The sequence below is a fragment of the Furipterus horrens genome, unplaced genomic scaffold (assembly GCF_987537825.1).
Source record: "Furipterus horrens unplaced genomic scaffold, mFurHor1.1.pri manual_scaffold_2, whole genome shotgun sequence".
Taxonomy (NCBI): Eukaryota; Metazoa; Chordata; class Mammalia; order Chiroptera; family Furipteridae; genus Furipterus; species Furipterus horrens.
The window spans coordinates 167455793-167599971 of record NW_028327172.1 but is presented as its reverse complement, the minus strand read 5'-3'; the positions used below and the strand labels follow the sequence as shown (position 1 = coordinate 167599971).

The 144179-nt window shown below is 36.1% G+C and overlaps 1 protein-coding gene and 1 long non-coding RNA gene across 3 annotated transcripts; one reads left to right on the top strand and one right to left on the bottom strand.

Moving 5' to 3' along the window:
- Positions 1-38820: 38820 nt before the first annotated feature.
- CNOT6L (CCR4-NOT transcription complex subunit 6 like) lies at positions 38821-130850 on the bottom strand. Of its 2 annotated transcripts, none has more exons than XM_090266726.1 (12): positions 130676-130850; positions 98111-98232; positions 94716-94902; positions 93261-93346; positions 69438-69527; positions 65616-65684; positions 62017-62174; positions 59618-59772; positions 46531-46682; positions 43830-44057; positions 40704-40906; positions 38821-39594 (listed from the first exon to the last, which is right to left on the bottom strand). In XM_090266726.1, exons 2-12 carry the CDS (start codon positions 98220-98222, stop codon positions 39382-39384), a joined length of 1653 nt encoding a protein of 550 aa, XP_090122852.1. In that variant the 5' UTR covers positions 98223-98232; positions 130676-130850; the 3' UTR covers positions 38821-39381. The 2 variants fall into 2 exon arrangements, with proteins under 2 accessions (XP_090122852.1, XP_090122851.1); XM_090266725.1 differs by lacking the exon at positions 130676-130850 and adding an exon at positions 130334-130643.
- Positions 130851-131466: 616 nt separating this feature from the next.
- On the top strand, positions 131467-140730 carry LOC150019894 (uncharacterized). Its single transcript, XR_016509092.1, has 3 exons — positions 131467-131726; positions 136139-136262; positions 140670-140730. It is a non-coding gene; the product is annotated as an uncharacterized LOC150019894 (long non-coding RNA).
- Positions 140731-144179: the final 3449 nt, after the last annotated feature.

The following is a 144179-nucleotide window of genomic DNA, read 5'->3' as shown; positions in this document are numbered from 1 at the left end:
TATTTAAGAAAAAGAAGATAAAAACTATGAACATTAAAATGACAACAAACTCACGACTATCAACAACTGAATCTAAAAATAGAAACAAAAACCAACTAAGAAAACCAGAATAGAAACAGAATCATAGGTATGGGGATCATTTGGAGGATTATCAGCTGGGAGGGGAAAGGGAGGTAAATGGGGAAATGGTGCAGGGGACTAAGAAGCATAATTGGTTGGTACAAAATAGAGAGGGGGAAGTTAAGAATAATATAGGAAAGAGTGAAGCCAAAGAACTTATATGCATGACCCGTGGACTGAACTAATGGGGGTGGGATTGCTGGAGGGAAGGAGGGTACTGAGAAGACAGGAGCAAAGGGAAAAGAAATTGGGACAGCTGTAAAAACACAATCGATAAAATATACTTAAAATTTTTTTTATGTATTTATTTTTAGAGAGAGGGGGAGAGAGGGAGATAAACATCAATGTGTGGGTGCCTCTCACATGCCCCCAACTGGGTACCTGGCCCACAACCCAGGCATGTGCCTTGACTCGGAGTCTAGATGGTGACCTTTTGGTTCACAGGCTGGAGCTCAGTCCACTGAGTCACACCGGCCAGGGCTCCTCTTGCATTTATTATAAGCACTAAGAAAATGCTAGGCAGCACTCTTCTTGGAAATCTCCTTAGCTAGATTACCAAGTTATTTTGGCAATTTTTCTGCTTTCCACATAAGTGAACATGACAGTATTGTTATGATTTTTGCCAATAAATAACAAGGATTTCCTTTCCTCCAGTTTCCAATAAAATGTTTCTCACTTCTCTTTGAGCCCATACAGGCTACATCCTCAAGGTCCTAATTTCTATTGCCAGTTTGCTCAAGGCAAATTCGGGCTTCCTTTATCATGCTCCTCAACCTCTTCCCAGCCTTCTCCCATTGCCTGGTTCCAAAGCCCCTCTGAAATTTTTAAGTATTTGTTACGATGGCATTACACATCTAGTATCAAAATGTTATGAGTTATGTATTACTGCATAACAAATGATCCAGAACTTAGTGGAGTAAATTAGTACACATTGTGTCACAATTTCTATGGATCAGGAATTCAGATGCAACTTCTAGGTCAGTCCTTGGCTCAGTGTCTCCCACAAGGTTCCAGTAAAGGTGTCAGAGGGGTTCAACTGTCTCAAGACTTGAATAGAAAAGAGTTCTCTTCCCAGCTTTTACTTACATGGTTGTTGGCAAGATTCAGTTCCTGACAGGCCCTTGGACTTCCAGTTCCTCACTAACTGTCAAACAGAGGACATCTAGTTTCTCACAACAGGGACCTTTCCATAGGACAGCTCACAATAAGGCACTTTGGTTTATCAAAATGAGCAAGTGAAAAGAAAAAGTGGGAGAGAGTCCATGCCAGACAAAAGTCAGCATCTTCTATGACCTGCTTTTGGAAGAGACATCCCATCACTTTTTCCACATTACATTAAAAATTATAAGCAGGCCCACACTCCTGGGAAGGGTATTTATTACACATGGGCACAAATAAAAAGAAACAGGGCTCATTGGGACCCATTTTAGAAGCTGCTGAACTAGAACTTCATAAAGTTGCATACCTGGGCACTATTATTTTACAAGTTGATATTTATTCAAAGCTTATCATGTGCCACTCATGATAAGTGTATTTTGCATACACTTACCCTATGAAGAAAATGTTGTTATCACCCCTATTTTACATATGAATAATCTCAGAATTTAAGCTTAAGTAATTTAAATTTAAGAGTTTAAATAATTTGCCAAGGATTTCCAGCAAGTAAACAGTTAAGTCAGTATTTAAACCCAGGGCGGTATGACTCTAGAGCCTCTTCAGTGCCACAATCTACACCTGCTTCCAAAAAAAAAAAAAGCCTAAGTGCCCATCTGTAGATGAGTGGATTACAAAACAGTGGTACATTTACACAATGGAATGATATGCAGCAGAAAGAAAGAAGGAACTCCTACCATTTGCGACAACATGGATGGAACTAGAGAGAATTATGCTTAGTGAAATAAGCCAGGCAACAAAAGAAAAATACCATGTGATATCACCTAATACAGGAGGTTAATGAACAGCACAAACAAATAAGCAAAATTGAACCAGAGGCATGTAAACAAGGAACAGAATAACAGTTAACAGGGGGGATGGGGGAAGGGAGAGAAGGTGGGTAAGTAGGGGAAGGGTTTAGTAAAGGAACTAGTATAAATAACCCTTGGACGTGGACAATGGGGTGGGGATTGACTGTGGGAGAAGGGGTGGGCTGGATGGGGGGGAGAAATGGGGGAAAAAGTGGGACGACTGTAATAGAAAAACAATATAAGTAAATAAATAAGTAAATAAATAAATAAACAAAAACAAAAACAATGATAACAAAAATCCAGAGGCCTTTTTTAGAAGTTGGCAAAAAAAACCCAGCATTTTAAAATAAAATTAAAAAACATAGTTTATCTCAATTGATTAAAATTAATGTGAAGTTACTTTTTTTTGACACTTACCCTATCACAGCAACATATTATTTAGCACAAACAACTTTCTTTTTCGGATTTAGAAATAGTGCTTACACGGAACTGCTAAAGAAAAAAAAAGTAGGACACCAGTGAGGAATAGATTTGTAGCTAGATCTAGATATTGTACAGTGCCGATTAAGTAAAAAAAATTAGAGCAATTTTCTTTTTTCTGAACTTTTAGTGGTTGTGTTGTAAAAGAATAATAAATATTTCTATATTAACTTCATATTTTCATAAACTTTCTTTTCATGGGAAAATTATGACTGGATAAATTTGAGTGACTTGTCCTAAGACACTAAACTGTATGTTGCTCTTTTTTTCATATTATATAATAAATATTTTCCCATATCATTAATCATTTTAAAAAATATGACAATGTCTGAACTTCTTGAGCTTTAATTCAATATTTATAACATACTGCTTTATTGAGTATTGTACTTTAAAATCTATTTTTTATTTTGAGATCAGAAGGCCACAGAACCATTCCGAGAGTGCTTGAAACATCTGAATTAAAACCTTTAAAGTTACAGTGAGTTGCTATGTGGATTAGGAATTCTGGGGAAAAACAATGTTTAAAGCACAACAGAGAGTCAGGAAAGATGTAAGCTAAACCCTTCTGTCCCACACCCTTTGAACTTCGCATTGAAATGGAGGACCTATTATAAAATTAGGGGAACACAACAACAACTCTGGAACCACTGTCCACAAATAGGATTCTCTGGAGGAATTTCTGCTGGAAACAATAGGATAAAAATGGATTTTATAGCACTGATTTTCTTTTTAACTTATTATACAATACCATTAAAGTGTTAGGAAAAAAACATGTATGCAAAATTTAACATTACTAGTATTTCCAAGATTCATCCATGTTTTGGCACTAACTTGCTACATGATCCTAGTCAGGAAATCTTGAGGACTTCTAGAAGATGTTGCAAAACTTAACAGCTCTATAGTTTTCTATATTTATTAAAAAATTATAATTTCAAATGACAACAAACTCACAACTATCAACAACTGAATCTAAAAAATAGAAACAAAAACAAGCTAAGCAAACAAGAATAGGAACAGAATCATAGGTATGGGGATCATTTGGAGGGTTATCAGCTGGGATGGGGGAGGGGGAGAAATGGGGATATGGTGCAGAGATTAAGAAGCATAATCGGTTGGTACAAAATAGACAGGGGGGAGTTAAGAATAATATAGGAAAGAGTGAAGCCAAAGAAGTTATATGCATGACCCATTGACTTTAACTAAGGAGGGTGGGATTGCTGGAGGAAAGTGGGGTACTGGGCAGAGGGGAGCAAAGGGAAAAGAAGTTGGGACAACATAATCAATAACTTATACTTAAAATATTATAATTTGAAAATAATACATGATTTTTTATCATAACCTATTTTTTGTCTTTTCTGTGGCTCACATTTTCCTGTTTATTTTTCATGCATATTTATATTTATTACATGCTGAATGCAATGGAATACTACTTAGCAATAAAAACTATTAGTAACTATAAAATTCAGAAAAAAAACAAAAAATAAAAGCAAGATGTAGACATAAATAAAACTAAATCAATAATTATGTTAAATTTAGATGATGTCAGCATTCCAAGTAAAAGGCAGAGACTGACAGATTAGATTTAAAAATAAGACCAAACTGTATGTCATCTTACAGTTTTTTGTCATGGCTGTGGTGGCGCAAGAAAACGCCACAGATTGGGTGGCTTAAACAACAAAAATTTATTTCCCCATATTTCTGGAGGCTGGATGTTCAAGAGGAAGGTGTTGGCAGATTGGTTTCTCCCGAGGCCCCTCTCCTTGGCTTACAGAAGTGTTTATATCTTTTTACGCTCATACCAAAAATGTGCAAGAGTTCTGGTTGCTTCACATCCTTCCCTAATCTTGGTGTTGTCAGTGTTGTTCATTTTAGCCATTCTAGTGTTTGGGTAGCAGTATCATATTGTAGTTTTTGTTTTCACTTCTGTGATGACTAATAATATTGAACAATTTTTATGTGCTTCATGCCTATTTATTATTTTTCTTTATGCAGTATCAGCTCAAGTCTCTTGCTCATGTTCTTAATTTTTTAATTATAAAATTGTGAGAGTTTTTAAAATATATTCTAAATATAAGTCCTTTGTCAGATACATATTTTGCAAATACTTTTTAAATTCTGTGACTCGTTTTCATTTTATAATGACTATTGATGAGCCTGTTTTAAATTTTGATGATATATAATTTATATCAATTTTTCTTTTTATAGTTATTATTTTCTTTGTTCTACCTAAGAAGTCTTTATCTACTCTCAAGTCCTAAAACTTGATAGCTTTTATGTGTAGCCCTTTGATTCATCTCAAGTTGAATTCAGTTTCTTTTTAGAAACTGAAAATATCTTTCTGCCGTGCACTCTTTTATTTATACAATTCTCTTTTTGTGTGTTAAATATAGAAAATAATTGTATCGGTTATTCTGTATATTTTACCAATATTTGTATCAGTTTAAGTTTGCCTGTGTGTGTCAGAGATCAGAAAAACTGACTCAAGAGAGCTAGACATTTCTCTTTCACATAAAAGAAGTCCAGAAGTCAATAGCCCCAAGCATATAGAGCACCAGAGACTCAGGCTCCTTCTAACTTCTCACTTGCCATCCCTAAGCTGTTGCCCTCATTTTCTAATCCAGTGTGGGGATGGATATCTAGCCATTATGTCCATGTTCCTAGCAATAGGATGGAGGAAGGAAAAATTGCATTTGAGCACCTTCCAGGTGACTTACCAGAAATCCCACTTGCATATGATGGGACAGATTTTAGTCATCTCATTGCACCTAGCTACAAATGAGTATTTTAGCTAAGTGGCTAAGAGATCAACTAAAAGTTGGACTTCTATTGAGAAAAAGGGGATAATGAATGTAAGAAATACTTAGTACTCTCCTCAATGGTATATAGTACTGTGATAATTTAGAAAAAAAATCTAACTATTCAAGTTTAAACAACAGCAAGAACAACAACACACAGCCCATAAGATTTTTTTTTGGAAAAAAAAATTACATTTGTTTTCCCTTAATTTTCAATTAATCTTTTCCATCATGTAATACCAAACATAACCAAATGTTGTTTTCCTTGCTTTGGTATCACTTCTATCCTTCCTTGGCCTCTTAAAAGGAACTTTAGAAAAAATGCAACAACTAAACACCATTATGTGGAAAGAGGCTGTTTATTTCATACATACAAGGAAATAAAGACCCCAATTAGAATTGAATCTAAGGAAATAAGGCATTTGTGATCATTCCTAACCTCAATTTCCCATAAATAGGGTTTCATAAAATCATAGAGAAATTAATACCCTAGAATTAAGTACTCTATAGAATTCACTACACATATATACTCCACATTCCAACTTGCTTTCTTATCTTGTTTTTTCTTTTCTCCTTGGACCCTAAAAAGCTATTTAAAAATATCAACTGCTGTTTAAAATTGTAAAAAATGGTGACATACACCAAAAGCAACAAAAGCAAAAATAAACCAGTGGAACTACATTAAACTAAAAAGCTTCAGCACACCAAAAGAAACAAACAAAAAAATGAAAAGGCAGCCTACAGAGTGGAAGAAAATTTTTGCAAATCATAAGTCTGATATCCAAAGCATATAAAGAACTAATAAAATAGAAAAAAAAAAAAAGAGAAAGAAATCCAATTTAAAAATGGGCAGAAGAATTAAATAAATATTTTTTCCAAAGGATACATACAAGTGGTCAACAGGTATATGAAAAGATGCTCAACGCCATTGATCTCATTAATCATCAGGGAAATGTAAATCAAAACCATGATGAGATACTGCCTTACACTTGTTAGAATGGCTATTATCAAAAAAGACAAAAGATTACCAGTGTTGGCGAGGGTGAGGAGAAAAGGGACCCCTTGTGCACTGCTGGTGGGAATGTAAATTGGTTCTGCCATTATGCAAAACACTATGGAGGGTTTCTCAAAAAAGTAAAATAAATAGAATTACCATATTATTCAGCAATCTCACTTCTGGATATATATCTGAAGGAAATGAAAAACAAAATCTTGAAGAGATATCTATATCCTCAGGTTCATTATAGCATTATTCACAATAGCCAAGATATGAAAGTTGGAAAAATAAGTGCAAATATGAAAGTTGGAAAAGGGCCAGGCATTCTTATATATAAACAGTCTGTGGCAAAGACAGTAATACTTACCAAATAGTCCATAACACCCCACCCCACCCCACCCCCATGGTCAGCCTCCTAGTCCATTGGTTCATTCCATGCTTGGTCCCTTTATCTATTGGCTCCCTGTGTGCTCTGTCCCCTCATAGTCAGAGAGGGCCCAGTGACTAGTTCTGACTGATGGACTGTGAAGGGAGTGAATGTGTGGTACTCCTCGGGTATGGCAGTGAAAGCCCACGTGAACTCTCCAGCCCACTTCTTCTACCTCTGTGATTATAGTGGGAGCTTTTTATTCAGAGAGGAAAACCACAGCATCAAACCAAGCCTCTGCATGGAGAACAGATGCCCCGAAGAGCTATCTAGATCTACAGATGACTATGTTAGCAAGAAATAAACCTTTTTCTGTTAGACAATTTATATTTTGCGGTCATTTCCTGAAATAATGTAACCTAGCCTATCCTGACTAGCACACAACCAACAGAGCAATACAAAAGGTCCATAAAAAGAGAATAATAGGTTTGGTATGCTACAGTTATTTGATGAAATATTATGTAGCTATTGGAAATAATTGTTATAAAAACTATGTAACTACATAAGAATTACTATGATGTAATATTACTTTAAAAAACAGAAAACAAAAATATGATTAGAAAGGTACATGGGAATAAAACACAGGGCTTTTCCAGTAAAACTGACAGAATGAACAAAATTGTGATTCAGAAGTCTCCTTAAAATGTTTTCCAGAAAATTATCAACTTGCCAGAATCTGTGTGTTTATTGGTGGGGTGGAGATAGAGAATGGGGAGGTCCCAGCTGAGCCTAAACCAGTATTCAGGCTTGTTCAGACAGAACTTTTAGAAAAAAAACAACAAAAACAAAAACCCATCCTAAGAAAAAAGAGAATAAAGACAAATTTGCTCAGTAACAATGTATCAGTCTTTGGCATGAAGGGGAACTCATATCTGAGCTCTTGAATTTGTTCCCTGCCCCAGACCCCTGGGACTCATGTCAAACACTTGAGAGCTGTTTGGCACATAAGTAAGTCTCTGTGTGCAATGGTAGAAGCATAAGGCCATGCTACTTTGGAAAGAGGGTAGGAGTGTGACACAGATGTACAAGTCAGTGTGTGACCTGGATTCAGTGAAGAGCAGCAGGGACCCAGCACAACATAGAACCAGGATGTAATAAAAGATGGCCAATATCAAAGTAACAGTGGTGACAGCAGTAAGTCAACTTTTACGGAAGAGGTCAAGCAGCAGGGTTTTATAAGATGAGCTCAGCATGATCCTAAGTGGACCTGTGGCTTAGAGGTGCCAGTGGGTGGCAGGCAGCTTTTGAGCAAGGGGCAGCACTCTCAGTGCATTAGTTTTGGGGCAGTAGTGACCTCAGAGGTCAGTGGAAGTTGTGAGAATTTATGCGTGAGCATACATATAAGTGGTCCTAGAAGTTTCAGAAGAGAAGGCGGGAGATTTTCAATAAGTCAGAGAGCCTGCAGAAGATGATAGGAGATCCTAGAATAAGTGGGAAGAACGAAGCCAAGGACACATTGTTTATTACTGTGGACACCCCTATTTCTGTCCAGACTGCACAGCTTAGAACATGTGTGCTTCCAAAATGATGGAGGGTTTAACAGAAGAAAAGGGATCACTTGGAACCAGACAAATGAGAGCCAGGAAGGCAGCATTTCCTAGAGTTTATCCCTCCAGTACTATCAAGAGAAGAGAAACTCTGAGTCTGGGGGAGAAAAGGTTTTAGATGGACAGAAAAGGGTTTATCAGGCCTACAGGAAACCTCCCTCTACAAATACCAATTTTGATATCCTAGGTGGCCTCACCCTTGAAAGATGCTGTTCTGGAGAGTAAACATAGACATTTTAATTACTGTAAACTAATCCACTGCTACGGGGAGTGAGTGACTAATGATAATGCAGAACACATGGTCCCCTTCATAATCATCAAAAAATAAGGAGGCATCCTGGTTATTAGGTCAGTCTCTTATTTAGAAAGAACCTGTTCTCAAGAGCACTGAATGCTCTTGGTTTACACTGATGATATAATTATTGAATCTACACAGCTAAGGTTTGTGACTCCAAAGTAATGGAGCTGAGATCTGATCTCAGCTGCTGACTAAACTGCTCATATCATTGGCATACTCTCCAGCTGCAACACAAATTGTTGAAAAATAAGCAGAATTGTCAAAATATCAGCCAGATATTAAAATTTCCATAATAACAACATTAAATTGACACATACATATATGAGAACAAAGGAAAATGAGGAAAAGAAGTATACTGAATATTTTTTGTTCCTCCAGAGAATATCTGTCTCCCCCTTTCCCCACCCTGGTGGATGACTTCCACTCTCTCTATAAGCCCACTTCTTGTCTATGAACTTTGTAATGTCCATCACAGAAGAGCTCATACGGTCAATTCCATTAACATTTTACCCAGCAGTTTGTGCTTTTAGGCTCTTATTTTAAAATATCTTTTTTTAATTCCAAAAAATGACAGAAATATTCTCCTACACTCTCAACTATTATCTCTATGGTTTTATTTCATATTATGTCATTAATCCATCTGGGATTCACCTTTTTATGTTGTGAGGCAGGTATCCAATATTTTCTTGGGATAGTGAGCTACTTTCCCAAAATTCATTTGGAAGCATTCTATATTTTCCCCCGTTGATTGTGAAGTTACCTTTATTTTAAAAGAAATACTCATATATAACATTTATCGACTTTATTCTTTCTATTAAACATAGTTTTCTATATTTTGGTCCATTGCACTCTTTGTTTCTCAATATTTTCAGGAACATAGCTTTTAAATATTCCTATTATATGCCATATTTTCCAGTGTCAGCTTAGCAACTTTTGTAGATCTTTATTTTTCCAAATTTCAGGATACATTTGTTAAATTTCTCAAAAAAAAAAAAAAAAAAACTTGATAGAATTGCACTGGATGTATTAATTACCTAAGAGACAATTAAGATCTTTATAATAATACTTTGTTCTATCCAGGAATACAGGCTACCTTTCCATTTATATTGCCAGTATTCTGGTTTGTTACCTACCATGATTTTAAATTATCTTAAAAGGTCTTATGTATTTTTGTCCAGTTAATTCCTTAATACTTTATGTTTTTCTTGCTACAGGTAATAGTAAAAAGAGGAGGGGTAGAGAAGGGAGCAGAGAGAGTTGAGCAGCAGGATGGTCGAAGAAACATGTTTGTGGGTAGAGCAGGACTGATATTTGAACGGCTGGGTAAGTGTAGACACTTAGGGGATGGAAAGAATATTTAGAGAAAATCATTGGGAAGACGTCTATGTGGTGTATTGTATAAATTCCCCACATTAAAGGTCTAAATTATTTCTCAAAGCACCTGGAGTTGTATTTGTGTTTTCATTTCCTATGACTCTGTGCTGAGGCTCAGCCATGGGGACTTGGCTTTTATTTAGAATATTGGTAAATAAACCCCTTGTCCAGGTGCAAATTAGTTTTACTTTGTTTGTTTTTCCAATTCACCAAATTCTGAGTATCTCGTGTGTGTCCTTTAACACAGCATTTGCCAAAGTGGGTTCAGAGATTATAAGTAAAGACACTTTGATAGTCAAAAAAAAGTTTGGATTTGTAGGACTGTACAGTTTTAACATGAGTTCTTTGCTGCAGGTTTTCTCAGAGCCTTTAATCTACAAATGTTACTACAATTCCCCAAGAAGGAGACACAGTATGCTATATTTTTTAAGTTTAACCACACTAATTCTTTTTCTCAAGGCATCTCAGGATAATACTGTTCCATGGAACAAACTCTAGGAACTATTCTGATGAATTGCCTACCTGTGTTTGAGTTAGAATGTGAACTTAGCAGATATGGTCAAGAGCAAATTTTTTGCAGTTGTTATGAAATAGCATTTTGCAAGATGCATTCTTCATTAGATTACTTACTCTAATAAGTTCTTTAACTGTGAGACTCTTATCTTTCATGTCTGTCAGTATGCATAATCATATTTAATTAATTTAATTAAAAACATATTGTATTCTCTCTTTGATACATCTCATGTGGTTAGTCTTGTTTTCCTAACAATGTAAGTTCCATCTAAGTAAGAATCATGCCCATACCTTTACTAAATCATGCACAGCACTTGGTACATTGCTAGATGCAATACCAAGATTCAATAAGTGCACCTTGATTGGAAAAAATAAAACTTAAAAATACAGCAGAAGCAAATTTTTATAAACTTCCTATGTATTTGATAACATGTTATCTAAGTATTTTTCTGCTTTAATGATCACTCCTCACTCCTTTTTCTTTTTTTCTCTCTCTGTCCCTTTTCAGCATTAAATACATCCTGGAGGGAAAATGGGGACAATAAATCTAAGTAAAGCAGCCCTGAAAAATATTTTTCTACTTGTTCCAATATTAAGGGTAAATTTTTGGCTAACAACTTAAAACTATTTCAATTAGTCTTTTGCTTGATTCCCACCTAGTTTATTCCTTAATTGGCTGACTCGTTCATTGTTCCTACTTTTTCATTCCTTAAACATAATACAGTATCTTTTAGAATATTTTCTTTGCTCTGCAAGTCAGGAAAAATTTCCCTATCATTTCATTCTGAAAATACTTGGCAGGTAAACTTCTGTAATCATATCCTTGTGTATCAAGGTTCTTAGCTTAGTCTAATGGTGTTTTGCCAAGTAAACAATTTACAGTCTATTATTTCCACTGGAAATTCCCTTTTTCAAATTGAAGAATTTCACAATAAAAAAAGGCACTGGTCAGAGAAACCCCAACTTCTTCTTAGCATTGGCATTTGGGTTTTTCAACTTGATGGGGTCATTATTCATATGACAAGTTAGGTGGCACCAATGCATCAGATATAGAATAAAAAATATAGCACCAAGTAGCTCTGTCAATAGTTTCATTGTTCCCACTTCCCTTTGCTGCCTGCTTCTTCCCCAATTTCCTTTGTCCATAAAATCATTGGCACCTCTGCAGGGACCTCTCCAGATCTTGCCCTTGTTATCCCCTCAGTCTTATCTCCACCCTTGAACTTGTCCCTTATCCTTGCTTCCCATTACCAACACTTGTTGGCTTCTTTCATCATTTCTTTCCAAACTCGTTAACTGTCCACATACTTCCTCTTTCTTCTCAAGTCTCTCAACCCAACTCAAAACCAAGACAAGAGACACAGTTGGCATACTCCTCCTGAAGCTTCCAGCATTTAATCAATAAACCCACTTATTTTGCTTTTACAGGCTTCTCCCAACATCCCTCTGGCTGTCATCTGTCAGCCTCCAGGGATCACTCAGCTTCCTTGATGTTAAGCTCACTGTTTTCATTCCTACCACAATCCTTACCATCTTGCAGATGGAGTACAACTCAAAGTTGATGGTCCAGTCAACATCCTGACCTCCTGGCTTCTCAGACCCTTCCTCTTCTCTGATTTTCTAATTCTGTCCCACCACACACACACAGTCATGCCTCAGAGGTTTATACTGGGTGCTGATCTTGTAAATGACCTATCAAACAAGTTGGACCCAGTAGGGGTACATTATAACAAACAATATTTATTTTCACACAGTTGCCTTTGATTCCATTTAGTTCAGTCAGTCCCATCTTTAAATAAAATTTTAGTCACATCCTCCCTCCCTTTTTTTGGTTACTCTCAAGTGTAAAAAATAGCTTCATCTTTGATTTAATAAAACTGTTTAATTAGATCTAAATCAAAATTTCACTCTCTCAGGCCATTCAAATATTTCCTCTTCCTTACACTTCGAGCTACTTCCCTCTATTTTCTCCCCCTGTTATTGGTTAATTACCTATTCATTCTGGCCCCTAGAGAAGTGGAGGGAGGGTGGAAGGAAATGTTTAGGGAACAGGAGAGAAATCTCCTGATATTGATACCACTGAAATATCTGGTTGTAAGCCCATATTCTGGCTCTTTTTCTCTTTAGTGTTTTTATTAGTTTTTAAGAGACTCATCAACAGTCCTTTAATAGGGTGCTATCTCCCACTGATAACCACACATGACATAGCTCTCAGTCCCTGTATTCTGGATGTCTCTGGTGGTTTGATCTTCTCACTTTTTCCAGAAGGCCTGTATGGTAAGGACCCTTTAAGACAACTCAAAATCAGCTATGCATAGCTCAATAATAAAAAGACATATGAAATATAGACAAAAGGATTTGAGTAAATTTCTTCAAAGAAAATATATAAATGACCAATAAACACATGAAAAAGTTCTCAATATTGATATAATTCGTGTAATAAAAATCAAAACCACAATCACATATCACTTTATATCCACTAGCATGGCAATAATAAAAAAGATGGACAATAGTAAGTGTAGAAGACAATGTGGAGCGATTGGAACTCTCATATACTGCATTCCCATTGTAGAAAGTCTGGCAGTTCCTTAAAAGAATTAACATAGAGTTACGTGAGACTCAGCAATTTCACACCCCAGTATTTACCCGAGAAGTTGAAAGTAAACATTCAAACAAAAGTTTGTAACACTAATGTTCAAACCAGCATTATTTATAATATTAAACAAGTAGAAACAACCCAAATCTCTCTCAGCTGATGACCAAATAAACAAAATATAGTATACCCATATAATGGAATGTTATTCAGCCATAAAAAAGGAATGAAACACTACTTTATGCTATAACATGGATGAACCTTGAAAATATTATGCCAAGGGAAATAAGCTAGACCAAAAAAAAAAAAAAAGAGAGAGAGAGAGAAAGAGAGAGTCAATACATATTATAATTCCAGTTATATAAGATGCCTCTAACAGGCAAATCTATAGCGACAAAAGGTAGACTTGTGATTGATTAGGGCTGGGGGTGGGAGGAATGAGGCATGACTGTTAGTGGGTACAGGGTCTCTTTGAGGGGAGATGAAATATTCTACAATTAGATAATGGTGAAGGTTGCGCAATCCTGTGAATATAGTAATACATGAAGTTACACACTTTAAAAGGGTGAATTCTATGGTAAAATAAAGCTATGAAGAAGAAGGATGGGGAGAGGAAGAGAAGATGAGGGAGACCAGCCACTGTATCAGGTTCATTTCATTGCCACTGGGGTCCTTTCTCATTACTTTAATAATTCACCCTCTAACAAGGCATTTTCTTTTAGATGTTATTTCAGAAACAACTCAGTCCCTGTGTCATCCAAATTTCAGGAAGTATGTTAATCTCTCAAAGTGATTGATTTGAGGTCTTCCTCTGTTGACTTCAGTCTGGGGCTGGGGACAGGGAAAGCATCTCCTTACTCTCCATCATGAAGAGGTTAGCACACTGACTCCAAAGAAATCCATATGGTGTCTGAGGAATCATGAATTCTTAGCCTCTTCTTAAAAAGCTAGTAATGGGTTAGTGGTGTGAGAGTTAGTGGACTGAGAAGTTTGCAAGAGGAAATTTGCACAAATATTTAGAACATTCACCCTAGACATCCCTAATATCATCTCAGTCTTATTCCATAATTTTCTGTCTCTTTCAGTTATTAAAACAGCATGTTTTTGCCTAAGACTCAATTCTGTTTATTTTATTTTTATTATGGTATAACTAACATTGAACACTATATTAGTTTCAGGTGTACGAATTAACGATTTGATATTTGTATATACTACAATTTGATCACCACAGTAAGTCTAGTTATATTGGTCACCATACAAAGCTACAAAGTTTTTCTTTTGATGAGAACTTCTAAGATTTATTCTCTCAGCAATTTTCAAATATGCAATGCAATATTATTGACTATAGTTACCATGCTGTGCATTAACTCCCCATATTTTATAACTGAAATTTCCATCTCTTGATCCTCTTCACCCATTTTGCCTACCCTAACTGCCCCTCCCACCCCTCTGACAATCACCAATCTGTTCTCTGTATCAATGAATTGTGTTTTGTTTGTTCATTTCTTTTGTTTCTTAGATTTCATATATCAGTGAAATCACACAGCATTTGTTTCTCTGATTTATTTTGCTTAGCATAATACCCTCGAGGTCCATTCATGTTGTCAAATGGCAAGATTTCCTTCTTTTTATGGCTGAGTTGTATTTCATTGTAGATGTATATGTGCATATATATATATTTATTAATCATTGTATTATTTGTCTTGTTATTATTCATATCCCTGCTTATAGTTTATTTTTCAGGAACTAATGGCTGCTAATTTAATCAACAACCAACGAAAGTGGATATTTAAACCTACTTCTTTCCACCCTTGTATGTGTGTGTGTGTGTATATATATATATATATATATATATATATATATATATATATATATAAAAGGTCTGTATAGAAGTTATCCAGTCCATATATATCTTTCCAGAGAAAGTCCAACCATTGTTAATATAACGAGAACAGTTTGCACAGCATTGATGTAACCTGGCAGCCAAGGAGAGTGGACTGGAATGTGCATGTGTGAACAATGATGACTTCACTGTACTAGTCAGTGGGGGCAGTAGATGCTGTTGAGTGAGCATGTGTATGTACTGTGTGGCCACCACATTCAAAATGACTGAGTAAGTAGAGCAATAAATATGCATCAAATTTTGCATTAAAGTTGAACATTCCTCCACGGAAACTATTTGGATGATTCAGAAGGCCACAGCTATGGACAACTGGTGATCGGCAGCTTCATCACGACAACACGCCCGCACATGCATCATGTCTCCTGCAGAGTTTTTTAGCAAAACATCAAATCACCCAAGTGATTCAGCCCCTTACAGCCCAAATTTGGTGTCTTGTAACTTCTAGCTTTTCCCAAAACTAAAATCACCTTTGAAAGGGAAGAGATTTCAGAACATCAATGAGATTCAGAAAAATATGATAGGGCAGCTGATGACGATTGGGAGAACTGTGTAAGGTCCCAAGGTGCCTACTTTTAAGAGTACTGAGGTGTCATTGTCCTATGTACAACATTTCTTGTATCTTGTATTTTCTTCAATAAATGTCTCTATTTTTTATATTATATTGCTGAATACTTTCTGAATAGACCACACATGCACACACACACACACACACACACACACACACGCTCTACCCATTTATCCATCGATGGATGCTTAGGTTGTTTCCATATGTTGGCTATAGTAAGTAATGCTACTATGAAGAAAGGGGTGCATTTTTCTTTTTGAATTAGTGTTTTTGTTTTCTTTAAATAAGTACCCAGAACTGGAATTGCTGTATAATATGATGTTTCTATTTTTAATTTTTTGTGGAATCTCCGTATTATTTTCCATAATTGTTGTAACTGTTTACATTCCCCCCAAAAGTGCATGAGGGTTCCCTTTTCCCCATGTCCTCACCAACACTCGTTATTTATTTCTTTTTGGTAATAGGCATTCTGACAGGTATGATGTGATATCTCTTAGCAGTTTCGATTTGCATTTTTCTGATGATTACTGATAATGAGAATCTTTCCATGTGCCTACTGACCATCTGTATATCTTCTCTGGAAACATGTCTGTTTAGATACTGTGCCCATTTTTAATCAGATTGGGTTGTTTGTTTCTTTTTGGAGGGGCTGGCTGTTGAGTTGTCTTAGTTCTCATATATTTTGAATATTAGCCCCTTATCTTACATGTAAGTTGCAAATATTTTCTCCCATTCTGTAAGTTGCCTTTCATGTTGTTGGCTAGTCTCCTCTACTGTGTAGAAGCTTTTTATTTTGATGCAGTCCTACTTGTTTATTTTTGCTTTTGTTGCCTTCACTTTTGGTGTCATTCAAAAAAACCATCACCAAACTGATGTAAAGGAAATTACCACCTATATTTTCTTCTAGAATTTTTATGATTTTAGGACTTATGTCAAATCGCAAGTCCAGTTTGAATTAATTTTTGTGTTAGGTAGGGATTTATTTTCCTTCTTGTACATGTGGCTGTACTGCTTTCCCAAACCATTTTCAAAGAGGCTGTCTTTTCCCATTGTATATTGTTGGCTCCTTTGTCATGAATAATTTGGTCTTATATGTGAGGGTTTATTTCAGGGCTCTCTGTTCTGTTCCATTGATCTAAGTGTGTTTTTATGCAATAACCATACAATTTTGATTATGATAGCTTTGTGCTATAGTTTGTAATCATGGAGCATTATCCTCCAGCTTTGTTCTTCTTTTTCAAAATTGTTTTGGCTGTTCTGGGTCTTTTGTGATTCCATACAAATTTTGATATTGTTTGTTCTATTTCTGTGAAAAATGCCATTGGAATTTTGATAGGAATTACATTGAATCTGTAGATTGCTTTGGGTAGTATGGACATTTTAACATTGTAATTCTTCCAACCAGTGAACACAGAAATATCTTTATATTTATTTCTGTCTTCTTCAGATTCTTTCTTCAATGTCTTATGATTTTAAGTGTACAGCTCTTTCACCTTTTGGAATTTATTCCTAGGTAATTTCTCATTTTTGATGCAGTTGTAAATGATGTTATTTTCTTGATGGTTTCTGAGAGTTCATTGTTAGTGTGTGGAAATGTAACCAACTTCTGCATATTGATTTTGTATCCTGAAACTTCACTAAATTCATTTATTAGTTCTAATGTGTGTGTGTGTAGTCCTTAGGGTATTCTATATATGAAACCATGTCATCAGCAAATAGTGACAATTTTATTTATTCCTTTCCAACTTGAATGCCTTTTACTTCTTTCTCTTGCCTAATTGTTCTAGCTAGGACTTTCAATACTTTGTTGAATAAAAGTGGCAAGAGTAGGCATCTTTGTTTTGTTTCTGAACTTATAGGAAAAGCTTTTAGTTTTTTTATCATTGAGTATGTTAGCTGTGGGTTTGTCACGTATAGTTTTTATTATCTTGAGGTATGTACCAACTTTACTGAAAATTTTAAAAAATTATAAATGGATATTAAATTTTTGTCAAATGCCTTTCTAAATCTATTGAGATGATTATAATATTATCTTTTATTTTGTTAATATGGTATATCAAATTGATTGATTTACAAATGTTGGACCATCCTTGCATCCCTGCGTAAATCCCAATTGATCACCGCATATGATCCTTTTACTGCATTGTTGAAATTGGTTTGCTAATATTTAGTTAAGGACTTTCGCTCTCTATCTGGGATATTAACCTCTTGTTGTTGGTTTTTTTTTTTTTTCTTGTGGTGTCATTGTCTGGATTTGGTATCAGGGTAATGCTGGCTTCATAAAATCAATTTGGAAGTATTTATTCCTCTTCAATTTTTGGAAGAGTTTGAGAAAAATAGGTATTAAATCTTCTTTGTTTGGTAAAATTCACCTGTGAAACCGTCTGATCCTGGACTTTTGTTTCCTGGGAGATTTTTTATTATTGATTCAATTTCGTTACTAGTAATTGGTCTGGTCAGATTTTAAATTTCCTTCTGATTGAGTTTTGGAAGATTGTATGTTTCTTAGAACTTACCCATTTATTCTAGATTGTCCAATTTGTTGTTGGATAAGTGTGTATAGTAGGCTCTATGATCTTTTTTATCTGTGTGATATGAGTTGTCACTTCTCTTCTTTCACTTCTGATTTGATTTATTTGAGCCCTCCCTCTGTTTTTCAGTATCTATCATAACCGAACATACGCATACCCTATGACACAGCAATTATACTTTTAGATATATATGCAACAAAATAAGTATATATGCACCCAGAAAGGTACAATAGAGTTTATAACAACATTTTCATAATAGTTAAAAATGAAAAGAAATGGCACAAAGTTAGTAGAATTGGTAAATAAATTGTGGCATTTACAAAAAGGAATACTTTGCAACAAGCAAAAGAGACAGACTCCTGCTATATGTAACATGGATGAATTTCACAAATATGATATTGGGGAAAAGTAATCAGAAGCAAAAGATTATCTAATGTATAATTCCATTTATATGAAGTTCAAATGTAGGGAACATTAAATGATGGTGCTAGGTATCAGGATAATGATAACTCTTGGGGAGTAAGAGTGTTTAATGGTGGGAGAAGGGGGTGTAGCTAGTGTTCTACTTGTTGATCCAAATGTGTAAATTAAACTCTGTTTTTATAATCTATGCAGTTTTCTGTGAAGTACAAGAACTACACTTCAACAAAATAATTGCTTTTTTAAAAAGACAATGCAATTCTTTCTATAAAAAAAAAGAGTATTTGTTACATAAAAATTATCTCTAAAGAAGCTGATTTAACATGTGTGCCTCAGAATTGAGACATATCCCCAGAAGAAGCATGACTTTTCATTTGGAGCAAAATTATGAATTATTTTGCTCATTTTAAATTTTAAGTGTTCTCTGCACGTACAAAAATAAAGTGAGAACTGCCAATGTGTTGGTTCATAGGGCAGAAAAAGAACTCCTCAAAGTGTTTCCCTATGTCAGTTTTACATCGAAGTCTTCAGATGCTTCAGAGGACAAGTCAGTTAGGTTAAGATCAATAATAGCTCAGTGTTTTCTTCCATTGTGGGGAATCAGGGTTAGAAGTTCATTATGATAAAAATAAAACAGCTCTCATTATTGTGAATGCTATTGTAAATTTAGTTTAAATTTCAACATTGAAGAAAAATTTACCTGCTTTTTGTGTTACAATATTTTAGCTTACTGTACATAAGCATAGAGTATTTTTTAATAGAACTGTTTTATAGGTATATCAATATAACAAGATACCTATTATCCTCTAAGCTCTAGAATAATGTTGTGTCAAGATTTGCTAAAGCCTTTAAGGACAGAAACGGGTTCACATCTTTAACTTTGAGTGATATCCACAGAAACAGCAACCACCTTGGTGCACCAGACAGGGTGTTCTGAGAAATCGGCGCTCCTTTTGGCTCTAATATCAAGCAACTTGACAACAGTCTTATAACCTTGAGCAATTCATTTTACTTTGGTCCTCAATTTCTTCACCTCTTCTTCAACCAATACAGCTAAGGGGACAGTGTGAATCTTACAGTAAATTTAAAAAATAAAAACAAGGATAGTTACTATCATATATATTGCGATGTGCCAGAGATTCTGATAATCCCTTTATTAGGAGGATTAACTATACAACACATTATTCATGTCCTGTTATTATTTCTAATCTATACCCTGGCTGGTTTGGCTCAGTGGATTGAGCGTTGGCCTGCGAGCTAAGTGTCGCTGGTTCGATCTTCCAGTCAGGGCACATCAGAGAAGGAAAACTCTGACTCCAAAAAACCTCCGCTGCCTTGCGGCATACCTCTTCAGGGGAAAGGCTAAGGGAGTAAACCCCGACAGAAAATTCGGAGCCGGAGTCCCTAAGGCGGTTTGACGTTGTAGTCAACACTGGCAACTCCTGCGGCGCACCTGAAGCCAAGCTGTATTGACTCCGTCTTTCCCTTGGGCCCTTCAGCTGCGAAGAGAGGGGGGGTCTGCTGCATGGGCAACAGCAGACCCTCCATATCACCCTGCCCAGGCTCTGTAGCTTCAGCTTCACTGGAGAGGACACTCCAGCGTCATCACAAGATGTCGATTCAACATGGGAGGAGACAGATACCATGTCACTCCCGAGTCAGACTGCACAACCATTCTTGGCGGTGCAGATAGACTCTTAAGAAGCTACACCATCGTCTCTCGAGACGGACGGCTGCCGACGACGATACATCAGGAAAATACGGCTTAAGAAGGTTAAATATTTTGTCAATGACACACAGAAAAAGCAGGGATTTTAACCCAAGTATATCTGTCACTTTCTCGCTCCAAAGCCAGACGCAAGGACTCTTGCTAGGTCAGATCCATTCTATTAGTGAGTAGCCCTCCTAATGTTCTGAATAGGGTGGCCATGTCACCCTCCATACCTGGACACTTTGAGAGTAAAAGGGGCACTATAATAATCATACCAGGCATAAGCCCAGTCTGTCCCAAGCTAACTGGAACACATGGTCACCATAGTTCTTACTCTCTAACAAACAAATTCCAGCAGCCTTTTCAGAGATATCATATAAACACAGTGGCTTTCTAGTATTAATCAAGCAGGTTATTTAGATGCCCAACATAAGGTTTTGTTGCTATATTAGTACCAGAAATCCTCCCAACCCAATTGGCAAAAATAGATGGCTGGAATGGTGCCTTCCAATGGCATCTTTATGCACAGCTGTTGTCCATAGAGGGACATAGCAGCTGCTCCCAAGCCTCTCCATGGTACATCTCCTACTGCCCTTTTCATGTTCTGGAACACAGAGCTTCTGCTTCCTCCACTACTAAGGCATTTAGAAAACTTCTGTCTGCTAAGAAGGCTCTGGTTCCTGGAAGCCTTTGATATACGAGTGGGGTGATGTCGCCCTCTGGTGTTACCAAGGAGCAGCAAGTGGCTACAGACAGTCAGGATGAGGTACCTTACAGAGGTGAAGGCAAGCAGAGCACTAGCCCTCACTGAGCAAGTGTATTAACACATTTTCCTACTGAATTCTTACAACAACTTTGTGAAGCCCATTCTTATATTCTCCATTTTTATAGATAAGAAAGTCATCAGAGAGACTGAGTAATTTATTCAAGGTCACACAGCTAGGAAATGGATTGAAATTTGAACTCCAAAACATGGTCTTTTCTTTTATCACTCTGTAGGCTGTATAAAAACTGAGTCCTCAAAGAGTCAAACTATATTTATGGAACAGTATTTTATGCCAGAAATCGAAGTTGCAGATAGGTTGACTTACTCCATTTGCAAATGCACTCAAACATCTTGGTTAATATTTTCTCACATCTTTAATAAAAATTCACTGTCCTCCTCACTAATCTTTGTCTCTCACTTCCAACCCTCCTACCACTTTCTCTGCACCAGCGTTCTCAGTTGCCTTGCATTACAGTCACAGCTGCATCTAATTCCGTCCACCATCCTTATACCTTACATTACACAGTAAACTATCTGAGAGCTGAGACTGTGTCTAGTTTTTCTTCATTTCAGACCCCTACAGCATCTATCACAGTACTCCATGAAGAATAACTCATCAACAGATTTGCAGAACTGGATAGCAATAGATGTCAGCCACTGTCCTTGATGAGATTTTAACTCTAAGACAGTATCTCCTTCCAACTTAGTAACATTCCACCGTGTCCTCTCACAGCGTGAATTAGCCATGTTAAATGTCTAACAGCCTGGAAAGATTGAAGCTCTCCTAACTTACATCCACATATGGGCAAAACATAAGACAATGAACCTTACAGTTGAGAAATGGGTGGCAGGCATGGTCTCTCTCTACATCTCAAGAGTGGAGGCTGGGGGACCTGTTCTCTATCCTTGTGTCTTCCTTCATTTCCCCATCCTCTTCCTCCCTATTTGGCAGTTACTATATTTTACCTTGGTACAATCTACCTTCTCATTCAACTGCTCCCTTAAATAGAACCTTTCTGCTTTTCCTTTCCCCTAAATAGCTTTCACTAATCCTAACTCTGGTGTGTTCTCTGTTTTCGGGGAAATGTGGCTAACCTGACCTCTAATTGTGCTACAGATCAGCTGTCTTTCCAAAGGCCTTGTATTAACCCTGTTTAAGCAAGTCTTTAAATTCCTGGGATGCTCAGTCAGCAGCGTCATGAGCAGCAGCGCCATCTGCTAGGAGTTTCAGCCGGGCTCCCTGGGTGTTAACAGTGGAGGTGGATTAGAAACCCAAGCTCCCATATGTCTGAGCCACAAAATATCTTAATGCTCCTCCACAACGGCACTCATTCTAAGTGTCAGCCAAGTAAGCTTTGATATTGAAGAAGAAAACATGTTAGTCCATTTATGATTCAGCGATATATTTAGCAAAATATTAGAAGCAATTTATATACACATTAGATACAACATTCAGCCCTATGATAGCAAAAACAAAACATTTGAATGGCTTTGTAATATTCTGTGGTTCTGAAGTATATTTATTAACCTAGATAAATGCTTAAGTTACAATGTTAAGGGGAAAAAGTAGGGTATAAAAATGAATTGAAAAGTAGTAATAATTATGTTGTATTTTCATCTAACCATTTTGGCTTGCACATATATTCCTAAAAACATAAAAAGAAAACTAGTATTAGTTTAAAAATCCTTTTACATATTTAAATAACAAATCAGTGCTGTAAGTACAGCACGTTAACCAGTATACACCCACAGCTGACAGGTGGGACAAACCAGTTTTATTGCTTCCACCAGTTCCTGAAACTCTTTCTTCCACTGCCAATTCTCCACCACCACTGCCATAAAAAATCAGCCCTTTCATGTCTCTCATTCCTTCTTTCTCTATCTTCTCAGAGTCATCCCATGCCCTCCTCTTGGCACCTCTCAGAGTCACAGATTAGGGAAGCAGAAAAGCAGAACACTTTCCCTGTTTCATTTTTTCACCAAGACTCTCCTTCATGTGTCTGTGGAAGGACACGAGGCACTGTCACTAGAGAAAAACTGGTTGCCCATGAGTGCGCAATTCCATTAGAAAATCAGTCTCACCATGGCCATTTCAGACAGGCAAGATCCAAATTTTGTATGCTAATTGCCTAATTCTGGCAAATGGACAAATAAATACACTTAGTTTTAAAAATTGTAATATAGGGCATTCTCAGACCTTTGGCATATGTCCTGAAAGAATTTCTTATTTCTCTCTCTGGTGTTTGTTTTCAGGATAAGACAGGAGACACTGAGAGCCCACCTGACATAACACTTGTCCCTCCAGACAGCTGGGTATTTCCATGGACAGACAGTGGCATTTGCTTGGAGTAACTACTTTAATATGGATTTAGACAGCAGGTGGTTGAATCACAGTTCAGCCCTGACAGACAAAGAGACATTTCCACTCACTCCACTGGTACTCAGAATGTAATTGGGTCAGAGGATCACACCTACGGAGTAGCATCAGAGAAAAAGAGAGGGTCAGTATAAGCCAGTAACAAAGTCAGTCAGTAACTAAATTGTGGCTTAGTATTTGAGAAGGAAGTATACAGAGGAGAGGTACAAGTTTTGATTAATTCCTTGATAAGTTTTCCATTGTTATGAATTGCCACACTTGGTTAATTTATTGTTCTGTGTCTTTCAGGGGAGGAAAGCTAAGAACAAAGGGTTAAAGAAAGGCTTAAAAATGTCTCTCCCACATGATAACAATTTTCAAACATTAGAAGGGCTGTCATATTCTAAGTCTTTTTTAATGAATTCATTTAATACACATTTATGGAGAGCACTGTACAAAAACAAACAAACAAACAAACTGCCCCATCCTCCAAAAATAAGAAATTGCAAAAAGAGCCTAGTTTTTGGCATGCTCTCACCTCCCTAACTTACCCTATGCATTTCTTAACACCTCTATGACTTTCCCCCCCAAAAGTATGCCTATGAGCTGACCTGCATCAGGATAGAAAACATAGTCACATTTTGCCCCTTTTCACATTGAATACAGTATTCAATGTTGCATGGTTTGTAAGTGGTGAGCTTGTAAAGTCAGATGCTCACAGTGATTACCAAAGATATCCCCTTAGTTCTGATGGAAGGTATTAGCATGTAAAACTGAGAACCTGGTCATATGAATAGCATGCAAGAACTTCAGAAACAACTGCTTGGCCAGTTGTGTTAAGTAGAAACCCAATCTGGAGAGTTAAAAGAAGTAGCACATTCTCATGTTCTCTGCCTCTCTAGCAAATCTTTCCTCCTTCCACTGGGGGGTTGGGGGTGGGGGAGCGGGGAATGGAAGATGTTTCATGGATCATTGGTATAAATGTCTGAATCTAACTTCTTGATCACAGGGTAGACAAGTCACATATTCCAAACATAAATTCCTCCCCCACCACCCCCAACACATTAGTATAGAATGTAAACTTTCTAAACTTTCCAAATTTACCTGAGTTTTGGAAGGTACAATTCAAAAACTAATTAAGGGTATGAACAAAAGTTGGGTAAGAAATTTGCAGTGCAGCTTAGAATAAAACTCTTAAACAGAAGGAGGGGTTCCCATTTTTCTCCCCTAGATTATTTTATAGATGTGGAAATATTAGAAATGAAGATTAAAGTTTCTACAGAAATAAATATCTCAAAGCAGGATTTTCCATACTATTTCCTTATCCATATGTTTAATACCTCATTCCCACACAGCATTTGTGGTTTACTAAATTTAGACAAATCATCTTGGCTACGTAGCTGCAAATTACTAAAGAAAGCCAAGCTTATAGGCAGGAAGGTGTATATTGTTTTTGGGTTTTCTTATTTTTTCAATTAACTGATAAGTTTTAAACAAAAGTAGTGAGAGTAAGCAAAGTAGATAGAATCTTATGTAAAAGCTTGCTACTTTAAGTAATTCCACACCTCTCATAAGATGATTTCTTTCTAAAAATTATGTATCCCTACCAGAAAACAATGCTAGGATTGTACAAGATTTGCCTGACATTGATGCTGTTATTACTAAAGCCATATAAATTTAGTCATTTATTTGCAAGTTTTTCTGAAGCAAGGTCTGTATCGTATCATCTCTATGAACCTACCCACAGCACCGAGTGCATCTATAATTACAAGAAAGGGATATGCTCCTTGTGCTGTTCACTTGCCTACTCACTCTCAGATTTATTCCCATCCTTTTTTAGTTCTGCCTGTATCTCAGAGTCTACATCTCCCATAGCCCCCTGACCAGCAGCTTCTGGGGAGTTTTGGCAACTGGGAAGTGCTGCTGGATTACTTGGAAGTGGAGAAGAGAAGCAGCCAGGATCTTTTGCCCTTTCTCTGCGTTGGAGGCATTCCTGGCAGTGGCTGTTTCCTCCACAGCACCAGTTCCCATGGGATGGTCATTCCTATGTGTCTCAGATTTCAGCAGGTAGCCACTCAGAGGCTCCAGCTCCTACTAGATGGCTCAACTTCTGAGCACTGGTAACATTCTGTCCTCCCTGTACTTCACCCACCCAAATGGTGGTAGCAGTTTCTTGCTGTTTTTCCTAACTTCAGGATTGCCTCATTATCTTCTTATTTGACTTCCCAGTTCTTCCATTACCTTTGCAACCCGTCCCCTTCACTAAATTCTTTTGTTTGCAATACCCAAAGTAGTTTTTATTTTTCCAAATGGCGCCCTACTGGTATAGCTCTTGTTACCAGGAATGGTCATAGAAAACTGCTACTCAAGCTGGAACCCTGGGATTGGGTTATCTATTTGACCAAGGATGCAGCGGAGACTTCTTACAAGAAAGAAATGAGCACACTAGTAAGTGGCATGCAGTGGCATCATAATTACTTAAACTATAAGCGATGGTTCCTTGACACACAGTATAAGGTGAAGACAAGGCTTCATTCAAGAAACAGATGCACCTGACCGTTATGATAACAATTATGATTAACAAAAATTATTACATGGTATGGATGTAATACCATGAAGCGTGTACACAAAGAAAAAGATAAACCTAAAGCCTTGAAGTTCTGACACAAAACCTTAAGTTACATAGTTACATTCTATAACCATAGAGTAGACATGGCTCAGAATCAGGCCAAAGACTTAATAACACAGCTTGCAAAGTTGTAACATTAGTTAAATGTGTGGTCCAGTTAGGTGTTTTATGCTAATATAAGGACTTGGACGGAAAGGAATATTTCATTGAGACTTTGGATGGCGATATTTGGATGGACAGAGATGAGGCTGCGAGCTCTAAACTTTATAGCTTCCTGCACCTCCCTAGCTATCAGGAGCAGTTTTCCTTGTGTCAGTTTAACATCCCGACTGAGGCAACCAACCTTTACTTGTTGAAAAGCCTTTACATGACTTCATTTGTGGCAGTTGCCTGAGAAGATGCGTATTCCCTGCAGAATTCATTCTAACCACCCATCATTGTCTCTCATCTTATAACAAGAGTTATATCTCAACATAGCCCCGATGGAAAAGTGCAGGGCTTGCTCCAATGAGCTAGCATATATACATATGTTTAAATTATCATTTCAAGTGATATATATTTTTAATTATCATTTCAAGTGCTCAGTGAGGATAGTTGCTAACATACTGGGTAGCACAGCATAGGCAAAGAAGTGTGGAGAATTTTAGAGATGGGAATTTTGACTGGGTTCATAACGTACAAACTGCTGAGCCACTCCCAGCCATACCAGAAGTAGCCCAAGAAAGCAAATGCTCAAGATGGGATTCCAGACCTGGATCACTCTCTAGTCTCCCCATTGCTAGTTGATGACCCCAGGGTGCTTTTACTCGTGGTGGATTTGAAGTGCAGGTGGAAGGAAAGCTTTGGCATACATGGGAAGCAGTAGCACTTAAACAGTATGGTGCAGTGGTAATTATAAGGATTGTGGGTTGTCTGGTTCTCAAAACTGACTTCAGACAACTTGAAAAAGGAAAGTGACAGCCTCAGATTAGCCACCTACAATTCAAAACATGATGTGAAAGTCAGAACTATCCTGGGTAGCGTGTAATGACCGTTATTTCAGCAGCCATGGGGCAAACAGCACTGGAGATCAGGTCCAGGATTTGCATAATAGTGGCAGGGCCACAACTCATACAGGCATAGTCTTCAGAGCTGTAAATTCAAAGTGAGACTCTAAAACCTGGGATGAGGATACTTGGCAGAAAAATCAGAGAAGCTTGACCCCTCAGGGCCCTCTCCCTTGATAAAAGAAGAAAACCTCCCTTTGTTGGGATAATTTGCAAAGTTCTCACTTGTAGCAGGTACCTCAAAAGAGAGTGCTTTTGTCCATTTCTTAATTGGGTTGTTTGTGTTCCTGGTGTTGAGTTGTATTAGTTCTTTGTATATTTTGGAGATTAAATCCTTATCAGATGTATTATTGGCAAAAATGTTCTGCCATACAGTGGGTTCCCTATTCATCTTGCTAATGGTTTCTTTAGCTGTGCAGAAGCTTTTCAATTTGATGTAGTTCCGTTTATTTTCTCCTTTGCTTCCAGTGCCCTCCCTAGGGGATGTATCAGCAAAAATATTGCTACATGAGATACCTGACATTTTACTGCCTATGTTTTCTTCTAGGATTTTTATGGTTTTGTGACTTACATTTAAGTCCTTTACCCATTTTGAGTTTATTTTTGTGTATGGTGTAAGTTCGTGATCTAGTTTCTTTCTTTCTTTCTTTCTTTTTTTTTTTTGCACATACCAGTCCAGTTTTCCCAACTCCATTTACTGCAGAGACTGTCTTTGCTCCATTGTATACTTTTCCCACCTTTATTAAATAGCAATTTATCATAAAGCTGCGGGTTTATTTCTGTGATCTTTGTTCTGTTCCATTGATCTACATGTCTGTTCTTATGCCAGTACCAGACTGTTTTTATGACAGTGGCTTTAAAGTATAATTTGATATTGGAGCTGTGATACCTAAACTCAATGAGATAAAACCTTACATCTGTTATAATGGCTACCATCAATAAATCAACAAACAAGTGCTGGTAAGTATGTGGAGGAAAGGGAACCCTAGTGCACTGTTGGTGGAGCCACTGTGGAAAACTATGTGGAGTATCTTCAAAAAATTAAAAATGGAACTCCCTTTTGACCCAGTGATTCCAGTTCTGGGAATACATTCTAAGCATTATGAAACACCAATACAAAAAACATATATGCACCCCTATGTTTTATAGCACTGCTATTCACAATAGCCAAGATTTGGAAAACAGCCCAAGTGTCCCATCAATAGATGAGTGAATAGAAACGCTGTGATACATTTACACACTGGAATACTATGCAGCAGTGAAAGAAAAAATTCTTGTTTTTTGCAACAGCATGGACGGACCTAGAGAATATTATGCTAAGTGAATTAAGCCAGTCAGTGAAAGACAAATGCCACAAGATCTAACTTATATGTGGAATCTAATGAACACAATAAACTAATGAACAAAGTAGTAACAGAAGCTTAGATACATGAAACAGACTGATAGCTGCTGGAGGGGAGGGTGGGGAATGGGATGAAAATTGGTGAAAGGATTAACCAAAGAACATTTATGCACAACCCATGCAACATGTAGATGCAGATAAGATGAGGATCAACTTAGGGAGGGAAGAGGGTAGGATTGGGTGGAAGCAGGGAAAGGGAGAAAAATCGTGAACAACTATAATAGCATAAACAATTTTAAAAAAAAAGACAACGCTTGTCCTACTGAAGAGCAACCCATACCTCCTCTTTTTGAACTCAGGACTCAATAACTATGGCGACAGCACAGTGCAGCCTGAACAGAGGAATAGAGGACCTACACTAGAAGAAATAGCTTTATCCTCCTTGAAATTTGGTGGCAAGTTGTGTTCCTTGGGAAGCACACTCTAGACAGAGATGAGTAAGCAGAAAATGTATTAGTGAGTGCTCTCAGAATCAAACCCTGTAAAAGGAATCAGAATTGAACCAGGGAAGTAGGTGGGTCACAATGCAGCCTCAACAAAGGCACTCTGAGGAACTCTGAAGATTGGATGGTCCTTCACAGCCGCTGAGGTGGACTAAGACTGATCCTTTATACCCACACATTGATTGCACAGGCATTGGATGTAGGCTGCCTCACTGGAAGGGGTCACTGGTGCTCACAATGCCGGTGTACAAGCAGATTCATTGCATTGGTGTGAGGAGGTATGGTTGCAACTACACAATAGGAGGCAAGAAGAAGCATATCTGGAACCCAAGGGATTCACTGGGCATCTGTTTGTCCTTTCATGCCCAGGAATGAGTGGCAATTTCAGTAACCATAGCCCAAGAAGCATAAAAATTTTATTGGAGTTAAGGTTTGAGTCACCCTGTCTTAGGGAAACAACATAGACCCACTGATGTGTTGGTGCAAAGCTAAATAAAATTTGGAATGTGTAATGGAAGGAAGATGACAAATATTAATCATAACCTCAGAACCAGTCACAATAGTGGCCTGTACCTGGTTCCACTACTGTATTTTTTTTTTTTGTATATTTTATTGATTATGTTGTTACAATAGTTCCAATTTTTCCCCCCTTTGCTCCCCTCTGCCTAGTACCCCCCTTCCCCCAGCAATCCCACTGCCCCCCAGTTCATGTCCATGGTTCATGCATACAAGTTCTTTGGCTTCACCTTTTCCTATATTCTTTTTAAAAAAATAATTAAATTTTTATAACAATAAAAAATAACAATTCCCCCCTCTAAGACTTAAGACCCTTTATAATCTTATAAAGGACAATGGTCGAAGGTCTCGTGCTCCTCTAGCTGCTTCAAGCTGGACATGGTCATCATCCTACCTACCCTTGGGTCCAGAAATCCCTAATAAAGAGTGGGGGTGTGGAGGAGAGGGTGGCCTTCCCACATGGGGAAGGATCTTGCAGACTCCAGGTCAGTTGGCTGTCCCCAGATCGTGGCATGCTTGGTTTAACAGGCTGGCATCCTTGTTGTATTTGGTGACATTGTGATGTAGCGGCCTTCTCTGTCTCTCTGTGGTTGTAAGACTTCTCTCCAGCTAGCGTTCAGTTGCTTTTTCCAGGTGATTTCTCCACAATTAAGTTGTAAGTCCGGACTGGTCCTGGGAGGAGGTTAGTGTAGCTTCTGCTAACTTCTCCACCACCTTCTATATATTTTTGCTGTTATAGCCTGTCATGACCTAGGAGGCTATGATGAAATGGACTTAACAGTGGGTCCATACAGATCTCAGTGGCACAAGGGTACACTGTGTGGAAGTCCACTGCCCTGAGTCACATGAATTCTCAACTCACTTTCTTAATCTCACCACTGCCTTGACAACCAGTTGCACACAGTATAACTTAATAGCACTTTGCCTCAGCCGCACCAAATGTTTTCTGCACCCACCACCCCATTTCTCCACTATTATTGTATGGGATACCAGCAGGCACCTGCTTAGTGAATTTGGTGGGTGCAAAAACATGGACAGGGAAAAAGAATGAACACACATGGAGTAACTGTTTCCTCATGGCAGACAGAGCCTGTATATAAACACTCTCCTCTCCCATCCTTCATGAAAAATTTTATTCTTCTCCTCAGAGGGTCCCACAGAGGTGACCAGCTCCATAATGCACCCTTGACTTGACTTTCTCTCCTTCCCAACTTTATTCTTCTTAGTTCCCTATGCTGTTTTCATGAGATCACTTCTCCAAATAAATTACAGTAGTCCCTCTCTATATCGCGGCTCACTTATCACAACCTCACTTTATCATGGGATTTTAAAAAATATATTTATTTATTGAGGATTTTTCTCTATATCGTAGGACTTTGTGGTACTGTATACGTATGTTGTTAAAGTTATGTAAGTTTAAGAGTGTAGAATATGTTTAAGAACATATGTAGTGTTTATAAAAGTGTGGAAAAGGTTAATAAGGGACTGGGAACAGTTTATAAGTGTGTGGGAAGGGTTTATAAAGCCTTAAAATATATAAAAATACTAAAATAAATGTAAGGTTCCTACTTCGCTGATTTTCACCTATCGTGGGGGGTCTAGAACGTAATTAATACCACGATAAGTGGGAATACTGTACCTGTATTCAGGTCCTTGTTTTGGTGTCCATTTTTTGAGAGAACCATTTCATGAGATTTAGTTTCTTATATCCATTTTACCAATGAGGATGCATTTTGTCCAAAGTCACATGGTGAAATGCATGGACACTTGGTGAATGTCATGATTGCCCTGTCTTCAAAGTCTCTTCTTTATAAGGCAGTATGCTGAAATTTGGTTCCTTCCAGGTCCACTTCAGAGGTGAGTGATTCTACTTTTGGAGAACTTCCTACAGGCTGGGCAACATAAAGGCCTCTGTAAAGAAAGGGTCCTCACGGCCAATGATAGGCTCACATCGAATCCTTGGTAGAAACAACGAATCTATACGCATGCAGCTTTCAGCCTAGAGATTTGTCGATGTTAGCAATCTGTTCCAAAATAAGCTGCCATTATCCTCCCTAAGCACTTAGTGAGCTGGATAGCTGTTTTTAGTTGTTTGACTCTCTTCAAGAATAATCTAGTCTCTATCACACCTTATCTTAAAATCACATTGAACTGGATATCCCTACACATCGTTTTCAGAATTCCTCATTATTTTACTGTACCCGTCCCTTCCCCCTTCCAAGATTCTAAGATTTAAGATACCTTTACTCTAAAACACTTCAATATCTTCTCCTGTGTCAGAAATAGAAGAGAGTTTGGAATGTGAATTCTTGGAAGACAGGGAGCCTGTCCATCTTAAATCCCCCAAAACACCTTGTAATAGTAGATATTTGTTTGTTGAAAAAAACTTACTCTAGGTCTTCGCAGGTCTGCCTCTCAATACTGGTAACTCAGCAGATCTGTCTGGGGGGTGTCTTAACAGTCGGGATGGGCTATATTATGCCATAATAACAAACCATTGTTGTATTAAGACATTGTAATTTTAGCACTTGTTTCTCACACACTACACATTCTCTGTAGGTCAGTAAGGGAGCTCTGCTCATTAAAGTCACTTAAGGATCTAGGATTGAGATGTTTGATCTCAACATATGTTTCTATAATTACCAAGGCAAGGAAAGGGAATATGGCAAATTGCACACTGGCTCTTAAAGCCTCACTCAGAACTTCTACTCAAGATTTCTTCAGCCAAAGTCAGTCTTCACAACACAACTAACTTCTGAACCAATTCTAAACAAAGTATTGTTTGAGTATTAATGTAGTTTTCACCAGAAAAAAAGGTAGCATAAATTTGTAATTTTTTTGCCTGAATTACCTTGGTTCTCCCTATTTTACTTTGTAAAAAATGTACTGACCTAAATGCAGACACTTACACTGCACACAGAGAGTAAAAAACCAGCACAAAGGTATGCAGTTGCAAAATGGCCATTTATTGCCTACAAGGGAAGAAAAGGGAGGGAGAGAAGGGGAAGTACACAGGTGCAAGGAAACAAGCATATATTTAGCCCTATACATCATGTGTGAGCAGTACCCAATCTCCAAAATGGAAAAAAGTATTTTGTCATCTGACATAGTAGTTAAGGTTCTTAAGCACCTCCCTTCTGAGCTGCCACAGATTTAAAAGGCAGGGCTGCTTTGTTTAGTCAATGTTCACATTAATGAAAAAATACTACCACCCAATTGTGTCCTTTTGCACGCACATTTTGTACAGTGTCTATTGTGAAAAACATCTCAGCTGAGCAGCGTGGTCAAGATTCAGAACTCATCAACTATTTAACTGTAATAAATAGAAAAATAAATCAGCTGGTGATTTTGTCAGAGAGAATGTGTTCAAGAAGAGTAGAATCACTTTCTCCAGGGATGACAGACTGTTAAATGATTAGAATACTACAGAACCAACCTATTAAACATTAAACACTAGTAACCTACAATTACATGGCACTTCATTAAATCTTCTAATTAAAAAAAAAAAAGAAAGAAAGAAAATCTTAAGATTTTAAACCAATTATTAGAGCACAGTAACAAACTGATTTAGTGCTAGACTTTTCTTTAGGACAAAAGCTAAGTAAATACACAATGCAAAACAGATTTGTCTTGGAATAATATCAATAGAAACTACCATGTATTCAGGGAGAAAATTACCAAAACAACTTGCTCAGTTTTAAACTCATGTGCTTTGCTTTCCAACCATTAAATTACCTACAAAAATACTTTATAGATTACAGAATGACTCAAATGTATGCAAAACAATGAATTCAATGCCAAGTACTGAAAATAAATGAACCCTTCCCAACTGGTAAACTGAGTAGAAGAGTAGTCATCTCACGGACGATGAGTTGGCACTTGTCTTAAGAGTTTGAAAGAAATCACAATAGAAGATACAAATTAATTCATGGTGAATTTGACCAATACCCTGGCCCTTTCAGAGAGAAAGGCACATACACACTCTCTTTAAACAAAACAAAACAAACAAGAACAACCAACTTCCATTCATACCACCCCACTGGAGATAACAAAAAGCGAAGTTGAAATGTTCATCCTCCTCAAAATATTCCAAGTACTTCAATAAACTCTATTCTTCAGCTTCTCCTAGATAAAAAATTGCTTGCATTTGGACAACTGTACGAATGCCCACAGTGCACTTCTCAGTGCTGCTGGTGTTTAAGAAATTTGCCACTCACAACACTGAACAATTCCCAATCCAGTGTGTGGTAACACAGCCATCCAAACCCGTCCTTCCCCCCAAAGTTGGCAAAGCACCGCTCAGGAATTTCACAGGTAAGGGAATATATTTTTAGCAAGTTAAGCACAGAGAAAGGACAGTACAGTTTCTGCATACACACCCAGACTACTGTATCACTTACAGCATTAAGATTGAAACAGGTAGCAGGAAACTAAGCCTGTTCAGTAAGGAGCAAAGCCATTATTTGACACATCAACACTGAGCCAATAGTGTGAGTTAACATAACTAATTAAACAAATGTGGAATATATAACCACTGGTAGCTTGAAAGAAAACACAGTCATATATCAGTAATCAGAAATTAACACAAAACTGAAATGAGCAAGAAAGTACCACTTTCAAAGGGGGTCACTGTGATTCTTGAGAGTTAAAAAGTAACAGACACACAAACAGGAAAATTATCTAAATTCAGGGAGATTGCTGTAACAAAAATTACTAATAGGCACAAAACTATGCCTTCTGCAAGTTTCTGAAAGCTAAATGTACCAATGCCAAAAGAGTCATATCACTTGGCATTTGCATACCCTTTCATAATGTGATTTATTTCTGATGACAGAACTTCTAATTTCAATACTATGCTGAATTTATACTATGTGCCATAAAAATTAACATTTAAATAGATAGAAATGTCCTTATTTCATATGCTTTGAAAGTAAAAACTATTTTACTTAAAAACCTCCATTGCTTCAATGGCTCATGTTTGTTGAATAAAGTCTCAAACATGCTTGTTTTCCTTTGGTTCCAAGAATAACCTAAGCCTAACCAAACAAACTTTTGCCAAAAAAAATTACCAACTATGTTAATAAAGCTTGCATTTCCTGGTGTCTCCCTATTTCTTGTTGTAGGACTTGTGATTTAACAGAAGGTATTTGGTTAAAACAAGAAACATGTATTCTCCCTTACCACCTTCTTAAAAAGAAATGTTTGGGTTTTTTCCCTTTGTGTCTGTGGATCTCCTTCAGAACACCCTGCAGTATAGGTATAAGGGTTTTCTTTTTACCTTTAAGATGACAGTTCTACAATAAAGATTTAGATATAATTCTGTAAAATGAAAGATGCTCTTGGTATCCTGTTCTTAAACAGAGTACAACTTTTGGTAAATAAGCCAGGTTATAGATGTATTAATTTACTTATATTTGAATTCAAATTAGGTGATCGTGATGCTATTAAAAAATTTAAAGCAACCATAGTATAAAATTTATCTGTGTACAATTTCAAAACTTTAGTTGAAGTTCCTAGCTTAGAAAAAATACTCTCATTTTCCTATCGTTCAGAGTTCTACAAACATGATCCTGTTCAGAAGAAAAAGGTGAAACATATCTTCTACAGACATTCAGAAAGGTGATTTTTTTTAAAGGGGTGGGTGGGTGGAAGAGAAAGAGACTACCTTACAAATGTGATGTGAAAATTCACATTTCTGCCAAAATATAAGCATGGATGAGTGTGCTACTTTGAAAACTGTCATAAAATCTTTGCTTGCTATGCACTATTATTCTTATGGCCTGCCAAAGGTTTCAGAGACTGATGATGTTTTCTGGGACTGAAGCTACTAATCAATTTATTTTTATAAAGCTATTACAATCCCTCAGAAACTCAGAATACAAGACCTTAGAAACAAGTAAGTATTGGGACACAGTAAATTTTTATTGCTAGAAAATCTAGCTTTGGATTAGAAATGATGAACCATATGTCTCTGGTTCTACCAAAGAACACATTTAACCTATTTTTTCTTGTGCTTTCTTGATGTCTTGCTATTTGATTTGAAAGTATAGATGGCATTAGTGATTGTAGAAACTTCTTGGAAATTCAAATACAAACAATTTTTCACCCATTTAACTATACTTAGGAGATACAACTTTAAAATGGAGCACAATATGTTTGCCCATGTTCCAGTTTTAATGTGCCACGTCCTCAATTCTAATATGACCCATGACAGAATCAAGTGATATGAGCCTTAGATATCTTTCAACTTTCTCCCTTGCTTCTCTGTGATTTAATATGACTTTAAGACACCAAAGAAAAGGTACAAATTAGAAATGAAGCTTTATATTTCTGCAAACTAAAACACTAAAACACAGTGGCTTCTTTAATACATTCACACAGGGTGCTTATTAGTAAAATTAAATCTTTGCCTATGAATATCAGAAAAGTAATTTGAAAACAAAGAGCTTGGAACAAGGCAAATGGGAGGGGAAAGCTGGTCTCAAAACCCATTGTGCCATACCTGACTTTAACATGTAATATTCAAACAATCGTTCACACGCCTTACATCAAAGAAATGAAAAAAAATTCAGCTACCTTGTACAAAATTTTTTTTACATAAAACATCATAAATCTTGAACAGATTTACTATATCTGAATTCTAAAAAGTTGCCTATAGAATGGTGCTGGGATTCTGTTCTCTGCTTGCTTTTAGGCAGTGCTGTTGCTTAAAAGTTGACACCAGGCACAATATTTTAAAACAAAGTCAACAAGCAAGGAGCAGTAAGTGGATCTGAGCCTTTCCCAGATGTCAGTCCTGAGGATGCTGCGATATTCCCCTTCACAAGGTGTAAAGCTACGAGGCGGAAACTGATGCCTGAGAGAGTGGGTGACGACATGCACTTGCATGACTGTTGCAATGGCAAACAGTGCAGTTTTCCTTTCCTCAAACAACACTGTTTTAGTAAATTTAAAGAACACTCCAGTTCTTAGATAAATATCAGAAATCCTACTTAACAGTTAAAAAACACATTACCACAATCTAAAAATGCCCAAATTTTATCTTCTGATAAAATGTGCAGCAGCCCATGGCATAAAGCTTATTAATGTATTCTGAGAACTAGAAAGTATATGAGCATAAATATTTTATTCTCATTGAATATATACCATATGTCATTCACCTCTTCCTTTTGGCTTCTTACTGCCGAAGTTCCAAATGGCATGGTTTTTAACAAGACAATACTGAGGAGAGCAGCATTTCTGATCATCTGAATTGGCAGCTCAAAACAGATACCACTCCTTTTACAAAGGGAACGAAGGGTGAAGGGTGTGTGAAATTTGGGCAGTGGGCTAAAGGGAAACCGTGCACATGAACTTTGGGTCGCCATGCCCCAAGTATGTGTGCCACCCAAAACATAACACATTACCTACTTCAACAGAGCTACTGCCAACATTTACTAAAACCACATTTAAAATACACAGGATAATGAATGGTCTGGAAGAGTGCATCTGGAAGCAGAGAGAACCCAATTACACACCTTCCTGCAACAGAGTGCCTCGATCATACACAAAATAAACTTAAGCTGTTTACAATGTTTCCCATTTTTTTTATTTTTCCCTCTACATTGAACTATTAAAAAAGTTTTTTATTAATAAATGGGCTCCTCTGTGGTTCATATACAATCATAAGTGAACTTTAAATTTCATTTTATACAAACATCTCAAAAAATATTGGGAGTGAAGTATGGTAGGAAATATTGCTCACATTGCTAATTAACATGCTTATATGAAAGGAGGAAAATGTTGTTAGTGCATATACCTCCAGAGCAGAAAACTCACCCAGAACAAAAGATTTAAAATAAAACATACAGTAGCTGATTACAAAAAAAGGTAATGTCCACAAAATTAAGTTTTTCATGCTATTCTACTTTCCAGTACTATGCTTCAGGTAATCAATTTGCATGGCTAGATGTTGAATGCTTGAGGTATATAAGAAGGGATACCTGCACATTGAGGAAAATCTGTCATCTTAAGGGTTGTCTCTTTGTGTTTGCTTATTCTGGTACTTTAACATTTTTAAAAGAATATTTTATTTACATCAAACTTCACTCAACTACAATGACATTCCAATTATAACAGATGACAAACAATGCCTCATCACTAGGCACTTTTAAAAGGGAGTTCAGGCTTTACAGAAACTGTCCGATGCAATCCCATATATGATATTACATCATCCCACCACCCTCATCCATGTAAAATTACCCTTCAGGGAAATATTATATAGCCAGATTAATTTACTATGGAAGAAATTAGTATAAAATGACCAAAGGAAAAGCATTGTTTAAGACTACTAAAACAGCCTAAGTAAGATGTTAGGTTTGAAAGAGGAGACAAATTGTATATATTTAAAACTAATTAAATAATTTAAATTTGACTTTATATATTAGTGAGACACAAATATAGGCTATTTTCTTTTAAAATTTCATTCACATAATGGAAAACTTCTTATTTATTAAAAATATCACATTTTGAGACTAGAAACAGTAAAGTGCATGAAAAGTTTAAAATATAAATTTCAGAAAACTCTTATAGCAGCAAAAAAGCAGAATAAAGAAAAACTTAAAAATACAGACACAACCTTTTCCTGTTACTGTGCCATAATTAACATCAAGTAGCCAACCAATTTCCCCCCAGAAAACGATATTACCATCACTGCCTCTTGAGTCACAGATTTTCAACTGGCCCCTGTGGGCCAAAAAGAAAAAGGTTTCCAACATATCTAAAGAGCATCAACAGTTGAATAAACCAGTAGCTTCTTAATTCAACCCTGACAGACAATGAAAACAAAGATTTAAAGCATATTATGGCCATTTGGCAGCTAGAGTCAGGAAAAATGATCCAAGGTTTTCAACTATTCCCTGTTCTCTCTATTCCCCAAATCCTTTCTATTGTCACCTCAAAAAGCCAAAACCAGCAACCACTTGACCTACTTTGGGAAACACGTGGAATATTTAAATAGCTTTCTCTTCTAAAACTTTGATCAGGACCTCTTCATTCAGTAGTTATTTTTTTAACATTTGACTATAACACCAAAAATGACATAGATCATATAGTATGTTTTTCCAGCACAACCGGACAGAAAAGGGTAGCTGGGAATAATGAAAAATACTGGACACTAATTTTGTGGGCCTCCTAAATATACCATATTCTATTTGCAAGATATGTGCCACTAAAAATTACTTGCTGTTTCCCTATAAATAAACTGGAGAGACAGGCTTAGAATTAATATTTCCAATAAGGCTATAATGAACTGGAGAAAAAAATTCAGAGTGACTCCTCAAAAAAACAAAATAAAACAAAAAAACCAACAAGTATTTGCCCAAAAAAAGTCATGTGCTGTTAACTGTTTGATTCTGAAAGCATATTGTGCAACCGTCTTTAATTTCTGAATTTTTCTTATTACGGCTAAAGGCTATATCATAGTTTGTGTACAGATCGAGTAAATTTAAGTGCTTTGTTAATGTGCAAATGACTTTGGGAGCAAAAGATCAGTTTGTTATAATAGAAAACAAAAATTCAAGAAAGTTTTTCCTGTAAGGCATACCATCGAGTTTAAAATCTTATAGTTTTTAAAAATTGTCTTTTACAAAAATGGTTGGCTCATTTGAAATCATTTAAAGGAAGATGCTTGTTTTGGAAAAACAAAAACACTGGTGTTAGGCCTCAAATTGGTGATTTATCAATTATGAATGCTGACTTCTAATATAATATGAAGAAGGTCCAATTTAAAAAATGTAATAAATTAAAAACTTGGAAATAGAGTAATACTTTGGTTCCAGCCCTAGTGCCAAATGATACCAATATGCACAAAAATGTACAAAATCGTATAGCAAACACATAATGAAAGGAACCTGAAGAAGCAGCCATACTTCACTCCTACATACTTTGATTTACAACTGTACAGGTCCATAGCAACAGATCCCCGTCTTTGCGGGGCTGTACTCCACTACCTCCGATTAGGCAAGTGAACACCATTGACAAGAGGCAGGAGTGGAGGGTGGAGTTCAAGTTGTGTTAACAGTGAGAAGTGGTCTGAAGGGATGTGTGGGTGTGGACACCCAGTGATGTTGTTCTCAACCAGCCATTGAGGATCTAAAGGCCCCAGGACACCAAGCACGTTCATATGAGTCTTGGAATAGAAAATGTAGTCAATCACGCCCTGAAAAAGATTGGAGGGTGGGAAAAAAAGAAAAAACATATGCTTAGAAAAAAAGAAAAACTCAAGATATATAAAGAACAACCCATAATTTGCAAAAAGCCAAATACCTGAGTGACCTGTACTTCTGGTTGTCTTGACAATAGGTAAAATAAGGCACAAGTCTTCAGTGGGTATTATAGGAAATAAAGGGGACTCAGTAGGGAAACAGTGCCCTATATTTGAAATCACAAAGTCTTGCACTTATGTGTAAATGACAAGCAAACTGACAAGCGAAGGATACCAAATTATGTCTAGGCATCTTTAGAATTTTCTGGCTTGGGTTAGTGAAATCTAATATATCAGTATAAGCATTATGGAAATCCCACTGACTCTTAATAGTTACAATAAGTAGAAAATAAGGATATTTATGTAAATACATGATTAATAAAAACATGACTCAAATTAGTTTCTTTAATGATCATTGGAAATATTTTTAATTGTTTGTGCATCAAAATATCCAAATACATCCGAAAGAAGTCATGGTAAAACATGTTTTCAGACTTGCTAATCCTAGTTCAGCCTTCCTGTATTTGTTTCATACATACAAAATACTGTATATAGTTCATTGTTCTAATCCATTCTATAGTTTAGGATACTCATTTTCACAATCCTGGTATACTCTAAATTCTGGATTCCTTGCTGCATAACAATACCTTAGCAAAAAATATTCAGCAGGGACCACATATATTATCAGACAGAGTTTGATCAGTAAGTTTCAAAACTACTGTGCTTTTACAGCCCCAGACTGTGTATGCAAGAGTGAAGTCAAATTTTCTTCCTACCCACATCAAGACAGACTGACACCCTCGCTAGTGTGGCTCAGTGGGTTGAGCGTCAGCCTGTGAACCAAAGGGTCACTGGTTTGCTTCCCAGTCAGAGTACATGCCTGAGTCAACAATAACAATCACAAAACCTAATAAACTCCTTACATTTAGGTGCATATTTAACCAAGACATTCTGAGACCCAAAAAATTCCTGAAGATTATGCAATTAAGCATAAATAATATAAACCTTTCTTGTCACATTTATATTTAAAATAATTTCTACAGCAGCCCAGAGCAACCACTCACTTTGAAATCAAAGGTGTAATTGGTGTAAGGCATCAAGTTATTTTCATAGGCGCTCTTCAGTTGGAAGCCATGTGTGATTCTCCCTTCTGAGCTTCCATTCTTTCCATTGCAGCTGAAGTTCATAAGACACTCATTGTACCTTAGTTCCTTGAAGTCTTTATGGTTGTCAGCTACTCCTCCATTGCTTAAATATTCCACAACACCTAGTAGGATAAAAAAGAAAGAAACACAATATGGAACATTGAAAAATTAATCCCTGCCTTTTGTCCTCTAGTAGTTATGGATTGAATGATGTCTTTTAACCATTTTCGCCAAATCTGTTGCCCCCAGAACACAACAAGGACACCAGCCTGTTAAACCAAGCACGCCGTTGACCGGAGATAGCCAACTGACCTGGAGTCTGCACGATCCTTCCCCATGTGGGAAGGCCACCCTCCCCTCCACACCCCCACTCTTATTAGGGTTTTCTGGACCCAAGGGTAGGTAGGACGACGACCATGTCCAGCTTGAAGCAGCTAGAGGAGCTTGAGACCTTCGCCCATTGTCCTTTACAAGATTACAAAGGGTCCTAATATTTGAGAGGGGGGGGATAGTTAATTTTTACGAACCAGGGGTATGGACTTGGGGGGGATTGCTGGGGGAGGGGGGTGCTGGGTGGAGGGGAACAAGGGGGAGAAAATTGGAACTGTTGTAACAATATAATCAATAAAAAACATTAAAAAAAAAAAAAAAGAAAGAAAGAAACACTACCGTTTAGCATTTAGACTTTACACAAAATTTCATGGACAAAATCCTTTGCCAGGTAGATGCACCTGGTTCAGAGTGCTTTTTATTTAGTTAACCAACATGAAAGTGCCTTTTTGCTGTTGTTAAAAAAAATCCAGTTTCATCAATTTCATATGGTTGATTCAAACTGAAGGGTATTTTGCCTATTTCAGAGCAAAGTATCAGTATCACCTAGAGATATCCTCAGTTTTCTTAATGGTTCTTCAGGCTAAAAACAATTCCCAGGGCCTAGGATGGCATTCACCAGGAAGGTCTTGACCCTACATGTTTTTTTGTTTTAAAGATTTTATTTTTTTATTTTTAGAAAGAGGGGGAGGGAGGAAGAAAGAGAAGGAGAGAAACACTAATGTGAGAAAGAAACATTGATTGGCTGCCTTTCCTATGTAACCTGACTGGGGACCCAACCCACAACCCAGACACATTCCCTAACCAAGAATCAAACTTGCTTTGTGGGCTGACATCCAACCAACTGAGCCACACCGGTCAGGGCTTGACCCTAAATGCTTTTAGAATATTATCCCAAACCACCATCTTGTTAATATTTCACCTTCCTATTCAGTCAGTCAACAACTTTAGGAATATATAAAATATAGCATAAATAATTAGAAAAATAAAAAGTCATTTATAACGAAAATAGGTTTTGCATATTTAACAGTTCAATGTCTAACTTCAGCTATGCAATATCATTCTTTATTTTGAGCTACAGTGATTTTTTCAGTCTGCAATTATAAAGGACAAAAATAGTTAAGTGTGCCTAAGAAGTCAAAGAGTAGAAGCATTTAAAAAAATACACTGCTGCACTGCTGGCCAGGTGGCTCGGTTGGTTGGCGCATCATCCTATACAACAAAAGGTTGCGGGATCGATTCCTGATCAGCATACATCCTAGGTCGCAGGTTCAATAGCTGGTCAGGGAATGTACAGGAGGCAACCAATCAATGTTTCTCTCTCACATCAATGTTTCTCTATTTCTCTAAAAATGAATAACCATATCGTCCAGTGAGGATTAAAAAAACGAAAAGCATTCTGTTTCCACTGAATAAGTAAACATGAAAAAAATATAACCCTTCTCATGATGATTAGTGAACAATGTTAGCCATCTCTTTATTTGTGATCAGAAATGACAGCAACATATAATAAGTGATGAGAATATTATCCATATTGTGATAACTTAAAAGGATCTACCATTTATCTATCATTTACTACATGCCAGGCACTGGTCTAAGAGCTTTCACACTTAAACCTCACGAACAACTCATCAGGTATATAAAATAATTATTCCCTTAATATAAATTGAGGAACTAAGTCTGACTGCAGAGCTCATAAGTGGTAGAACCAGGATCCAATCCTGACAGTTTGGATCCAGAGTCAGCTCACTATGCCATGCTGCCAAATAAGAGTTCATTGGCTTAAACAAATCAAATAAGATGGGGAAAATTTGTACTTGAGAGCAAATGTAGTTTTTAAAAAATTAGGAAAGGAGAATGTGGTTAAGATGCCAACATGGCTATGGCATCAAAACAAACATTTGTGAAAGGATGAACTAAGCTTTTATTTGCTAAGTAGAAAAAGTAAAGATGTTTTTCTAAATTTGTGACTTGGTAAATAGTCCAAGTATAGGCATTTGAGTTATTTTATATTTACTGTTGAGTGATATCCTAAAAGAATTCTTATCATGTTTCTGTATATATTAAACAGTATTCAAATATCAGTTAATTAATTCACTTAAAAATTGCCAGTGTTATTAAGCTAGATTGCTACTTGTGCTGAATATTTTCTGGTTGCCTCTTCAGATCATCCATCTCCACTATACTCTGTACCTCAACTGCATCACCTACACACCCCACCCACCCCTCAGCTTCAGTAGATATAATCAATGGGAGGCAGTGGTATGAGAGCAGAGGACAGGAACAGAGTGAGACAGGGATACACAATCCATCGACTCCTTTCGTTGGTTTGCCAGGAATTGACCACATCACTTAATTCAAAGCCATAGCCCATACTATGTGGCCCTCTTCTTATAAGTATTTTTTCCAAGTTCTGTTAACAGTTCCTGCCACTTTTTCCTCAGGTAGAGGGATAGTAAAGGGTCCCTAACTCCCTTAGTGGCAAAGTAATGCATCATACATTGTTTCATTTCCCTTAACCCTGCACACACCTTTGGAAATAGTTTCTTTACTTAACTCTCTTCAATTACACCATGTCCCATTCCCAAGGATTCTTACTACTACACTACCTAATTTAGAAGAGAAATTCCCTACTCAAAAGTTAAGAGCCAGCAGGCCTTTCAACTCGAAGTAAAAGCAAAACTGAAAACAATGAGGAAATGATATTATCAATACCTGAATCTGGCAATGAGTTAAGATCTGCACATAGCACCAGCGGGATGGAATTAGGATCTGCAGTTGGGCTGCCAGGCCTACTAGAGGCTTTCTCCAGAATGTTTTTAACCTCTGAGACAAACATCATGGTCTGGATGAGTTTCACATCAGAATACTCTGGGTCCCAATGCATGTGGGCATTTGCCACTATAAGCAGCTGTTTGTCTGCAGCATGAATAGGCTTCATACCTAAATTGAAACATTAGGAAGAGGACGATAAAGTTATGCTTTATGCATCAAAAAGATTTTCTCCCCAAACCCATAGCCACTTCTTTTTATTTTCTATTAATTTATATCTTCCACTTTATCTCATATAGCAGTTCTTAGAAGCTGAAGTGCTGAGATTCTGGTAATCCCAACATAGGAATTCTCTAGATTTTGGTCGGCAAACTGCAGCCCACGGGTTAAATTTGGCCCACTGCTGTTTTTGTGTAGCCAATATGAGGAAAGGCTGGGTTTATATTTTTAAGAGTTCAACAAAAATGTTTAAAAGACTGCACTAGAGACCATATGTGGCCCCCAGGGCCTAAAATACTAACTATCTGGAGTTTTACAAAGTTTGCTGACTCCTGCTCTATATACCCAAGTTAGGAATTATACCATGATGTAATCAATATTTGATTAAAACACCTTGATTTGCTGCCTTCTTAGTGTAAACAAGCACTTTAAATATCTCTGTCATTTGAATAACAATATAACCTAGTGAGGGAGGTTCTCAGTTATTTGAGTTACCTAAACTTTATATTCCTCCTGCTGCCCAATACTCCTTCACCTTGTACTTTCTGAGCACATCAGTGATAGATTCCTAGTAAAAACAAATTCATACCATACACCCAAATAAGGTAATTTAAAAAATGAAAATGTATGCAAGAGTGTGCTCTCAAACACCAGAAATTTGAGTTTTATACCTTGCTTTGTTACTAATTATTTTGTGTGGTCTTGAGCCAGTTACTTTTTGATGGTTACGTACATTTGGACAATAAAATATTCAAGTAGAAAATCTCAAATGTTTTTTTTTCTTTAACATTATTTTATTTAATTTTGTCATAACAAATATTAACATAGTACTTTCAAAATGGCAGACAGGATAATTACATTAAAAATTCTGAAAATTAAGCTTAGCTAACATGTAAGGCATAAAGCTCAATATGCATGCTATGATGCCATTTAAATAAAACTATGTACATATAACCTATGTGTTAGTAATGTATAAAGAAATGAATAAGAACTACTCCTATAGAAGATGAATAAGAGGTCCTCTTTTTATTTATACACTTTTGTACTGTTGGAAAATTAGTGAACATACAAAATTAATTTTTCTTTTGAAATTCCTAAAGAAGTGTCTCAGAAATTTTTATATTGAAAAAATAAATTCTGCAGAAAATACCTAATTTTCTAAGTCTACTATTTTTGTAAAGTTCTGTTCTGTCTTACCAAGCTAGTTGATGTTGTGTAAATAAGTAACTGATGTAACTGTCATATGTGACAGAAACAGTCATTTTAAAAGCAATTTGATCAGAGGATAAAAATCTGCAGCCAAAATCCTCTAAGCTCTCTTCTTTTTCTGTACGTTTTACAATGTCACTTTTGGCTGTTGATTAAATAACTATTCACTGTATTAAATATTAAAAACTTGCCCCTTCAAAGGAGTCATGAAAATCCTTCTATAATATTAAACTCTTCTTCTAGGAGTACAAGAGTGACATAGTCCAGTATGTGAAAATGTCCACAGTATAATTTATAGTTACTCTTCTGCAAATTAAAAGAGTAAAACTCCAAAAGAAATTTAATTTTCACACACACACCCCCAAAAATGTGCCAAACTTTTGAGAAGAATGAGACTGGAAAGGACATAGAAGTAGGTAAAAATGGAGAGACTAAAAAAGAAGAAAATTTAAAATATCAAAGACTGTCTTTGATGATGGATAAATTGAATAATGGTGACAAAAGGAGGTCTGACAGATGTGCATGCACTGTATAAGACAAGTAAATATTCAAGGCAAAAATATTTTCTTCTACAGCTAGCAACTACAGAAATATTATAAATAAAAGCCCTGATGTGTTCTTATAGCTTCTCCTTACACTTGCTTAAAATACAGTTAAATAAACAACAAAATGCTCAAAGGCAGGCAGTAGAAAGGGGGAAAAAAGGGCTGGATATGCAAAGTACATAATGAGTTTCTGACTTTGATGGAAGCTATAAAAAAAATCCAAAATATAAAAGAAAAGTAGCAGATATATAAAAGATCTGGCTCTTACCCTGATAAATGACTGAGGTATAACAAAGAAATTAGAGAAAATGTACCAAGTACTTAAAGACAAAAGCTTTCACTTTCAAGAAGCTAAAAATATGGCTAAGAAGAGAGGCAACTCATCAAAACTTCCAAATTCAGCCTAACTAAAACATTTCCTATTTCAAATAACCTTTTGGAATTAATGGCATACTAAGACTTTCCTTTTTTACAGATTACCTGGTATTAGCCCAAGAAATATATGATGCCTTACACGACTAGTGCTATTTTCCTGCCAATCTCTATCAACTTTCCACAAAACACAAGAAAATAACTGCAATAAATAACAGCAAGATCCTCTGTACTTGTTTGAGATGGCAAAACTTGGGATGGTGTTTATTTTTAGTACAAATATTTTAAACTGCACTCACCTGCTCCAAATAGTTCTTTGTGGACCTCTAATACCACAGCAACACCAATATTATCCTTTGTCATCACTCTGTTCAGCATAGCTTCGGATCCGTCTGAATTAGCCATTGCCACTTGGTTAAATTCCACTGTATGCTTCTGCACCAATGTAAATCTACAAGGTACAATGCATTATTATCATGATATTAGGTACTTAGACTATGGTAAAAGACATTAAATGAAGGGAGCACAAGATACAGACACTACTCACTGTCTCCTAAACATTTTTCTAGTCTGAAAGGGCCATGTGATATAGTTCTGGCCTATGAGATGTAAGAAGTCTGATTGCTGTAAAACCTTTCTTGGAAGCAACACCTAGTAATGATAGCATAAACCCCCTTTGCCTTTTTAAACTTTTGTCCACGTGGTGAGAAGTAGGAGGGCAAAAGCCAAACCACTATGGATGCGGAAGCAGCTGAACCAGTTCTGAAACTGTCATTTCTGAACTTCTTGCGTGAGAAAATTACTCCTCTCCCATTCCTTAAGCTACTGTTGGAATTTCTGGTATTTAAAGGTGAACAAAACCTTAACTGAGTCAGCCAGTTAATGAGAAAGAAGAGAATAAAATCTACCTAGTCTGTTTGCAGTTTTATTCTCACAACTACAAGTGATTTATTAAGAAAATGCAGGGGTACATCCTTACCTCAGCTAAGGAGAAGCCAATTTTCCCCCGTCATTTACTAAAAAGCTGGAATTAGATGTATGCAAGCATTCAAAGAAACAAGAGTCTATAAGATGAAGAATGGCTCTCCCTGTGATTATAGCTTCTGCACTAACAGTATTTTCTTTCTTTAGTGTCAAGTTAAGTATTGTAGTATTGTAGGGCTTAACAGACCTCGGTCTAGCACTGACATTTAACAGCAATATGACCTTGGTCAAGCTTATTTAACCGCATTCAGCCTACTTTAAGTTTGTGAAATATTTACAAATGACCAAAACCTATTAAATATACTGTTTACTTTTCTCTAGATGTCAAGTGGCAAGAAGACCTTTTTGTTCTTATAACAGGCCACTATTATATCTTCTTTCTACCTTTGAAATAGAAACATGCAAACATCCCTTCAAAAATATTGACTAAAATCTTACTATGCCACAGGACACTGTGCTAGATGAAACAATACTCATTCTCCCTGCTTCAGTTCTGAATGTTTCAGATGCTCTCAGAAGAACAGAAGGTTGGGTCATGTGCCTAATTCTAACCTAGAGTGATTAAAGGGTATTTTCTACCCTCTAAAGGGGTGACGTTAGAAAAGAAACAGGAAGGATGAGGAGTTACCTGGGTGAAGAATGGGATTAAAAACATTCTAGACAGAGGAAGATGCAAAAGGCCCTGAGCCAGCAAGAGTTTGAGTGTTTACAGGTTGGAAAAAGACGAGTGGATGAGGAACAAGGTTCTAAGCAAGGACATGATACTGGATTTATATTTTTAAAGATCACTCCAGCTGCTTTGTGGATTACAGGAACCCAGAGTGATAATTGTGAGAACAATTAGGAAGTTCCTGAGGTTTGGGTGACAGTTGATGGTGGCTTCAACTAAGGCAACAGAAATAAAGGGAAGTAGGCAAATTTATAGGTTCTGTAGGTAAAGACTTTTTCAAATGTCTTTAAACAGTGGAATACCTTTTTCAAACAATTTCTGGTATGATTCTCATATATAAAATAGATCAAAGCAGTACCATGTTTAAGTAAATCAATCACTAAAAACAATAAATCTGTTTTGATTATAAAAATATGAGATCAGAGCATATGATGATAATTACAGTCAGTCTCAGTAGTCAATTTATTTATGTATTTTGTTTTGGTTACATGGTATTAATAAAAATCTTGATTCAGATAGACACGCAGATACAAGTAGTAAATAACTGGCTTTGAACTACAAAAAAAACAAGCAAGCAGGCAAAAACTCAATTCAGAGGTCTATACCAAAACAAGTCAACTAAGCAGTACAATAGAAACATGTTACTGATTTCCAAAGTGTTAAAATTTGGATTTAAAACATGCGAGTGATCCTGTTATTTTTAAATTACAGTTCAATTATTTGTAATTGATTTTTAAAATCTCATATATATTTACAAAAATCTTAAGATTTAAAAGGAACCCAGGGTTCTGTGGGAAAGTCTGAAAATCCTTCTAATGGCAGTATTTTTATTACTAAAGTGTTTTATTTTACTTTACTTCAACCAAAATCTGGCATGAGGTGAGGGGGCAGGGTGTTATCCAATTATCAGAAATATTGTTTTCCTGTATATTTCTTCCATTACACCTAGATCTAGATCTTTTCTTTAAAGGAATGTAAAATAAATCTAATTTCTCTTCCACCTGACATTATAGGTGACCCTTGAACAAAATGGAGGTTAGAGGCATCAACACCCAGCACAGCTGAAAATCCATGTATAACTTTAAAAAATTTTTATATGTTTTATTGATTATGCTGTTAGTTGTCCCAATATCTTCCCCTTGCTCCCTTCCACCCAACACCCTCCTCCCCCCAGAAGTCCCACCCACCTCAGTCCATGTCCATGGGTCATACGTATAAGCTCCTCTCTACATCCCCCTATTTTGTACCCTCCTACTATGCTTCTTAATTCCTGCACCATTTCCTTCCCTCTCCCAGCTGACATCCCTCCACATGCTCCCCCTACCTATGATTCTGTTCCCACTCTGGTTGTCTGCTTAGTTTTTTATTTTTTAGCATTTGTCATCATTTTAATGTTCATAGTTTTGATCTTTTTTTTTCTTAAATAAGTCCCTTTAACATTTTATATAATAATGGCTTGGTGATGATGAACTCCTTCAGCTTTACCTTGTCTGGGAAGCATTTTCTCTGTCCTTCCACTCTAAGTGATAGCTTTACTGGATAGAGTAATCTTGGTTGTAGGTCCTTGCCTCTCATCATTTTGAATATTTCCTGCCAATCCCTTATTGTCTGCGAAATTTCTTTTGGGAAATCATCTGACAGTCTTATAGGCACCCCTTTGTAGGTAATTTCCTTCTTTTCTCTTGCTGCTTTTAAGATTCTCTCTTTACCCTTAACCTTTGGCATTTTGATTATGATATTTTTTGGTGTGGTCCTCCCTGAGTTGTTTGTTTGGGACTCTTTGCTTCCTGGACTTGTATGTCCATTTCCTTCCCCAAATTAGGGATGTTTCCTTTCATTATTTTTTCACATAATTTTTCAATTTTTGCTCTTCCTCTTCTCCTTTTGGCACCCCTATGATTCAGATGTTGTTATGTTTAAAGTTGTCCCAGAGGTTTCTAAGCCTCTCATTTTTTAAAATTGTTTCTTCCTTCTGTACTTGTTGATTATTTATTTCTTCCTTATATTCCAATTCATTGATTTGAGCTCTGGTTTCCTTTCCTTCACCTTTAGTTTCATGTGGATTTTTCTTCATTTCACTTAGGATAGCCTTCATTCCTTCTGTTTAATATTTTCCGTCAAGTCTGTGAGCATCTTTATCACCAGAACTTTGAACTCTGTGTCTGTTAGGCTCTCTGTCTCCTCATCGCTTAGTTCTGTAATTGGAACCTTGATCTGCCCCCGCTTTGGGGCTGTACTTTTCTGTCTCCTCATCTTGACAGCTTTCTGTTTGCTTCTGTGTTGAAAGTAAAGCTGTTGCACCTGCTATGTTGGAAAGGGGCAGAGCCTTAGGTACTCCTCAGTGCTGGTGACCCGTTTCACTATTGTGGCACTGTATGTGGGGAGGAGTCTGAGAGGGAACAATGCTGCTTGCTCAGCACTTGCCCCTTTCCAAGCACTTCTCCCCCTTCCTGCACTAAACAAGCTGCCTCCATTGAGGGATCTGTAGTTTCTTCCTCTGCCACAACCCCTACTGGTTTTCACAGTCAGGAGCAATGCAGCTCTATTTCCCCCCGCGCTGGAACCATGAGCTGCATGGTCTGATCTGGTTGCGCTTTTCCGTGTAACTTTAGTCCCTGTGCCGCTAGCCACGCTGCTACCATGTGCCCAATCATGCCCCGAGTCACACCGCCAGCCGTGCTGCCTTCTGTTGCTGCCAAGTGCTGCTCTCACAGCCGCTAACCGTACCGCTAAGCCACGCTACCAGCCATGCTGCCTGCTGCTGTCACCAAGCACCACTCCTGGAGCTGCTGCTCTGCCCCCTTACCTTTCTGGCTGAAATTTCTTCCTTATTTCTTTGCTGGACTTCCCTGTAGTTTCAATTTGCTGGGTGTGTTTTGTTTTTTTGTTTTTTCAGTTTTGAAGTGGTTGTAAATTTCTTCTTAGTTGGGATGGAGACGCAGCATGTCTACTACACCTCCATCTTGACTGGAACCTAGAAGTCCCAGGTATAACTTTTGACTCCCTAAAAACTTTAGTTGTCCCTCAGTATCTGCAAGGAATTGGTTCCAGGACATCCATGGATGTTCAAGTCCCTTACATAAAAGGGTGTAGAACAATGAATACAGCCGGCCCTCTGCAAATGCACATTCCAACCATGAATCAAAACACTGTGTTAGCACTGCTTGAAAACACTAATTAAACCCACGATGCAACCCTGGGATATGGAGGGCCTAATGTACATTTATGGAAAAATATCTATTTATAATTGGATCTGCATAACTCAAACCCCTATGGTCAATTTTACTTTACATATACCTCCCAAGTCTTTTCTAGAAAATAAATGATGAATTGCTTATATGATATATGGTGTAAGACAATGGTTCATTTGAACAACTCGAGTCTACCCAAAAACACACTACCTAGAATTGGGCATAAATGAACTACTACCTTCTTTTTTTGGACTGTACTTTTATTAATAAAGACTTGGGGACAGTCATATTAATTATAAGAACTAATACAGATCTAAAACTTTTTTTTATACTCTTAAATGGAGACTCTTCAGCCCTGCATTTATAGATGCTAAAAACAAAGAAGTGGAAAAATAATTTTATTTTGCTATATATGTTTATTATAAAGATTTTGGGAATGTGGAAAAATATAAAAAGAATTCAAAGGCACCTACAACCCAACATCCCCAATAACAAGTCAATAATTTTATTCACCCAGAGTTCTCTCCAAATATTTTTATACACTGAAGATAATACTCTATAAGTTTATATTTTGGCTTATAAATGAACATTCTACCAGGGAATTTTCCTAAAAAATTAAATATTCTTCAAAATCTATTTTTGTATAACTTAATATACAGATTCACGATAATTTAACTATTCTGTGTTAGGCATTAAAGTTACTTCTGACTTGAGCTATTATAATTAATACCATTATGAACATTTTTGCATATAAATATTTTTCTGTACTCTCAAATGATTTTATCCCTCCCTCTTTCTTGTCCTTTAATAATCTAAGAGCAGCAGGCTTTACCTATTTTTGTTAAGTATCATTTCAGGAGCTTCTAGTGATTAGTTTGTCCATTCCGATATAAGAGCACTATGAAACTTTATTCCATTTCTCCCAAAGATTAAATATCCCTGCTTTCTTTTTGGTTTTTATAAATCTTATATGCATATATCTGTCTTTTCTGAAATAATAAAAATCCTCAATAGGACAGAATAAAAAAAAATAATAAAACTGCCTGTTTGTTGAGGGTGTATTTTGTATCAAGACCTGCGATAGGTACCTCATACATATCAGTCCTAAAATTTGCACAAGCTTTGGAAAACGTGGACATGGAGGTATACTGCTCAGATTGCTCACTCCTTCAGGAACTGCTCCATTTTCAGAGTGCTGCCTCACTCAAGTGGCCAAGTACTTCTTGGAGTGGCCCACATCCAACTATATATTATAAGCAAAGATAAAAGTCTGTGGATTTTGGTCCTGCCTTGGTTAATTTTCACAGGCCATTCCAGCTCCAAAGCTATAGGTGGGGCCAGTGGAGGTTGTCAGGCCTGCAACACATCTTTATTCTCTATGCCTAATTCTCCTTTGTCCCCATTCCTTTTCACCAAATTAACTCAGTCTTCTTTCTAGAGAACCCAAATTGCAAGAGGCAGCATTACTATTTATTCCCATTACAAAGATGAGGAAAACTGAAGCCTGGAAATTCTTTTTGAAAAGTGTGATGGTTCATTCATCTCCAATATCCTAGAACTTCTCCTGTATTCCAATATTTATAATAGATTACCCATGAGAGTTCCCTAATCATACTTTTGCAAGATCGTTTAGTACCATGAGATATAATTATCTTGACTTGGAAACTTAACTAGTTAAGGCAGTTTAATGACTCTCTTTGGATTACCAATCTCATGTTCTTGGTTTGCCAGTCTCTTCTTCACCTGACCTTAGCCTTTCCACTTGAAGATAATTCTCAATGGAGATCATGAATGGAAAATAGAAGTTGCATAGCTCTCAATCTTCAATTAATGATTACACAATCCATAATGCCTATAACGATTCGTCTTTCCTTACAGTGCCTAATGTTATTTTAAATATCCTCCTTGTTGTCTTACCACTTTCATCAAACCTTTGCTTTTTCTTAATTTTCTTGGCAAAGATCTTGGTTATTGACTTTTCTTCATTTAAAAAAAACAAAAAAACAAAAAAACAAAAAAATGCATCCCTTTAAAATGAATCCCGAACAGTTATTCAGTTTATTAGATGCCTCCAACTACCCCTCCAACTTTCTTCCTCATGAGTATAATTTGTGATTGTAACTCCTAACTTTTGACTTTTAAAACTTCCCAATCTTCTTGAGGTATTCATTTGTCAATGTCTTTGATTTCAAAAAGTTCAGAAAAATAAAACCAGTTTTCCTAAACAGAGTACGTATTTCATTATAACACTCCTTTCCTTGGCACTTAGCAACACTAAAGGAGAAAAAGTCACACTCCTGAGTTTTGTCATTTCAGCTTCACCAATACAGTCATGCAGTGCCTAGGGACAGGGATATATTCTGAGAAATGCAGTTAGGCACCTTCATCGTTATGAGAACATCACACAAACCTAAATGGTATAGAGCCTTGTGATTCTAGGCTACAAGCCTATACAGCATAATATTGCATAAAATGATACAAGATTAAATGAAGAACAAGAGTAAATGAGTGATCAAGAGACATGGTAAACAAGAAATGTATAAAGCTGCTGCGTACTGTTTTACAGCAAACTTTTTTTTATAAGTACAAAAAGTACACTCTAAAATGATAAAAAGTAAATACATAAACTAGTAATATAGTCATTTATTATCAAGTATTGTGTACTGTACATAACTGTATGTGCTATGCTTTTATACAACTGGCAGTGCGGTTGGCTTACTTACACCAGCATCACCATTAATAAGCATGTTGAGTAATGCATTGCACTACTTTATGACAGCTACAACGGCATTAGGTGATAGAAATTATTCAGCTCCTTTATAATCTATGGGACGACTTGCATACACAGCCTATTGTTGACAGGAACATCGTTATGCAGCACATGACTGTAGTTGAAGAACCAAAGAAATAGCTGAGAACTAAGGAACCAATGAAAGTTCCTTCTTTCCAGTGAGAATTAAATAAGAACACAGCTATACCTCTTGAGCTTAAGAAGTTCTAAAGTACTCTGCTTTTAGAAAATGAGATTTCCAACACTTGGACAGGTAGCTGTAATCTCCTACAACTTAACTTGTTTCTGTGTTTACTAATACTATATTTATCATTATAATACATTTATAATATAGCAAGAATTAATTATCCATCTTCTGTCTATACTACCTTAATAATACTTCCTACTTTCACCTTGAACACACAACCAAATGTAGTCAACTCTATTTCTACTTTCTACTAGATTTCCATATAGGTAATACTTTGACATATAGAGGTCTTCCTCCATTTCTTGTATGTTTCTTTTAAATAAGACATACAGGTTATAGTTACTTTCTACTCAGCAAGCCTTGGTAATATGTAAAATCTGAAACTTGTCTCTATTTCAACTCATTTTATTATTCCTACTCTGTAGCAAGTACGCAGACACTATAAGTATTATTACTGATGCTATTTTAGTCTAAAAGTTCTTCTGTACATTCATCTTTTTAAAGATCTTATTTCACAGATGATCAAATGAATATAAGAGGTCATTATAATGAAGATTGATATGACAAAAACAAAACAAACAAAAAAAAAAAAAACAAGAAAAAAGACCCCAGCCTTCTTATATGATTTGAGAAAGATTATTAGGTTGACTGTTTCAAATACAGGAAGAACATATCCAAAACAGTCCTAGAAACAGAACAAAGAAGTAACTCAATTTCTTACTATCTTGTGATGAAGAAGTAATTTTATGTGCTATGATGTGATTGAATTAATGCTACAGGCAGGACAGTGAACACTAACTATGAGCAAGCAAAATAATACTATGTAATTTCACTTATACATATGTGGAATCCAAACAACAAAATGAACAAACCCAAACAAATTTATATATGAAGGTGGTACGCCCCCCAAAACTGCAATTATCTTCTGGAGGATGGGTCCCTTTTCATACAGACTTCCTTTGCTAGGTGAGTGTTCTAGGAATCCATCTGTTTCAGTGTTATCAGCTGGCATTGTTGTGAAAGGCTATGTTCAGCTTCAGTGAATTTTTCTGAAGATTTTTTCAATGCATTTGCCCATTATGATGGGTGATTTACAGTGCTCCTGCCTACACTATGCTCAGTGTTCAGCAGTTTTGACCAAAAAACGGCATGATCCCCATGCCCCATTCTCCCTATTCAACACATCTTTCCCCAAATAACCTTTGCTTCCCCAGACGAAAAAAGTCCCCAAGAGGGAAACATTTTGCTGATGTGGAAGAGATGAAATAAAAAATGGCAGAGGCACTAAAAGGCACCCAAATTGCCAAGTTCAAAAACTGTTTTGAGCAGTAGAAAAAAATGTGTCCATAGGTGTATTGCATCAAATGGAGAGTACTTTGAAGGTGACTAAAGTTTAAACATGTAAGAATACATACACAATTTTTAATAAATAAATTCCGGGTTTTTTTTGGTTCCCCCTGTATACAGAAATAATGGAGGGTGGGCCTCGGTAGCAAAGGGGAAGGGAAATAAGAAGTACAAACTTCCAGTTATAGGTCTCAGGAATGTAATGCACAGCATAGGAAATATAGCCAATAATATCATAATAACTATGTGCAGTGACAAGCAGTTACTAGACTTATTGTGGTGATCACTTTTTAAGGTATGCAAATGTTGAATCACTATATTTTATACCTGAAACTGATATATTATATGTTAACTACAATTAAGAAGATAAGACAAGTAATATTACCTCCCTAAATTCATTTATGAGCCAAAAGGAATACAGTAGTACATAGTCAAGAAGAGCATAAGTAAACCAAAGTTAACTATGACCTTTTCTGGATCATATCCCAGCACTCTTAAACCTAAACCAACTAGACATTTTTATTGTATATTCAGCACTGTATGATGCTATAAAATGTGTTCCTGGGTCCCTTTAAGTAATCATGGGAATGCCAGAAAATAATTTACTAGGAAAGATAAGCTTAGAGAGTAATAAATAGGAAAGAAAAGGAGATATACACCACACTACATATATTTGTACAACTCTTTGAACCACTGAAAGCACTCTCACTTCCTTGTTCATTTTAGCCCCATAAGAAACTTCTGAAGTTAGGTGGAACCATTATTATTATCCCTAATGGAAAGGTAAGGAAACTGTGGTACAAAGAAGTAATTTTGTGTTCAAGATTAAATTAATGGTAAAGTTAACATCAGAAACCAGATATCACAATCTGTTTTTTTTTTTTTCTTTTTTTAAATCACGTCGACAAATTGTAAATGAAACCACCACATAAAACAGAGGACATTAGTATCATTTTGGGATGATGCTATGACCTCTGTATGCCCTCTTCTCAAGCACGAAACTACCTCTAATAATGTAGAAAGAAAAAGCAAAGACCTGGCCTTAGCTGGTACCTCTATGACTGGAAGCAAGTTAGAAAGCAAAGGCAATACACCAAGGACTAAGTACCATCACTGACTAGTTCCCAGTCCTATTAGAACAGACTGCCTCTTCACAGTGTCCTAAAACTGCTGTTCTCATCTTTCCCTCTCTCATTAATGTGAAACAAAGAAAGATCAGATCAGAACTGCTAACCTTGGGAACAACAAGTACATCTAGTCTAGGTCTGATTTCATCTCCATTTTTCTCCATTTAGGATTTCTGCAAATTGTGTATCTGGATGTAAGACTCCACTTCTACTAACTGTAACATCTACTCTGTAGAATAAAACATGCAAAAAAACATTTAAATTTCTGAGTGAAAAAATCTTATCTATAATAACAGTCTCTCCATACACACATAAACACACAATTACATGTGTATGTATTTTATAAAACACTTTAGACTGAAGATAATACTTATTTAAGTAAAGAACAAAGCAAAAGCATTTTATCGATACAAACTTATTTTCTGGTATCTCTATGCATCTACCAAAAAAATGATGTTTATAATGATGATCAAAATGTATTGTCCATCTTGACATGCCCTCTGAATCCCCAAAGATTAATCTAGAATATGAACAATTAAAAAAAATTTATTGTACTCCAATTCTCTGAATATTGTTAATATATGCCCTAGCCTTCACTAGGCCATATCCTCCCCTTTTATCACAATGGATGAGATTTTCCTTATAGCACTTTGCCAAAATAGTAATTATTATAGTTTCCACTTATTGTTATCTCCTCTGTACCACTGTTTTCAATGAAGGGAAACCACTGGCATCGGCAAAAATTAGAAATTGTCAGATACTCTGGTTTCAGAAGAACAAGACTTTGAGAATGAGTATAGATAGTAAGTCTCTTCTACAGCTAATGTCTGACTTTGTTAGCTTTGTTAACTATATAAAGAAATTACCTTACAAGGTAATGTATAAATATATACAAATGAAGAAAAAAATCCAGAATGGGTAAGGTAATCATTTAAAATCACACATAAATAAGTGAATGACCTGGCTTCAAAACTAACTTTCTTTGCACAGTATTCTCTCTCTAATCTGAAGAATAGAATAAAGGCAAAGCAGTATACTTTGTGCTGAATTCCAAACAGTGTGGCATGGTATAGTTTTAGCTAATATGGGTGGCATCAATAAGTATTCGGTACTGTTCAAAAGAGGTAGAATGTAATAATGTATCACATCCAAAGTTATTATCTGTTGCTGGATCCATGTAAATACTAAAGCAAAAAGCTTTGAAGAAGGAAAGAAATCCAAATGATGCATCTTAGTGTTACCTATGTATTCATCTCTTAGCGAATAACAGTATTTAAAAAATTTCAAGCATTTTCAAATACTTAGTTGTTTATAAAGTTTCCTAGATAACACATTTAATTGTTAGTTCAAAATCTTTACTAGCTAGGAAATTATCTAAGTGTTTTAGACTTTTCTCTCAAAACCATAAAGAGAATGATAAAAATTTTCTGTATTATCTTCCTCCAGAAAGAAAAAATGGCAAATGGAAAAAGAGCTTGATACAGATATCTCAATGCTATCACTACCTTTTTTTTTTTGTATTATAGTGTTTCAAGAAAATTTGTATATGACTACAGGTAACAAATATAAAATTCGAGGCAATTTTCCAAATGAGGTAACCTTATGAGGTATAAGTAGTATCAGAAACTCAAATAAGAAACCTAAAGATTCAGTTTAGTACATTGATGTCTTGCCTAAAATTCACAGAAAAGACAGAAAGTAGGCTCAAATTAATGAAAGGTAGGCCAAATATCTTGCAAATTCACTTAATTCATTTACTTAAAATAACATGCTGGTAATATGCCTATATCAATAAAAACATTTAAATGGCTTTGTTATAATAGGTATTAAACAGGAAGATAGTCATAAGCATGTATATGCTTATCCTATACAGATGATTCTCCAACTAATATATCAAACCCAAATTATTATTCATGAGATTCAATCTCTATCAGACTTTATATATTTCAGTCTTCCATTGAAGGTCCCTTCAAATTTCCACTCTAAAACTGGCAGCTTTAATGAGGCAAAAATACTCTTCTCTTTTTCCTCATGATGATAACCAAAATAATCCTCCTCCAACCATCTAGTCACTCACCCAGCACTCAAGAGATAACCTTTTAAACAGTGTGTGACAGCTCTGCACTTCCACGTAGAAAACACAGTTCTAAATCCAGTGCATACAACATAATAAACCCAATAAGAGAGAAATAATAAAATTACAAAGAACTACAGAAACAGAAGAATATGATAACAAAAAGATGTCCAGGACACTTAATAGTTTACAAAGTACCTACCCCTTCATTACCTCATTTATTTCTTGTAACTACCTCTGAAGTAGGCAGGCTGAATACTGTTTTTCATTTTAAACCCAAGAATATTAAAGCACAGAGGCCTCTACAAGATCATTTATGTATTTTAATAAGCATATTTTTGATACTGTCATTTTGACTGTATTGTAATAAACTATATTAACAGTGCCAGAAAAAAAGCCACAGGTCATTTTTTTTTATATCTGATAATGACTGCTTTCCACTATCCTGTCTCAGTCTTTTAACTCCCTGCCTTCATAAGCTCTGTGCCTTTCTTCTGTCTTCTCTTATCTTAATGCTTATTTCTATCTTATATACCATTATTATTTTGTGATTTTCTTATATGCTTACCTTTTCCTACTAGAGTTCTGAATGGGATTAGTAACTGTCCTATCTTTGTATCAGTTGTGATTAACACAGTACTTGTCACAAAGCAAATGCTTAGTAATCATTTAGTGAATAAGCTATTAAATAAATGCATAAAATGTTAATTGAAAAAGATGAAAAGGTTGATAAAATAAATCATTCTAAAAAAGGCCAAATATAAAAAAAAAAAATCACAGAAAAAAAACCTAAAAACTTACTTCTCATTTTAAACAGCACTAATTTCTTTTTTCACACCAAAACTAATATTTTACTTATGAAAATATATCTGGACATGATTATGACACCATAGTCAAATTCAATTTTTATATCACTTGCTTTGTAGCTTTTTGTTTATTTTAAAGGGCCAAATGAAAGATAATTTCAAATGTGCAGTAATAAGTTTACACTATTTGCTTTGTTTCCTTAACTCACTTTTCTGTTTTGAAGAATATTGCACAACCATCCACATGCTTTCTCTCCTGCTCAGACATGATTTTGGCACGTGACTTTGGAGAAAAAAATCCATCATATCCACGCTCCTTCAATGCTGGCAGAAAGAGAGTGAAGTATTGCTCTGTTTCCACTTCCTGAGATGAAAGAAAAGTTATCATCGACATGACGGAGGAAAAAGCTAATAAAGAAATTAAAATTTTAACCATTATGAGTAATATGTGACTAAGTTCAAATATTTCACATAACAAATATCATCTATCTTACCTTACTGCTAACAGCTGCCACTTCACAATGGCAGCTTTTTAAACCTAAAAGAACCAGGTGTTACATGATTTTCTATGCTCAAACAGCCAGTGAGGCCCAAGCCTCTTGACTCCCAATATAGAATTCATTCCACTATACTTCACTTCCTCACAACTGGTAATTAAACAAAGAAAGTTGGTCATAGTATAGATGAAAGAAATAGTAAATTTTCTATATAAAAGGGTAATTTAAAATTTTTTAAATCTTTCTCAACTGCGATAGAAAGGAATGATACCAAAGAGTGAGAAGCTTAGGATCAATCAACAAAAAATTCCACTTTATAGAATTTTTAGGTACCTGCATCCAATGGTCTCTGCTAATTTAGTAATTATTAGGTTAGACTATTTTATTTTTGACCCACAAAGTTTTTAACAAATTCTTCCAAATGAAAAAGTCAAGTGTGAAGATAATGATCTATGTATGGTAATGCTCATAACATGATTTTATAACATACCTAAATGTCCAACAGTAGAGAAAATGATAAATCAATAGTCATATAATTAATTTTGAAAAATTTTAATATAGAAAGGGCATTAGGTACAATAAACAAGAAAGAAAATATGTCGACTTTATTTTTAAAATGTATAAAATGTATCTGCAAATAAATAAATGCATAAGAATGTGTACAAGGCACACTTTAGAAGTTTTAACACAGCAACTATCTTTGGGATATGAGATTAGGTGTATTATTCCATCACTCTTTATATTTTTTCAAAATGTAGAACTTCTCTAGAATTAACACTTTATAAGGTAGTATTAATTTTATAATAGGAAATATTTTTGGTATATAGTGTATATGACCTACATTTGAAAAATTAATTCTTATTAACATACTCAGCCAAGTCCACCCCCAGAGCATATTACAGAATAATAATTTTAATTTTAAACAATACCGTTTCTGATAATATAACATTTCTTGCTTTAACAAAATTTTTAAATCAAATGTATTGGGGTGACATTGCTATAAAAATTTTTTTATTATGGTGTTTTTATCTTCAAACTATAATTTTACTTAGAAGAGTGTGAGGCTGTTACTACTACAAAATACTAAATCAAAACAGAGACAAGTAAGTAATAATAATAAGCCTAATTTTGTTTGTACTCTCCTCTCCCAATTCTGTGTCAGTTCCCAGTGTTGAGAAGAAAATTTAATTTTTGAAGATTTTTATTTCTTCTTATTTCCCAGGAAGTCATATAAACCATGGACAACATAAAAATAAATTATCAAGGTGTACCACATAAAATATTTTTAAAGTAATGATTTCTTTTCAGGCTATGCTGAAAAGATTTTACATGCTTTGAAAATTGCTAAGAAAAAAGTTACTAAAAATTACTTTAAAATTTTGACTATTCATTAACTGAGTGTTGAAAAAGAAACAAGAAAACATTTGAATAGAAAGGTGCTTCTTCAGTAAAATTTATTATAATAAAGTGTTATAAAACAGAAGGACCTAATTTTCAGAGATGGCTTTTAAAATAAGGCAAAATTGCATGATTTATAATGTGACAGTTTTAAATGTTTAAAAAGTTTATCATTAAGGAACAACAGTGGGCAACTAATTTTTTTACAAATTAAAAGTTAAATTCATGGGCCTAAAAAAACACAATCTTCTGAAATTTTTGTTTTAGCAATAGTAATAATTTGTGGATGAGATGAATTGTTAACATGAATAATGCATGAGATAATTTTCACTTAAAACAGTAAATGAGTGTAAATGGATGACTGCTTAGCAAAATATTTCACTGTAGAAATTTAATATGTGCTTATTAAAATTGTCCATTTTTAAAAAACTTGTGCCTTGGCTAACATTATGAATTGTATGCCAATATTTCTTTTTCTGGGGTTAAACTCATTAATATGATATATCAATGGACTTGTAAAAGTCTGTTAAATTTGAAAAATGATATGTTTCTGTAAAACATATTTCAAAAAATAAAATAAAATAATCTATTTTTAAAGAGGAGAGAAAACAATCTCTTTTGAGTTTTTCATTGAACACAGGATCTCTCTCAGAAGACCTTTTATTTTTAAGTTCACCTTTAGCTTAAAGACAATTCAATTTCTATTGTGTTACCTGAAGACTAATGATATCTGCGTCACAGTTAACAATTTCTTCCATAATTCCCTTTTTCCTGTATTCCCAGTTTAATGCCCAGGATGGGCAATAGCCATATAGCTGCCGGGTAGCGTATTTATCACATAACACATTGTAACACATAACCGTGAATGATGCTAAGAAATGGGAGAAAAAAAAAACAACAGACAAAAGGGAGAAAATTAGGCGACCTTTTCTAAAGCAATTATCATGTGCACAAGCACACAGGGCACACAAATATACTAAAGATATCATCACTCTGAAATGCCTCAGTCAATAAGGTATTAAATGATATCCATAAAAGCTACTGGAGTCCATCTCACCAAAGCAATTTTACTGGAAGTAAACTAAGAGTTCACATTTGAGATTTTTAGGAAATTTATTTTAATAAATAAAAATGCTAATTTTTTGCCCATAATTTGTTGAGCAAAGCTTCTCTCTATAACTGAAATAAAAGTAAATTTTAATTGTTCTCATTAAAAGGTTCTAATTTCATTAATTTTTATTGATAAAATATCCAAATATTCAAAAGTATATCTATATATTTTTGGACCTCTTGCTGCTCTCATTGCTCTGAGCCAGAAGAATATGGACTAACCAAGTTAAGTTATAAAAGAATCCTTTTTGCCAAATCAAATGTTCACTTCTGAAATTAAATTCTCATTTAAAAATGCCCTTGAACTATAAAAAGACTGTGAGCAAACTAATTGTTGGGAGAACATAGTTTGTATTCTTGCTACTCAAAAGTGTGCTCTAAGGGCCAGACATCAGCTATCTTACAAATGAAGAATCTTTGGTCCCACAAAAACCTATTGAATCAGAACCTGCAATTTAACAAAATCATCAGGTGATTCATATAACATGCATATTAGTTTGAAAAGTCATGATTTTAACCAGTAAGTCTTTGTCCTAGCTGCCAATTGAAAACAATTCACAGAGCTTTAAAAACAAATAAACAAAAAAAAAACTGCTACCCAGGGCCCTACTCAGACAAATTAAGTCCATATATTAGGATCTGGGTATTTATATTTATAAAAAGTATCCCAGATGATTAGAATGGGCAGAGACAGTTGAAAATCACATATTTAAATAAAAGGTGAGAAATCCAAGTAATAAAGTAACACAATTAAAGTTGGTTCAGATTCAGATGATGGTATAAGAATTAAGAGAAACTTAGTTCAATGGTCCCCTGGGGATCCGACAGGTGGCAATTTTATATACTGGTACCTTTTTCACTATTTGGTACTTATCCTTACATAGTTTAATAATTATAATTTTGTGGCTATAAATCACACTTACCCATCATTAGTCATTATCCCCACCTCCCTATGCACCAGAAGAAGTAAAAGGCATTTTTAATATCTTTTTTTAGCACTTAGATTCTCCTCAGGAAAGCACCATACATTTCAAGAAAACTCCATACTAGTTTTTCAATAAGAAAAAAATCCAAGAACATATTACTCTGACAATTCAATAACTAATGAAAACTTGTTTTTATTGTTTTTTTTCCTATGCAAATGTAGGTATGCAATATTAGGAAAGCTTTTCTTCAAGATGATGTTCACTTGTGCTTGAAAAGGGATTGCTTTGACTAACTAGAAAATGATGTTCTTAATAACAGAAAGGAACAAATTAATTGCACATTAGGAAAGGCTAAACATAAATAAATCTGCCTAACTTAAGGCTTTGTAAAAAACCTTAGGTGTTCTTTTTTTCAGACAATCAAGGTATATCCTGATAATAGAAATGTTATTTGTTATAGCACTGACACAGTGTCTCTTAACCCTCTGAGTACCATACATAATTGCTAAAATTTGTGTGAGAAATGCCAGGCTATTTTGCTGAGAAATGCAGAGTTTATGAAAAATGTCTATAAAAACATTATATTCAAGTAATTTGCTGAAAATTTCATGACATATAGTAAATACACTCTTCTTTTGTAAGCAGTGTTCTTTGACGCAATTTAGCAAAAAATTTATTGCATTAAAATTATTTTATTATAACAATTATTTTAGAAAAAATAAATTCTTCCTTCAACATGGCTTTTGAAATATAATATATGGCATAATATAAAACCTATGATTATAATTCGAAAAAACACATAGCAACATGGATAACAAGTATGCCAAATATTGCATAAATTTTTGGAAAAATAAAGAAAACTTCATAATGTACAAAAGAAAATGAACACAAACGGCATTCACACTAGACATATATCAATAGATACCAACAGTGAAAAACAGTTTATAAACAAAATGCTAACGCTATGCCATGAAGCAATAAAAATGTCCATTAGCAAAAGCTTCCTTACCATGCACACTGCATAGTTTCGACAATTATTGCAAAGATAAATGAAATTAAAAGGACTGTTTGAAAAGTAAGTAAAAATTATAACAGAATTAATATGTCAGTATTTGAACAAGTGTAAAAATTTGAAATTTGGATCAACATGAGAAAAAGTTATATCAATATATATAACCTCAGGTACAAAAAAAGAGAACAAAACATAAAATATAAATTATTCTGTTGTTATTTACATATATAGCCATCGAAAAAAGAGTTGCTGGGAGGGACGCTGGCACTTTTAGGAAAATTTGTCAGTGTTATTCACAGCGACGTTGGCACTCAAAGGGTTAATGCAGGTTGATACTGTGGATCTAGAGTGTGGTGGCTTTAAAATTATTACTTCTGGAAGACAGAAATGTATTGTGTATGATAATATTCCTCAGTATTATTAAAATATAAATAGAACCATGAAGATGTTATGCTGCCCATATTTCCAAATACTAAAGATAATGATTTTTTTCTGAATCCTCTTATTTCATAACTTAAAAAAAAAACCAAAAACCTTACAAACAGAAGGGCTTAAAAAGTACACAAGCAACTCTGATTTACCATTAAAAATAATAAAGTATCAGAATTCAGTGATTGGTTTAATCTTCATATTAAAACAGCAAAATTTTTATTTCTAAATTTTATAAATTTGATACTCTGAAACCTATTACTCCTGTGATTAAAAAGAAGGCAACCAGAGAAATACCAATTTATAACAAGTTTTTTAAGTAGGATTTCCAAACATAAAATGTCTAATAAGCAGTAAAAAGCCCTATAAATGATGTCAAATCATTATTTGTCTCCACAAAGATAATAAAGGTTTATATTTTCTACATTACTGCAGTTCTAGAAGTGCTAAATCATATCTTTAAATTGCTCAAATGTTCACCCTGTACCATTTCTATGCTACTGGCCTGGTATGATATTTTGTTTCCAATATAGGACTCAGTCTAAATTATTATTTCATAAGTGTTATAAGTCTACCTGCTCAAGAAAAATTAAGTACCTAACTAGGTTAAAATTTTTCAGAAGATTCATTATTACTTTTTTTTTTTATCTCCCAATACCCTGTGTAAAGGTGTCAACTGAATCATTTTAAAACCAAGAGCTGCATCACTGTGAAAGATAGGAGATTCTTGTACATAAGCCATCAGTAAAATGAAGGCCTGTTCATTATATCACAATGCCCAAATGGCATTTCAAGCATTTCTTTAAAAAGTCAAGGAAGAATAAAAACTATTTACCTGATGGCAGAATTTGGTCTCGTTCTTTTAATGTAATCCATGGCCTCGGAGGAAGCTGCTCTGGATGAACTAAAAAAATAAAAATTTAACATAAGGTAATTTCTAAAATCAGTATCGTTTACTTTATAATGTCTAATCAACTTGTTTTTTCTTCAGCTGTAATGACCCACAAACTGACTTAAATATACAATGAAATATAATGAAAATTATAAGCAAAGGAAGTTTACGAAGAGCTGTGCAGAAAACACATAACTAATACACAAAAAGAATATTAGGAAACTCAATGGTACTTACATAGTATTTATTAAAAGTACCTATTTAAAACCTTAAGCAGGTTTTTATGTCTAAGTTACACATTGACTCAGCCTTGCTCGCTGCTGGGAAATCAAAGCTATGTGGAGCTCAACATATTGATGAACTTTCTTTTTATTAAATCTTCACTCGAGGATGTGTGTTTATTGACTTTTGAGGGGGTGCAGAGAGAGAGAGAGAAATTCGATGAAAGAGAAACACTGATCGGTTGCCACAACCTTTTGGTGTACTGGTGTACAGGGATGATGCTCCAACCAACTGAGCCACTGGCAAGGGCAAATACTCAAATATCTTTAAAACAGAAAACAACACATGGATGTATAATAAAAATCAATGTATTTTTCTAATGGGACTTTAATTACCTAATTTAAATCTTTCTCTCTTTCATAACATCCATGCAAAGAAAGAGATTAGAACTAGACTGTCCAGAAAAAAGAAAGGTATTGGTTAAACATTAATTACTCAGATATGATTATCAATGCCATGAAACTAAATACTATCCAACTATCAGATGAAAGAAAATTCACTAAGTTAAAATTTAACTACCCCCTTTTCTTCTTTCTTTTGAAAATATTTTCAATTACAGAACAATCTGAAGCAAGTTACAGATTAGCCCAGGGTATTAGTGGCTGAGAAATGAATTTTTTTAAAACAAAAATATACCATCTTCATCCAGCCACAGAAATTTTCATGAAAGTATCCAAGATTTTTAAGTATCACTTTACTAACCATTCTTGTGTCAAAAGTCTACCTTTAAGATGCCTGTTTTAGCACCTATACTTTTCATAATGGCTGTACCAATATATAGTCCCACCACAATGCACAAGGGTTCCCTTTTCTGCATACCCTCACAACCATTCTTACTTCTTGTCTTTTTTATAATAGTTATCTTAACAGGTATGAAGTGATATTCATTATGGTTTTGATTTGTATTTCCCTGATGATTAATGGTGTTGAGCATCTTTTTTTTTTTTTTTTTTTTTCACTGTGTGGTTGTCTCTCACTCGCGATCCCAACTGGGGACCTGACGTGCAACCTAGTCATGTGCCCTAACTGGGAATTGAACCAGCGACACTTGGCTCACAGGCCGATGCTCAATCCACGGAGCCACAGCAGCCAGGGAGCATCTATTTATGTACAGCCACCTAAGTGTCTTCTCTGGAAAAATGTCCATTTAGATTGTCTGCCATTTTTTAATTGGATTGTTTGTTTTCTTGGCTACTGTATGAGTTTTCTGGATATTTTTTTGGATATTAGTCTTTTATCAGATATATGATTTGCAAATATTTTCTCCCATTCAGTAGTTACCTTTTCATTTTCTTAATCATTTCCTTTGCTGGACAGGAGCTGTTTAAGCTGTTTAGTATGATATAGTACTTATTTATTTTTGTTTCTGGTAACAGATTCAAAAAATTATCAGTAAGACCTATGTCAAGGAGTCTGCCACCTATGTTTTCTTCTAGTTTTATGGTTTCAGTTCTAATGTTCAAGTCTTTAATCCATTTAGAGTTAATTTGTGTGTATGGTAGAAGATAGTGTTTGCGTTTTACTCTTTTACATGCAGCTGCACAGTTTTTCCAATACCATTTATTAAAGAGCCTGTCTTTTCCCATTGTATTGAATATATTCTTGGCTCCTTTGTTGTAAATTAATTGACTACATATGAGTGAATTAATTTCTGGGTTTTCTATTCTTTCCATTGATCTATGTGTCTGTTTTTATGCCAGTACCATATTGTTTTAATTACTATGGCTTTGTAATATAAGTTTAAAGTCAGGGGGCATGATACCTCCAGCTTTGTTCTTCTTTTTCCAGATGCTTCAGCTATTTTGGGTTTTTTTTGTGTGTGTGTGTGGTCCCATACAAATAATATGATTATTTGTTCTAGTTCTTTGAAAAATGCCATTTGTAATTCTTATAGGGTTTGTACTGAATCTTTAGATTGCTTTGGGTAGTATGGACATTTTAACAATATTGATTCTTCCAATCGATGAATACAAAATATCTTTCCATTTACTTGTATCTTCTTCAATTTCTTTCATTAATGTCTTGTTTTCAATAAACATGTCTTTCACCCCAGGTTCAATTTATTCCTAGGTATTTTACTCTTTTTGATGCAACTGTAATTGGGATTGTTTTATTTCTCTTTCTGATACTTCATTATTGGTATATAGAAATGCAACAGATTCTTGTGTATTGATTTTGTATCCTTCAACCTGAATTCGTTTATTAGTTCTAACAGTTTTTTTACAAAGTCTTTAGGGTTTTCTAAATATAATATTATGTCATATGCAAACAGTGACAGTTTTGCATCTTCCTTTACAATTTGGATGTCTTTTATTTCTTTTTCTTTCTTAACTGTTCTGGCTCAGACTTCCAGTATTACGTCACATAAATGTGGAAGAGACTGGGTATCCACAAAGAAAGAAGAAAGAGGGGAACCTATCAGAAATCAAATAATAACATGGTAGACGTAAGTTATACATATTTACTACTAACTTATATGTAAATGGTTTCAATACACAAATTATAAGAGTGGAATCTTGATGGGATAGACAAAAAACATGACGCCTGAATCAACTGCATGCTGTCTATAAGTAAGAGGATGGAAAAAGATAGACTATACTCACATTAAACAAAAATTTCAGAGTGGTTATATTATTATCAGATAAAGTATACTTAAAAACAAAGTAAATACTTGAAACAAAGAAGGTCATTACATAATGATAGAAAGATCAAGCCACCAAGATGTAGCAATTCTAAATATGTATCTACCAAACAACACAGCTTAAAAATACAAACCTCAGCAAATTAGAATCAAACAATAATAAAAGACAACAGAAAATTAAACATTTGAAAATAATCCATTAGTCAAAGACAATTAAAAAAAATACATTAAACAGAATGGAAATATAAAATATATCAAAATTTGTGGAATGCAAGTAAAACAGATTTGCAAGGTAGATTTATAATGCTAAATGTTTATGTTAAAAAAAAAAGGTCTCAAATAAACAATTTAAGTTTTTATGCTGAATAAGAAAGAGAACAAAATAAACTCAGAGCAAGCAAACAGAAGGAAATGCTAACATATAGGGAAGCAGAAAGATTAAACATGAAAGAATAAAAAAATACAGTGTAAATTCTAACCAAATGAGGTGTGACATTACAGGTTGTCAGCTGTCATTAACTAGCTGTGTTTAGTTCAGTAAAGTGCTTTACTCTCTGAATCTCAGAATTTGCCTGTACAATGCCAGTAAAAATTCCTACCTCCTAGGTTCTTGGAAAGATTAAAGGAGATAATGTACTAAAGCTCCTTACATATCTCTTGGTCAATAGAAAAAGCACTCAGTATAAGAAAAGAAGAATGTGCCACTACCCTGGGATATACTAATGGCAGGAATTCCATACCTATATGCACTTATAAAAATGGTCAGATGCTCTTAAATAAAACGTGACATATTAGCTAACAGTAATATCTGTAGAGTTTATTGCTTTGTCATTAATAGTTACCTGCAAGATTGTCAAGCATAAAGTTCAGTAGCTTTCGGGTTCCATCTGGGTCCTGGTATAAATTGAGAATATCCTGTGATAAAGGATTGCCTAAAGCAGAAGATAAAAATACAATATGTAAGGCAAAATAGTAAGACCAGATAAAAAATAGTAATTTTCTATAGTGATTTTTACTATATTTAATCTAAACATAAATTTTAAAAAATTATGTGAATTTAAAGAACTACTCTTTGTTAAGATATTCATGAAGAAAAACTTCAAGTTATTTCTTTCTGCATGTCACTATACTAAATCCTTATAATTTATGTTTGTGAAAATCATATGTATACATACATACATAAGCATATAAATATTAATTATGGTTAATTCTGAAGTAATATCACAACTTGGTAGTTGAAGTAAACATTACAGGTTCTACATTTATCTTTGAAGACAATATTTTAATTGAAATACAAAGAGCCCTGTATGAGAAGAAATGAATGATATAAAAGAGAGGGAGAGTCATTCTAGTTGGAATATTTTTATTACATATGAGAAAAAGAAGATATTTCAAGTGAAAAAAAACCTGTTATCAAGATGAGTTAGTAAAATATGAGATAAAAGTAAGAATTTTTTATGATACTTATCAGGGATATCTGAGTACTAGGAGTACAGATAAAAAGACAAGATGTTGTTACAGTCTATATATTCCTATAAAAAATAAAGGAGGTATTTGTTAAGACAAGCACACAACAACAGTCTGGTAAAGAGATTTGAAAAAACAAAAACCATGGAAATTCCAGAAATGAAGGTTCTAACTATTAAAACAAAGAACCAAAATCTTCAGTGCTTGTGGGAGTGTAAAACTATAGAACTATGGTGAAAATCTAGTTAACAGTTTCCAACAGCCTTAAAGGAGGAAAAGGAACTGTTCTGGGGTGACAAAATGTTCTGTATCTTGAATGAGGCAGTGGTTACATGTGTGTCTATTTTTAACAAAATTAGTCAAGCTACGTACTTAGGTATACATACTCAATAAAGTATGAGGGAAAACATGATAAATGAGTTAGGCAGTAGATTATACACAGCTGAAAACAAAATTAGTTTAAAAAAAAAAAAGCAAAGAAATTACCCAAAAGGCATCACTAAGAATCTAAAAGAGGTAAAACATGAGATAGTAAAAGATGAGAATTAGAATAAAAATTCTTAACATATACTAATTGGAGGTCCAGAAGTAAAGAACAGAATTTTGGTTTCTGGTCCAACATCTAAAGAGCTTGGATTCTATTGCTTCCATCCTAACAATTGAGGTCATATGGCAAACTGCTGCCCTGAGCACAAACAGGCAGATTCAGAGATCACAGCCTAGTGGGAACAGGAGCCCAGATGCAGAAGCCCAGAACTGGAACTTGTATTAATGTGAATACTATATATAATAACTGACAAATTGCTGAAGGCTCAGAGAAGATTAGCTTGAGAGTTAAAAACTCAAGGGGATCCAATATGAGGGGACTCACACTTTCCTTAGTCCTACCTCCAGGAGCCCCACCAGGTTCTCACTATAAAGACTGGAGAAAAGTTGCCTCTTCTTGGAGGGGGAGGAAGAATGTAATGGTCTCTTAACAAGCACTATCCACAAGGAAAATATTTTACCTAAATACGATAAAATAGGATTTTACCAAAGTCTAACCAACCCGTGATAAGAGAAATATCCCCCACATGGGGCCCCTATAGCCTAATGCAGGTGAGGATAAAACCAACTCAGGATTACCAAAACACTGAGACATCATCAAATAGGACTACAGGACTCTATCTTTCCTTCCATACCTTACCACCATAAACAGAGCTCGTATGTAAGAGGATTACAGCTAAAAGAATTGCAAGCCTTGGGCCCTATTTACAGAGTCCTTGTGAAAAGCCAAAGACAACAGAGGAGATAAAAACTAGGACACTGGAGAAAATTTTAGATTTTAATATAATATCGTCGTCGTCGGCAGCCATCCGTCTCGAGAGACGATGGTGTAGCTTCTTAAGAGTCTATCTGCACCGCCAAAAACGGTTGTGCAGTCCGACTCGGGAGTGACACGGTATCTGTCTCCTCCCATGTTGAATCGACATCTTGCGATGACGCTGGAGTGTCCTCTCCAGTGAAGCTGAAGCTACAGAGCCTGGGCAGGGTGATATGGAGGGTCAGCTGTTGCCCATGCAGCAGACCCCCCCTCTCTTCGCAGCTGAAGGGTCCAAGGGAAAGACGGAGTCAATACAGCTTGGCTTCAGGTGCACCGCAGGAGTTGCCGGTATTGACTACAACGTCAAACCGCCTTAGGGACTCCGGCTCCGGATTTTCTGTCGGGGTTTACTCCCTTAGCCTTTCCCCTGAAGAGGTATGCCGCAAGGCAGCGGAGGTTTTTTGGAGTCAGAGTTTTCCTTCTCTGATGTGCCCTGACTGGAAGATCGAACCAGCGACACTTAGCTCGCAGGCCGACGCTCAATCCGCTGAGCCAAACCAGCCAGGGGTTTAATATAATATAATAGCTACTACAGTTAATAGCAAACACAGCCTAACTCCTAGCAAGAAGGAAAGATTAGAAAGAGGATAAGTGAAAAGAGGCAACATTTAGGTAGGGGAGAGGCTGCAAAGTTTCAAAAGCTCACTTAAAAAAAAAAGAATGAACTGATAACAGGAAGCACAATGTATATGAAGTTTATGAAAGGATTTCCTTTTATACACTACTGAAAACTAGAGAAGCCAACAGCAAGAAGAAGACTTTAACACCAGATAAGGAAAAAGGGGTAATTACTTCAAAGGAAAGACATGAGAATAGCAACAAAATTCATCAGCAACAATGAAAGCTAGAATATAGATAATAATTTCTCCAACAAGTGCAAGATGGTATCTGAGACTTTAACATTCCTCTGTGAGTAACTGACAGAAAAAGTAAACAGAAAATCAGTAAAGATGAAGACGACCAGAACGACAGAACGATACTGTCAACCAACTTGATCTGATATTTACATAATACTCTACTCAAAAACATAAAAATATGCTTTCAAGTGCACATGAACATTCACCAACAAAGACCAAATTCTGGGCCATAAAACAAACTGTAATATATTTAAAATAAAATAATACAAAAAATATTATCTGACCATAATAAAACAAAACTAAAAATCAATGACAGATATTTGGAAAATCTCTAAGTATTACAAAATTAAATATCACACTTCTAAATTACACAGGGAAACTATTTTTAACATAATTCCTGTTGAGTTCGATTTTTCAGCTGTTTTAGACTTAAATAGGCATGCTGATTTCAAAACTGCAGTTGGTTCTCTTCTACCACGTCAAGTCTTTCTCTACAGCTTGCCTTAATGCCACCACTCTAGGCTGGATCGAGTCTGGATCGAGGGAAGCACTAGTACTCTCCTGTTGGCTGAGAACAAACCTCCCTCGAGTGGGGAGGGGTGGGGGACAACCTTGGAAACCAGAGATAGGTTCATACTTGTCTAGGCTATTCAGTTACACATGAGGCAGTGTGGTGAGAAGTTGTGTGCTACTCTATATAGTGAATCGTATTCCGAAAGTGTAGTACGAGTTCTTGTCTGTATACAAGGAGTTAGCAGAATTTATTTATTTTCATTTACCTATGTACTTATTTCCTTTCCTTCAGATCATGTCTACCTCTGCTATTTCTCATCGTAAGTGCTAAACACTCCTGATTCATTCTATTGTATCTGTGGCAGTTTCACCATTCCCAGTCAAAGGACAAACATCAGCACATTTGTCAGGCAAGCCTATTTTGCATATTTTAAAGTAAAACTTGGTAATCAAGGTAAGTCTTGGGCCCCTCACAAGGTGTGCAAGCAGTGGTCGAGAGTTTACGGATGTGGGGGAACACATGATAAATTGTCATTTGGTATACCTATGGTCTGGTGAGAGTCCAGAGATCATTCAAGTGACTGTTACTTTTGTATAGGGGTAAAACGTCAGGATAGAACAAGAAGAACAAATGTAAAATAGAGTATCCCAGTCTACCATCAGCTATACACCCAGTGCCTCATTCAGCTGAAATCCCAGTGCCAGTTTTCACTGAACTACCCTCTTTCGAAAAACAGGATTATGGTGAAGAACTAAGTGACAGGAACAATAAAGATTTTGAAATTGAAGATGACTCAGTTTGTAAGGGATTTGATCAACATGAGTTGAATGATTTGGCACGAGATTTGGGACTATCCAAAAAGGCTTCAGAACTCCTAGCATCAAGACTGCACGAGAAAAACTTGCTTGAAAAAGGAGCTAAGGTATTCTACTTTTGATCAAGAGAAAGTGCATTTCTGCAGTATTTTCAAAGTGACGGTGGCTTTGTGTATTGCCTTAACATACATGGTTTAATGGAGGAATTGGAATTCCAATCTATAACACAACGGAATGGCGACTGTTCATCGATAGCTCAAAGCCGAGCTTGAAGTGTGTCCTCCTCCACAATGGCAATTTATTTGGTTCAGTCCCAGTTGGCCATTCAGTTTGTTTTCGTGAAGAATATGAAGACATAAAGAGAGTCATTGATCTGTTGCAATATCACAAGCATAATTGGATCATCTGTGCTGACCTTAAAACGGTCTGCTTCCTTCTTGGTCAGCAACGCGGATACACCAAGTATCCGTGTGTTCTGTGTATGTGGGATAGCAGAGCTCATGAGAAGCATTGGGTGAAGTCGAATTGGCCTCCAAGATACCTCAACCTGGTGATCCACGCATTCTACATGAGCCACTTGTTGACAGAAAGAACATTATATTCTCACCTCTGCACATAAAACTGGGTCTCATGAAGCAATTTGTTAAAACTTTGCCAACTGAAGGAGACTGTTTCAAATATCTCATTTTGACATTTCCTAGCCTGTCGTATGAAAAGATAAAATACCTTAATATGTATGTTTGGTAGCAGAACTTTACTACTTGTACACAATTTGACTTACAGTAACAATATATAGCCTTTATGTGAATAAAATAATTCTAAATAAACAGTATATTCAGCTAATTTTTTATTTTCCTTTGTATGTATATTTTGTATGATTTTGGGGACAAAGGGAGGGTATCCTGTACCTTAAGACGTTGATGTAGTAAGAGAAAAACTGGGGTCATTTCTGGATTCAGATGCCAAAAGTTAGTCAAAAGCAAGTGTCAGATCTAACTCAACGAAAATTGTGTTCCCCAGTGTCTCCATGGGTCAAAGAAGTTACACAGGAATTTAAAATGTTTTAGCTGAATTAAAATAAAAACACATTATCAAAATTTGTAGAGTGCAGCTAACTTGGTGTTGAGAGGGAAATTTAGAGCATTAATGGTTATATTAAAAAAGAAAGATCTAAAATCAATTATCTAATTTCCATATTAAGAACCTAAAACAATAAGAGCAAATGAACCTCAAAAAAACAAAACAACAACAAAAAAAAAACCCAGAAGGAATTAATAAAAAGAAAAAAATCAATAAAATTTAAAACAGAAAACAAGAGATTACTACTGAACCCTAATCATGGTACTCTGAAAAAGAGGCAATAAATTGATAAACCTATCTTTGACCAAGACAAAGACTCAACCTATAAATATTAAGAATCAAAGAGGGAACAGCCTATTAAACATTAGAAGGCTAAGGAATATTGAAAAAAAAAATACCTATAAAGTCAACAATTTAGAAGAAATGAACAAATTCCTTGAAAGGCAGAAATTAGCAAAGCTCACTCAAAAAGAAATGAATTAAAAAACTTGGAAAAAATGGCAGAGTAAGAATCTCCAAAAACATGCCCCTCCATAAAAGCAGTAACAACAACAACTAGCAAAAATTGTCAGAATCAACTACTTTAGAACTCCGGAAATTAACCAAATGACTGCAGCAACCCAGGGTGTATTTACTCAGGAAAAAAAGACCAATATGGGTAAAAACAGTGATTTGTGGAGTTTTAACTTCTCCTGGTACTTCTATTGCCAAGGCAGCTTGGCAACCACTGGCACAACCAAAACTGAGCTGGAACCTTTAAAAGCCTCATTTTCAAAGACTGGCCATTATCTGACCTGGGTGCTGGTTGCTTGACTCTTGCATAGTTCTAAAAAAGACTTTTACCTAGAGGGGAGGGAAATGTTTTGGGAGCATGTTTGAGGAAACCACTACTGGGAAATGTTTTAACTTTGTGGTTGTCTGAGGCTATGGAAACAGCTGGAGCAAACAACAGACTACCTCCAAAACTTAAAAAGCTTAGAAATAAGATGCCAATTGGGGCTTTGAAAAGCTCTTACATATTCATATGTATATGGAGTACTATGTACATGCTTAGGATAAAACTAAAAATAGCCTAAGCTCTCACCTGTCTGACCTTCAGGCTATGCACAAATATAAAGAGAAGGCTAATGCAGAGTTATAAATTTCCTGAATGAATACCGAAGGTGTGCCCCCAAACACAGATAGAGCCACCTGGCCAAGAGAGGAAGATTTATTGATGTTTATCTCCCTCTCTTTCTCCCTCCTCTCCCTTTTCTCTAAAAATAAATAAATAAGGTCTGTTAAAATAAACAAACAAACAAACAAAGGACTCTATGGCCATACATGATAAAGAACACAAACTTCAAAGCAACAAACAATCCTGGGAAGAAGAGATTCTGATTTCAGAGTTGCCATATTACTTAAAATGTCTAGTTCTTAATAATAATAAAAAGAAAACTAGGAAGCATGCAAAGAAACATGAGAATACGTCCCATACACAGAGGGCATAAAAGCAATCAATATAAATTATCCCTAAGGACAATAAAATCTACAGCAAGGACTGACTAGAAAAGACTTTAAAAATAAATATGTAGGGGAATTCCACCCAAGATGGAGGCATAAATAGACATGCTGTGTCTCGCTCCACAACTAAGAAGGAATACAATTACCTCAAAAACTATAAAAACCTATCAGAATTCCAGAAAATCAAACAGAAGGGAAGATCAACTAAGAAATAAAGAATACTCATTCAGACAGGTAGGAGGGGTGAGGCCCGGGTAGAGAGGCACCCGGGAGGTGAACCTGCAGCAGTAGCACCGGTGGCAGAGCCATGGGCACCAGGGTGGCAAAACCAGTGGTGGCACTGGGATGAGAACGCCTGCAGCATCAACAACAGCAAGAGTAGCAGTGGCAGCGCAGTGGCTGGGGCTGGCCGGTGGAAAGTGCAGTCACACATTTTAAAAAGTCAGGGAAAAATACCTGAGGAACTATTGCAACCCCAGACCAGACTGGGCAGCTCATGGTTTTGCCGAAGGGGAAAATAAAGTTTCTGACTGTGAAAACCAGTGGGGTTTGGGGCGGCAGAGAGAGCTGCCGGCCCCTCAGCAGAGTCCATGTGTTTAGTGGAAAAGGGGCAAGTGCTCGGCAGGCGGCATTATTTGCTCTCAGACCCCTCCTTCACATAGAGCGCCACACCGTGGGGAAACAGGTCACCCCCACTGACAAATACCTAAGGCTCCACCCCTTACAACATAAAAGGTGTGACAGCCCTCCCCAAGACACAGAGGCAAACACAGGAGGCTGTCAAGTTGAGGAGACAGAGAAGTATGGCCCAAGGAGGGAGCAGATCAAGGTTCCAGTGGGAGAACTGAGTGATGAGGAGATAGCCAACCTAACAGATGCACAGTTCAAAATGCTGGTGATAAGGCTGCTCACAGATTTGACAGAAAAGATTAAGCATGACAGGGAAGAAATAAAGGCTATACTAAATGAAATGAAGGAAAATTCACATGAAACCAGTGATGAAAGGAAGGAAACTGGGGTTCAAATCAATGATTTAGAACATAAGGAAGAAATAAACAGTCAACCGGTGCAGAAGGAGGAAAAAATAATTGAAAAAAAAAAAAAGAGGAATTGAAGGAAGACGGTGGAGGAGTGAGTGGAGGCTGTGCTTGCTTATTCCTGAAAATGGTCTTTAGTTTTGGCTAATTGTGGACAAAGCATATCAGTTACCATGTGGATACTGGCGAACGTTGAGTCTTGGCACTACTGGCAGCAGAGGAAGCCGCCTTGGAGCTACCTGTCTGGTAAGGATCGTGGAGGAGACCCAGAAGAGAGGGGAATTCTGGCTGGCTTGGCTCTGGGAGGAGTGGATGTCTGTGCAGAGAGATTTTTCAATGCCCCTAGGCTTCCCCTGAAAGGAGTTTGCAGTGGAGATCGAGGCTGTGCCCACTGACAGATGAGGCAAGGAGTAGCATATTTTGTGTATGTGGTTTTTTTTTTTTTTTTTTTTTTTTGGTGACCAGGGAGGAAAGACTAGCAGCGGGGTGAGATTCTTGAGGAGCACATGTGCAGGAGCACATCCCAGCCCACCTGGCGTGGGATGTGCCCGCTTGTGCGCAGGGAGTGGGGGCGCCTTTGGCCCGCCACCCCACCCTGATCTGAGCACGCTTGTGAAGGCACATTCAGCCAGCCCGCCTGCCTGCCCCAAGCTGAGTGCGTAAGCGGGGGCGCATTTGGCTCACCCACCCCAGGCTGCATGCTCGCAGGGGTGCATTCAGCTAGCTCAGAGCTGAGTGAGCTCGTGGGGCACATTTGGCACATTTGGCCTTCCCAGGCTGCACACTCAAGGAGGTGCATTCCGCCAGTCCCAGGCTGAGCAGGCGGGCATGCATTCGGCCTGCCCGTGTGCCCACCCCAAGCTGAGTGCAGTTTCGGGGGTGCATTTGGCCCCCCTGCCCAGGCTGCAGAAATATCTTAAGCAAACTACTCCCCTCCAAGTGGCATCAGCCGGAGGCTGAGCAGCAGCCCCTCCCAGAGAATTTACTCGGCCCCGTCCACTATGGCGCTTCAGCCTGACTGCAGATTACAGAGTGACTAGAGCAAAAAACAACTGAAAGAGATAAACATGTGCAGTAGAACATTAGTAGGTTTGAATAGACTGCCTAGATCCACGGTGGGACATCAGGGGCAGATACAGAAAGAGAAGAAAGTGGAAAAAAACCAGATACTACAAAGCTCAATTCCACTGAGATCTTCTACAGGAGTTTTCTGTCACCCTCTCTATATACATCCTTATTAATAGTGGATCATTTGCAGTTGATACAGCGATTGAGGGTGGGGGATATCTTTGGGAGCATGGGATTCTTGCCTGGACTTGCAGATCTGTTTTAGCAGCAGCTCAACAACTGTTTATAAGACGAGGTGGGCAGGTGACTCTCAGCTAATTGGAGGGAAGGACCCACCAAAGAGCAACACAACAACCACCAAAACCAAATACCACCAGAGAGTCCAAATAAAAGGCATAAAGAGCAGCACAAGAGCATTAAGTTCAGGAGATTAAGGAGCCTGCACCACTGAATCCCACAGGATTCCTACCACGGAATGTCACACCACAAAAGCCAAAAATAAAAGCAGATCAACCAAAGATGCAGAAACAAACAAGATAAGCCTCCTAAAATGGGGAGACGAAGAAACAACATTCCATCAAAAGGAAAGGAGGGATTCCCAGAAGGAGGGATAGATGAAATAGAGGCAAGCAAACTATCAGACATGGAATTCAAAACAATGGTAATGAGGAAGCTCAATGAACTCAACAAACTCAGAGAAAACTATAATGAACCCCAGGGAAACTACAAAGAACTCCAGGGAAACTATAAAGAACTCCAGGGAAACTACAAGGAACTTACTGAGAACTACACCAGCATTGAAAAGGACATAAAACTATCAATAACAGCCAGGAAGAAATGAAGAATACAATTTCTGAACTGATGAACACAGTAGAAGCAATCAAAAGCAGGCTAAATGAAGCAGAGGATCAGATCAGTGAGCTGGAAGACAATGTAGAAAAAAATTCCTAGACAGTGCAACAAAATAAAAAAAGACTAAAAAGGAATGAAGAGGATTTAAGAGAATTTCACAACATGAAACATAATAATATCCATAATATAGGGATACCAGAAGGAGAACAAGAGAAGCAAGGGATAGAAAACATGATTGAAAAAGTAATGACAGAAAACTACCTGAACACGAGGAGAGAAAATGTCACACGAATACAGGAAGCACAGAGGTCCCAATGAAGATGAACCCAAGGAGGCCCACTCCACGGAACATCATAATTAAAATGGCAACATTCAAACACAAGAGAGAATGCTAAAGGCAACAAGAGAAAACCAGCAAATAACATACAAGGGAGCCCCGATAAGGCTATCGGCTGATGATTCTCAATAGAAACACTACAAGTCAAAAGGGGATGACAAAAAATATTTCAAGCAATAAAAAACAAAGGCCTACAACCAAGACTACTCTACCCAAAAAGGCTCTCTTTCAAAATGAAAGGTGAAATAAGGAGTTTCTGAGACAAAAGAAGATTAAAAGAATACACCTCCACCAAACCAGCACTGGAAGAGATGCTAAAAGGCCTACTTTAAGAAGAAGAAAAAGAGAGTGAGAGGAACACAGGTATAAAGGGGAAAGTCACAGTGAACAAATACCTATTGATAATAAACATAAACGTAAATGGATGAAATACTCCAATCAAAAGACATAGGGTAGCGGAAAGGATACGAAAACATGACCCATATATATGCTGTCTACAAGAGACCCACCTCAAAACAAAAGACCTACACAGACTGAAAGTGAAGGGATGGAAGAAGTATTTCAAGCAAAAGGGCATGAAAAAAGAGCTGGGGTAGCAATACTTATATCAGACAAAATATATTTCACAACAAAGGCCATAAAAAGAGACAAAGAAAGACATTTCATAATTCTTAAAATAACAATCCATCAAGAAAATATGACCCTTGTAAACATATATGCACTCAACAAAGGAGCACCCAAATACATAAAGAAAATCTTGGAAGACCACAAGAAGGGTATTAACAGCAACATACTCATAGTAGGGGACTTTAACATTGTCAACATGGACAGATCTTCAAAACAAAGAAACACCAAGGATATCGAAGCATTGAACAATACTGTAGATCAAATAGACTTGGTTGATATATATAGAACTTTTCACCCCAAAGAAGCAAAATACACATTCTTCTTAAGTGCACATGAAATATTTTCAAAAATAGACCACATGGTAGGACACAGAACAAGCCTAAACAAATTCAAGAAAACCGTAGTTATATCAAGCATCTCAGATCACAATGGCTTGAAACTGAAAATAAACCTCAAGGAAAAAACTCAAACACATTCAAACTCATGGAGAATGAATAACATGCTATTAAATAATGAATGGGTTAACAATGACATCAGGGAAGACATAAAAAAATTTATGGAAACAAACGATAATGAACACACAACAACCCAAATCCTATGGGACACAGCAAAAGCAGTCCTGAGAGGAAAGTTCATAGCAATACAGGCTTACCTAAAAAGGATAGAAGAATCTCAACAAAACCAGGAGCTGGTTCTTTGAAAAGATAAACAAAATTGAAAAACCTTTAACCAGGCTCATCAAGAAAAAAAAGAGGGGACCCAAATAAACAAAATCAGAAATGAAAGCGGAGAAATCACAACCAATACCACAGAAATACAAAGGATTGTAAGAAATTACTACAAACAACTGTATAACAAGAAGTTTAACAACGTAGATGAAATGAAAAAATTTCTGGAAACACATAATCTTCCAAAAATGAATCAGAATCAAGAAGAAGCAGAAAGCTGAATAGAATAACAACAAGTAGTGAAATGAAGCAGTAATCGAAAAACTCCCAGCACACAAAAACCCTGGACCAGATGGCTTCACAGGTAAATTTTACAAAACATTTAGGGAAGAACTATCCTTCTCAAACTATTCCAAAAAATCCAAGAATAGGAAAGACTCCCAAACTCTTTCTAAAAGCCAGTATTACCCTAATTCCAAAACCAGGTCACGACACAACAAAAAAATACTACAGGCCAATATCACTGATGAACATAGGTACTAAAATCCTCAACAAAATATTGGCAAACCAGATCCAGCAACACATTAAAAAGATCATATACCACGATCAAGTGAGATTCAGCCCAGGGATACAAGGATGGTTTAATATTTGCAAATCAATAAATGTAATACACCACATAAACAAAATGAAAGACAAAAATCACACAATCATATCAATAGATGCTGAAAAAGCATTTGATAAAGTACAACACCCATTTATGATGAAAACACTGAGCAAAATGGAAATAGAGGGAGCATACCTCAACATAATAAAGGCCATTTTTGAGAAATCTGAAGCCAACATCATACTCAATGGGCAAAAACTGAAAGCATTCCCCCTAAGATCAGGAACAAGACAAGGATGTCCACTCTCTCCACTCCTATTCAACACAGTCTTGGAAGTTCTAGCCACAGCAATCAGACAAGAAAAAGAAATAAAAGGCATCCAAATGAGAAAAGAGAAAATAAAACTGTCATTATTCGCAGATGACATGATAGTGTACATAGAAAACCTTGTATACTCCACCAAAAAAACTACTTGACATAATGAGTGAATTTGGCAAAATAGCAGGGTACAAAGTCAATATTCAGAAATCAATGGTATTTCTGTACACCCAAAATTAAATTATCAGAGGTAGAAACTATGAAAAAAAATCACATTTACTATAGCAAAAAGATAAATAAAGTACCTAGGAGTAAACTTAATCAAGGAGGTAAAAGACCTGTACTCAGAAAACTACATAATATCGAAGAAAGAAATTAAGAAAGATACAAATAAATGGAAGCATATACCATGCTCATGGATGGGAGGAATCAACATCATTAAAATGTCCCTACTACCCAAAGCAATTTATAGGTTCAATACAATCCCTATTAAAATACCAGTGACATATTTCACAGACCTAGAACAAATACTTCAAAAATTTATATGGAACCAGAACAAACCTCGAATAGCCACAGCAATCCTGAGAAAGAACACAGCAGGATGAATCACAATACCTGGTATCAAACTATACTACAAAGCCACTGTAATCAAAACAATCTGGTACTGGTTTAAGAACAGACATACAGATCAATGGAACAGAACAGAGCGTCCAGAAGTAAATCTCGGTCTAAACGGTCAACTAATATTTAACAAAGAGGGAAGGAACATGAAGTGTAGTGAAAGGATCCTCTTCAACAAATGGTGTTCGGAGGACTGGACAGGGACATGCAAAAAAATGAAACTAGAACACCAGCTTACACCATACACCAGAATAAACTCAAGATGTATCAAAGACTTAAGTGTTAACCGTGGCACCGTGAAAGTCCTAGAGAAGAACATAGGCGCAAAAATTTCAGATATCCCACATAGCAATATTTTCACCAATACATGTCCTAAGGCAAGGGAAATAAAGGGAAGAATACACAAATGGGACTACATCAAACTAAAGAGTTTCTGCTCCACAAAAGAAAACATCAGCAAGATGAAAAGGAAACCAACCATATGGGAAAACTTATTTGCCAAGGATACCTCATACAAGGGATTAATGTCCAAAATATATAAAGAACTTACACATCTCAACACCAAGAAAATAGACAGCCCAATTAAAAAATGGGCAACGGACCTGAACAAACACTTCTCCAAGGAGGATACACAGAGGGTCCACAGACACACGAAAGAATGCTCAACATCACTAGCCACCAGAGAGCTGCAAATAAAAACCACAATGAGATACCATCTCACACCAGTCAGAATGGCCATCATCAACAAATCAACAAACAACAAGTGCTGGCAAGGATGTGGAGAAATGGGAACTCTACTGCACTGTTGGTGGGAATGCAGACTGGTGGAGCCACTATGGAAAACAGTATGGAATTACCTCAAAAAACTAAAAATGGAACTGCCTTTTGAACCAGCAGATTCCACTGCTAGGATTATATCTGAAGAATCCTGAAACCCCAATTCAAAAGAACTTATGCACCCCTATGTTCATAGCAGTGCTGTTTACAATAGCTAAGTGCTGGAAACAGCCTAAGTGCCCATCTGTAGATGAGTGGATCAAAAAACTGTGGTACATCTACACAATGGAATACTATGCAGCAAAAAGAAAGAAGGAACTCCTGCCATTTGCAACAACAAGGATGGAACTAGAGAGAATTATGCTTAGTGAAATAAGCCAGGCAATAAAAGAAAAACACCATATGATATCACCTGATACAGGAGACTAACGAACAATACAAACAAATGAACAAAATGGAACAAGGAACAGAATAACAGTTACCAGGGGAGAGCGAGAGAAGGGGGGGTAAGTAGGGAAGGGTCTAGTCAAAGAACAAGTATAAATGACACATGGACATGGACAACGGGGTGGTGAATGACTGTGGGAGAAAGGGTGGTTGGGTTGCGGGGATCAATGGGGGAAAAACAGGACAACTGTAATTGAAAAACAATAATAAAAAAAAAACTAAAAAAAAAAAAAAATGCTGACAAATTCCAAAAGTAAAGATATGGTCCAACAAAATGGATTCATTAACTATTAGAAAGACTCAATAGTTCTTACAACTATAAATCCTATTAAATGAGAGTAACAGAATCATCTCAATATATGAATTAAAGCATTAAAAAAATTCAGCACTTGAATAAGAATTAGGAGAGCAGGAATTAAAGAAAACTTAAAAAAACTAAAAATAATTATCAAATAACATAGCAAATATCATTTTTAATAGAAAAACATGACAAGTATTTTCTTTAAAATTGGGAATAGAAGAATGCCTAGTATTAAGCCTTCTATTTAATACTGTACTAAACACTCTACTCAATACATCAAAATCAGAAAAGAAACTAAATATATAAGAATTTGAGGAAAGGCTAGGACTTCCAGCCAAGATGGAGGCATAGAGAAATGCTGCGTCACCCTCAGCAACTAAGAAGGAATAAAACTACCTCAAAACTAGAAACAACCAGAAGTTCCAGAAAACCAAACTGCATGGAAGTCCAGCAAACAAAGATATAAAGAAGAAATACTCATCCAGACAGGTAGGAGGGGCGGAGTCAGGGTTGAGAGGACACGATGTGGTGGTGGCAGCAGCGGCAGCCGTGGCAGGCCAGCGGAAAGCACAGTTACACATTTTAAAAAGTCAGGAGGGACACCTGGGGAGCATTCCCAACTCCTCACCAGACCACGAAGCTCACAATCCCAGCACCAGGGAAAATCAAACCTCATTGCTTCTGACTGTGCAAACCAGTGGGGGTTGGGATGGAGGCAGAAACTACCAGTCTCTCCGCACAGTCTGTTTGTTTAAAAGGCCCCCACGATCCTAGAACGTACACAGACCTGCCCACTCTGTGAACAACAGCCAGGGCAACAGCTAGAGAGGCAACAGCCTTATACGGAAGTGGGAGAAGTGCCTGGAAAAGGGGCAAGTGCTAGGCAATCGGCATTGTTCCTTCTCAGACCCCTCCCCCACATACAGCACCACAATGTGGTGAAATAGGTCGCCCTGTACTGACAAATCCCTAAGGCTCTGCCCTTTACAACGTAACAGGAGCAACAACTCTACTTAAGACACAGAGGCAAACACACACAGGAGACTTCCGGCCAATATGGAGGCCTAGACTGATACTCTCCGTCTCCCTCCACAACTAAGGAATACAACTACCTCAAAACCAGAAATAACCAGAAGTTCCAGAAAATAAATGGAAATCCAACATATGAAGTTATAAAGAAGTGGTGCTCATCTGGATGGGTAGGAGGGGTGAAGCCGGGGCAGAGAGGTTAAGCTGTGCTGGCGGCAGCGGCAGCAGCATCAGCAAAAGCGGTGGGACAGTGGTAAGCTCAGACACCCATATTTAAGGGGAGGCAAGAAGCACTTGGGGAGCCCCCTCGCTGTAGACAAGACCAATCAGCTTGTGATTTCAAAGCTGAGGAAGGCAGACCCCCATTGCCTTGGACTGTGAGGCCTGATGGGGGTAGGGATGGAGGAATAGGCTCCCAGTCTCTCAGGGGAGTGAGCAGCAGGAATCCCATCTTGGACACCCACCCCCACAGAAAACACCAGAGTGTGGTGAGAAGGGTCGCCCGATTGTGACAAGTGCACGGGGCTCTGCCCTCTATAGCGTAGGATGTGTGACAGCCCTGCCCAGGAAGCAAAGGTAAATGCAAAACTGTCAGAATGGCACAGATCATGATAGAGATCCTGGTGATGCAGCTGACCAGACAGCAATTATCTAATCTAACGAAGCAGCAGATAGGAAATCTTTCTGAGGCACAGTTCAGAGCTTTGATTATAAAAATGCTTACAGATGTAACAGCAGATCTTAAAAAAGATGGGGAAGGAATGAAAGCTAGTCCTGCTGAAATGAACAAAAACACATACGAAACTAGTGGTGAGGGAAAGAAAACCAGGGATCAAATCAACAAATCAGAACATAGGGAAGGAACAGTCAACCAGTGCAGAAAGAGAAAATGAAAAGTGAGGAAAATGAGGAGAGGCTCAAAAACCTATGAGACAGTTATAAGCGGGCCAACATCCGAATCATAGGGTTGCCAGAAGGTGAAGAAGAAGAACTAGAAATTGAAAAATTATGTGAAAAAATAATGAAGCAGAACTTCCCTAACTTGGGGAAGGAAATAGACTTACAGGTCCAGGGAGCACAGGGAGTTCCAAAAAAACTGGACCCAGGGAGAACCACACCAAGATACATTAGAATCAAAATGTCAAAAATTAAGGATAAAGAGAATCTTAAAAGCAGTAAGAGAGAAGAAGAGAATTACATACAAAGGGGTCCCAATAAGACTGTCAGCTGATTTCTCAAAAGAAAGTCTACAGGCAAGAAGGGACTGGCAAGAAATATTCAAAGTAAGGAAAAGCAAAAACCTACAACCACGATTACTCTATCCAGCATACTCTAACCAGCAAAGCTGTCACTCAGAATAGAAGGGCAGAGAAAGTGCTTCCAGGACAAAGTAAAACTGAAGGAGTTCATCGATCCAAACCACTGTTATATGAAATGTTAAAGGGACTGGTTTAGGAGACAGAGGATCAAAACTATGAACATTAAAATGAAACTGCATCACAACAACCAACAACAGAAGCTAGGGAATCGAAACAAAGGCAAACTAAGTAGGCAACGAGAGTGGGACAAGAGTGGGAAAAGAATTATAGGCATGGGGAACATTTTGCGGGGAGATCAGCAGGAAGGGGGAAAGGGAGGGAGATGGTACAGGAATTAAGAAGCATAGTAGGAGGGAGTAGAATAGACAGGAAGATGTTGAGAAGAACTATATGCATAACCAATGGGCATGGACTAAGGGGGGGTACAACTGGAGGAAGGGGACGTCACTGGGTGAAGGGGAACAAAGGGAAAAGAAATTGGGAAAACTATAATAGCATAATCAATAAAGCATATATTTTAAAAAAAGGAATTTGAAAGGAAAATACAAAACTGTCACTATTAGCAGATAAAATTATTCTCTGCATACAAAACCCCCCAAACATGCAAATTTTTGGAAAGAATGAAAATATAGGCTTACTATAATATCAATTAAAAAAAAAAAAAAACACTGTACAACAGTTTAAACCACAAGACCTAATAAGCAGAAAAAGCAACTTTTAAAATAAAAAAGACATAATTTATAATTGGAAAAAGAAACTTATAAAGTGCGTAAAAATAAATCCAATAAAAGATATGCTTGACCAGAGTGCAGGAAGTTATAAAATTTTATTCAAAGACATTAATAAAAGTGAAGAAAGTACACAAATTCATGGATAGGAAGACTCAATATAACTGAAATGTAAATCCTTTCTAAATTGATCCAGACATTCAATACAATTCCAAAGCCCCGAAAGCTTTTATGAAAGGTAACAAGCTGTTCTTATGTATGAGAAAGATCTAAGGCACCCAAACTGCCAAGAAAATGCAGAAGAAAAATTAGGGGAATTCCCGGAGGAGATATTAAGTCTTAATATAAAGCCATAATAATAATTATAATGATAATGCAGCAATTAGTAAAGGGTTAGACAAACTGATTACTAGATATACAGAAGACCGTAGGAACAGACCAGACATAGCTGATATGAGAGGTTACTTTGTTGATTAGCAAGAAAAGGGAAAACTCTTCACTAAATAGTGCTTAGACAATAGGTCGTTCAGAAGGAAAAAAACATTAGATTCCTCCCAAAATCAGACCCTCATATCATATTAAAAATCAATTCCAAATGAATTAATTAACTATAAAAAGCAAAACCTTACAAAGCTTTAATGAGATAATACAGGAAAATGTATTTCTGATTTGAGGAAGGGCAGGATTTATTTAACAGGACATACTATGGTACTAACTATGAAAGGTTTTAAAATTCAACTACAATAAAAATATCAAATCTATCCATTAAAAGATACCAGTAAACAAAAAGAAAAGCTAAAGAGTGAAAGAAGACATTCACAAAATAGACAAAAGAACTCCTACAAATCAATAAGAAATATTCCAAATGAAAATAAACAAAAAACATCAACAGCAATTTCACAGAAGAAATATGGTCAATAAATATGAAAAGATGTTCAATCTTATTAGCAACTAGGAAAATGCAAATTAAAAATACAACTAGAATCTATTTCATACTCAATAATAGGCATAATTTTATAAGTGTGACTATATTAAGGGTTGAAAAAATGAAAACCGTATTATTTTTGGGAGTGTATTTTAATATAACTATTTTGTAAACCACTATTGCATTACCTAATAAAGCTAAAGATGTACAGGCCTCTACAACCCCAAAATTATACTCTTAAGAACGCTATAGGAGACAGGCACAAGAATGTAAATGGCTGCATTATTTATAATAGCAAAAAAATAATGGTGGGGGGGGGACTAAGTATCTATGGTAGAATGAATAAATCGCAGCATATTTATATATCAATACAACACAGCAATGAAACAAACTACAATTACATGGATGCATGAACATGGCTGAATCATAAAAAAATTTAACGCTGAAAAAAAGCAAGTCACAGAAAATTAGAGTCAGTACAATTCCATTTGGGTCTGCTGCATGGGCAACAGCAGACCCTCCATATCACCCTGCCCAGGCTCTGTAGCTTCAGCTTCACTGGAGAGGACACTCCAGCGTCATCGTAAGATGTCGATTCAACGCGGGAGGAGACAGATACCGTGTCACTCCCGAGTCAGACTGCACAGCCATTCTCGGCAGTGCAGATAGACTCTTAAGAAGCTACACCATCGTCTCTCGAGACGGACGGGCATGGGCAATAGCAGACCCTCCATATCACCCTGCCCAGGCTCTGTAGCTTCAGCTTCACTGGAGAGGACACTCCAGCGTCATCGCAAGATGTCGATTCAACACGGGAGGAAACAGATACCGTGTCACTCCCGAGTCGGACTGCACAACCATTCTCGGCAGTGCAGATAGACTCTTAAGAAGCTACACCATCGTCTCTCGAGACGGACGGCTGCCGACGACGACGACGACAATTCCATTTATATAAAGATTAAAACACCTATAACAGACACATATTTAACCCCAGTATCTGGCACATAATAGTTGCTCACCAATATTTGTTGAAATACTGAAAGAAAAGTAAAGGAATAGCTAACACACATTCAGGACAGAAATAACCTCTGAGAGAAGGGATGAAGATGTTATTTGAAAAGGGACAAAGAAACTAAAAATGTCCAGAAAGTCTACAACAAGATGTGATTGTGCCTATTTCCCAATAATCTCACCAACAGTTATTTGATAAAAATCTTGAAATTCTTCCAAACTGATAGGTGAAAACTGAGTATAGTTTCAATTTGCATTATTATTATGCATAATGTTATCAACACTGTTTTTATAGCTATTTGAGTATCCTCTTCTTTGAACTATTAATATGCTCTGACTAGACTGTCTTCTTACCAATTTCCAGAAACTTGTTAACACAGAAATAAGTACTTTTAACTCTTTATGAATGACAATTAGATTTTTAAAGTGCATTTTTAAAAAAGGTATAGTGAACATTAGGTAATGAGCGTATAGTTATTCATTTTATTATTTCCTTTAAAATGCATGTTGTTGCTATTCTTTTATATATTTCATGAATAAAAAATTTTACAAAAGAATCTTCTATTGCCACAGACCATTTTATTTTAAGGGAGATAAGTAATTCTTGGAAGAAACCTGGAAATTGTCACAATTATTGAAGTTACAAATTTTTTATGAACTGGGACATCAATGCCTGAGGACAACTATTTCAACTATATTTCAAAAAAAGTACTGCCTAACCCATTAGGACATAAATTCTAAATTATTTAAAATAACTGTGTGAGAACTGCTCTTACACCTTTTTGTCCATAAAATGAATGCACTCTGGATTTTTCTTTTAAGTGACTCTAAAGAACACTTCCAATTGCCTAGACTAGCCATGTGTGTAGTTTTTACATTAGCCTTTTTATCCTAACTCCTCAAATACCTACCCTTCACACATATTCCTTAAATCTCAAAATAGAATTCCTAAAATTACATTGTTTGGTCAAAATAATGAAAATCATTATCAAAACTTCAGTATCTGTGTTTCAGAGGTAGCCAAGAAAATAGAAAAAAAGCACTCTTTTTTTCAATTTTTAAAAAATAATTTATTCATTTATTTATTTTTAGAGAGGGGAAAGGAGAAAGAGGAAGAGAAACATCACTGTGTGGTTGCCTCTCACTCGCGCCCCCAACTGGGGACCTGATGTGCAACCTAGTCATGTGTCCTGACTGGGAATTGAACCAGTGACACTTGGCTTGTAGGCCGATGCTCAATCCACTGAGCCACAGCAGCCAGGGGCCTCCTTTTCATTTGTTTTGTTTCTTTTACATATATCACAGTGATATTTTAAATGCTTCATTCCACTCTTTCCCCTTTTTTTTGTACAAAAAGTACCACTATGTGGCTATTAAAACTGATCTAGAAATTATTTTAGCCCTGGCTGGTGTCGCTCAGTGGACTGAGTTCCAGCCTGAGAACCAAACGGTTGCCAGTTTGATTCCCAGTCAGGGCACATGCTGGGGTTGTGGGTCAGATCCCTATCCTGTTTTTACTCTCTTTAACTTTTGAAAGAAGTCAGAAAGGACTCTGGTTTTCTTTCATTTCTAAAAGGTCTTTGATTTTCTGTATTGAATCACCTGAATAGAAAGTGGCACTGCCAGAACAACAGACTCTCATAGAGAAAGAAAGGGCTGCATATAGGTATTTACCATAAAACAAACTAAAGTTTAATGAAAATTTATCTATAGGTATGAACAAGACTGGGCTAAAGCTGGCAAGGCAGAGCTGGTGCCTCACCTAAAAGACCAGAGGTCTAAGAAGAGATTTTAACAACTGAATCAGTAGACGGAAGGGTACTAGGATCAAAAGTCAGATAAAGAAAGTACAATAGTCTCCCCCTTATTAAAGCTTCAGTGACATGCTGGTAAACCAAGATCCAAAAATATGAAATGAAAAATTCTAGAAATAAACAATTAATAGGTTTTAAATTGGATGCCATCTAAGCAGCATGATGATATCTCATGCCATCCCATCCTGATCACGGATCATCCCTTTGTCCAGTGTATCCACAGTGCATATGCTATCTGCCTGTTTTGCAGCAGTCTCAGTTACCAGATCAACTGTTGCAGTATCACAGTGCTTGTGTTCAAGTAGCCCTTATTTTACTTAAAAATGGCCCCAACACACAAGAGTAGTGCTCCTTACAATTCGGATATGCCCAAGAGAAGCCATAAAGTGCTTCCATTAAGTGAAAAGGTGAGTAGAGTACCATAAAATATTTTGAGGGAGAATACATTCATATAGCTTTTATTGCAGTATTTTTGTAGTTGTTCTATTTTGTTATTAGTCCTTAATCTCTTACTGTGCCTAATTTGTAAATTAAACTTTATCACAGAAATGTATGCATAGGAAAAAACAGTATATATAAGGGTTGGTATTATCACTGGTTTCAGGCATCCAAAAGCTACTGTAGTTTAGAAGAATAACATTTTAACCAGTAAAATATAATGAAGGACTGAGAAGATAATAGATATTCAGAATCATACATTCAGTTGATACTTAATATAAATGTTCTGGGAACATGTCTATATATGAGATAGAATGGAATAGAGTTATGAAACGGTACTATAATGTGTGCTTTTTCAAGAACGGTATACACAGTACAAAGGGTAATTCCACTGGGTTCAATAGTAAATTATTCATTTATCTTTGCGTTCTCTATCAATATTATGAGGAAAATGGCTGTTCTGATGTTAAAAGAAATAATGGTTATTCTTAGAGATAAAAATAATTTATTATAATCAGTATAAAAGTGTGAATTTTATATTCATAAATCTAAGATTATAAAAAAAGACAACTATTTCATAATTATTTTAAAAAAGGAACAGACCTGTTTCCACTCCAACTCTAGCTGGAGGGCTGTTTCAACTATATTTATAAAAATAAGATATAGCATATATAGAATTAGGTAAAATACCCCAAAAGTTAAATTTCACATGCCTTGCGTTAATTGTCAAGAAAACATTTTTCTACTTCATACATAACTTAAAAAATCCAAAAAATCCTACAGAGAAACCAAGAAAATAAGATTTAACCATTCATATAATTACCCAATTTACAAAGGGTTAACTGTATAAGAAAGCCTAATATTATTTCTGTCATTTCAACCAATAATGTCAGCATTCTTTCCACTCTTTTTCAAGTTTAATTTTTAATGCTCCATTATATAAACAAATGCAAACAAACATGTTCATGGACACTCAATCTTTGAAGGAGGAAAACAAAATTCATGGAAGTATATACTTTATATGGCTTTGAATAATGTTCATTCTTCATGTACACAGAATGAAATGTTTAACCAATATTGCTGTCATTGGGGAGGAAGAGAGGGGGAGATTGGATGAAAGAAGGTGAAGGGGTTAGCCAAAGGACATATATGCATGACCTATGGACATGGACTATGGTATGGGGACTGCCTGAGGGAAAGGGTGGCTGCATGGAGGTAGATAAAGGGGAAAAAGGTGGGGACAACTATAATAGCATAAACAATAAACTATAATTTAAAAAGAAGAAAACAATGTTTAACCAATATAGTACATCTGTACTTAGTCCTCTGAATTTAAAATAAACCCCTTTTATGCTATGCCATAAATGTCAATATTTATGTCAATATAAATTATGACTTTCACCCCAAACTAACTGACATAAGATTATCAGAGAAGCATGCATTTTGGATTAATACATTTTATTTAGAATAATTATACTTACTAGGTATAATTCACTTTTATTATTATAATGTTTTCCCTCATACAATCATATATTTAATTTGTCAATGCTATTTCATCTACTCTATCAGGACCTGACATGAGCTATTCCAGCTAAGGTTAAGATTTAGTCTATTATGTCATTCTTAAAAAAAAAAAAAAATAGACAACAGAAAAACTAGTGTTAATTTATCTGGAATGCCTCTTCTAAGACATTTTAGGGTTATATAGAAAGTTAAAGGTAAAATATGAAAACAAAACAAAACATTTCCCCATAAAAGTCTATTACAATGATGGCAGCATGTTGAAATCCTGAAGCTCAATTCAATACCAAAGAACCACTTTTCTTTCAAGAGAAAGTACAGTCTCATTTTCAAAAGTATTCTAAAACCTGAGCTATATTATAACTTAAATGGTCTTTAAAAGACTCAGAATATCTTGCCCTGGCCTGGTAGCTCAGTTGGTTAGAACATCATCTCAATATGCCAAAGTTGTGGGTTCAATCCCCAGTCAGGGTGTGTACAAGAAAGCAACCAGTGAAATGTATAAGTAGAACAACAAATCAATATTTCTCTCTAAAATCAATAAATAAAAATTAAAAAAAAAAAAAGACTCAGGATATTTCAATACTGAGTGCTAATGGTATATTTTTTAAAAAATCACTCACCTTTCAAACCTAGAGTTTGCAGCTGGAAGAGCCGACCAAGTTCATAAGGCAAAACCCGTAACAGATTGTTATTTAAAAGCAATTCCCTGTTTAAAAAAAAAAAAATTCTTTAGCTGAATTTATCAAGCTTTATTAATACCTACAATTATTTTCTTAACCCTCCCTCTAACATACCTTGATGTTTACATTCAAAGTACATTTCTATATGCTTATCTAAAATGTTATATAATATTAGAACTACAAAATGTGTAGCTGTCACAGCTGTTAACAGTGTTTCTATAATTTACTCATTCTCTAGCACAGATTATTAAAGGTGTAGGAATTGTATATCATTTTCAGGGTAAATCTACCTCTTCTCTCTTATCCAAATGCTTATCAGATCAGAGTGACAGATATTCTTAGGGTCCAAAGACAGCATATATCCTCAAACCTTGTCTAATTAAAGCATAAGGTAGTATAGCCCTGCCTGGTATAGCTCAATTAGTTGAAGCATCATCCCATAGACTGAATGGTTTGCATGTCTGATTCCACATCAGGGCACATATCCAGGCTGCGAGTTTGATCCCTGGTTGGGGTCCACACAAGAAGGCAACCAATAAGATGTTTCTCTCTATCTCCCCCACCCACTTCCTTTCTCTCTAAAACAATGAAAAAAAAAAATGTCCTTAGGTGAGAATTAACACACACACACACACACACACACACACACAAGGTAGTACAAATACTATGACAGCATAGATAAGGTCTGAGTTTATGATTGTAAAATTTTGCCCAGACTATAAAAAAAATAAACAGCCCTCTTACTAGATGACTAAAAAGTATTCTTTTAAAACAGGAAACCAATAAAACGTACAGTAAGGGGATGATGAAAAACAAGATTTTAAAACAATATGTTTAATTTTAAACATGACAAAAATATTTTAAAATTATTACTCAGCATATAAATAATATAGAAAAGCAATCCTTGTTTGTACTGGGAGCATTTATAAAAGGTTTTAAGATTTCTACAAAAATTTCTCCTATGAAGAAATTCTTAAAGAACCCCAAAGGACTAGAAATAAATCCATTTATCAAGTTTTAAGATTTCCTTCAGAAGTTATATATAAGTATTACATAAAACAGAAATACGTTCCTAAAAGTCTTACTTATAATAAGCACATTATATTTTCCCAATTATTGCTGATAGTCTTATATGATCATACAGTTGAGTCTAAAGTCAGAATTAGTATTTTACAAAAAAAAGAAAAGAAAAGAATTAGTATTTTACAATAGTTCCACCCTACTTCAAGTAAATGTCAAGGGAGGCGAACTCAAGCACTGTGCCTAGACAATTTATATCACTTGATCTTGGAAATACGTATGAAAATCCTACTGTAAGATTAGTAACATCCCATAATTTTTATTTGGTAAATTTAGAATTCATATAGTTGAATAATATCTATAATACTTCCTCACCTGAGAGACACCATGTTTCCTAGTTCTGCTGGTAAACTTCTGAGTTTATTGGATGACAGATCCAGGTAAACCAGATTATGAAGCTTGGCAATATCAGGTGGAATGCGACTAAGGTAATTGTCATTTAGGTGCAGTGCTGTCAAGTGTGTCAATGACCAAAGTGAAGTACTTAAGCTCCGCACTCTACCTAAAAGGCAAAATATTGAAGCATTAAACTCTAGGCCCAAGACAAAGACTGAACTATAAGAACTAAAAAAATGGTGGAAGAGAGCCTGCAAATATATACAGATATTGTATCTTTGACATTTCAATTTTGTATTTAATACCATTTGACTGCTTTCTACACACCTGGCCTTTCTTCAATTTCAGGAGAACTTCACCTGACAATCATTCTTTCTCATGGACCCTTCGTGTATTAAATGACATGTGGCATAATGAGAAGAATCAAGGTGATCATATGGTCTCAAGGAGAAAACATGAGCTGAATTGAGCTTTTGTGGTAAATCATGAATTCATTTTGAGTCACAGTCCTAACAAAAGTATTTCTCATATACTCCATAAAAATTAACAGTGCAAGATTTATCAATATCTAGGGACTAGATTAGTCTACAAACTTAAATAGACAAGAGTAATTGCTATGATACAGAACCAACTTAGATTAGCTACCAGGAAAACATTTTTATCCCCAGAAGAGACATCTTCCCCGGCTTTCTGATGTTACAATTATACATTAACTCTGGTTTAATATTTCCCATTAAGTAAACATACTCAAGGAAATAGTCATAAATTGTAAAACTTAATTTTACAATTCAGTCAGCATCTTATAGCTATAGTGGGAACATATCCTAGACAGACATGGTTCAGCATCCTGATTTTTACCATTTTTAGCTATACAAGCCTGGGCAAATCACTTAGCCTCAACTTCTATAAAATGTAATATTATCTTAATAACTTACATAAAGATTATTTTACAAACTTTTAAATTTTTTCTCTTTAAGTTTTTTTAAATAGTTGACTATAAATACAAAATAATGAAAATAAAATAAAAAATAAAAAGACAGAGATCTTACCAAAGACTACACCATAAGGTTAAGTTAAACACTTAATGCAGTTTCTGGAATCTTAAGAGACTTGAATACAAGTCCCAGTTTTGCCATATACTACCTGATCAAGAGTGTGTGAGTAACTTAAACACTCTGACCTATGGTTTCCTTACTTGTAAATGTCAATAATTATCATTATTATACCTATATCCATTGGATTGTTTCAAGAAATATTGAAATAATGCAAGTAAAATGCTTAACCAAAGAAAAATATTATTTTATAAACTTTACAGTAGTAAAATGCTATTTTAATTATATATCACTTCAAACAATTGATTCTGATTTAAAAAGAAGTAGGAGGTAGAGGGCACAAAATCTCAAAAGGGAGGTGTCACTTTTCATGTAGCTCTTGGGCAATAAACACAAACTCAGATCTTCTGTCCAGGGTTCTTTCTACCACAGGTTCCTTCATGTTATCTACTATATAATTAGGCTTAAAATGACAACTAGGATTTTGCATTTTAATAAGAAAACAAAATTTTCAAAGAAACTATTTCAGTTTTACCCAGTGTTTAATGGAGAGGTTCTCAATGAAGGGCAATCTCACTCCCCAAGGAACTCTGACAATCTGGAGACATTTTTGGCTGTCAAACTGGAGGTGTGCTACTGGCATCTAGTGAGTAGAGGCCAGAAATGCTGCTAAACATCGTACAGTGCACAACAACAGCCCTCAATTGCTATATCGCGAGATTTGACGGTACTGTATATGCATGTTGTTAAAGTTACATAGGTTTAACAGTGTAGAATATGTTTAATAACATAAGTAGTGTTTATAAAAGTGTGGAAAAGGTTAATAAGGGAGTAGGAAGGTTAATAAGGGACTGGGAATGGTTTATAAGTGTATGGGAAGGGTTTATAAAGCCTTAAAATATATATAAATACTAAAATAAATGTAAGGTTCGTACTTTGCGGATTTTCACCTATCACAGGTGGTGGTGGTGGTGGTGGTGGTGGTGTGTGTGTGTGTGTCTAGAATGTAATACCTGTGGTAATTGAGGGAATACTGTATTCATTCTTTTGATTATCTGTCACCAAGCCAACCAGTTACTTTTTTTTTTTTGCTAAATGTACAGGCTACTGACACTATAATGTGGGTTTAACTCTTCCAAATGAAAGCCCACCGGGGGAAAAACTACATTCTATGTAAAATCTGTATTGTATCAATTCATAAAAGAAAAACAGTACTCATATTCTATTTTTAATAAACTTTTAACTGTACTAATTTTAGATATACAGAAAAGTTACCAACATACTACAGAGTTCCGGTATACCCCTCATCCAATTTTCCCTAATATTAACATCTTATATTACCATGGTACATTTGTCAAAACTAGAACATTGGTAAATTACTATTAACTAATTTAATTTGGATTTCACTCATTTTTACAATTTGTGTTCCAGGATTCAATTCACGATATCATTTTGCATTTAGTCTTTCTGTCTCCTTAGTCACTTCTGGTCTATGACAGTTTCTCAGTCTTTCCTTGGTTTTCTGACTTTGACAATTTTGAGGACTACTAATTAGGTATTTTGTAGAGCGTCCTTCAGTTGAGTTTGTCTTATGTTTCTCATTATTAAACTGGGGTTATGAGTTTTTAGAAATCATACTCAATTTTAACAAATCCTAAATATGTAAGGTCATGTAACTGTTATCACATTTGCTGAAATAAACAGCCTCTATCTAGCTTTGCTATTCTGTCAACAGTGTGATGATAGGAGGATGACAAAAGTTTCAACTTGCAAAAATAATTACTCTGCAATAGCCAAAGCAAAATCTATTATGTCAAAAAAACTGATTTTAGCCTGGCTGGTGTAGTTCAGTTGGTTGGCTGTTATCCTGCAGGGCGAAAGGTCACTGGTTTGATTCCCAGTCAGGGCACATGCCGGGGTTGCAGGCCCAGTCCCCAGTAGGGGCATGTGCAAGAGGTCACTGATCGATGTTTCTCTCTCACACTGGTGTTTCTCTCCCTCTCCTTCTCCCTCCCTTCCTCTCTCTCTAAGAATAAACAAAAACCTTAAAAAAAGGTTTAAAAAAACACCCTGATTTTCCTTAGAAAATGAACTCCCAATGTCTTCAATTCCAGATGCCAACTCTGGCTCAAAGTATTAATCTCAAAAGAAAGAATATGAACATACCCACTTAGTTATAGATAAAATAGATAAACATTAGTAACCCAGTATATTTTATTGATTGTTTCATTTAATTAAAAATGTACAAAATAAATATAACAATACAACTCTTGTTCATTGTTGCTATTATACCCCAAATTAAATGCTTCAGATTCCACTCACCCGAGATTTCTAATTCTGCCCAGTGAGATTTTTTCCCATTGGCTACCTCCTCTGCTGACATGATGGTATAAATTTTGCGAGGATCTGGAGGATCATATTTTTCCTTTGGCATCCCTATTAGTCTGTAAAAAAAAAAAAAAAAAAAAAAAGAAATCATTAGAGTCTTATAGGAAAAAATTGGATGTTTTCTTTTTTTCTCCCCCTTGCCAGACTACTAAGATATTTTATACCACAAATTCTCACTAGAAGAAAAATACATCTACAGTATGCTATGCTTTTGCAAGAACTCAGTAAAAGATTCGTAGGGAAAAATTCAAATAAGAAATGACACTAAACTTCACAATGAATACTGTGGTTGCTTCCCTAACATTCATCCAACCGGTTACCCTTCAGTTAGCTGCCTTGCTTTTCCAAGACAGACTGATCCTACACCAGTCTTCTGAATGGACTAGTCTAAGAGAATCAGGATAATCCTATCCCCTTGCCTCAGTGATTTTCAGATATCCCAAATCTAAGACAACCAGCACTTGACATTTCCCTAGTCACATAAATTAATTCAGAAGTATCTAACAATCACTAGGCTTAAAATTCTTGCATGTTTACGGGAGAAGCAGGTTCCTCTTTCTTGCTGATCATAAATTAAGGAGACTATGGCCCAAATTGCTGTTGACAGCCATCCAACAACTATAGAGGAAGCTGGCCATATAAGTCAGAGTCTAGAAAACAGAGGAAGAAATCCAGATTCCTCACCAATCCAGATCCATAGTACTCCCAAACACTAGGCTTCTGGATATGCAAGCCAATACATTTTGCTCATTGTTTGAACTAGCTTGAATTTTGTTACTTGCAATCAAAAGCTTACTAATTAGGATGATTATACATCTTGATTTGTAAGGACCAGGCTTGGTTTACATTTGTTGTTCTTAGATAATTATTAATGCCAGTCCTTTTCACTCACAAAAGGATCAGATTTAGATAAGGAGTTACATGGCCACCCTCACTGAAACTAATATGATATAGTCTTTGTGTAATTAACAAAATAATCACTGAACAATCAAAAGTGATGACCAACTAGACATAAAATTCCTCTAGTGTGTAGGTATGAAAACAGATGACAAATGCCCAGTAAAGTAACCATTAAAGGGGTCCAGTACAAGAATTACTGCTTGGTAATTGACAGAAAATAAAACCCAGTTCAGATCTGACAAGAATAGTAAATAATGAAGTCCTAAATCTAACTGAACTCCTGCATGCTGTCAATAAATTGCTTCATAGTATTTATAGTCGATTCTTTCCTCATACTTGAACATACACACACAAACACATACACACCAAAACCAAATGTCTAAATCTGGATGTGTTTCTAAGTAGAGTTCAGAATTTATATCTCAATGGAAAAGTTACTTTCAGGTGGCCTGAAATTTGTTACACAGAGAAAAAAAATACAGATATTCTATCATGTTTCAAGAAATCAAAGCTAATTTATAAAAGCACAAATAAAGTTTCTCATACTATAATTTGCCCTCTTCTATTGTTAAAATAGTCATTCTTTTCCCCTTACTAAAAGAGGCAAAGAGAAAGTTTTCCAGATTTGTTCATCTCTTAGTAGTAATTAGCTTCCAAGTTACCAGGTTAAACCTTTCATACAACTTGGGTGATACTAAATTATATTTTATTTCCCATAACTGTCCCAGATCTTCAAACAGCACAAAGAATAAGATCATTTTCCACATGGGAAAAACTTGATTTCTATCACATTCAGCCTATGTAAAATACCTCTGAAAATAAAATTTTTAGTTAACAAGGTTTTCAGAATGTCTACTGTGCACCACAAAGCATGTGTCTCTCTGTGGGAACTTCTGCATAGTAATAAAGAGTCTACAAAAACACAAGATCAAAGCCATGATCAAAGCTAAATCAAACAGAACCAAATCCAAAGACATGCTATATAAATCCATTACCTACAATGAGAATGAGTAAAAAACAAATACTACAAAATGTGCAAAAACATGTTTCATTAATTTTAGATCCTTCTTATGAAGCAAAAAGCATAGGATTAGAGGCAATTTAATTTGGCTGTTTTCATCATGGGCTCTCACTAGAGGGTATGTTTCTTAAGAGGACTGTGAATGATTTCTGTGTGGAGGTATATCCTTTACATATCTCTATACAGTTCCTTCCACATAGCAGGCACTTAATATGTATTTATGGCATGATCATGTTTTATAATCCTAAAATATACCACCTTCCATTGACCCTTCTCATCTTACAGCCAATTAACATTCAATGCTTTTCTAAAAATTAATCTCAAGAAATGGTAATAAATCCATATGTTCAATTTCCTTAAATATTTTAAAAATCTATTCTGGCCCTCTAACTCTAATTTTCAAACAGCTTCTATATAAAACTATATTTTAAAAAATATTTCACAAGTTTCCATCTTTGTAAGTCCATTAAAATTTACAAAATCTGTTTCTGCAAAACAGACCCATAAAATGTTTACCAATGTCTATAATATGTAAAAACAAAACATTAATATTGTCATACAAGGGGTCAGATGTCTCTTTTGGATCTGATTAGGAAGCCAATAAAAATACAAGTTACTTAATTCTTCACAATGAATCTAGATTTGGATTGTCTGATTGAAGCTAAAACATTTTCATTTGGGTCAACTAAGTAATTTAGTAGAATCTATAGTTCCAGCAATCACTACTGTCCTAAACATAACATTTTCAAAGTGCTACTAACAACTTGGAGAACTCAAATAGAAAATAGAAATTATTGACTCCTCCTATTCAGTTTTATTTTCCCTCTTAGTTCTTCAGCATCAACCACCTTGGAGACATACCACAAAAGCCTATTTTAAAATAAGTTAAAATATAAAACAATAATGCAAAGCTAATTTAAATATCTAAATGTGACACTGATAATACGTTTTTTCATAGATAGGTCATTCCAAGGCTTAAATACTGATGATAGATTCACATTTTTATCCAGGAAATAGAAATGTTTTATTTTGGAAAGCATTTTAACAGTTACTTCCTTTCCTAGCTTCTTTTTCAAACTTACAGGAAAAAAAAACAATGTTTTTTCTTTACCATTTAAAAAATGTTTATTTAATATTGGCTAAAAATATTGCCTTACCTTTGAAAAAGATAACTAAATAACTAGGTGGGCTTCAATGCATTTCCTTTCTTCTCTGCTTTCCAGGATGAGAAATATTTTTCTTTTCTTATTAGGTTTTTAAATTTTTCAATTACAGTTTACATTCAATATTATTTTGTATTAGTTTCAGGTGTACAGCCTAGGGTTAGATAATCATATACCTTACAAAGTGGTGCCCAATATTTCAAGTACCCACTTGTCAATGCACATAGTTATTATTATACTATTGACTATATTCCCTATGCTGTGCCTCTTATAATATTGACTTTATATCCCTGTGCCTATTTTGTGACTACCAATTTATACTTAATTCCTTCACCTTTTACACCCAATACTCCCCAACTCCCTGTGCCCCCCAACCACCTGTCTGATCTCTCTTATCTATGAGTCTGTTTCTATTTTGTTCATTTGCTTATTTGAAAGGTTTTTGAATTAATTTTTCTAACAGTTTCTAAATTCTACAACATCTCACATCAGTTCCCAAAGGGTCCTTCCATTACATCAACCTAATTTATATTGGTGATCCTGATCATGTAACAAAATAAACTAAAAGTCCCCTTTCAACACCTTTTAAATTTCCCAGTCTTTGATGCCATTTGAACACTATAAAAAGTACTCCACATAGCCCCCCAAATACTAACCATATAAACTTCTTTGAATCTACTCTTCCACATTCCTTGGATCTTAGCCTATCACTAACTCAGGCTTCCTAGATTCTAGCACAAAACTTCTGAGTAACTATCAGTCCTGAAAAAAATCCTGATCATCTCCTACTTCTTAGTTCCTACACAAACTATTTCAAAAGTAAATAAGTTTTAATATCCATCACTGAAGGAGTCCTGGAAAAATTTAAATTGGGAATTTTCAAAACCAAAATAAAATACAAGATAACTACATAACATGCTGTTTCAATGAATAGCCTACTTTAAAAAAAAAAAAAAAAAGAAATACAGCCAAATATACTGTTGTTAAGGAATCCCAAATCTCAGGTTTTATATCTAGGACTAGGAAAATAATGCATCATAACTCCCTCCATCACAAAAAATATAACAATAATCTGAGCCAATCAGAGCAAACTATTAAAGGCTAAAACCGGACTCTCAATATCCAAAGCAACTTATTGAAAAAAACAACAGTCTCTACAGTGCATATAAAGACAGAAGAATTTGAGGTGTCAAAATATAGCTACCCTCTCAGCACCCTATTTTCAGCACAATTCATATTACTTCATTTTTATTTTTATTAATTACAGTCTACAATCAACATTATTTTATGTTTCAGGTGTACGGTATAGTGGTTAGACAATCATATACTTTACAAAGTGGTTCCCCCAATATTTCCAGTCCCCACCATACAAAGTTCTTACAATATGGACTATATTCCCTCTGCTGTACTTTACATCCCCGTGACTATGTTGTAACTACGAATTTGTATTTCTTAATCCCTTCACCTTTTTCAGGGAGTCCTCCAAATCCCTCCTCTCTGGCAACCATCCATGTGTTCTCTCTAGCTATAAGTCTGTTCAATTTTGTTTGTTTATTTGCTGTTTAGATTGCACATATTAAATGAAATCATTTGGTATTTATCTTTCCCTGACTGACTTATTTCATTTAGCATAATACCCTCTACGTCTGTCCACACTGTCCCAAACGGTAAGATTTCATTCTTTTTGTATAAATGAGTAATATTCCATTGTATATATACTACAACTTTTTTATCCACTCAGCGATTGATGGGCACTTGGGTTGCTTCCATATCTTGGCTATTGTAAATAATATTGCAATGAACATAGGGGTGCATATTTCTTTATCTTAAATTCAGACTAAGAAAGAGAGGATGCTAAAATCATCAAAGAGTGCTTCATTATGAATCAGGGACTTCTAACTCAATGAATCTAACCCTAAAATACAAATCATCAGACACAGACTTATTTTCACAGAAATATTAACTGATCATCTCAACAGCAGCTTGCGATCTTAAGCAGAGATGCAAATGCTGCCAGAATTCCCAAAACTGGAAGAAGACAAAAGTAAGCCTAAATTAGAAATTTCTGCTTATATTTTAGAACAAAAGGTCAATGACATTGTATCTTTACACATTCTCAGATAAATATGTCTTCTATTAACATTTATTCCCAAAGGTTATGGAACACTTCATTTTTTCATTTCTTAAATGCCCATCTTTACAACATCCATCCTTCCCATTTAGTCTTAACTATTAAAACCATCTTCCTTTCTGAGAAAATATGTCTAAGTTTACCTCCTTTGATAAAGCAAAATAACCCTACACTGCAGCATTTCTGAAGTTTCTATTTCCTCATTAATATATACTTTTAACTATATATAATTATTAATCATTATAACGGTCATATAAAATTTTTTACCATCTCTGAATGGGCTCACCAACTGATAACTAAAAAACAGCACATAGCAATTCACACTGCATACAGTAAGATCACATTGATAAAAATAAATACGGTGGCAATCAAACCTTAGAAGACACTCTGAAATAACAATTTCACTAGTATTCACATTCTACTTCTATACCAACGGACTTTAGATGGTACTTGACTCAATGACATATTCAACTAAAGTCCATAAATGAAATAATGCAAACATTCAAAAAGAACCCCAAAGTTTTCATGTTATCTCTGATCTGTCACTACTCTAAACAAAACAAATCCATGTTTTAAGATGAATTTCTAAAGTTATACATCACTGTGAAAAAAATGATATTCAGACTTTTGGACTGCCATGTTTCTGATCTGTTTAATATTTATTCAACAAATATTTATTGCAGACCTACTATCATGTATTATACCATGCAATAGGACTTCAACAGCAAACAAGATGAAAAACATCCTTGCCCTTTGTGTACTTTAAACCCAGTAATAATATACTATCTAGGACTGACAAAGATGCCACATACATCCTTGTTGTGGATGTTTACACACTCACTCGCACACACACACACATGCTCATATTTTGCTGGTGGTAAAGCAAAATCACCACCATTTTGGAAAACAGTTTACACATATACAAGCTAGCAATCCCATTTTTAGATAGTTACCCTAGCATAAAAATAACTTACATTTACACACAAACCTGCACCCTAGCAAAATAATAACTTATGTCTACACACAAACCTGTACATAAATGTATGCAACAACTTTATTCATAATCACTCAAAACTGGAAGCAATTCAAATGTCCTCCAGCTGATGAACACATAAAACTATGGTACAGCCATACAATGAAATACTCCTCAGCAATAAAAAGGACTGAACTACTGATACATACAACACAGATAAATGTCAAGGACATCTTGGTTGCTTCCAAGTTTTGGCAATTATGCACAAAGCTGCTATAAACATCCATGGGCAAGTGTTTATGTGACATAAGTTTTCAATTCATTTGAGTAAATTCAAAGGAGCATGATTAACGGTTAGATCATACAGTAAGACTGTTCAGTTTTATAAGAAATTGGCAGAGTCTTTCAAAGTGGCTGTACCATTTTTGCGTTCCCACCAGTAATGAAAGAGTCGCTGCTCCGGCACATGTGGCTCAGTTGGTTGGACATCATACTACTGTAAACCAAAAGGTCGTGGGTTAGATTCCCAGTCAGGGCACACATCTAGGTTGTGGGTTTGGTCCTGGTTGGAGCACATACAAAAGGCAACCAATCGATGTTTCTCTCCCACATGGATGTTTTTCTCACTCTCTCTCCCTCCTTTCCCCTCTAAACAAATAAATAAATAAATAAGAATAATTAAGTTGAAACTTTTTTTTTAAATTTAAAAAGAAAAATGTTTCTGCTGCTCCACATCCTTGTCAACATTTGGTATTTTCAACTTTTTGGATTTTTGGCCATTCTAATAGATGTATAATATTTTGTTATTATTTTATAATTAAAACTTTAATTTTTAATTAAAATTCTAAAGGCATCTGACATATATTTAAGGATACAGGCATAGCTTTCACATTTAAAAATACAACCTTTGCCATATTGTGATAATAACCTAACATGTTATCAATACTGAGAAAGGTATATATTACTTACAGACATCTGAAAATTACCAAGATAAGTAACAATCTACTATAAAAACATGAAATTAATAAAATGATAAAATTCTTCCAATAAAGGTAATTTAAAAATACTTAGTCACAAAATTAATGAGTTATAGAAAGAGCTCAGTGTCCATTTAAAAGTTCATATTTTCTATGATCAAAGGCCATATATTTAAGCCTTTTTGTGAAATGTTTAATTATAAGCTTTAGGCCAAATGTACTATGGCATATTATTTCTCTAAGCTTTATTCATCTGTTGCATCCATAATATTTTTCTTAAGCTTTTCCCCCGTATTCTGATTAAGGAAATTAACCTGATTTTGCTTGGGTATTAATTTAAGCTATAAATATAGGATATTTTCCTTCTAGAAATCACTCATTTACATGTAAGAATACTTTAAAAATCATTTGGCATTATGAAAATATTCTGATAAGGCAAACTATGTCTAAAGGAAACATATGTTTTTAAGTTATGGATTAAAAACCATATTCTTCCCAGAAAATATACACATACACACATACATCTGAAGCATAAAGTTATTCAAAAGCATGTTTTAAGAACTTACTACAAGTAACACTTTATATATATTTGTTCTTTAGCTTTTCACTAATTTTAATTCAAATAAAATACCCTGAGTTATATTTCTTTTTTTCTGAAGAGCCTAAAGTTCACTTATGACTGCCTAAGTACAACAAACTACTGTACCTCCCAGCAAAAATTTCCTTTTTGGGGGTAGGAAATATTTGTTTTCCCAACCACCTCTGAATATAAGTGAAATCATCAGTAAAATATGTGATTCTCTGTCTCTTCTTTTTGAAACCAAAGTGCAATGATTCACTAAAAACAGTTTAGAATCCCCTCTAAAAACTGGTAGCTCTCAACCAGGTGTGATTTTGCCTCTCAGGACATTTGGCAATGTCTAGACATTTTTAGTTGTCACAGCTTGAGGGGATGGTGCTAACTGTATCTATTAAATAGAAGTCATGGGTGCTGCTAAATATCCTACAATGTTCCTGACAGACCCTCACAAGAAATATCTTGCTCAAAAAGTCAATAGTACCAAGGTTGAGAATCCCTGCACAAAAATGATCTAGGCATGAATTCAGAGTATAAGTATGTAAAACAAGTGATTAGAAAGTCAAGTACTACTGGGAAAATCTTAAGATAGAGGGAAACGGGAAAGGCAAAGGTCTAAGTTCCATATATCTGCAAGTTCTTGGCCAAAGAAGACATCCTGGCCAATAAAAATTGTCTCCAGGTGCTAAGGGAAGCAGACAGGTATTTCACCAAAGGCTGAGCAGCTCAGCAATTTCCAAGTGGAGACAAATAACAGGTTATAACTACCATTCGATTAGCACCAACCATATTAAAACATTATCCATAGTGCTTTACGTGTATTAATTCATTTAGTAATCACAACTATTGTAAGTTGTAGGTATTTTAATTATCTGTATTTTAAAAAATTGCAAGGAACTTATCTCTGGTTACATGGCTAATGGCTGGCAGAGCTGGGATTTAACCCACATAGTGTGATTTTATAGTCCCAGTCTTATCCAATATACCACACTGCTTCACATGCTGGACCTGGAAAAGTTTGAGGACAGAGCAGAACACTAGAAAAGTCTGAGGACAGAGGAGGAAAACAAAGAGAAACTTCACAGACACTCTGGGCCTTTTCCTTAGTGCGAAGCAGCAACCATCAATTGCTAGGTGTCGGGCAGGGAAACTGAGAAAGACACAGCTAACATAACTAACTATAGAAACTGCTCAGTATCAGAAGACAGATAAGCTCTCCGGCAGGGAAGAGCGTGTGGGGAGTGTGTATGTGTGATTAATTATGAATTTCACTAAAATAAAATGTGCACCACAAAATTAACAAATAATAATAAACTATACATTACCTATTTTTATAAGTTCCATATAGTCAACTGACTTTCACAGAATGCTTTAGTTCATTTGTTGCTGAACTCTTGTTTCTGTAGTCAACTTATGGCTGCAACTGACAAATGAATGCAATACCAACATGAATGATGGCTGATAATCTATTTTATTTACATTATAAAAAAAAAGGAAAATAACAAAGTCTTATGTCAGAACTTCACTTCGCTGATCATGGTTGTCTAACAACAGAAAAATGTTTCCTTAATTTTTTTTGTGCTATTCACAACAGACTTAGAACATGTTCAAGTTAAAGCTGGATTATTACTATTTCCTCTATCACTTTCATAGGTCTAGTCAATCAACAAATTAAGCTCTATTTGTAGCATTTGCCTATTTCTGTGGTACAAATACTCCCACCTGCATTTGTGGTACCAAGTCTCCCATATGAATGGCAGATTTCAAGCTATCAACAGGATGCCTCACACAATATTATACTGTATTTCAGACATAAATAACCTCAATAGCAAAGATAACAGTAAGGTAATTAGAAAGTGACATGTTTTGAGTATTTCTTTGTTTCTAATAGGATTTAATTTTGTTATGTAATTTAATTTTAATAGGTTATATTTAATAACTGACTTGCAAAATTCCGGGAAAAATAATGCCTGGCACTCTCGATCCAGCATAAGTCAACTCTAGCATACCCCTGTAAGTATATGAAATCTTGCCTTCTCTTCTACCATAGATCTTCAGCTTCTTGGAGTCAATTCTGCTTCACTGAAAAATTCAAATCAAACATCAACTTGCTCTGGACTGTACCTAACAAAACTTATTTACTTTTCCCACTCTAACTTACTCATTAAGTAGTAAGACAAATGAATTGTTCTTCATTTATAAGAATGTACACATCCTATTATATGAGAAGAACAGAAATACTATTTTGAAACAGGATAGAACAAAGATCATATATGGTCCAGTTATTTTCAACTTCGGTTAGCCTTTAAGGAAGTAACACTACAAATTCTAAACAAATTCTTCCACAAAGTTGCGGTAAACTAATACCAAAATTAGACAGCTCATGAAATGTTCTGTAAAATTTTAACAAATCAAATCTAGTTATATATTAAAAAGATGATACATCACATCAAGTGGTGACTGTCCCAGGAATGTGCAGTTGCTTAACATTCTAAACAATCAATATGATCTACCTACATATACCCAAACTAAAAATATATGCATGATCATCTCATAGATGCAAAAAAGCATCTGAAAAAACCCAACAACCATTCTTGTTGAAAAAGAAAAAACTCTCAACACAAATCAATACCACAAGGAGATACCACCTCACACTAATCAGTGTGTATATTATCAAAACTCAACAAATAAAATGTGTTAGTGAGGATGTGGAGAGAGGGAACTTTTGTGCAGTGGTGGTGTGACTACAAACTGGTGCAGCCCCTATAGCAAACAGTATGGAAGTTCCTCAAAAAACTAAAAATACTTATAACATACGACCCAACAATTCCACTTCTGGGTATTTATCCAAAGAAAAGGAGAATACTAATTTGAAAAGATATATGCACCTCTATGTTCATTGCAGCAGCATTATTGTAATAAGCAAGATATGGAAGCAACCTATGTGTCCACTGATAGATGAATAAAGAAAATGTGGTATGTGCACTACACACACACACACACACACACACACACACACACACACACACACACACAATGGAATATTATGCAGCAATAAAAAAGAAAATTTTGCCATTTGTGACAACATGGATGGATCTAGAGAGTATTGTGCTAGGTGAAATAAGTCAGGCAGAGAAAGACAAATACCATATGATTTCACTTACATGTGGAATCTAAAAACAAAACAAATAAAACAAACAAAAAGCAAGCTCTCAGAACAGAGACCAAAGGGATGGTTATCAGAAGGGCAGGGGTTGGGGGAAGGGTCAGAAGGGGAAGGGGAATATAGTCAATAATACTGTGAGAAGTTTACACAGTGACAAATGATTATTAGAATTAGTAGGGTGATGACACTGTAAGGTATAAAAACGTCAAATCACTATATTGGAACACCTGAAATTAACTAATAAAAGATTATGTAGCAACTATTTTTAAATAAAAAATAATTTAATAAATATAATAATATAAATAAATAAAAGGAAATACACTCAGCCAGAAAAATGGTAGCTAACAAGATACAATAGTCCCTCTCTATATCGCAGTTCACTTATCGTGGCCTCACTGTATTGCAGGATTTTTAAAAATATTATATTTAATTATTTATTGCAGATTTTTCACTATATTGCGGGGCTTTGCGGTATTGTATACCTATGTTGTTAAAGTTATGTAGGGTAAAGAGTGTAGAATATGTTTAAGAACATAAGTAGTATTTATAAAAGTGTGGAAAAGGTTAATAAGGGAGTGGGAAAGGTTAATAAGGGACTGGGAGCAGTTTATAAGTATGTGGGAAGGGTTTATAAAGCCTTAAAATATGTATAAATACTAAAATAAATGTAAGGTTCCTACTTTGCAGATTTTCACCTATCGCGGGGGGTTCTAGAACGTAATACCCGTGATAAGTGAGGGAATACTGTACTTAACAATGAAATTCTGAATGCTTTCCTGCTAAGATCAGGAACACAGAAAGGATATTTGCTCTTCTATTCAACTTCGTGCTGAAGGTTCTAGCTCATGCAATCTAACAAGAAAAATATATAAAAGGCATTAAGATTGGAAGGAAGAATTAAACCCATCTTTATTCTCAAACAAGGTTGTGTATATATAGAAAATCCTACAGAATCTATAAAAACTACTAGAATAAACAAGTATAGTATGGTTGCAAAATAAAGATAAATATACTGCAAAAATCTATTGAATTTCCATATACAAGCAACAAGCAATCAGAAACTGAAATTTTTAAAATGCCACTTATAATAGCATTAAAACTTACACAATACTCTTAGGGGTTAATATGAAAAAAAGAGCCCTGGCTGATGTGGTTCAGTAGATTGAGTGCTGGCCTGCAAACCAAAGGTTCACCAGTTCGATTCCCAGTCAGGGCACATGCCTGGGTTGCAGACCAGGTCCCCAGGTGGGGGAGCAAAAGAGGCAACCACACATTGATGAGTCTCTCCCTCTCTTTCTACCTCCCTTCCCCTCTAAAAATAAATAAATGTATTTCTTAAAAAATGAGCAAGATTTGTACACTGAAAACTACAACACATTGCTGATAAAAATTAAAGAGCTAAATAGACATACATCATAGTCATAGAATAGAAGACTCAACATTGTTAAGATGTTAATTCTCACCAATCAAATCCCAGCAGGCAGTTTCTATAGAAACTGACAATCTTATTCTAAAATTTATATGGGAATACAAAGGACCTAAGTTGCCAAAATAACGTTGAAAAAGAAAAAATTAGAAGAACTTACAGCCTGATTCCAAGAGTTATTAAGCTATAATAACCATGGAAATGAGATATTAGTGTAAGGATAAACAAATAGATCAAGAGAATAGAGCAGAGAAGTAAATTCACACATGTACAAGGGTAGGCAAAGTAGGTTTACAGTTGTAAATTCTTTTGAGTTAAAAAAGTTATTGTAATAAACATAACCTGCATGTCTTTTTCCACACAAACAACTATTCTTTTGCCCACCCCTGTATATGGTCAATTGCTTTTCAACAGAGGTGCCAAGGTAATTCAATAGTTTAAAGACAATCTCTAGCAAGTAGTGATGTAGCAATTAGATTGTCATATTCAAACAAATGAGCCTCAACCTTTACCTCATACCTTATATAAAAATTAACTGAAAATCAATAGTATGTATTAATTTACATGTATTAATAATTCACTTAGGAATCACAACTACTCTAAATTATAGGTGCTCATTATCTCTATTTTAGAGAGGCACAGGGAACTGCAAATGTGAAAGCTAAAATTATGAACTTCTAGAAGAATACACAGATGAAAATCTTAGTGATTATGAGTTTGGCAAAGATCTAAAATAATAGAACACAAGCATGACCCATAAAACAAAAAATTAGTAAGTTGAACGTCATCAAAATCAAGAACTTTGTTCTTTGAAAGACATTATTAAGAAAAAGAAAAAGCAATCCACAGACTAGGATGAAATATTTGCAAGTCACACAGTAAAAAATGTATGCAGCATAAACAGCAGGAGGCCTGACTGGTGTGGCTCAGTGGGTTGGGCGTTGTCCCAAAAAACGAAAGGTTGCAGGTTGATTCCAAGTCAAGGCACATGCATGGATTGAGGGCCAGGTCCGTGGTTGGGGGCATGCAGGAGGCAACTGATCAATGTTTCTCTCCCTCTCTTTCTCCCTTCCTTCCCCTTTCTCTAAAACTAAATGAATAAAATCTTTTTAAAAAGCTCGATAAGAATTTTTTTAATGAAAGCCCTGGCTGCTGGGGCTCAGTGGACTGAGCGTCGGTCTGCGAGCCAAGTGTCGCTGGTTTGATTCCCAGTCAGGGCACACGACTAGGTTGCACGTCCGGTCCCCAGTTGGGGGCGCGAGTGAGAGGCAGCCACACAGTGATGTTTCTCTCCCTCTCTCCTTTCCCCTCTCTCTAAAAATAAAATAAACAACCAAATTAATTTTTTTAAAAAAAGGAATTTTTTAATGAAACATTTTAAGATATACTTCACCCAAAACAATATATGCAAATGCGCACACGATAATATTCTCACTATCATTAGTCATTAGGGAAATGAAAATTAAACCATGATAAGATACCACTATACAGCTGCTAGAATTGCTAAAATTTAAGACTGACCAAGTGAGAATATAGAATAACTGGAACTGCAGATAAGAATGAAAAATAGTTCAACTTTGAAAAAACAGATTTGCAGTTTCTTAAAAAGTTAAATATGTAACTATAATATGACTTAGACATCCTAGTCCTAGACATTTACCCAAGAAAAATGAAAACATATGGCCACTGAAAAACTCAACTGATCCCAAATGTTCTTAGTTTTATTTGTAACAGCCAAAAACTAGAAACAACCCAAATATTTATCAACAGGCTAATAGATAAAATATGGTAAATACAAATAATAAAATATTATTCAGCAATAAAAAGAAACAACCTATTGATACATAGGACAACATAAATTTCAAAATAATTTTGCTGAGCAAAAGAAAACAATTTTGATAATTTCAGCAAACTGATTCATAGGCAAATTGATTTTCAAGGAATTTACCTAGAAGTAGGGGAGCTGGGGAGTAGAAGGTCCATATAGGTCTTGATTTTAAAACAGCCCAACACAAGTCCTATATGTTAATAAGTTGGTAACACAATTCTCATTTTTCTTCATATGTATAGCCCCCTTAGAAACCCCAAGAAGACAAGTACAACCCTAACTAGCAGAATATATAATTTGCCTAGAGATCCAAGAATACCCAAAGCATAATACCATGTCCTTAATACCCCGAATCCAAGAAACCTGAATGGGTACATAGTGACTCAGAAACAGCTAACTTTTATGATCCAGGAGCAACAAATGTTAGTAACCACCATTACAATGCAGCATACTATTCAACAAACTTAGAGGTAACAGGGGAAACCATGTTCCCATTTCTCTAATGAATCCTGACACTAGCAGTTCCTCTCTCCATTTCCTAATTCGGTCGCTAATACAGACACTGACAAAGAAAAATGGTTTGGACTTTCCTAGTTTGTACTTTTGTCCTCCAAATTCTCTGTCATCCTAACCCAATAAAGCTCATATCCCTCTGAAAGGGCAGTTATAAGATACCCAGGTAAGCAAGAAAAAAGCCACAGAACAAGAACAAAGTTTCCACCATGTTATGTACTCAAGACACCACTATCCAACACATCCGGCACCTATTCAAGGATAAATATGCAGTCATTTGTCTAATCTTCAGCGTTCTCCCTGACACAAAGGCCATCAAGGGTTGCTGTATCTGACTGCTGCAAATTCTCCTTGAATTCCTCTTTCTCACTATAATTAACCTACTAAAGTTAATTGGAAGGGGAAAAGACAAAAGTAAGGATGTCTACAATTTAAGATCACTGCCAAGTATTCTCCAAAATTGTTAATCAGTAACAAGTACTATCCAAAGAAAAGTATTCTACTAATGAATTTGCCCTTCAATCTGAAAGTCAACAATAAATCATAATATAGTCTTTCTTCAAACCCACCAGAAATGAAAACATCTCTACTGCAATAAATTCAAGAGTAAATTCAAACTGAGACAAGTTACAAGGGCAGCTGCAAAAGGGTCAGATCACCTAGATAAAATACAATGTTAAAAAGTAAGCATATCAAGAGTATGAGAATTTCTGTCACTCAAAGTAACAAATACACTAAAAAACTGAATTCAGTCCAACATGTTTAAGTGTGAAAAAAACTGAAGTTTTAGTCTAATACTTCATATGAAAAAAAATACTTCATCTTTTTTCCTTCTCCTACCTTTCAAATTCAGGCTCTGCTTCTCTCGTGGGATATGAAAATCAAAGAATTGAGTAATATTTCACAAATACAGTTTCTTAATTTTGTTGATGTAAGCAAAATATCATTTGTGTATAACCTAAGAATGTTGTATTGCCTCAAGAAAATATAAACACTAATTCAAGAAATCATTTGGTTTCTGTTACTGGAAAAGTAAACTTGATAACATCAAAAACTACGGATTTAGTTAAGGAATAATTTTCATACTGAACAGCCTTTCTAATTATTTTAACTTTTCTATTTTTTTAAGTAATTGCAATAAATCTTTAATACAAAGTTGACTGATTATGCAAGTCTGAGAGTACTTATACCTGTCCCATACTTTGACCTGAAACAAATAATACAATGCTTCAGTGCACAGCAAAATATACACAAAAAGGTGTTAAAACTAGTTTTACTTTATCTGAGAACCACGGTGTAGAATTTGGAAAAGCCATATCTAAACCTGTAAGGCTCCATTAAGAACAGTGGCGTAAAACAGAAAAACCTTAGTAACCAAACTCTGTCTGAGATAAAACTTGATAAGGCACAAAGAAAAGCTCCATCCAGGAAAGGGTTCTAAGATGCCAGCAACTTAATTATGAAAAAATTTAAAAGGCAGGGCCAATACTGACTCACATTGATCCAAAGCAGATAACATTACACAATAGAGCTAATCATTAACTTTTTGGCATAAATAAATGCCTAATGAGAGTACCCGCAACACTCATACAAACGACAGCCAAGAAGGTGGTGCTTTGTAGTGAGTGGAAAAGGTTTGAAGGGAAGGGGTGTCAGCTTTAAAACAGTTCCTAAAATAGTTGCTTACAAGGATAAAGAATAAGAGAACTTACAAAGGCTTTGAATCAAGCTTGGTTCCAGGAAAAGGATACTTTGGCCCCATGTGAAAGCAAAAACCAGCCATTGTAAAATACAGATACCCAGATTTCATCAGCAGAAGGAAGAGTATTGTTCATCATTTCCCACAAAGGTAGCAGAGCCTTTAACTTGGATTCCTACTTTTTTCCTGGCAGGTAGATACTCTGCAAAAACAACAAAGCAAACTAAATATAAAACTCTTCTGAATTTCAATCCTACAGTCAAAATGTCAACTTCACAAACTCATCAAAGGTCACAGAGGAACAAATGTCCTGTTTTGTTACTTAAACTCATTACCTTCCTCCTGAGCTAACCAATACAGAATTTCCTTCTTGTTTTGAGGCTGACAAAATGAGGACAGTACTTACAACATACTAGGAACAACAGGCAGTTACCCAGAGTCAAGGAATAAAATTTGATATGATTTTCTAAAACCAAATTGCACATAATCCATGTTTATTATTTCTGCATTTGAGTAAGAGCTAAAAATTTTTTATTAACAATTTTTTAAAACTTTATTTTGAGGTTATTTTACAAAAAGAGAAAAAGAAATGTAATGCTTTATAAGCATTTATCAAAAATCCATTATTTTTCATTGTTAGAACTGTGTTTCCTGTCCTAATAGAATCTAAGATGAGAAAAATGTAAACAATGACAATGATATTGTAAACATTTAGGTATTTCCCATTTCTTTTTAAATGTATTTAAAGTTGCTTTCCAGAAAGTATATATAATACTGCTTGCAAATAATTGTAATTTAATAAAGAAATGTATGTAAGTTCCTTAAAAAAGCAACTGAGAAGAATAAAATTTGATTGAAATAGTTCTTGACTAGGTTAATGATTAAATGTAAAACATGCTATAAGAACTGTAATTCATAATTAATAATAGTAAAAATGACATAAGCTTGTGTACAATTTATACACAAAATATAAATATACTATATATTAGTTACGGTTGCTATCCCTATCCTCTTACTAGCATTCTAACAATGAGAGAAAAAGAAAAACAGTTACAACTATTTCTCAGGGATATTATAAATAATGAGCAATACATGTTGCATATATACACATTATTCTTCCTATAAGATATATGGCTTTATTTAGTCCTTATTCTATTGTAATTAGCTCTCTCTTATCTCTAATGAAGAATCTTCTCATTAAACATAAATTACTTCAAATTACTAAATCAATTTTCAATCCTCTTTTCAGTCTGTATGGCTTCTCTGGTTTTGAAAATCGAGTACTACCCTCTATTCCTTGAAACTTTCCCTTTTTTTATCTTCTGAATCAGAATTTAAGTGAGCTGAAGCATGAGAAAATTTGTGACTGGAAGAGAGAGGGAACCATACACTGAATGCCCAACTGTATTTAGATACTGTGCTAAATTATTTGCAGGTATTATCACATTTAATTTCACTAAAATTATAAACTACATATTATTATTTGCCATTCTACTGATGAGGAAGTTGAAGTACAGAGAAGTTATGAAACATCCAACACCTCATAGCTAATTAGGTGACTAGAACACAATTTGAACATGAGTAAGTCCAACCACAAAATTGAAGCTTCTTCTACTAAACATGACAAATTTAACTTTAGACATTGCCAGAAGAAAATGCAAAATAATCATCTCAATGGGCAGAAAACTTTTCTAAGCAAGGTAAAGACCTAAAGAAAAAGAATGACAGATTAAACAATATAAAAATTATTTAATGTAAGAAAAGAGTAAAGTCTCAAAGCCAATAGATATAGAGGAAACTGAAGCAAAGTCTCCATAATATTTACAAGAGACAATAAGATAATGTTTCTAAAATATAAACAGCTCTTACAAAACAATAAAAAAATGTAAACACCCCACAGAAAAAATTGGGGGTAAAGTTTATGATGAGATCAAAAGAATACAGTGATCAAAAAAGTGTGAAAAAATATAACTCCGAATAATTGTGAATTTATATATATATATTTTTTTTCTTTATTATCAGAATGGCAAAGATTAATAATATGAATAAGAGTTTGAGGAAACAGGCATCCACTACAACACTGATGGGAATATAATTTTACACAATACTTCTAAAGGGCAACCTAACAAGATGTATCAAAGTTTTAAATATGCAATCATTTTAATCCAGAAAGCCTACGTCTAGAAATTTATCCTTTAAAAAAGTGTGTTAAGGTATATATGCATTAGTGTTGATAATTGACAAAACTAAGGAAATCAACTGCCAATCAATAGAGCACTAAATTATAGCACATCAATAAAATGGATTACAATTCAACAGTTATAAAGCTTATTGTGTGGAAATGTAAAATGATGTAGCTGCTGTGAAAAAGTTGGTCAATTTCTCAAAAAGTTAAATATAGAATTACCACATAATCAAGTAATACTTCTAATTATATAACCAAGAAGTGAAAACACACGTCCACACAAAATTTGTTCATGAATGTTTGTAGCAGAATTATTTGTAATACCCAAAACAGTAAAAACAACTCAAACACCCATCAGCTGATGAGCAGGTGAACAAAATATGGTGTATTCACACAATGGCATATTACTCAGCCACAAAAAGGAATGAGGTAGTAGTGTTACATGCTACAACATGGAATAATTTTGAAAACATTGCAGTAAATGAAAGAAGCCAGACACAAAAGGTCATATGTTATATGATTCCATTCATATGAAATGCCTAGAATAGGCAAATCCACAGAGGCAAAAAGTAGATTTGTGGTTGCCAACAGATGGCAGAATGGGTAAAGTGGAATTGTTAATAGGTATGACATATCTTTTGAGGGTGACAAATATTCTGTAATGAGGTATATCTACTGATTTTAAAAATGGCCATAATATGCTGTTAAGTAAAAAAGCAAGTTTAAAAAGCAGCAAATAGTATGATTCTATTTATGTGTGTTTACGTAAATAGTTATAAGTATATACGTATTGCCCAGAAACATAAAACGGTACTGTACTCGTATATATTATACTACCAGTAGTCTTGATGACAACTAGAAGATTACGCCCTTCAATATCATTTTATTTTTCTTACAAAGAACACATTTTTTTTTCCAAAAACAGACAAAAAAGTTACCATCTGCAAAGAAAAGTAGAGTGCTATGACAAAAATACACAGAACAGATTGAACCCAGGAGACAATACAAGCAAAGATTTTAAATCTGGGGTCCATAAACCTCAAGAAATCTGTAAATTTGTATAGAAAAGAACTATATCACTATTTTCACTAACCTCTAATTAAAATTTAGTACTTCTTTCAACAGTAATATTAATAGTAACTGATTTTTGTCACTAACACAAATTATATCTTCATATCACATTATAGTTGTCACATATCTCAAAATATCTATATCACTACGTCAAATAAATATATCACTATATATATATATCATCTATATGTATCACTACTTCAAAATCATGATAGTTTAATTAGTCTTACTGGTAAATCTGGTTATTTAAACTCATTGATAAAGAGGCACGTATATTAACATATCACAAAATATAACATTTTATATATTCTAGTATTTTAATATAACATCTTATTTTCTTTTATTCAGTTAAAATCCTTATTCTAAAAAGGCTCCACAGTCTCCTTCAGCCTACTAGACAGTCCATACCAAAATCCACCTGTATCCATCCATGTATTGAGTGGCAAGAAGGGAAAACAATCATGAGGATCTTCTAATTATTCAGGCATAAAGTAATCAGGGGTTGAATTAAGGCAAAAATAGAATCATTCCAATTTTAATCAATTTATCTAATACAAAATTCCTAATTATCTTCCCCAAATTGTATCCTGAGTTCTCAGGCATCTCTGACTTCTTCCTTCACAGTCAATCACCAATGTCAGTTAAAAGCTTTCTTTTCTATCCCAATCGACATAAATCTATTTCTTGACTTACCACTTTATGCTTAACTCTTTTAAAAAGACTCCCTCCTCCCATTCTGATCTCAACTCATTCTGCATACTTCAACCAAGTTAATCTTAAATAAGTATTTTCAAACTACTAACCTGATCAAAACCACTCAATGTCCTCAATGTCTTTAAAAGTAATATCAATAATTACGTGGTTCAAGAATCATGTTTACAGTAACTATTAATCAAAACTATCATATGGGTATGCCCTACAAAATATCATCTAACACAATATCATAACATAAAGCTTGGGTATTAATAAAAGAACCTCAATTTATAAGTGTAAAAAAATGCTGCTCTAGAATTGAACCTAGGAAAAAACTTCAATTCCTTACCCAAGCATTCAAACCCCCTCCATAATAATCATACCAATCAAGACAATGTGGTAAATATTATGAAAGAGGAATGCACAAGATGAGAGGGGAGCACAAAGCCTAGAAGTGTCAGCAAGGTTTCCCACAGTAAGGAGAATCTGAGATAAATTATCAAAGAAGTCAGTGAGGTCATAAAATATAAGGTATTATAAGCACATATAAAACATACTCCAGGCTATAAGTCACTCAGTATAGCTAGGCTAGGGAATATGTTGCACAGAGAGGAGTAATAAATGATAAAATTGGAGAGGTACACAAGACAAGATCAAGAGGGGCCTTATACATAATGCTGTGAAATCTCCATTTTATTCTAAAAGCAATAAGCAGCAGCAGGATATCTTGGAAAATATACAGTAGGAATTCCAATAGCCTAAATGTGAACTCAAGCTCTGACATTTACTTGCTATATATATATATATCTATATATATGACTTTCAACAAATTTGCCTCTCTAAGCTTCACTTTCCTCAACTATAAAACAGGAATATCAATTTTGCCAGAATTCTAAGAAGCTAATTCATGTAAATCTCTTAGCACAGGGGTCAGCAAACTACAACTTGGTTTGCCAGCAATGAATAGTTTTACATCCTTAAAGAATTGTTAAAAGGAAAAAAAAAAAACTACAACAAAAACATAAAGAAAAATACAGGACAAAGATCTTATGTGATCCAAAAAGCTAAAATATTTACTATATATGGTCCTTTACATCAAAAACTTGCCAACTCTTGCCCTTATACATAATAGGCAACCAAAAAATAGTAATTTATCACTGAAGGATTTTATGGAGGGAATTTAAGCAACATCCAAGGACTTATACGGATTTCTTTGGTGACAATGCATACAAAGGAAAAGAAGTCGAAGGATCAATAATGGCTGCTGGGATATAGGCAAGGAGGATGACACAATAATCCACTAATTGATCCTTTTCTTCCTTCTAAGGATAAAGGTGAAATCAATTTCTACACCTCCTCTCTTTATCCATCCCTGTAATGTTATAAACCCACATGTACTTTGTATGTTACAGTGTTTAATATTCCTTGTTACCATATTCTGCCTTTACTTGTTTGCTATTTACCTGGGGTTATCCTTAACTGTAAGTAGTGTAAGAGTATTTTGGAGTCAAATATCCCGTTTTACATATTTGCTTTACCAACATTTAAGACTTGTTATTTAACTTCATGTCTCCTAATAAGAAGTAGTCGTCGTCGGCAACCGTCCGTCTCGAGAGACGATGGTGTAGCTTAAGAGTCTATCTGCACCGCCGAGAATGGCTGTGCAGTCCGACTCGGGAGTGACACGATATCTGTCTCCTCCCGTGTTGAATCGACATCTTGCGATGACACTGGAGTGTCCTCTCCAGTGAAGCTGAAGCTACAGAGCCTGGGCAGGGTGATATGGAGGGTCTGCTGTTGCCCATGCAGCAGACCCCCCCTCTCTTTGCAGCTGAAGGGTCCAAGGGAAAGACGGAGTCAATACAGCTTGGCTTCAGGTGCGCCGCAGGAGTTGCCGGTGTTGACTACGACGTCAGACCGCCTTAGGGACTCCGGCTCCGGATTTTCTGTCGGGGTTTACTCCCTTAGCCTTTCCCCTGAAGAGGTATGCCGCAAGGCAGTGGAGGTTTTTTGGAGTCAGAGTTTTCCTTCTCTGATGTGCCCTGACTGGAAGATCGAACCAGCGACACTTAGCTCGCAGGCCGACGCTCAATCCACTGAGCCAAACCAGCCAGGGTCAATAAGAAGTAGTCGTCGACAGCCGTCCATCTTGAGAGACGGTGGTGTAGCTTCTTAAGAGTCTATCTGCACCGCCGAGAATGGCTGTGCAGTCCGACTCGGGAGTGACACGGTATCTGTCTCCTCCCGTGTTGAATCGACATCTTGTGATGACGCTGGAGTGTCCTCTCCAGTGAAGCTGAAGCTACAGAGCCTGGGCAGGGTGATATGGAGGGTCTGCTGTTGCCCATGCAGCAGACCCCCCCCTCTCTTCGCAGCTGAAGGATCCAAGGGAAAGATGGAGTCAATACAGCTTGGCTTCAGGTGCACCGCAGGAGTTGCCGGTGTTGACTACAACGTCAAACCGCCTTAGGGACTCCGGCTCCGGATTTTCTGTCGGGGTTTACTACAGCAGACCCTCCATATCACCCTGCCCAGGCTCTGTAGCTTCAGCTTCACTGGAGAGGACACTCCAGCGTCATCGCAAGATGTCGATTCAACACGGGAGGAGACAGATACCGTGTCACTCCCGAGTTGGACTGCACAGCCATTCTCGGCGGTGCAGATAGACTCTTAAGAAGCTACACCATCGTCTCTCGAGACGGACGGCTGCCAACGAGAACGAGTTACTCCCTTAGCCTTTCCCCTGAAGAGGTATGCCGCAAGGCAGCGGAGGTTTTTTGGAGTCAGAGTTTTCCTTCTCTGATGTACCCTGACTGGAAGATCGAACCAGCGACACTTAGCTCGCAGGCCGACGCTCAATCCACTGAGCCAAACCAGCCAGGGAAAATAAGAAGTAGTAATAGCTAACATATATAGTGTTTTATTTTTTTACTATGACACACTGTTCTAAGCACTTTATAGGTATTGTTTCATTTAATCCTCACAACAATCCTGTAAGATAAGGACTATTATCTCCCTACTTCAAAGGAGGAAACTGAAGCATGGAGAAGTTACAAAGTCTCCCAAGAGCTAGAGAGTAAAGGATTCAAAGCTCACATTCTTAACCAGATATAGAATAAGAATCACACTGTCTAAATTACAGGATTTTCATAAAGACTAATTTAGATTACATATTTAAAGGGAAGGGTATGGCTTTTCACAGTCCTTAATAAATGAGTTCCATATCCTCGCAGAAAGACCATATTCTAAACATTTTAGTCTCCAGAACCCAGAATACAATAGCTTACAGCTAGTTAACACTTAATAAATATTAATTAATATGATAGATTTAATAAATATTAATTAATATGATAGATATGCTTTTGGTAATTAAAATTCTTATAGTGTTTCAAGGTTATCATTTTGTACATAATTCACAATATATTATTTTATAAATGTATACATAGATGCTGCAGAAGACTGCACTAAATATGAACTTATAGCAAAATATAACCTATCAGTTTTTTGGTTTTGTTTTAAATATAAACATTAAGACCTGAAAGCAATGAATACATATGTAAAGATCCCAATAAAGTCTTTGTGCAGACATTAAAGTTTGTATATATTAAGTTTAGTCCTACTCTCTTAGTAGTATGTGTAACTAGTATTATATAATTCTGATGTATGTTACTTGTTAAGGGAATCTAAATAATTTGAGAAGAGGAAAAGAATATTCTGAACTATAACATTAACAGAGAGAGAGGGTCTCTGCAAAAGACAAATATAAGGAAAATAGTGTTATGACTTCTATTTTGTATCATCAGTTTCTATTGTTAATAAATGAATACCCTGAATTACCACGTACCTATTTAGTATAAGTCTCTCACACAGCAAAGTGAACTACTTATTTCTCTGAAAAAAATTAGAAATAAATTTTTATCTGTAATGAGATTTTTTAAATGACAAAAAAAATTAATGAAAAGTAATAATCCTGCTACACAAGAGAATACAAAACAAAATTCTATTACTGCTTTGCAACTCTGCCTCGTTAACAGGAGATTGGTAGCTAAACCCAGTTACTTAACTTCTGAGACTTATAACATGAAATACAAGAAATTTTTAAAATTAATTATCTAACCAGATTGTAGCTGCATGGAAAAACAAAGTTTCAAAATTAAGCAAAGGGTAATAACCGCATCAAGTGAAACATACATACCCTTACCTTGTAGAGCAAAATTTCCAAGAAGAAAGCTATTAAATTTTTAGAAAACTTACAAAAACAAAACCACTGATGCTGAAATGTTTTGGGGAAAAAAAAGTCAGATAGCAATCAGGTTTGAAGTAAACATGGAATTCTTCATTAACCATACCCTCAATATCACAAAGGTTTGCTTTCTTTTAAATTCTATGACTAGCACTTAATTTTTGATTTAGTAAAAAGCTCTCAGCTTCCTGTGTTCCCCCCTCCAATCTAGCTATCAAATTAATCAGAACAAAATTCTCCACACTGTTTTTGTTAAGGTTTTTCAAAGTAACTGATATTCTCCATTGCTCAAGAAATCTGAATTATTTGGGAAATCTTCAATAAAGGATTAAGGGCCTGCCATATGTGTGTATGGGTCAGCAGGAAGACAATTGAAGAGCATTAAAGGAGTAGGGAGGGGAGGAAGAACAGAAGAGGGTAAAAGAGGGGAAGGGAAGCTAGTCCCTCTTTTTCAAGGAAGTTAAGCATTCTTACTGCCACGCACTACTGGACATAACCTTCACTTTTCTAATCCATATTTCATACTGTCATTAAAACTCAATGCCAACACCCCTTTATGAAAAAACACTCAACAAACTAGGAAGAGAAAGGAACTTCTCAGCAGGATAAGAGGTACCTATGAAAACCCCACAGCTAACATCATACTTAACAGTTGAAGACTGAAGGCTTTCCCCCCCAATATCAGGAACAACACATGGAAAACTGCTCTTGACACTTCTTCCAACAATATCCTAGAGGTTTTAGCCAGGGCAATTAGGCAAGAATATGAAATAAAGTGAATCTAGATTAGAAAAGTAAAACTATTTTTTAATTTTCAGTTGCCATGATCCTTGGTATACAGAAAATCCTACAGAATCCACTAAAAATACACTAGAACTAATAAACAAGTTCGATAAGAATGCAAAATACAAAAATCTATACACAAATATTTTTATATACTTGCAATAAACAACCCAAAAGTGAAATTAAGAGAACAATTCCATCTACAATAGCATCAAAAAGAAAAAAATATTTAGGAATAAATGCAACAAAAGAATTATAAAACATAATCTGAAAACTACAAAATATTGTTGAAATTAAAATCTAAATAAATGAAAAGACCCCATGCTCATGAATAGGAAGACTTAATATTAAGATGGCAATGCTTACCAAATTGATCTACAGACCAACACAATTCCTATCAAAATCCCAGCTGGCTTCTTTGCAGAAATTAACAAGCTAATTCTAAAATTCATATAAAAATACAAGAGACCTAAAATAGTCAAAACAATCTTAAGGGAAAAAAAAGCAATGTTGGAGGACTCACATGTCTCAATTACAAAGCTACAGTAGTCAAACAGTACTTACTGGCATAAGGAAAATCATATAGATCAGTGGAATAACACTGAAAGTCCAGAAATAAACTCTCACATTTATGGTTAATTGATTTCGACAGCATGACAAGACAATACTATAGGAAGAGTCTTTTCAACAAATGGTACTGGGACAACTGGGTATCCACATGCAAAGAAATAATGTTAGATTCTCTACATCAGACCATATACAGAAATTAACTCAAAGTAGATCAAAGATCTAAATGTAAGAGCTAAAACTATAAAACACAGGACAAACAGAAAGGTAAATCATTGTGACCTTAGATGAGTAAAGGGTTTCTTAAATGTGACACTAAGAGTACAAACAACAGAAGAAAAAATAAGTTTAGACTTCATCAAAATTAAAAACTTTTGTTCTTCAAAGGACACGATCAGAAAAGTGAAAAGACAACTCACTGAATGGAGGGAAATATTTGCAAATCAAATACTGTATGTGATAAGGGACTTTTATCTATTAATATACAAAGGACTCTTACAATTCAATAATAAAAAGATATGAAAAATTTTAAATGGTCAAAAGATCTGAATACACATCTCTCAAAAAAAGATACACAAATGGCCAATAAGAAAATGAAAAGACATTCAACATCATTAGGGAAATGCAAATCAAAATCACAATGAGATACTACTTAACACCCACTAGGAGAGCTATGATCAAAAAGACAGGTGACAAATGTTGACAAGGATGTAGAGCAACTGGAGCCCTTATACACACTGTTGGTGGAGATGTAAAATGGTGAGACGACTTTGGAAAATAGTCTGGTGGTTCGTCAAGAGCTTAAACATCAAGGGACAATATGATCCAGCATATCCGCGAGAACTGAAAAAACTATACACTCGAAAACTTACACATGAATGTTCACTGAAGAATTACTTACAGTAGCCAAAAAGTAGAAACAACTCAAATATCCATCAGTTGATAAAATAAGGTATATCCATACAATGGCATATTATACAGTCATAAAAAGAATGAAGTACATAATATGAATGAACATTGAAAAAAGAGTAAGTGAAAGAAGCCCAGATAAAAAACTACATGTTATATTAAGACTCCATTTGTATGAAATGTCCAAAAGAGGTAAATATATAGTCAAGGGAAAAAAACAAAACAAAAAAACAATGATTGCCTTGAAGTAAGGGTGGAGAAGAATGAGGGTTAATGCTTAAAGAATATAGGATTTATATTTCAGATGATTAAAATGTTCTAAAATTGTGGTGATGGCTGCACAAATGAATATATTGAGTTATATATTTTAAATGGACTACTTCTATGGTAAGTGAATTATTTCACAAAAACTTTTTAAGTGGTCTCTGACCCACTTATCATTCCATTTTTGTTACTCCCTCTCAGAATGTCTGTAAACAGCTTATACTATAGTGACTTGCACTTGTTTATTGTTTTTAAATAACAATAAATTGTTCTACCTGCTTTACAAGCTTTAAGTTTCACAAGAGTTTCTTCTACTTCTTTCATACTTCTCTTTAGAATTGAGTGTAATAGGGCTCTGCAAATAAAATCATGTAGCCTATTACGGATCTAATGTACTATAACTTTATCAATGAAAGGTGAAAATCTCAAATAACAAGTACAAACATTGAACAATGACCTATAAAGATTTGTAAAAGTAAAATTTTTCCAATAGATTTCATTCTTGTCATTTTGTAAGATGACCCTGCAGTCCACCTGTTTGTAACTTTTTTAATAAAATACACATCTGTAAAAAAAAAAAAAAAAAAAAAGAATTGAGTGTAATAATGGTAAGAAAATAGGCCCTCAAATAAGGCTTTTAATTCTCAAAATATTAAAAATATTTACCATGGGGAATTAACTAGACTACTCAAAAATCTTCCTGTGGGTAAATACAGATATATATAAAATTCCCCATATTCCAAACCAAACTCTTCATATAAAAATTAGTATAGGTGGACCATAGAACTAAGGTTTCACTTTCCAGGAATCTTAGGGAGTTAAAGAATAAGTTTTGATTCAATTAAAAAATAAAGTTGTCCAGAAATAAAATGCATTTAATGTATTAGAGGTTCAATGTTAGTACAGTTAAAGAAAGTTGTAGTATTTTCATCGTGAAACACAAGCACAAGTTAATAATTAAGCCTTTGTTGTTGACTAGATGATTTTGTTATTTTTTCTGGTTTAAGGTCACATATCTTAATTACAATGACTTCAGAATTACAGAACAGCAAACAAAACATAGTAAGGGCCACCTAAGTGATATTTCTTAAAGTATAAAGTAATAATTATAATACTCTATCTCAACAGAAAAAGAAAACTCAAAAATGTCTTTCCATGAAACTATAACCACAGAAACTAAAATTCAAAGTCAACTGATCTCAAAATACAAAGAGAACTGAAAACAGCCAGAACCCAGTATACCACAATGGCAATCAATAACTGGAGAATAAAGAAGGAACCCACGGAAGGTTATTAAATTGTAATGTTCTCTCAGCTATTTCTATGTTTAAATAGCTGAAATTCACTTGTCATTCAAACTCATTGAAGAAAGCTTCTGTTCACTCCTCCTCCTCCTCCTCTGGCTCTTCTCTTCTCTTCTCTTCTCTTCTCTTCTCTTCTCTTCTCTTCTCTTCTCTTCGCTTCTCTTCGCTTCTCTTCGCTTCTCTTCTCTTCTCTTCCCCCTCTCCCCAGTTTTACTCTTTGAGGATGGAAAGCAATTTTTAAGTAGTATAACTCATTTTTAGACATAATTTCATAAATATATGCTACAATCTAAAATAACATCATGAAAAGCCCCAAGCTGTCCACTATCTAGAGACTACATTCCCATCCCCCTTGCATTCAAATAAGACTCTGACAAATTCTCAGCAATGAAATGTGAGCAGATGTTTGTCACTTTAAGTTTGGGGATTCTTAAGAAATGGTCTATAGGTAACAGGCAGGGCTCAGAGGCCTTAGGGAATAGTGGAGCTATAAGACATAAGGAATCTGGGTCCCTCAGTTACCACATGCAGGAAAGCCACAAGCCTGTTAACTAGGCACACCTGTACTGGGCTGTTATGTGAGCAAAATATAAACTTATATGTGTTAAGCCACTGAAATTCTGGAATATATTTATTACCCTAATTAGCATTACCCAAAGTAATACATGCACAAATTCTTAGGTATTTCAGTTCCCTCTAATTAAAGACATTTATAAGGGATATTTTGGAAAGATAGTTTAAAAGCCTATTTAATAAGAAACATTACATTTTACCACTTTGATTTTGATTAACATAATTCCTTTAAACAATGATAGCATAAGCAGTTCCACTGTTAATAATTTTCACTACCCACATATTCTAATACATTAGTTCAGTGTCATCTATATTCATATTACAGAGAAATTTTACCTCAACTTCCCCAAATTAAAAAAGTATAAAGTGTTTTAAATATTACAATTCATAACATTTAGTGAAAACTATCACGTACCTAGTTAACAGCAAAATTCTATTTTATTATTTTTAAAGTATTAAGAATTATCATTTATAATTTTAAGGTAAGAATTCTTCCTTTAAATATAACTATATAGATTTTATTTGTTGTAAATGCACACATACACATAATACACTCACTTTAACAAAACCATGACATTTTGCATTCTAATAATCCTATTATCCTTTACAAAAATCCTTTACAAATTTGTTGAAATTTTAGTGCTTTATTGTTTTTTTTTTTTAATGCTCAACATTGCTGATATAAATAATAATGATATAAAACCTAACTGGGAAATCTGTCATTAGTAAATAAAGATTTGCAAACTTAAACCAATGAAACTTCTCCCATATTTTCTTCACCCTTTGACTAAAATAAATAAATAAATGAAATGAAATAATTTATTTAACTTCTGTTGCCTTTTGTTTTAACTCCATGTCATTGTTTTTACCACAATACAATTAAAATTAAACAAATCGTACATTTATTGTACTACTCCACACAGAGTAATAAAAATGGAAAATTATTTAAAGTTGATAGAAGATTTTTTGCTCCCATTCAGAAAAATATTCCAAGAGGTTTTGTTTACCGGAACCAGTCAACATATACTAAACAAAAGACATAGAGATTTTTGTGGCACTTAAACTTTGTGGACCTACAGAAATTAAGTAAACTCTAGTTCTTTGATCCTTTTTAATGCTTGATTGTATTGTAACATGTGTGTGGTACATATAGCTTTATTTTTTTTCCAGGGCTACATAACAAGGACTCATAAAAAGAAAATGAAACTGAGAGATGGCCCATTTGAAATTATGAAAAAATATTAAGTATGACTATATAGTCTATAAAACTTGTACACTAGGTATTTTAATGACAGTCGTATTTCTAGAAAAAAAGATTTCTAAAAACACATTTTTCAAAGTTGTTTATATATACCTTATGTGTATCAAAGGACTGTGAAATGTTTTATGGCCTTGACTTTTAACTTAGTTACATAATATTGCTCTCAGTAATTAAATGAGTACATCCTTGTACTTATGTTTTTCAATGCAGGAGTGCAGGAGGAGGAACTAATATTTATCTAAGCATCTACTTACTATGTGCCAAACATATGTTTTCTCATTCTCTCCTCAACTTGCCTATAAATGTATTATCCTTCTTGCAGATGAGAAAACAGAAGCTTACAGACACTAAGTACCTTGCCTAAGGTATAGCAGCTAAGAAAAAGGGCGCAGGCGGAGTTCTGAGGTCTGTAAAAACACATCGTTGTTCCATTCAAGGTGTTGTTTTTCCATTTGTGGTCACAAAACAGCTCTCCACCCCTCCCCATACCCCTGATTCTGACCCCCACTTCCTAGTGAACAGCACGAACATTTCTTTGTGAGATTGGCTGGATTCAGAAAGGACCCATCTCTGGCTTGAACCGGAGGGTTTTAGCTAGATGAGTTCACTAGACACAAATGGAAAGAGAGGTTGTTGCAGATAAAAGTAAATCAGCAAAAAATTACCCAAATACCAATTATATTTAATTCTGAAATGCACTGTACACCTACTGGCAGATTTCTCTCGAGTTTCGTTTTACTCAGGAGTACTCCGACTGGACAACAGAGGCTACCGGATCTAGGTTTTTAAGACTGAGGGAAAAAGTGGGTTTGTGCACCACTACCGGGTCTGCCGATTGAGGTAACTAGAGGTAATCAGGTAGCATCTTCTGAAAGGCAGTACTGTGAGTCCAATGTGTACAAACGGCTCGGCTAAACCGCCAGCACACAAATCCGCCTCAACAGCCTAAGCGAAACTACAGATGACAGCTCCGGTAACTTCCCCTTCCTCACAGACCTCCTTAACTCGGCCTGTACCCGCCTTTCCCCTTAGGAGGCAGGATAAAACAATTTCAAACGCACTAAATCGATCCCATCTCACCAACACCACAGGGCCGGGAGGCCAGCTTCCATTTCTTCCCTCGCCCCGCCAAAAAAATTATCTTAAAAAAAATGCATACACGCTACCAACCATAAAGTATTTGCAACGAAAAATGCTAGTATGTATTTAGTCACTCCACACAGCCTTAAGAAAAGAAGGAAAAGGGATCTCGACACCGCATATTCTCGAGATTTATTGCTTTGATTCACTTTCCCTTAGGTCCCACCGCCGGCTGGGGGGTGGGGGGAGGGGGAGGAAGCTTGCAGTTTCGACGTCAAAATGTGCCTTCGCCTCTCCTCAGGAGTCGCGGAGTCGGCGGAGGCGACATCAATCAGTATATCCCGCCTCCGACCTCACCTGCCCAGGCCTGAGACAGAGCCTTGGGCCCGCGCGGCCAGGCGTCCCGGGAGGCAGGCAGGCAGGCGAGCTGGCGGACGCTCAGGCGGTTAGGCCGCGCCGCAGGCCGGCGCGCTTCCTGGCGCGGCCGCGAGAACAGACGCGCGGCCCCGACCCGCAGCTCTCCCGGCCCGGCTGCTCTACGTGTGCCGCACACACACTCACTGTCCCCGGCCCGGATCCCGCGGAGCAGCTCTTAACTGCGAGGCTCCGGAGTCTCGGCCACAAAGGGAGAGGCACACGCCACTTGAGGGTCCCAGACACACGGATCCCCAGAGACCCGGGCCCTGAGCGCGGACAACCCCCCCCCCACCACCACACACCGGGAACCTTTGACAGAGACCCGAGTCAGCCCCGCACCCGACACACACCCACTAGCTGTGGCTCCCTCAGGGCCCCGTCCCCGCCCGCCAAAGTCCCAACTCGAAGCCCACAAAATTAGTCCTTCTCCCACCTCATTTCCCCGGGGACGCGCTCCTCTTCCCAACACCCTCGATCTTACTCAGAGGCACAAAAACACTCTACTACCTCATTCTCTTCCTCTGGCCCAGGAGGAGCAACAGCAGCCATTTCCCCACGGCAGGGGAAACACACACAAACACGCGCGCGCGCGCACCAGGCCCCCACAGATGCTTCCCCTCCACAGCCGCGGCCGCAGACGCAAACACAAACACCCACGGGCGGGCCTCGCTCCCTCCCGCCCCAAAAGGAAGCTGCCGCGGCCGCCAGGCTCCGGACCCGGGCCGCGCACAGCAAGGGGGCTTGGGGTCCCGGAGGGCCTGCGCCCCCTTCTCACCTGCATTCAGCGCGCCGGGGTCCGGGCGGCGACGGCGGCGGCGGCGGCGGGGCGACTGATGCTGGTGCTGCGGCGGCGGGGGAGGCGGTGGCGGCGGTGGCGGCGGGGCTGAGGGCAGCAAAGACATGCAGGCAGCCCGCCGGGGGAAAGAGGCACCGGCCGGAGGGGACGCGGGGCGGGCGGGCCGGGCCGAGCTGCCTGAAGAACGGCAGAGGCAGCGGTGAGGAGGGCTGCTGAAAGGAGCTAGAAGGAGACGGACGGGGGCGGGGAAGGGGACGAGGGCCGCGCTGCCGGGCTTTGGGGACAGTGACTCTGGGCGCGCAGGAGAGGTCCCGCGGCTGCCGACGAGAAGGCCCCCGCCGGAAGAAGCTGCGCCCCCGCAACTGCCGGAGCCTCGGCTACTACTACGAGAGCCGAGCAAAGCCTGGCCTTGGCCTTGGCCTCCTGGCGCTGACGCTGCCGCCGCTGCGGGGGTTGCTGCTGCGCTTGTTGCTGCCGGGGCCGAGGCTGCTACACAGAAACGCCAGCTTTCGGTGCTTTTCCTCTCGCTCACACACGTTCACACCCCCGAGGGCCGGGGGAGAGACGTCCGTGCAATATCCGTATTGAGATTAATAACAACGTGCAGAGAGTGAGAGGAGAGGGTTGATTGACGTGGAGGGCCTGGCGGGAGTCAGTTACTCCCCTGAACGAGGGCGTGGGGTGAGGGGAAGAAGGCGGAACTCCATGGCCCCGCCTTGACCACGCCTCCTGGCAGTCGTATTGGGGCGCGTGCGCGTGCGCGGGGGCGCGCGCACGGCTGTCACGGCTCTACTATTTTCTCCTTTACTCCTGCTGTTTTCTTACACTCTTTTCTTGAGTTGAGTGTGGAGCAGAGATGGGAAGGCTGGTAGGATATTAAAAACCCACATCCATAAATGCATGGTGCGGGCAGAGAGAGACTGGCGAACCGCCTCACCCCGTGTTCGTGCGTGGACTCGGCGCTGTTTACTGCACGTTCGCCAGAGGCTGACAGTGAAGCTGGGTGCTGGTCTCGGTGACGAGTTGTCAGGTGAGGTGAAGTGACCGAAGGAAATGTTTCCTGACATCTTCAGTGGTTTTTTGTTTTTTTTTAACGTGTAATAACTAGGTTGTACAGCGAAAAGTAAATAAAAGAACATGTGACGCTCTGCGAGAATCACGTCTTATTTATTTCTCATTCTCCCTTCTCGCGATATAATCACGTTTCTTTGGTTGCAGAATGAAAACATCAAAATGTAAACTAGGAATATAAATGTTTACTTGATGAATGTGGCTTGACATTTTAAGTTTCTGGGATTTAACTTTGTTTTTTTGTGGGTCAGCTCCATTCAGCTGTTACCTACCACCAGCCGCCCCAAAACAAATCATGCCAGTTCTATAGGCAGAATACTGCTGGTGCAATTTTGCACAATCTCTTTCTCAATGCATGCTCCAGGCTTGAGTACTTATCAGCGTTGGTCACGGGTATATTAGCAGTATTCAGTTTTTTTTGTTGTTTTTTTTTTTAATTCTAGAGGGGTGTTATTTAGCACAGGAAGCTCGTTGTGTTGGTTGCAATTAATCTTAGGCCTTTTTATTGAATGCAAAATATCTTAATCTCCTGGGGAAAATGGAGTGTAAAAATGCAAATCATCATTTAGCCTGAACTAATCAGTTATTAAAAGAGTCCATCATTGCAGAAGAACAATTTCACCATTTTTATCTTTGTTACCAGGAAGTGTGAGTGAATGAGAGAAGAAGCCCCTTAAGGACTTTGAAGACCTCAGGCTGTTTGTTTTTCACCTGTGTTAACTTTCCATTTCTCTCCCTAGCAACACCACTCCCATACTAGCTTCTGTAATAGGCCTCAAAATGGTCTTAATCCTGGAAGAGGTCCCACTTGTTCTCAACTATCTTGAGTCTAAACTGACACATAATGAATAATTATCTTCAGCTTTGTAAGCAACAAGGCCAAACAAGTCACTTCAGGAACACAGAATAATAAACCTGCCTGAATGGCATCTTTCCACAGCATTTCTCCTTGACACACAAACATTCTTTCTCAAGGAGAAATACTACTAAATGTTGGGAAAAAAAATAAAAGAGGAAAATAAATGCCTGGAAAATATAAATCAGATGGTGGGATATTCTCACAGATTTAAGCTTCTCCTAATTACCTGTAGCTATATAGATTCCTAACTATTCATTCATATACGACAGACATCTATGTTCCAGATATTGTTTGATAGCATTAGAGATACAAAGATAAGCATAAGTAGTCCCTATTCATAAGTAGCTCACAGTCATAGGGGAAGCAGACACATAAACAGGAAACTCTTACAGGACAAACCAGAAATGAAAATTAATAGTCACAACAATGCCCAGGAGAATTAAGCTGATGGCACTAGCATTTTCACTTGAGCTGTGATACCTGCCACATTCACAGCTGACTTGCAGTAGTCTATGGTGAGGAAAGGGAGAGCCTTTGTGTATGTTAAAGAAGTACTAATTAAATGGTGAGGTTTGCTAGTCCTGAAGCTCAGATTTGTATAGAGGATGTTCATTGTTGGCTTTTAAGTTTTAACTACTAATTGAGTCAAAATCCATTGAATAATTGTAATTGTGACATTCAGAGTTAAGCATAGAGGATTTTACTTAAAAAGGTCATTTGAATGCAGGTTAAAGTTAATCTCTCAGGGATTTCCTTATGCGATACATAGCAAATGAATTGACTCTCACTAAAAACAAAAGGAAAGCAATACTTTTACATATTATAACTATTTCATCCAAATATAGATTTTTGTTTTACTCATTTTCAATGAGATTGAGAGTTGAGAAATAATAATTTTCAAATAGTTTTTAGTGCTGAGAAATTAAACCTTCACTGATATAAAAACAAAAACCTCTCTCCTAAGACTCCAAAAGACATTCTGACTAAGAGTAACACTTAAGCCATTTTTAAAAAGCAGTTATATAGTAGATTAATGTTTACAACATTCTAACCTGCTTTTCATATTTCATAGGAATTTTTCATGTTTGTCAGGTATTGCAATTTTTAATTAAGAATAAAAGTAGGAACACAATAAGAAAATATCTCTTTAAAAAAGTGATTTATCCAAGTGAAAACTTCTGGCCTAAGTAAGACCTTTTTGACCACATTGGTTAATAACATTGCAGTGTAGGTACAGTTTTTTCTAAAACAACAATTATGTTTGTATTACTACAAAGTTGATTGATTCCTTCTGAATTAAAAACAAAAAAGTACTTCATGTTCTAATGACCTGTGTCTTTTCCAAATTAGCAATTAATATTTGATCTGAGTCAATCTGATCACTTCATGTTTTTTCTATAGGTACCACAGGTAGTTGAATCTATAATAGCCACTGTAATTATGTTCCTTTGTCTGTTTTCTGAAATTCCTTTGAAAAACTTGCTCCAAAAGCAAGGATTTAAAAAAATTAAGCACATTATTACTATTTGATAAATAATTAAATTTGATTTTATTGATTTCAGTGTACATCTTTATATTAATAGCTACATAACTTTTTTTTTAAAGTGTCACATTTAAATTAGTAAGGTATAATTAGTAAAATAATTAAATGTAATTTACATAACATTCATTAGCACAACTTTTAAGCAAATATCAAAATGATCTTGAATTTTTATGTCCCAGACTTCCTGACAGGGCTATATATTTTACCTTTTACTGAACTACACTCTTCTTCATCTTCTTATATTTTACTCATCTTATTCCTCTTCCTCTCTCACCCTATATCCCCATTACTTCATTTCTAATATTTTTGAGGTACCACCTACCATGGGTATATTTGTCCAAGAAAAGTGGCTTCACTCATTGCCTCTGTCCCCTTCCAGGTCCATCAACTCTCTTTCCATCAGCCTCCCCTTTGTTCCTTGCTCTAGAATAACTATAGATGACACCAAGGGCCATCCCACTATCTTAGCCAAATTATGGACATTTTCCACCATTATTAATAGTGTGCCACATGATATGTTAGCCCTAGATAAAAGGGCTAAGTAGGCAAAGTTCATCTTGATCCCTCCTGCCTACTCTTTCTACACTGTCTGTCTCAAGTCTCTTGATCCCCGAATATTCAGAATCTCCACCCCAATTTCATTAACATCAGCACTCCTCTTTCTGGTACTTCCCTCTATTCCAGGAATATTCTACTAGGTAGAAACACTACCACCATTAGTAAATATCTAGTGCTTCAATTTGTCAAGGACTTGCAGGCACCTAGTGTGCTAACCAATCAATAGAAGTAATTACTTTAATGCTATATTCCAAGGATCCTTGTGGGATCTTCAAAGGTATGCTTCAGAAGCCGCATAGGATACACAAAGGGGACCATATAGGTGGAACCTCAATTGAAAAGGCTCTGTTTTAGCTGTTTCACAAATTGACCATCTGTCTGCCTGGTAACTTTCATTTTTTTGTGAACAGTATTACTTTGGGGAAACTATTTCTGCCTGTACTATAAACATGCGATTCTAGTGCCAGCTACAGCTCAAGAAAGTCCCTCAGTTTCTTGGCTACAGGGTGGGCAATATGACTCAAGCCAAAGCAAGCAGAGTTCATCCCCAGAGTGTTTTCAGGGAAGAGGGGAAAAAGGCTATTCCATCATAGTGGTAGTCTGAGACAAGGAAGGAAAAAGGAAACCTTGAGAGAGGCCGTGGCCACATACTCCCTTGTAAAGAATGAAGCCATCACACAGAGGTGAGAAATGTAGAGAGCAAGTCCTGGTGATGCACCAATCTCAGGTTCCAGTCATCCATGGGGCCCAGCTGCACCTTTTCACATAGTATATATTAACTAGTAAGTTTTCTTCTACATCTAAATTGAGTTAGATCTCTGCAACCAGAGTATACTAATACATTGTGTTTCTGCATGAAAGTTCTTTCAAAGAATGCTAACTGCTGCTAAATGTGTTTGAAAATCACTGAACTAAACTACAGTAAGACAATATTATTGGTTGAATCACAGTCTATCAAATATTGAAGGTCACCTGGTCTTGCCTCCTCATTTTCCACATGAGGAACCTAAGGCAAGGTGACTTGCTGAATGTCATCCAGGCGGTCAATGGCTAAGTCAGTGGTAGAAATTGATCTCTGGATACCTAGCACAGTTTTTCTCTTCATTAAACTTCTCTGTTGTCTATTTAATTTCTCCCAAAGGTATTTTTAAGAGGCAGTTACTTAGAGATACAACCTTAAGCTAAAGGAATAAATCACAACAATGATAATATCAGACACTGACTGCTTAGTGGGAAGGTATTTGGCAGCATGGAGGCTGTAATAGATCTCTTTTCCTTTTTGTGCCTCTCACATTTTTTTTTTTTCATATTGGTCCCAAACACACTCTTTGAGTATTAGACAGTCAGATATACAAATTTTGACTATAGGCATACCTCATTTGATTGTGCTCCGCTTTATTGCACTTCACAGATGTTGCATTCTTTACAAATTGAAGGAAAGACCCTCCACCAGCAAAAAGGATTACAGCTTCCCTTATTGCAATAGTACTCACTTTACTGAAGTCCTTTGGAATTGAATTCACAATACCTACAAGGTATGCTTGTACTATCTTTACACTTATTACTCCCAAATCTATGCCTCCAATTCAGAGTTCTTGCCACACATTCAGATCTATATTGTGAATTTCCTCCTGGGTATCTCCACCTAGATAGTCTGCGCATATTTCTAAATCAGTATATCTTAAACTGTGCTGATTGTCTATTCCTGACCTGCTGTGATCCTCTCTCATTAAAAATTGTACTACCTTGTTAATGGTCATGCAATCATATGAATGATCACCCAATGTAGAATCCTAGGAATCATCCTTTACTTTTCTCTCATCTTCACTGCAATCTAACAAATTGACGTACTAAATATTTTCATTAATTGATTCTCTCCATTTCAATGTACTGCTCTCTTAAGTGAGCCTGTCATCTCTGTCCTGAACACTTGCATTTTGTCTAGTAGTGCATTCCTATAGAGTATAATCCCAACATCCTCCTAAAACATGCTATTCATATTACTCTGTTTTGAAAATCTTTCAATGGCTTTCCATAATTTGTAAACTAAAACCTAATTTCACAAGCATGTATGTCTCTTAGTAAGCTGCCTCTCTTACCACCCCCACCTGTAGCCACTTAACTATCAGCCTTTCTCTCTACTTCTCATTTCCGAAACAGGAAATGCTCACTCGTAGATATCTTTACACATGCTCGTTCCTCGGCACAGTATGCTGTTTTTTATTTTGTCCACCTCTTGAAATCATCGTTCAAGATTTAGCTCATGCATCACTCCCTTTGTGAAGCCTTCTCTAAGATCCCTACTGTGTATTTCCTCAGCACACTTGTGCCCACCTCAGTTATAATAAGTATAAATAAATTAACTAGTAAATTCTCTTCTACACCTGAACTAATTTGAGTTAGACCACTAAAACCAAAACATCCAGACTAATACATATGTTTCCTCATGAGAGTTCTTTCAGAGAAGGCTAAGTGATGCTAATATAAGTTTGGAAATAACTGAGCTAAGTAACAATGGGCATTATTATTGGATAAATCTTAGTCTTTCAAAAGGGGCATCCCATTTATGGGGGTACACTAGAAAGGCATCCCCCTCTGGTGAATGCAGTCTGTCAAAGCACAGCCCTGACCCAGCTCTTGGCCACATATCTTTGTGCAATATGCAAAGTGAACAACCATATTACAGTTGTCGGCGGCGGCGGCGGCGGCGGCCGTACGTCTCGAGAGACGATGGTGTAGCTTCTTAAGAGTCTATCTGCACCGCCGAGAATGGCTGTGCAGTCCGACTCGGGAGTGACACGGTATCTGACTCCTCCCATGTTGAATCGACATCTAGTGATGACGCTGGAGTGTCCTCTCCAGTGAAGCTGAAGCTACAGAGCTTGGGCGGGGTGATATGGAGGGTCTGCTGTTGCCCATGCAGCAGACCCCCCCTCTCTTCGCAGCTGAAGGGTCCAAGGGAAAGACGGAGTCAATACAGCTTGGCTTCAGGTGCGCCGCAGGAGTTGCCGGTGTTGACTACAACGTCAAACCGCCTTAGGGACTCCGGCTCCGGATTTTCTGTCGGGGTTTACTCCCCTAGCCTTCCCCTAAAGAGGTATGCCGCAAGGCAGCGGACGTTTTTTGGAGTCAGAGTTTTCCTTCTCTGATGACCATATTACAGTATACTGTAATTATCTATGTAAGTACACATCTGTCTTACACATCCTAGATTGTAAGCTCTGTCTTTATTCCTGGCGTATCACAGAGTATCTGATACATAATGGTCAAGGAACATTTGTTTAGTTAAGTAATTAATAGTAGTACTTCTCAAAACATGCCATGTGTTCTTAATTTACTGGCAATTAGCTGCTATGAAAGAAATCAGAAATAACAGTGACAAAAAAACCATTTTTTTTTTCATGCTAAAGAAGGCTGATATGTCACATCCAATGGTCAATAGGGACCCGTCTCCTTCTCTCTTTGGCTTTGCTATATTTAGAACATGCCTTCCTTTGAGAGCCACCTCATATGGTTGTGCAGTTTGTTTACTGCAAAGGCGCCAGACCAAGAAGTGAGTGGGGTCTGTGTAGTGTGATGTATTGCATCTACACAGAGGAGAAACTTTTTCTAATTCATCTGTAAGGATGAATGTTCTTTCTATTCTGTTCAAAAGCACCAAAGAGGTTAACAGAGATCTTATGGCCATTGGGATTCCAGCTACCACATCCATTTTCCTGGCAGGACAAAAATCACCTGTACCACTAAGCACTTTCCTTGGAAGGCCCATGCAAAAAAAATTTTTTTTCCTTAGATTTCATTGGCCAATACTTAATAACAGGACACAGCCAGCTGAAAGAGAAGCTGGGAAATTATGTTTTAGTTGAACACACTGCCACAATAAATAAACTAGTGGGCAGCCTCAGTATCGGTGCAGTATAGATAAAATCCAGTATTTCAACATCAGATGGCTGATGAGTCTCATAGTTAAGTTTCGTAACTAAAAATTTTACCCTAGCAAAGCAAACTTAAAATTATGTTTAAATTAAAGCAAGGCACTTTCAATAAAACTTTCACAGCCTGTTTTTAGAAGCCAATATTTAATTATATCTATCTATCTATCTATCTATCTTAATGAAAGATCAGTAGAGTTTGTGTTTGATATCCCGAACACCATCTACATTTAAATTCTGAGTTGTAGAGTAGAAGGATTTTTTTACTCTTTATAAATTAAAGGGAGAAAAAACTTTTCTTAAAAGAATCATTCTCCTAACCCAGATACCATTGAAATTTTAGGAGTGTGTGTGTTATATTCATACCTCTATTTCTAGGCCAATGGTAGTTAGTAAAGGCTCTCACTGACTTTTGTTCAAGGATCTTTATAACCTCAAACACCTTGCTAATGTAGCACATTTCTTTTTCATTCACCCTAGGCTCCATCCAAACTTGTGTTCTCCATGAACTGACTTTCCCTCTCGATACCTTTGTTCACATTGTTCTTGGTTTCCACTTTTCAACCTTCCATTCTCACATGATCAAAACAAGCGCATTTTCAAGCACTTGCTCAAATGCTCCTTCTTTAATGAAGCCTTACTTGATCCCCCTCCCCATCAGATATATTTTTTTCCCCATCTGAGCACCTATAGCACTTTGAGAGAAAGGACTCTGACATGTAAACATGGTGTAGTAGAAATCCTGTGGCTTTTGGACTAAGACAGATCTGGATACAAATTCTGGCTCTGCCAGTAACTACATGACCCCAGGCAAATTACTTCACTTCTTCTGAAACATAAGTATAATATGTACATACTTGCAGGGTTGGCATGAAAACAAATGAAATGCTAAATGTTAAGTCTGACAATAGGCAACAATGTTTCTTGTCCAAATTAATAAATATAGTATAAGGTTTGTGCTTATTTATATTAATATTATAAAATTTTCAAAGCTACTTTCAAAGAGCAGCTACAGTGCTTTTTTATGTAAGATTTTATCAGAAGTAAAAAAATCATAAAAAACAAAATACATTGACGTAAGGAAAAGGCATGACCAAAAAATCCTCAAAGCATGTGTTTCATTCAAGTAATCTCTTTAACAAATAATCTCCTGGGTAACCTAGCCCAAAAAACTGTGGAAATACACAGATCTGCTCATGCTGTATGAAGAGGCAGAAATGATGTGTTCTACAACCAATTTTATCATTAAATAGGTTGGCTACGTTTGGCAATTTGCCAGGATTTTTATTTCTAAGCTTCCTGAGCTATCAAAAAAAGGGGAATAAAAACAGGATATTACATACCCTAAACAACTTAAAGATGAACATAATCAAGAATATTATGAAAAATAGTAACAAAAATGGTTATATATTACTTTAGGTTTTATAATTATATTACAATAATACAAATAAGTGGATAAAAGTATATCTCTTTTGGCTCTCTACCTGTAATGAATTTTTTCATTATCAGATATAATTCCTTGTTTTCTGATGGCACATCCTAATCACTTTCCCAGAATTAACCTATCCACCTGCCTTACTTTTTTCTTCCTTCTTTTATTGTGCAGGACTTATAATTGTCTGATAAATTAACGTTTTTACCTGAGCAATCCTTCTGGTTGATAGAAGAAGACTATATGCTAATGTAGAGGTTGACACACATAACTACTTTACCAAAAATACCAAATGTCATCATGTTCTCATGCTGAAAGCATTGAGGAAGGATATGCTTTTGTTTTACTGGTTCTTGTTTTTCAGGGCAACTTGCAATTCTGTGTAGCAAGTGAGCTAGAGTCTATGAATCTGTTAGTAAAGTTATGGTTAATTGCTATGGGGATGATTTTTCAGATCAGAAATTTCCATGAAATTTCAAATTTGCACAAAAGTATAGATGTTCAACATTTGGATTTATTTTTGTTTTTATTGTTATTATTTTTTAATTAAAATATCAACACATTCAACTGAGATGTAGAAGTGCCTAAAGAAGCTGAGAGGTGGAAAGACAGCACATTTTATCAAGATTTCACTACCTGGTATGTTATTCTAAAAGCATATATTGTACCATAATCTTTGTAAAGTATTGTGAAAAATTGATATTTCATGTGCTCTAAATTTTCTATTTGAAGAATTTTCATATTTATTTCGGAAACCAAGTGTTACTGATCAGCAATTGGGGTCTTGCTCTCCACTGCCACCCTCTAGGGAAAATTCCAGAGGCAAAGGTTTGGTGATAAAAGAGTCTTTATTCTAACGCAGTTACTTAAGCCTATCAAGTCACAGCTTTAATCACTTAAGCCTATCAATTAAGGATAAACTCTAACACCTGAGTTCTCCTATTATTTCCCCTGTTAGTTTCTGTAGGGTTAGTTTACAAATTAAAACAACATAATACACAAAAGCTACACAATTTAGGAAGGCTGGCAGGCTTCTAGAAGCCTCAGAGCCTGTTCCCTCTAGAACACCCAAAGAATAAACCAGCCACCCTCTCCCAGGCCAGCCCAATCCTAAGCTGTGACTTGAGTGCCTTTCCATACAAAATACGATCCATTGGGAAATCCAGGCAGTACAGCATGATCATCCAGGCATCCTTGAGAAAGAGGAGCCTGAGAGTGAGCCTGAGAGCCTGAGAGCCTGAGTCTGAGCTGGAGCCTGAGCCAGAGCCTGAGAGAGAGCCAGTTTAGGAGCCAGAAAAGCTCGTAAGCCAAAGAGCCAGCCCTATTTTTACTTCCACTGGCTCTGGAGGCATTCAGCTCCTCAGCCAGTTCTGTCCTGGACTGCTTTCCATTGCCTCAGCAAACTCCTCCTACAGCCCCTCCTACTTCTCCCGAGTGATCTTAATCAGATCTCTCTCTATCATAAGTACGTCTTTCTGGGATTTTTCCCTGTCAACAAAGGACATTTAGTATATAACCTCTAAAACTACGTCCACATTCTGCTGAAGAGACTGTTGAACTAGCTACAGTATTGGGTTGAGGCCAAAGTGAGGGATTCTTTCCCACAGAAATGAAGATGGCTATTGACTGACTTACCGCATCGTATGTGAGGAGTTTGAACAGCAAGAGAGGGAATGGTGGACAGGCAGCTACAGGGGAAACAGAGAGAGGATCACAGGCCATGTCCTCAGGTGGGAGGCACTAATGAGGTTCTGCTAACATATTGGATATCCAGCTAATATATTGGAGCTAGACATACAGACTGCTCCATCTGGTGTGGGAAAAAGTGCAGAGTTGCACTTGACACCCAGCAACCTACCCATCAGTAAATTGTACTTCAGTAAATGTCAAGCTCTAGCCCATCTGGTTGGCCACTCCTCCTTCCTGGAGCACTAGTGAGTAAGGGACCCAACAGCAAAAGAGTTCCATCCAACACTTCCTAGAATATGGCAAGAAGCTGAAGTCTTTTTTTTTTTTTTTTTTTTTGTCTTTAGGAGACAAGAAGTATTTACTCTTGACTTGTGAAAGACTCCCAGAAATAGGGAGAAATAGGGGGATAGTAGTGGCATGGGGTGGAAGCATTTCTCAGGAGACTGGAGGTTCAACAGTCACTTGTAGAATCAAGACCTGGCAAAATTTGGGTTTCGTCACATACACTTGCTGATACACAGCCTGGTAAGTCACAAGGAAACTGTCATTTCCTTGAAGGCCATATATTTTGTTGTTCTTAATAGCCCTTTATTAATGAATTTACATTGTAGAAAATACAGGCAAGCAAAAATAAAAACACCCTTCAGACTTAACTATTTCAATTGAGTAGATCAACCAAGCATGTTTATATAGGTTTTTTAAAGAGAATTTTTGAAACAGAGAAATCTTTTGCTGTGAAAAGAACCCCTCTTTCACTCTGTAGTTCTAAAATGACTCATGCTCATTACACATTTTAATTTGTGTTCTTTTGTTAACCGTTCAGTTCCTTCTTTCTGTTAACCTGAACTTACAAGTTAGGATTCCACCATATGATGTGATTTAAGAAAATTACTACATAGAACTATCTTCTCTATTGCTTGTTATAATGCCTGAAAATTAACCATGGGGATTCAGTCCTTTGAAAATAAAAGCTTTTCTAAAACACTGAAATAAATGTACATCATTTTAAATTAGTGTGTCCCAACACCTGCTATACAGAAAGCTACTTCCATGGGATTTTCAGGATATAGGGAGAAGGGAGCTTCTGTGGTCAAATATATACAAAAATATGCTATCCACGTTGCTTCTCTTGAAAATTCACAACGCCGTTAAGCTTAGCAAGGAAGTTGAAATGTCTTACCTAAAGAAACATGTTTAACTTCATTTAATGCAGTTTTTTCCTCAAATATATTGACCACAGAGCCCTATTCCCTCCCCGCCCCTTTATTTAGAGAGAGGGGAAGGGAAGGAGAAAGAGTGGGAGAGAAACATTGGTGTATGTGATTGTTTGCCTCTTGCACACCACCAACCAGGGACATGTCCCACAACCCAGGCATGTACCCTGACTGGGAATCCAACCGGCGACCCTTTGGTTCACAGACTTGCACTCAATCTACTGAGCCACACCAGCCAGGGCAGAACCCTATTTTCTTAACACCTATAAATGCCCTAACCTATCAGTGCTCTAGGAAGCATACATGGGGAAGCATTGCCTGAACCTATAATCACTAAAGTCTTGCTTTAGAATTAGAGAACCAGAAAGCTGTAAATCTTGTGTTAATAATAATGTATCTTAAGACTCATATTTTTCAGATAAAGAAATAGACTGGTAAAAATAAAATGAGTTGGCTTAAGTAATAAATCCAAAATTAGAATTCATATTTCATTTCTCATTTGATTCTTGGGAACTCAACAATAGACTTCTATTATTCTCCAACTACAAAAAAACCCACAGATTCTTTGATCAAAATGCTAAAGAACTGTAGAGCACATAAGAGGGGGTCTCTCCATTTGTATTACTGTAAGACATTACAGGGAAGGAATGTAAGTTCTTGAGGTGTTTGCTTATAAAAATGAAATCAGTCCATAGGTAATGCTTGAAATTCACTTTTTCCACTTGACCTTATATTGTTAATATATTTTCATGTCATTAAATACAATTCTGAAACATGGCTCTCAACTCCATCACACTCAATATTCCCCTTTGTAGCAAATAGTTTGTAATGCCTTCTTTATTATCCTGACATGAAGTGCACAGATAATATTGTATGTATATAAACAATTTATTAAAAAGTAATATGATGCATTAACTATAATATACAGGATAATTAACAGCAAATCAATTTATAATGAAATAATATATGAAATGTTCAGGCATGACTTTATTAGAGGACAGAATGAAGAAGATAGATGTTTGTAGCTTTAATGTGCATGCCATGTCTATAAAAGCAGACTGATTTACAGATGTGTTGATTCATCATAGAAGTGACATTGTCATGAGTTACATGATTTAACCAAAATGGTGAACTACTTTTAGTAAAATTCCAAGCAAAACAAAATTATTGTATCTGTTTACGTAA

Bases quoted from the DNA above. Each gene is read 5' to 3' on its own strand.
- CNOT6L (XM_090266725.1), bottom strand. The intron at 46,683-59,617 runs GTGAGTTAAGGA...TGTACCTTGTAG, and splicing joins ATATTCTTCAAAACAGAAAA to ATTTACATTGGTGCAGAAGC. The intron at 39,595-40,703 runs GTGAGTGGTTGC...AATCTTTTTCAG, and splicing joins ATTACACCTTTGATTTCAAA to GGCGTGATTGACTACATTTT.